We start from the raw sequence: 119,490 nt of genomic DNA, 5'->3' as shown, positions 1-119,490 counted from the left end.
TTTTGTTAGCAGGTTTGAAACAAAACAATTCAAAATGATCAAGTGCGCTTATGGACACGTGTACTTACAGATGTATTTAAAACTGCACCGCTCTGTGGTTGGATGCACTTCCTGACTGTTTATCCATTATCCCGGTGCTCCCGGGGAGTTTTGGGCAGATGTTCACATCTGGGCTTCAGCACCGTGTGGAATCACAGACTCACATGGAGGCATTTCCTGTTTGTGCAGCGACTGAGACATTAAAGCTCCTGCTGTGAAAAGAAAAGGTGACCTTTAAGAGGCTCTTTAAAAAATCAGACACATGAGGCAGGAGGAGGTGCATTTACTCCTCCTCCTCCTCTCTTCTTCACACATCAGAGCAGCAGAGCCGGGACTCACTCACTCACACTCTGTTTATTTCTCTCTCAGACGCACTCATGGATTATCACCACCTTCTGCTGCTGTGGACCTACAGCTTCCTGCCAGGTGAGCGATGCAACAGGTAACACAGAGCAGGTCAGAGAGGTCACATCAGACAGGTGCTGCTGATGGTCCACCAGCAAGATGAGGACTTTGAGTCCAGGTCCAAAATCTGGATAGAAAGCTTTTGGATGTGGACTGTTTCCTCTTTGAAACTGCAGACAGGCTGCAGCTCCTTCAACATTTGGACTTTTCTTTCTCTTCCCAAAATTCATTTCGCTCTGGTTTGTTAAAAGTTCTTAGATCCTGACATTTATCAGCCTCTGTCAGACTTTCTAACATTTTCGAGAGACAGTGAGCCTTCGTGAGCATGAGTGCACACAGATCCTTTTTGTTTAGTGCAGGTGTTCAGATTAGTTTAACATGAAGCCTTCTGCGGTCCCGAAGAGACCCGCATGCGCAGATGAGGCAAAACAAGGACGTCACATGCAGCTCTCTGACGGCAGGCTTGTGTTTTGCTGCTGAGGCGCAGCAGAGAGTTCCCAGATGAGAAGGAAGATTTTAAATTGGAGTAATGGCTGCTTCAGACACTCAGGTGTGTGGAGAGCAGTGTGCAAAAGTGGATGTAGCCGGCCGACTGCGGTTTCTGGCTCAAGCTCCTTAATGCGAAATTCAAACTTCAATAGAGTTGGTGTGAAGTTTGTGTGTCAGGCTGCAAACATGTTTATTTCTGCTGTAACGTTTTAACCCTCTCCAGGCAGACGTTGCAGATTTGCAACAGTTAAAAACTAACAACCTGATCACCCCACATACATATTTTATGAGTTTTTTTACTCAGAAGTACCACTGCAGGACTTGGTTGTGCATTAGCAACAAAAAACTTAATTTGAGCCTGAGAGGGTTAACACAGAAGTCTATGGGGACTGACTCACTGCTGCCTCTGCTGGACGTCAGAGGAACTGCAGAGTCTTTAAAGATCGAGGTCTCAGAGAGGATGTTCAAGAGGTTTATGTTGGTTTTGCATTTAACTTGGTGAAGACAGGGAGCACTGAAGCTTCACCAACAACTTTCAGACTAAACTGGAATATTCCAAAATCCATTAAAAAGGTGCCATGCTTATTTATCATGGTAAAAAATGACCTGATGGTACTACAAGGCAAGAATTCCCAGGTAGAAAGACCCAAATGAAACCCTGGTGTTTCAGTCCAGGCTGGGCAGTCCATCAGGGAAAGCGGGAGTGCGAGGAAACAAACGTACAAAGTAGGAAAAGAAAACTGAGCGAGCAGGAAGCAGCATCCCTGCTGTGCAGAGCGATCAGCTGACCACCTGTGTGGGAAAACAACAAAGGCAGGAAGCTGAGCGCAGTAAGATGTAAACGGAGTAACTTCAAAATAAAACAGGAAATAACAGGAACATCATTTGATTTTGTGACATCTGTTGGAAAGCATGCGAGGCCGTGTTGGCGCTGCTGATGTCTCCATCCTCTGCAGCACTGCGGTGTAGGATTACAGACTGGCCCTCCTCAGTCCCAGCGGACGGTCGCAGGAACCATTTTTCCTGATTTCTTCTGTTTAAACTGTTTCCTCACACTGAAGCCGTCCCTCTCCTCTTTATTGCATCAGTGCAGTTTGGTGTGATGGCTGGAGGATCAGGCTGTTGTCCCCGGAGGTTCGGCGGTCTGCAGGGCGATGAGGTTTTCTGCAGGATGTCAGAGGATAAAATGATTTAACAGCACGCCGTGGCTTTTAGGCAGATCGTTACGCTCTCGCTGTTGTTGCTGCTCCTCAGTTTGTGGTTGGTTGCACCAAACAGGAAGTCATTAGTTACCACACCCTCCTCGACAGGTGCTCTGAGAACTCGTTCCTGTGCTGTTTGAATCTGATTTCACCTCATCTGCAAACCGATTAACCTGCCGCTCAGAGCTGTCTCTACACCAGCGTTCTAATGTTCCACGTGTCTGAGCGAACACACAAACTCCCTGAGCGTCCCGTGGACCACTGTGAGCGCCAGCAGACGTGTGCACTGTGGTCACGCCAGCATCCAAGTTACATGCTTACTAAAGTAATCAAATTACAGCATTTATGTTAGACGACTTTTAATTAACTGCTTCAGCCCACTTACAATGAGAATGTAAACAATCTTGTTCATGTGCAGCATGTTAACACTATTGGAAGCAAAAATAACTTGAACTCCAATAAAGCTCTGACTGTATTGTGAGTCTGTGGTCTGGGAGAGAGTCTGTAACTCTGTCTGCAACATACAGTAAATAATGACCAATGTTGGGTAATTAATTATTTAGTTACTTCTTCAAAAAGTAACTGAGTTTTGCAAACAAGTGTTTTTGCAGCTGTTTACCTAAAAATGCAGCCAAGGTGTTTCTTAAACAAACATTTCAAACTATTTACAGAACAATCAGCTGTTCTGCATCAAATCTGATGCCACACAAATTATTTGTGTCACAAAAAATAATTTCTATTATGAGATGAAGGAGAACAACAGCCTGATACCTGCAGGCCTGACAGCAGCAGATGTGTCACTGCTGTAACACCTGTAACACTCAGCAGGCGCCTCATTGTTCTGACACACACGACAAAACTACTGACTACACTACACACTAACTACACACTAACTACACTCTAACTACACTCTAACTACACTCTAACTACACACTAACTACACACTAACTACACTCTAACTACACACTAACTACACTCTAACTACACACTAACTACACTCTAACTACACACTAACTACACACTAACTACACTCTAACTACACTCTAACTACACTCTAACTACACACTAACTACACACTAACTACACTCTAACTACACACTAACTACACTCTAACTACACACTAACTACACACTAACTACACTCTAACTACACACTAACTACACTCTAACTACACACTAACTACACTCTAACTACACACTAACTACACACTAACTACACACTAACTACACTCTAACTACACACTAACTACACACTAACTACACTCTAACTACACACTAACTACACTCTAACTACACACTAACTACACACTAACTACACTCTAACTACACACTAACTACACTCTAACTACACACTAACTACACTCTAACTACACACTAACTACACACTAACTACACTCTAACTACACACTAACTACACACTAACTACACTCTAACTACACACTAACTACACACTAACTACACTCTAACTACACACTAACTACACACTCACTAAACACTAACTACACACTAACTACACTCTAACTACACACTAACTACACACTAACTACACTCTAACTACACACTAACTACACTATAACTACACTATAACTACACTCTAACTACACACTAACTACACTCTAACTACACACTAACTACACTCTAACTACACACTAACTACACACTAACTACACTCTAACTACACACTAACTACACTCTAACTACACACTAACTACACTCTAACTACACACTAACTACACTCTAACTACACACTAACTACACTCTAACTACACACTCACTAAACACTAACTAAACACTAACTACACACTAACTACACACTAACTACACTCTAACTACACACTCACTAAACACTAACTACACACTAACTACACACTAACTACACTCTAACTACACACTAACTACACTATAACTACACTATAACTACACACTAACTACACTCTAACTACACACTAACTACACACTCACTAAACACTAACTACACACTAACTACACACTAACTACACTCTAACTACACACTAACTACACTATAACTACACTATAACTACACACTAACTACACTCTAACTACACACTAACTACACTATAACTACACTATAACTACACTATAACTACACTCTAACTACACTATAACTACACACTAACTACACTCTAACTACACACTAACTACACTCTAACTACACACTAACTACACTCTAACTACACACTAACTACACTCTAACTACACAAGATTTGTGCTAAACGTCTCAAATCTCTCACATCTCAAACACGCCGTCACTCCTAAAACTTCCCCCTCCCTAAACAACTAAAGGCCATGTTGCCATATCATTTTTTGATTGGTCAACATGGTACATTTTTCCACCAATAGGAAAGGGCAGGGGGAGGGGTTTGGTGTTGTTTTTGCTCACAGGCTTTCGAGCGTTTTCCTTATAAAACGCCGTTTTTACCATTTCTTCCTGCAGTAAATATAAACAACGACAGTATTCAGGAAGAAAACCAAACATTGCAGATATTTTATCTAGAGATGGCACGATACCACTTTTTTATGTCCGATACCGATACCGATATCATAAATTTGGATATCTGCCGATACCGATATGAATCCGATATAGTGTTTTTTAATCAACAAAACTGTTTTTTTAAATATCTTGCTGCATTTTGCAAGTCTGCAAGTTCATACTCAAGTTTAAAACAACAACTACACTAAAGCTATTCTGTTATACCTGTATACAAAAAAAATATTTCATAGTTCAGCAATACTGATCAATCTAATAAACTTAGACCTACACCATCCTCCCTATTCTGGTATTTTAAAGAGTACTTAGCGTAAATATTAAGCAACCTAACTAATAGGGTTCCAACTCCCAGCAACAATAAAAATAAATAAATAAAAAATAGGGAACCACCCCTCACGCTCCACCTCATGATGCTTAATCGACGTAATCAACCTTAATTTGATGCAGTGTGAAAAAAAATGCACAGAAATCAATTATTTTTCAAGAAATATTAAATAGATTCAACATCTTTCTTCAACAAAATTGCAGACTGCACAGATGGTACCTTCCCAAAGGAAAAAGTACTATAGCTTACTAGGGTATATATATTAGACTTAATAGTCACTATATACAGTAATGGACTTCTATTCATTTTACATCAAATTAAAACTTTGGGTGTCAGATAATTATTTATTAAAAGCTAGACATTTTAAATGAGAATAAGAAAGAAAAGTATGTCTTTGTGCCCCCTTTTCCCAGTTAATGCCCTATCGGCCCCCCTGGCTAAACTTTGCTAGATCCGCCCCTGCACAGTTACCAGCCGTCAGCTACGTAGAAAAAGATCCTCGAGTAGAAAGTAATATTAAATAAATTCTAACAACAGCTGATCAAGCTTAAACGTGCTGCTGTTGTTCAGCCGATGGTTTCCTCTTTCTGGTGCAAAGTGGGCCAAAAACAAACCAGAGAGACGGACTCGCGACAGAAAAGCCGATCAGCTGATCATTTAAGCAGTTTCACGATTGAAGTAGCAGCCGGAGAGCGAGAGGCAGTCGCTTGTTAAGCTTAACGTGGGAATGCTTTACAAACATTCAGAGATGGACTTACACACTTGCTTTACTTCTCTCGGGGATAACTTTGTCGGAGATGAAATGCCAGGTTGCTAGCGAAGCTCCACATGCTATCCAGACCACCGACAGGTCCGGCATGCCACAGCTGCTCTATCACGTGATGCATACGTTCTGAGGTGAGTTACGGCGTGTTGCAAGTTTTGTGAGGTGCTTTCGTGATATTTAATGGATCGGATTACATTTTTTATTTTTCTCCGATATCCGATCCAGTAATTTAGGTCAGTATCGGACCGATACCGATACGTAATATCGGATCGGTCCATCTCTAATTTTATCATAACTCTGGTTTTACGTGGCCGATCAACACAATTTAAAAACTGGTATAAAGTCCTCACTTTGTCCGTCAGTTGTTCGTCTGTCCTGCTCACATCTCCAATGGTTGGACACGTTGGCATTAACGTGGCTTCACTCCACATCAGCTGCTTTGCTAAAACACCGGTGTCGCACATAAGGACGCTGTCAGAGCCTGTAAACCACGCTGATTGGATACGAATGCGAATCGCATCATTGGCTGGACTGTGGGATAAGGCGGCATCGTTCTGATCCCACACGGGAGCAGCCAGTCACTGACTCACACTGCAGAACAGAATTGTTAAAGTTTAATTTTAATTTCAGTGCAGGTCAGATTTTTTTTGTGCGCATCGCAGATTTTCTGTGCTAGCAGTGGGCAGCTTAGAGGGAGCACTGCTCTACACCCACCTCCAGCCACAGTAACCAAACAAACTGAAAGTTGAAAAGCTTCTCGTGTTTCTGCTGGTTTTGGCGTTTTACAGAAACCACAGACATGCAGCGTGCTGCTGTGATTTTGTCTGCTTCAGGCACAGAACAGCCTGAAACTCTTCTGATACATAGAAAACTTTTATATAACTAAAGAAAGCAGAGGTATTAACGGCGCAGCCAGCTCTGGGAGCAGCTCGGCCTGCTCTGGATGATGATCAGCATGATCTTTGATACGTGTCGTCTTATGTAAGCAGAAACTTTGAAGCAAACTGGAAAAAGTGATGTTTTTGAAGATATTTAAAAACAGACAAAGGTCTGATAGAACGTCTCGGACGAAGATAGTGAAGTGTTTGTGGAGCTCGTGGTGCTGTTTGTGTATTTTGGAGATATCTGTAGAGTAAACTCAGTGCACTTTTTAAATGACGATTTCATTCATTAAGTGATCAAATCTACCTGCCCTGTGTGCAAAAGTAACTGCCCCCTACACCTGGTAACTCATTGTTCCAGCCTCAGCAGTGAGAACTGCAGTCCAGTGTTGCGATGCCTTCAGTGGGTCTTTCACGTCACTGTGGAGGATTGTTTGAATTCGGACCAATGGAGGGTTTTCCAGCATGAACGCTCATTTAATACTGGCTGCTCCAAAACGTCATTTTGTTGTTTGAGCCAATCAGAGGTGGGCATGCATTTCTGCTCATTGTCCTGCTGCCTTCAGGGCTTTCTGGTAGAGAGCAGAACTCACGGTTTCCTCACTTACAGCGAGTCGTCCTGAAGCTGGAGAGCAGCCCAGACCATCACACCTCCACCGTGTGACGTTCTCTTTATGAAATGCTGTTAGTTTGATGCAGGAAGCGGCACAGACGGGCTTTGGCAGCTCGTCGAGCAGTGATCATGAAACGCTCCCGTCTTTGAACTGTTCTAAAAAAAGTGGAGATTTCTGTGGAAACAGGAACAAAACTAATCTCACAGCTGATACTCAATCTGGATTCTAATCTGCCTTCAATTATGAGACGCACATAGAAAAACCTGTCACTGACCACAGGTCGGGAGGATCGTCCACATCAGCGACCGTCAGACCCGGATCGATCCCTGCCCGGATTCCTGGCCCAGCTCAAACAGGGGCAGATTCCTCTGAGCCACGAGCAAACAAACACGACTCTTCTGGCTTCCAGCGTCTTTCACTTTTGTCCTCAGCAGCCAAACTCATCACCACTGCTGGCCAACGATCCCGGCAGCGTGCCCAGTTTTCCAATCGCGCCACAGCTGGGAGAAGCAAACCGGAGTGCTCAGGAAATACTTCAGCAGCATACGGACAAAAAGCAAATGGTCAAAAGGTCACACTGAGATCAAAAGGTTGTGAATGAATGCCATATGCATTTTAAACCTGGTGAATGACATATCAGCCAATCAGATGATCCCGTAACCAGAAACGCTCTCAGTGAGAAAGCTGAGAGCTGATTACGTCATCGGAGCAGGAGGAAAGACACAAAACCAACCAGTGATGACATCAGATCCACCACGGCATGGATGAGTTATGGGATTAGATCAAAATAACAGGACAGGACCAACTGTATGTACACGCTGGGGTCTGAGCAGGCAACAGGCACAATCAGCAAGTAAAAGGCACACAAAGAGATGAGACTACCAAATGGTCTGTATTTGTATAGCTTTATTAGTCCCTAAGGACCCCAAAGCGCTTTGCATATCCAGTCATCCACACATTCACACACTGGTGATGGCAGCTACAGTAGCCACAGCTACTCTGGGGCACCGACAGAGGCGAGGCTGCCGGACACTGGCGCCACCGGGCCCTCTGACCACCACCAGTAGGCAACGGGTGAAGTGTCTCGCCCAAGGACACAACGACCGAGACTGTCCAAGCCGGGGCTCGAACCGGCAACCTTCAGATTACAAGGCGAACTCCCAACTCTTGAGCCACGATCACCCCGGCGGTCGTGGCGACAGAGGGAGACAGAGGGAGACGAAACTAAAATAACGAAAACTAAAATAACAATAAAACGCTCCGTAACACTTTAAGATACGGCCCACGACTAAAGGCAGAATTCCCCTGTGATTAAAAGGAATGTCAGTGTATTATAATTATGATAATATATATATATGTGTAAGTATTATATGTTTACCTGCAAACACTTAAAGGCAGGAACACGCGTCAGGTTTTTACAGGAAAGGAAACACAAATGATAAATTAAGTAAATTTAAGTACAGCACAAGTCATTTTTAGCAGTGTGAAAATAGTATTTCCCATTTTCTGCTGGAGGTTTCTTCCTATTAAGAGGGAGTTTTTCCTTCCCACTGTCTCCAGAGTGCTGCTCATAGGGGTCATATGATTGTTGGGTTTTTCCTTGCAACATGAAGCACCTTGAAGTGATTGTTGCTGTGATTTGGTGATACGTGAATAAAGTCTGGACTGCAGAGATACCGTCTACGTCAGCAGCTTGATGATGTTAGGTTGATAGCACAGCTTCTGAGAGCGATAGCAGCCTGCGTTACAGCTGCTTTCACTTTGTTGGGCCGTTCCCAGCTCACGTGGCTGCAGGACTCACTGTGGACTGGTTTTAATGGGTGGTGAATAAAAACAAACCTTTTTCTGTCTTTCAGATCTTCAGCTCTGTTTCAACTTTGACACGAAGAACTTCAAGATCTTCGCTGGGTCTAAAGAAGCTCAGTTCGGGTACACGGTGCAGCAGCACGAGGCGGGAGGACAGCAGTGGTGAGAATCCCGGCGTCGCGTCCCGAACCCGTTCTTATAGATTCCTTGGTTTACTTTAACCCACCTGTTCATGAACTGTTTCAGGGTCCAAGTAGCTCCGAGACTCCACTGAGAGTCCAATGGTTACAGCAAAGTTTAACCCGCTGGCGTTAGCAGGATGGCACACGGCTGACAGGTGCAGTCAGGTGTAGGCTGAAGTGAAAAGATGGCAGCAGCTTACAAAACCAAGCCTTAAACCTGCATTACTGTAACAGCCAGCAGGGGGCGACACCTGTAAAGTCTGACTGAAGGAGGTTTATGTGAAGATGAGCCTGCAGGGCTCAGTGAAGTCTTCCCTCGTGAGTTTCAGGCCTGAATTAAACGTGATGTCCGTTTTGACGCAGGCGAGGACTCAGGGCGGGGCCACATCTCTCGGTTTCTTGCTCGTCGTGTCCGGCCGGCGATGTCGAAGCGCTCCATCTCGAGGCTTCCAACACGTTCAAAACTGGAGAGAGTTCTAGGAAAATGTTCTCGTCTCCTCGGGGAGGCTCAGCTCAAGCTGAACATCTCCTCCAGGTGAGGACAGAATAGATGGTGTCTGCGTGTCTGGTTGAGGATGAAAGATAATGGCGGGGTGCTGGGATTTACTGGAGGCCGCGGCCCGTCTGAAGCCAGCAGGTTTGTATGTTCTGGGCCATGGAGCTGAAATACCTTCGACTTGGAACGCCGCTCGTCTGTTTCCGTCCTCCCTCTGCAGCGTGGCCGTGAATTATGTCGAGATGTCAAGATCATGTTAGGATGACACATTTTCCACCAACGAGACTGAAACGTGGAACATTTCTCTGCAGAGCATGTGGACATTATTTATAGTTCTTACTGCTGAAAATCCAGATTTCATAACGCAGGTCGTCACTCTCGCGCTCTCGTGCAAACACTTGTTCCTGTACAGTTTGTCCTTGGCTCCCCGCTCAGTCTGCTCTCTCATCCTTCATCTTTATATTTTCAGCCTTCGTGGACTCTCAGCGGGCCTTCAGAGGAGATGAGGTGTGTTAAAGTGGGATGAAAGAAGACGACTTTAGAAAGAAATATGAAAATACGAAGAAGCTTCAGAATAAAAACGAGATATTAGGAACACTGAGAAACTGATCAAGTCTTGGTGACAAAAACTCTGCACAGAGCTGTGGGAAAGTATCTGATATCAGACAAAGGAAACCACAAAACCAATGATTTCATTCATTAAGGGAACAAAGTGATCAAACCTACCTGCCCTGTGTGCAAAAGTAACTGCCCCTACACCTGGTAACTGGTTGTTCCACCAGCAGAAACAGCAGTGCTGTGTTTGTGATGCCTTCAGTGAGTCTTTCACGTCACTGTGGAGAAACTTTGGTCGACTCATCTTTGGAGGATTGTTTGAATTCAGACATGTTGGAGGTTTTTCCAGGATGAACAGCTGTTTAAGGTCCACTCCGAGACCTTCATTTGGATCATTGTCCTGCTGCCTGAGTGCTCTTGAGCTTCATGGCATGAACTGATGGGAGGACATCCTCCTGGAGCAGCAGAGCAGCCCAGACCACCACCATGTCTGCTGCTGCCGTGATGGCGTCTCATCAGATGTGACGGGGCTCAAACCCTCTCTGGGATCATCCAGATGTTTTCTGGCAGATGTGAGATGAGCCTTGAACTCTCACGGAGGTCATTTTTGCCCCGTGTTTTTCTCATTGTTGAATCATGACCTCTGACCTTAACCGAGCAGAGTCGATGTTGTTCTGCGGCCTCTGGATGAGCCGTTGAAGCCGCTCCTGTGAAGGTTCAGCTCTGCTCCAGTTTTCCTCCACGTGTGGATAACGGCTCTCGCTGTGGTTCGCTGCACTCCCAAAGCCTGTAACCTTTCAGACTGATGACGTCGCTGACTTTGGTTCTTTAGATCTTGGCATGATGCGCTGCTGTTTGAAATCTTTTAAATAAAGTTCAGAATCAGTGGAAAGAATGAAACGTTTGGCAGCGTCAGCGAGTGTTTGTTCGTCACCTGGGAATCAGAAGGGCAGAAAATGAAACAGCAGAAACCTGTGAGCACTTAGTTAATTATCAGGAGGTTACGCTGTTGTTTTCCTCTCAGCCTCTGTCTGCGGTTGCAGGTGAGATTGTCCAACAGTTTTTTTGTTATCTGGAAACTCTTTCAGCCGTGACGCATACCTCGCGATCCTCCAGGATTACAGAATCGCTCTTCCTTTTGAAGTCTCAGGTAAACAAGTGGAAAGTATTTGCATTTGTCTTGCGAGCAGTCTCTCCTGCATCTGGAGGCGGAGCGCTGGATCTGGAAACTATGTGTTGTGGTTTGTTATTCCCCAGCCTCCCTCTGTGAAGCCCATCACGCCGCTCGCCACCGTGTGTGCGTGTGTGTGTGCGTGTTGTAAAGGGGATCTGACACGGTAATTCAGCAGGATTGTTTTTCTGCACGGTGATATCTGCATTTCAGGTGTTTGACTTCTAAGCAGACACTCGGCACAGAGGCATAATCCTCGCCTTCTGTCTTCCCAGTTATCCTCAATATTCCTGAGTTCATGGGAGAATTCTTTGTACCAATAAACTGTCAGGCTCTGCGACTGCCGCCTGCTTCCTGTTTCAGCCGCGATCAGTCGTCTTTCTCATTCCTGCTCTGTACATTGATGAGGTTTAAAGTCCTGTTTGTTCAGGCTAATAAAAAGATTGCGGTACTCCTTTTCATAGAAATGACAATTATTATTTTGGTTTCATGAAGCTCCAGATGTTTTCAGTGGGTGGCTGTCTGCAGCTGGACGCGGTCCACTGAAATAGTGAATGGACGCTTTATACTACATGTCTCATTCACACAAGCACTTCCTCTACACCTGCGTACTTTCTATCTAACACTCACACTCCAATGGACTCATCGGGAGTACCTGAGCTTCACAAACACATTAGCGTGCAGACTGGAGCAGCCAGGGATCGGACCGTCAACCTTCAGGCTAACAGATGATCATCTGGTCTGCTTCCTGATCTACAGGCAGCCCAATATAAAGGAAATGGGAAAGACTTTCTGTCAAACAGATGTTGTATGGATAGATCTCAGGGATGCTGCTCTGACCTGAATGCTGACCATTTCACCTTCTCTGCTGGAGGTCGGTCACACAAGAGCGAGGCTTTGGTCAGAGGTTGTCCTTTGAACGTATTCGTGTAGCAGCATAAACACGTCAGATTATTTTGGGAGAAAAGGCTGTAGGAACCCCGGAGCGTTCCTCTCCTCTGTGGACGGCTCAGCTGGAGCGCTCTCGAAGCTCAGCGTGGGTCGGTCGCAATTGTGTTAGGTCGCATTTTAATGCAGCGGGTACCCACAGGAGTGAACTGTCCACATGCAGGGTTGAGACAATAATGGATTGGATTTATATAGCGCTTTTCAAGGCACCCAAAGCGCTTTACAATGCCACTATTCATTCACTCTCACATTCACACACTGGTGGAGGCAGCTACGGTTGAGCCACAGCTGCCCTGGGCAGACTGACAGAGGCGAGGCCGCCATATCGCGCCATCGGCCCCTCTGGCCAATGACCATGAAGAGAAGCTGTGGTCTCCTCACTAGCAGCTCCATGTTCCTCAGTGCCTCGCTCACTGCGCAGAGAGCTGCCATGAGAGTGAGGACGAGCCCGCTTTGATCATGAAGCTGTTTTCATCGTTTTAAAGTGGCTTCATTAGTTTGACTCTTCCTTTAAACGTCTCTAAGACGAATGATCCCCGATATCGATTTCGGTGGATTGTGTGAAACCTTTCAAATATGTTGAAGCAGAAACTGTTTGCTGATAAAGGTCAGCTGAGTCTGTAACATTAGAGGAAATGTCCTCATGCATCTCTTATCGACTCTATTTGTCCTGCGTGTCCTGGTTTGGATATTTATCTGGTTTTGTTTAACCGTGTGCAACACGAGTTTCACTTTTTCCTCATCATAGTCCCAAAGCGCATAAATCGCAGTGTAATCAGAGATTGGTCATCCCTGTTTCCCCTTCTTTGTTCTGCATTAATCTGATCTGCAGTCTGTGATTCCCTCGAAGTACGAGTGAGGACTGATTACTCACTCACGATTGGTTCAGGTGCTGCGTCTGCAAAACTGCAACACAATCGAGTGTCGCTCCACTTAGACAGCAGATGTGTTGCTCATCAGGTTGCTGAAAGTAACAGAGAGCAAACATCTGCCTCGGTTACATCTGTGAGAGCGACGGCTCAGAGTCGCCGCCGAAGGACCTGTGGTGACCTCAGTTACATCTGAGGTCAAACCTCCCGCTGTGCGTTTCCTCAGCCAGGATTCAAGCTGCTGTCCGTGTGTGTGTGTGTGTGTGTGTGTGTGTGTGTGTGTGTGTGTGTGCACCATCAGGCCGAGCTGCTACCAGAGGCTCTGACTTGCGTTCCTTCAGTAACAGCCAGCTGTAAGACATCTACTCTAATGAAGCTAAATGTGAAAGAGCAACAAAAGGTGCTGCAGGAGACGAGCAGATGCAGGCAAAAATAAAAACAAGTTCATCACAAATCCAAAATAAAATCGCAGGAACTGATTATTATTTAATTTTTTTTGTATTTAAATAATTAATTATTAAGGAAAATGAGCTTAGTATGAATCTCTACCATGCCACGTACACTTTATTTGACCACACTCGATTAAATTCAATGTTTTAAACAGTGAAAGTTTGTTACTTTTAACAAAATTTACATGTAATTAAATTATCTATGTTGGGCAGGACAGGATGTACACAGGCTGTTACCAAAATAAAACAGGAAGTGACGAATGGAGAACTCGAGGAGAAAGACAACGCTAAGAAACACAAGCGATGGCCTAAAAGTGGCATCACCAAGTAAAGATATTGGAATAAATGAACACTTGTTTTCATATAAACTGATCATAAAAGCTGTGACGTGAGGTCATCGTCATCGGGGAACGAGTGGCATCGAAAGAAGAAGAGATGCTGGAGGCATGGCTGACGCTGTCTTCCACACAGGCTGGTTTGGGCTCTTCGGCGGTGGTCAGCTGGGATGTTTGTGCAGGAACAAGGCTGAGGTCATAAAAGCAATCAAACCTGTGAGAGGAAAGCTTTGGTTGACTTGTAATCGGATTACTCCAGAAAGTCTGCAACACTGTAATTGTCTGATAGAAGATCACCACTTTTAACTCCAGCAGCGTCTACGCCGGTAGATTTATCAGGCTTCACCTTCGAGCTGTTGGTTTCGGGGAAAACATCCCGGAGATCATCAATTAAATGACAAAGAGTCCCGTAAAGCAGCAGCAGAAGAGCCCGTGCAGTTTGAAGTTTCACCGAAAGCTAAACAACATCACCTGCTCAGGAAGTGATCAGCATGGCGGGATGATGTCAGAGGCTCGGAGGCGTGCTTCTGTCTGCAGGATGTGAACCCGGGCCGCCTGCGTTCTGGGATGTGGTTTGTCAGCCCTGCTTTTCCGCCGTTTGATGTGGACAGGAGACACTTTAGCAGATTGAGGGTTAGCGCTCTGCCGCAGCAGCTCCTCTGGTATGTGAGTCAGCCCTCTTCCCAGAACCGCCACTGAGGCCACATGTGGTGGCGTTTACGCCGGTTAACACTAATGACCCGCCTGCTGAGTGTAACTGTGGCAGCAGGATCTGTGTCTAACATGACCGCTGCCACGAGGACTGACCTCTGAGGAGGGGAAGTGAAAAAGTTTCTGTACGTGCAGAAAAATACCAAGAAGGTCTGTGATTTAAACGCAGCTCATACTGGGCCAGAACCCAACCAAGAGCACTCCAATGAAAGGATTAACAGACCACAAAACATAACGTTTTCATATCAGACACACACTGTAGGCTGTTGTAGCTCTGAGTGGAGTGGAGGCTGTGAGTGATGGTGCAGAAACCTCCTGTTCTGTCTTTCACAGCTCCTGAACGCTCGGGCTAATCCTAGCAAACCCTCCTCTTTGCTTTGAGCCTGGACAAAGACAATGACATAATGCTTCAGGTTACACACACTTAAGTTCAGTTGGTGACATAATACAGCTCGCAACTAAGGGTGTAATAATATATTTTATTTAGAATTATAAGGTCATTATATTTACCCACAAATACTTAAAAGTCATGAGCTTTGTGAGCTGTATTATAAAGTGTACGTGCAGCAGTCCAACAGCTCGGCTTTGGACATCTAACCATATAAAACCAGTCCGATACGGCGTTCGAGCCTCAAAGACGAGTCCCTCTTTTTCTAGAATTCGTGACTTTTGCATTATAAATAAAGTTTGTGATTCAAACTGTGTGCGTGGTTGCAGGTTGCTGGTTGGAGCTCCCTTTGAGTCCACGGGGAAGAAGCAGACTGGCGATGTGTACCGATGCCCGCTGGACAGCAAGAACTCTGCAAACTGCAGCCGACTCAACCTGGGTGAGCAGCAGTGCATGAATATTGATGATCAGGTGCTTTCAGGTGTGTAAACTGTCACAGAGGTCAGAGTAAAACCTGCAGGGGGAAGGTCGTGGACCTCATGGTGAAGACATTTTCACCATGGTGTCATCGCCTTGGCCTCAGGTTTCATGTCGGTTTGTTGCCACCTCAGGCTCACTGCTTTGTCGGCCCTTTAAAGTGGAAATGCTGCTGCATGTAGGAATGCTTCCGTTAGATGTTTCAGACAGCAGGAACTGCTACAGGAAGGAAGATTCAGGACTTTCACAGGAAAACACACTAAAACATTCAACTTAAAATCACAAAGCATCTGCTCTGGCTGTGATCAGGGAGACTCACTCTGAACAACGTGTCTGAGAGGAAGGACAAGATGAGGCTGGGAATGACGCTGACCTCCAACCCCAAAGACAGCAGCTTTGTGGTGAGTCCCACCGAAAGAGTTCATCACGATAAAGTCACCGCCAGAATCAAAGCTAAGGTAGAGGCCTCTAAGAACAGAGCAGAGGGAAGTGAAAACAAACAGTCACCATTGTTTTAACTGCTCAGCACTTATAGATTTTACAACATACTTGTAGTAAAAATGGTCAAAAAATGGTAAACGACTCATATTTACATAGAACTTTGAGTACTTAGTACTCTCTTACTCCAAAGCTTAGTCAACCTTTCCCTAAAGTGCTTTTCACCTAACATTTACAGTCAAGGAAACTTTAACATGCAGGCTAGAGGAGCTGAGGATCGAACCCATAACCTTCTGATTAGTAGACAACCCGCTCTACCTCCTGAGCCACTAAAAAGCACCAACAGCACAAACACCGTGCAGAGCTTCTGCTGTTGTCACTGGTTTTGTTTTATTTCATGTGTTTCTGCACGTCACACCAAGTCATTAAGCTTTGATTTTCTTCCTTCCTCTTGTGTTTGTCCACTCGGTGTGTGTGCTGCCTCAGACCTGCGGTCCGCTCTGGTCTCACGAATGTGGAAGTTCCCTGTACAGCACTGGGATCTGCTCCAGAGTCGGCCGAAACTTCAAGCTGTCCAACACCATCGCACCTGCCCTGCAGAGTAATCAGCACACTTCCATCCACCTATCCGTCCATCTGTCCATCCAGTTTCTAACGTTCCTTTACAATCTTGTAGGGTGTGAGACGTTCATGGACATTGTGATTGTTCTGGATGGTTCCAACTCCATCTACCCCTGGTATGAAGTTCAAGACTTCCTCATAAACATCCTGCACAAGTTCTACATCGGACCAGGTCAGACACAGGTTAGTTTATCTCTTGATCAGAACCAGATAAAGTGAGCATCCTGCCCTATCTGCACACAAAGACTGTAGTGCTTTTAACCCTCTGAGGTCTGAGTCATCATCAGTGCCCGGCTCTAAACCCCACACAGTCAGAATATGCAATTCTTGTTTTAATTATATTGTCATGCCAAGTTTTTCCAGTCCGGGAACAAGGAACACCAAAACTATTCACATTTCCCCCAAAAAGTCAATTTTGACCTTCTCCGAAATGTTGGGTTACCACTGATCTTAGATCTGAGAGTTCATCTGTTCATAGTTTGAAGGTGACAGGTGCTGCATGAGTGGTTTATTGTTCATGTGGACAGAGCTGTATTTTGGCTGCAGGTGGGAGTCATTCAGTACGGCTCTTCGGTTGTCCACGAGTTCACACTGGATGAGTATCAGACGGTGGAGGACGTAGTGGACGCTGCCAGGCGCATCGACCAAAGAGGTGGTGAGGAAACGAGGACGGCATTGGGAATCAACGTGGCCCGGTACGACACCAAATTATGACCCCAAACAAAAATGTGCTGGGCCCACACAAACTTACCCTTAAATAGTTATTGGTCTGATACCATTACCCACCTACTCTGAGCAACCCTGAGAGTTCCAGTCATTTACTCATGTTGGGAAAATGGATTGAACCAAAGTTTCCTAGTGTATAATTTACTAAACCTACCAAAATTAAACCAGTCAGAACATTAATTACTTCCATATGGTAAAGTATAAAAGTTCTCAAACATGAACCCACAGATGAAGCATCTCCAGCATTTTTCAGCCAAAGCAAGTTTTTCTTTCCCCATCAGCTCCTGGAGGCCGTAGCTCCTGTTTCTTTTTCTTGGCCTCGTAGCTAAAGGCCAAGGATTTCCAAAAGATGTTTGAGTCTCTCTGAGACGACTACCAAGAAAAGTCCAAAGCAAGCTCTGGATGAAAACTAACAAAGTGCCTTCACAGAGGACTTAGATAGAGATAATGTTAGCAACCAAGCTACACCAGCAGGTACATTAAGCAGCTAGCTAAGATTAGCCAGAACAAGCGTTCAGAGCTTTGAATCTTCTGAACTTCATCCGATGTTCCTGTGCAGATCCGAGGCGTTCCAGCGCGGCGGCCGGCCGGGAGCTCAGAAGGTGATGATTGTGATTACAGACGGTGAATCACATGACAGTCCTCACCTGGTGCAGGCCGTCACAGACAGCGAGAGAGACAACATCACCATGTATGCCATCGCTGTGAGTCTTAGCCCCAGACCCCCCACCCCCACCCATCGAACTCTGTTTCTATTGGTTGTTTCTGGACTTACGAAGCTCTGACTAACATCCTGTTTCCTCTGCATCTCCTGCAGGTTCTGGGTTATTACAACCGCCGGGGAATCAACCCCGAAGCCTTTCTAAAGGAAATCAAGTTTATTGCCAGTGACCCTGATGAGATGCACTTTTTCAACGTGACAGATGAATCTGCGCTGAAGGACATTGTGGACGCCCTGGGAGAGAGGATTTTCTCTCTGGAAGGTCAGCTAACATTTATCCTGTTAAACTGTAGTATTTACAGAAAAGCGGAATCCATCGTACTAACGAGCATTTCACAATTAACTCTGAAAAGTATTATCTAATGATATTCATTAAAGTGTAACAGGAGGACTGGAGGGTCTGGAGGGAAAAGTTAAGTCGTCTTTGTTGTTTGTCCGGTTTGCAGGAACCAGCAGTCAGGGTCGAGGGTTCGGTCTGCAGATGGCTCAGGCCGGTTTCTCCTCACATTTAGTCAAAGTGAGTGACTCACAGCTGCATTCTTACACAGTGGTAGTGATGTGTGATAAATGAAGCGCTTTCAAAAGCTTCCACAAATCTGTCTATGATAGGAAAATGGTTTTCCTGTTGACCCACTCTGTTACATTCAACACGCAGAGCACTGAGTGCAGAAACAGGTGCAGGTACATATTTGTCACACTGATGTGTTTCAGATCATCAAACAAATGCTAACAGTAGACAGATAACAGAGTAAATACAGCTTTTAGAGGACGAGTTCATGTTTTAAAAGAAATACGAAGTAACACACGACTTAGTGATGGGATATTTGGACGGCACATGGTTTTTATTGACTGAGAAAATCAAAGGACAAGTATTACTTTTTAAGTGATAGAAGTTTAACTTGGATAAAGCGATACAAGAATTTGTGAAGTAAAATGGAAAAGAAGATCTGTGGATTTTCCATTTTAGGATTAGATTTCAAAGATCTGTCCACTCTGGACAGAAAAAATAATAACTTCCATTAAATTACTGCTGAAAAACATCTTCATCTACTTTTTCTGCATAAAAAGGGACTTGGCAAAGTATCAATTATTCAATTTCCTCAAGTTTTCTTCACTAAAGCTGAACCCAGAAAGAAGACAGGAGCAGAGCGGCGGTTTTGCCAACAGAAACTTAAATGCTGGTATCGGTATCGTCCTCGAACATCCATCACCAGCCTGGTTCTGGTCCTGACAAATATCTGAAGCTGCAGGATGAGAAGCTTCGAGAAATATTTCTGTTGTTTCTCATCCAGGGAAAATCGTATCCCAGCGTCAGGGAGTGAAAATGTGAGGTGGAAACTGTGTGTGTGTAACAGAGAACAGATGGTTTTCCTGAACGTAAAGCTGCAGGCACGAACTCATTGGAGAATAGATGCAAATCTGCACACACACACACACACACACACACACACACACACACACACACACACACACACACACACACACACACACACACACACACACACACACACTGACTGCACACAGACAAATATGCAAAGTGTTTCTGCTCTTAAGTTTTGGGATTAAAAAGGTAAAATGAGGCAGACTGATGAGGAAAACAGGCATCATAGCATCATCTCTGCCTGCAGGAAAACCATCCTCAGCTCAGGTTTACTCATGCAGGGCTCAGCAGCTCAGGTCCTGCAGGCGGGACACTTTGTGGTGCTGGCACTGCCAAAAATTTGGTCACTCACTGCCGTCCTCGACTTTCTGTCCCGGAGAGACGATGACTCAAAGATTTAAAAACGTTCATATCTGGACTTTACGACGGCCTGGCTGCTCACACGTGTGTTGAGACAGTTCAACTGAGTTTAAGGACGATTCAGAAACCATTTCAGTTCCAACATTGCCAGCAGGTTTTTTCATCGTGGGGTCTTCAGGTTTGCAGCTCAGAGCTCAATAAGTTTCCCTGTGTAACATCTTGTCACTTGTGAACTGTTTAGGGCCTACGTCCTCATACACGCCCTTATATGGTCTTTCTATCCAGTTCTTCTCAAGATGGAAATCATATAAAACTGCAAGGTTTCATTTAGAAAGCGACATTTCCCAGAGTTTTCTTTTCAAATAACAGTTGTTTAACGTGGCTAAAATACAACCTAACTAACCCAGGCGTTTCACCAGCCACCTGATGATGTTACTGTCCTATCAAAAGTACTCAAGTACAGTACAGGAGTCACGAGCAGTGTTGGTCAAGTTACTTGAAAAAAGTAATCAGTAACTAATTACTGATTACTTCCCCAAAAAGGTAATCCTGTTACTTTACTGATTACTTATTTTCAAAAGTAATTAATTACTTAGTTACTTAGTTACTTTTTAAAAACACGATTTACAACCTGAAGAGGTGATAAATAGATCTTTCAGCCCAATTCTACTTTTTCTGCATAATCATCATACAAAATGTAATCAAATGGAAAAGTCTCTTTTTAAAACTTGTTTTATTAGTTTTAATCTTTTAACTTTATGCATCAAGCAAAAATTTAATTATATGCAACATTCTCTGACTGGAAGAAATTAGTTTAACATTTAAACCTATTTTCTGCACATTTCAGCACATAAAATAAAATATTTTTTGTGTTTACACTCAGTCTTTCAAATAGATGCAAGTAAAACACAGCAGAAAATAAATAAAGTCAAAGACTAGCGGTCCTGTTGCTCTATTTTCACCTGTAAAGCAGGAGTGCGGTAGGCGGAGGTTTACCCTGGTGCAGGTGTGCCGCGGTCAGTGGAAGAATCCGCGAGTTTCTCTGTGAGTTTCCCATTACGTCGTAGCTACTCGGTGCTTGTTGGAAGTTTAGGGTTTTTTCTCTGTAAAAAGAAGTTTTCTTCCCACGCACAGCGGACACTAATGTTTTTGTCACTTTTTATGGAATCAAACTCAAAGTAAGGTCAGTACTTCCACGCTTTAAACGCTGCATGCTCATACTCTCTCTGCACTCGATATATGATCCATTGTTGATCTGCACACAGCTGTTGTCACTAACGGCGCACTCGCTTACGTCACTGTCGTGAGACATTCTCGCAAAAAATCACAGTTTTAGTAACGCAGTAACGCAGCGTTCCTACGGGAAAGTAACGGTAATCTAATTACTGTTTTTGCAATAGTAATCCCTTACTTTACTCGTTACTTGAAAAAAGTAATCGGATTACGCGTTACTGCCCATCTCTGGTCACGAGTGACTAAAGGGCCTTTAATGGGGAAGTGCAGTGCCAAAATCAGTCAGGGCCAACTCAGACCTCCCAGATGGGACTCTGTGCTTTTCCCAAAGGTTTGGTCATTCAATGCTGTCCGATGACTCAGTAACAACTTTAATATCTGGACATACAGTCAGGGTTAGAGTGGGTACCTAGAGTTTCTAGGGTCGCCTCTGGGAGTCCTCAAACATAGTGGGTGGTAGTGCCTTCCCTTTAAATCCATGTTTTCCTTTAGGATGGTGTTCTTCTCGGAGCGGTGGGCGCCTATGACTGGAATGGTGCCGTGCTGAAAGAAAGCAAACACGGGAAAGTTGTTCCACCGAAATCATCCTACCAGGATGAGTTTCCAGAGGAGCTGAAGAACCATGCAGCCTATCTGGGTAATATTGATATAAAGTGTACAACATGATATGTGATATACCAGCCTGTAGTCTGTGGGTCTTCAGAAGGAATGGTGAGCACAGGGGTTGTATAGCTGCGATACATGAGATCACTCTAAGGCTATGCCCTCTATGATGTCATACAGATTCAGTAGTAGAAATAAAACATGATAAACTGACTGTTTAGAGCAGTCTAAAGTGTGTGTTTGGCCCATTCTGGTCACATTACTAGAAACTTTAGTCAGGTTTAATGGGAACATCCCCCTTTGGAACAGGAAACATATGACAGGAAATAAGAAAATGCAGAGTCGGTCTACTTTAAGCTTTCTTACCTTGGAAGAATCCGAGGAAATAGGTCTAACAAAATGGAACGGTCAATGTGTGCAAGTCAAACGAATCAGTTTTTCATCTTCTTTCAGGCTACTCGGTGGGTTCACTCATTTCATCCCGCGGCTCTCAGCTTTATGTAGCTGGAGCTCCAAGATTCAACCACACTGGAAAGGTGATCATATTCACCCTGAAGAACAGTGGAGACCTGACCATCTGGCATGCACTGCTGGGAGAGCAGGTGTGTTTTAATCCACTGTGACCATATTTGAATGAATCAAACCTGGTGGACATTCAGGTATCTCTTCCTTGGTGTAATATCTTGTTTAGTTTCTATGGTTTATTTGTGTTTTTGTCTAGATTGGGTCATACTTTGGCAGTGAGTTGCTATCGATGGACATTGACAGTGACGGACAGACTGATGTCCTCCTGGTGGCAGCACCCATGTACTACAGCCATGGCTGGGAGAGAGGCAAGGTTTACATCTACTCTGTTACACCGCAGGTATAAAAACCACGTACTGCTACAAAGGAGCAACCAATTTCTCTGTAACTGTCATTATAGCAGAAGAAGTTGTCACAAGATGATAACCCCACACAAGAGTCATGGACAAATTATGAGACAAAAGGTCCTGTGCACAGATTGGTAAAAGTACCTCAACCCCCACTGACAGCTTTATCTAGTTTTATCTCTTCAGGCTCTCAAAAAAGAAGGCAGGCAGACTTCTTTAGGCTCAAACCTAAAGGTGTCCAGCTGTCTTCTTTTTCAAGCTCTTAAAACTAGCATGACCTGGATGACTGAGAGCCACAGAGGTTCAACTAGTGGTCAGTTTGCTGGTTTTCGTGATTATTTTGAGCTTCTCTCTCCTCCTGATTGGTTTCTGTGTCGTTTTGAATGTTTTTCACTTGTTTTAAAACGGTGAAAAAGAGTTGCAGAATTATCTGTCGCTTTGTGATTGTTTGTGTGACTGACCTTCCATCACCTAATGTGAACTATGTCTGTGAAGGTTCTCAGTCATCCAGGTCATCGTAGTCAAAGGAGCTTGCAAAGAAAAGCGTCTGGACTTCTTTAAGTTACTTGTAGACGTTTCACCTCTCATCCGAGAAGCTTCTTCAGTTCTAAGGTCAAATGGTGGAGAGTCCCAGATATAAACCTAGTGGGAGTGGGACCTCTACATTGGAGAGACCAAACAGCCACTTCACAAGCGCATGGCACAACACAGAAGAGCCACCTCCACAGGACAAGACTCAGCAGTCCATCTGCATCTAAAGGTCAAAGGTCACTCTTTCGAGGATGCCAGCGTTCACATTTTGGACAGAGAGGACAGATGGTTTGAAAGAGGAGTGAAAGAAGCCATCTATGTCCACTGTGAGCGACCATCTTTGAAAAGAGGCGGGGTTTACGACACCAACTCTCTGCCATCTATAATCCAGTTTTGAGATCCCTTCCCAGACGCCTTAACGCCCACTCACATCCTGGGCCATCTGACCTCAGGAATTCGCATGATAAGGTGGGGCCAGGTTTCACAATGAACACACCTGAAACTCTGGCTGATTGGGACCCACACCCAGTTTCACACCTTGGCTCAGGCGATTAGAGGATCATCAGGGGTCCTTTTGTCCCTCTGTGGGGGGAAACTCCCACTAGGTTTATATCTGGGACTCTCCACCATTTGACCTTAGAACTGAAGAAGCTTCTCGGATGAGAGGTGAAACGTCTTCAAGCAACTTAAAGAAGTCCAGACGCTTTTCTTTCCAAGCTCCTTTGGCCAAATGTGAACTATGACTTCAAACAAAGCCTTGTTCATGCCCCATCTGTGTGCTGTTAGGCCTGTTCAGTAATCTGTCCACGACTGGATTGAAATTACTTTTTTAAATGAAACCTTGATTAAAAAAGAACAAAACCTGAACCAAAGAATGTTTTGTTTCTGTCCAGACGTCGTTTGTCCTGCAGGGGGTGCTGGAAGTGTCTGACCACTCCCAAAACTCCCGTCTGGGCTCAGCGTTAGCTCAGGTACCTGACATGAATGGAGACGGGTTCAAAGAGCTTGTTGTGGGAGCACCACTGGAGGATGACCACCAGGGGGCAGTCTACGTCTTCCATGGCAAAGACAAAACCATCCAGCTTCAGTACAGACAGGTAACCAGTCCGGATGCTAAGGGACCTTAGCTGGAAGAGATAATGCAGCATCAGAGAACCCAGAGAGTTTTAATCTTCTCTCGCTTTGCTTCTCCAGCGTCTGTCTGCGGCTGGTTTTTCTGCAGGTCTTCAGTATTTTGGCCAAAGCCTTCATGGCGTCTTGGACATCAATGCAGACGGACTTGTCGACCTCGCAGTGGGAGCGCTGGGAGCTGCTGTCATTGTCTGGTCAGAGCCTCATTCATAAACTGACAGATGATTTGACCCTGTAAGGCTGGAAAAACGAATCAAATCGGCGTTCTTTCTAAAGGCCAGCAGGGGGCGACTCCTCTGAAGTCTGGCTGTAGCAGTTTATGAGAAAATGAGCCTCCAGCTCACTTAAATACTGACCTAAACACTTGTGATGAGTTTAAGCTTTAATGACTGTGTTCAAAGCATCTTCAACACAACATGATGTCTGTTCAGTAAACAAGGGTCAGAAAGCAGGGGATAATTTAGGGCGTGGCTAACTTGTGTTTGACAAGTCACCTCCCAATAGGTGTTTTTTCCTTCTGAAAAACTCAGGCCCTCAGATTGAGCCTGTATGAGGTTGTTGCAGTTACAGCAACCAGACTCACGATGAGTCACCACCACCTATGAGGGATCAATGTGGTCCATAGGAAACTATAGACAGATAGACTCTTCCTATCAGATTGGAGGGCATTGCACTCACTGAGGAGTCTTTGTGAAACCAAACCCTAGTTTAAGTACATCCAGTAAAACCGAGTTATGCGGGACCTGACTCTCCACAGTTTGGAACTCCAATACGCACAAACACTCATAATAAGAATGCTTCATCCCTGCAGGTCACGTGGTGTGGTGCAGATTCAGGCTAAACTAACCTTTGAACCCGAGAAGGTCAACATCTTTAACAAGGACTGCCAGCGAGGAGGGAAGGAGGTCACCTGCATGTCCGTGATCGTCTGTCTGAGTCTGGACTTCAGGACAAAGACCAGGACGAAGACCAGGAAAGATGTTGGTAGGAGTACACAAACATGTCTGCTTATTCACCTGCGTGGGATCTGATCACCACACTGAAAGGTCCTGCCTCAGGTTCAGGCACGTTTTCCTCAGAAATGACATTTAAATCAATCTCAAATGAGCTTTTGAATCAAATCAAAAAACTGGATCCACACATAGAGTTCAAAGATCCAGAAACATTATTATCACTTTGACACCTCTGATTGAAGGAGAGGTCAGAGGTCAAATGTGACATATTTCAAATGCAGTGGTACTTTCTATATGTTGACAACACACAGCACAGTTGTAATGATTATAGTTTCTAAGTTCTGAGGATTTTTGTTAACTTTCCACTGACAAATCATGAAGGCGACCTTGAAGATCTCGGTGGATGGAAGTCAAAGTTTAATGGATTGTTGACATGACCCCGCTCTACACCTCGACACCACTAGTTCCCTCACCGGAGGTAACTATGGTGCATCATCTTATCTCTGGAACCTGGCCCAGAGGAGACGCAGCACCCATCTGAGAGGAAAATGTACATCCTAGGACTTGTGCCTAGAGACCTGAGCCTAGCAGCAAAGCTGGACGAGGTCCAGGGGTGAAGGAGAAGATGACTTTGAACGGGAGGTTGGCGTGATTCTGTCTTTAGTGTTTGTTATGAGTTACAAATCGCTTCCTTCTGTTTTTACATCTGGCAGCATTCACACTTTCCTGGAAATGAGGTCGGCCGCTAACAAAAGCCAAATTTGTGTCCGAAGGAAAAAGGTAGCAGCTAATCTGCTGTTGTGATGTCACAGTATGAGATCATCCTGGAATAGCTCATCCAGTCTCTCTCTGAACCGGCCGAGTTTACGTGTCATTCAAAAGAAGAGAAATATGAATTCTTCTTCTTCTGCTAACAGCTGTGCAGTGTTGCAGCTGAGTGGACGCAGCTGTTTTCTGTCTGTGTGGAGGGAAGCTTGTCGTGGTCGCAGAGGCCCGCGCTGTTGTCGTGTCTCTGTGTAACCAGCTCCAGATGTTTGGGCCGGCTGCATGGAAACCTCCCTAACATGCTAACGCCAGCCAGCTGTTTAACTGTGTCGCTGCTTCTCTCTCCGTCACCTCAGACCTTCTTCACGTCTCCCTCTCCTCGAGCTCCTTATTGCCCACCCGCCTCCCTAAGCGTCCAGCCTGGATTGGACGTTTACAGAAACACGAACACGAGCGTGGCTCAACAGATCGAAGATCTGAGCCACAGGCTGAACCTCTGTTTGATTGGACCAAATATCGACCCGTTTTTGTCAGTGTGGACGTGGCGTTTCTGACACCAGCTGAGCAGCAGCTTACCTCGGCTCTCCGTGCTCTCATAAATCAAACTCAGTTGTTAAACAGATGAACACGAGCTCTGCAGTTACACTGTAGGCTGCTGCATCCAGCAACTAATAAGGACGCAGGAAATGCGTCACTTCATTACTGTAGATCAAGCACTAAGAAGTAGTTGCTGTATTTTACGCGTGCGTTGCTATTATGAAAGTTTCTAAAGGCTCTCAGACTGAAGAACAGTTTGGCTGCATGCCGTTTCAGACATTAGCTGCACACGGAGATGAAGAACACACACCGGCAACGTGTTTGTGAAAGCTCACGAAGGTCCAGATAACGGACTGACACCAGCTGCATTGTCAACATATTTATTTATTAGGATCTGCTTTAGTTTAGCCTGAAAGCACGACGAGTCCCGGACATAAAAACAAACATCAGCACAGCACTGAAACTTCAGTAATACAACCACATCCGAGTTCAACCTTCACAGGTATTGTTTTGATGACTTAATGAAGAACCTGAATCAGACCCAGGATCAGGGAGAGGCAGCTACCTGCTAGTTTGCAGGATCCAGATTCTTCCTCTGGATGGCATTACCTTGGCCTCCAGTAACACTGTGAGGAACCTTGGAGTCATTTTTGACCAGGACATGTCCTTCAATGCACATATTAAACAAATATGTAAGACTGCTTTCTTCCATTTGCGCAACATCTCTAAAATTAGAAATATCCTGTCTCAGAGTGACGCTGAAAAACTAGTTCATGCATTTATTACTTCCAGGCTGGACGACTGTAATTCATTATTATCAGGAAGTCCTAAAAACTCCCTGAAAAGCCTTCAGCTAATCCAAAATGCTGCAGCAAGAGTCCTGACAGGGACTAGAAAGAGAGAGCAGATTTCTCCTGTTTTGGCTTCCTGTTAAATCCAGAATTCAAAATCCTGCTCCTCACATACAAGGTCTTAAATAATCAGGCCCCATCTTATCTTAATGACCTTGTAGTACCATATCACCCTATTAGAGCACTTCGCTCTCGCTCTGCAGGCCTACTTGTTGTTCCTAGAGTATTTAAAAGTAGAATGGGAGGCAGAGCCTTCAGTTTTCAGGCCCCTCTTCTGTGGAACCAGCTTCCAGTTTGGATTCAGGAGACAGACACTATCTCTACTTTCAAGATTAGGCTTCAAACTTTCCTTTTTGCTAAAGCATATAGAGTTAGGGCTGGACCAGGTGACCCCCTCTTGTCCCTCCCAATGTGTTTATATTACACAATTTCTTTTATTTTTCATGGTCACTATGTGTTCTCTTCTGCCCCTCCCTAATCTTGAGTTCTCCCTCCCCAGTGTTGCTAAGTGGTGACCATTGATAAGCATCTGACTGTTGTGGTTTTCTCCCTAACACTGTAGGTTCTTTACTTTCATATAAAGTACCTTTGAGGCGACTGCTGAATGAATATTACAGTGTACAGTTCCCTCTTTACAGGAAGCTGTAAAGCTGGTACTTGATTATGTTGTGAAACAATAGTCGGTGGACTTGTTTCTAATTTATTCCAAAACATTTTTGGAAGCATAAGTGGAGCAGTTCGGACTAACGACTACAAAAGATGACATCACTTCCTTTCATATCCTCTGAAGGACCTGTAAAAGTCTGCTTGTATTTACAGTCTCATTGTGCCACATTAAGCCTCTGTTTCAGCTCACATTTTCCTTCTCCTCCTCCTCTTCAGCGGTCTGGTACAGTCTGCTGTTGGATGAGAGGCGTTTCCCTCCCCGGGCAGTGCTGGACGAATCGGATCGACAGCAGCCCCGAAGTTTGTTTCTCCAGACAGGAAGTCAGATATGCAAACGCCTTGGCTTCTCCGTCCAGGTCAGAAACAGCCCGGGCACAATCACGGTCAAATGATTCCCATTATGTGTGAGTCCTTAAACACGAAAATGTAATACGACAAACAGGAGACGACAGATTACGGGCGTCCCATAGTTGTCGTCCTGGAGACAGGATTGCAGAACCCAGACGAGGGGCCGGTGTTGGACCCGGACTGGCAGAGCACCCAAAGAACCGAGGTGAGAGCTTCGAACACGGGTTTGAACTGCCTGATTAGCTTCAGAGCAGAGAAATTTTTTTTGCACAGGACACTTTTTATAAAGTGAAAAAAGGTAAGAAAGAAGTTGTTGTTCAGAGCAGACCAGAGTCAGCTTCTCTGAGATGTATTTTCTGATGGGAAGATGATAATCTGAAAGCTTTGGATTTACTGGTCAATCTTAAACCCGCCCTTGTGGTCACGATCTGGGTAACAGCCTGAAGTATGAGGTCAGCTCCTCTGAGTTTCCTCTGAAAGGTGAAGAGTTCAGACATCCTGACGGAGCTCGAAGTTGGCTCCAACTTTATGTCAAGAAGAGCCAGTTCAGGGACGTTGGGCAACTAATCAGGCTCTTCCCTGGAGGGCGGGGTACACTTAGAATTGCTATATATATATATTAGGGGTGCAACGATACACAAAATTCACGGTTCGGTTCGATACTTTGGTGTCACGGTTCGATATTTTTTCGATACAAAAAAATGTTCATGCATTTTTAATTTGTCATTTATTAAAATTATAAATATATATTTTAACTCAAAAGTACAGTTTTTGAATTTAACCCTAACCCTTGTGCGTGTTTTTTATTTTGACAGCGAATGTGCACCTGCGGACCACTTATGTGCAGCCCTGGTTATTTAGCTCGTCATATTGCAGCCACAGAAATTCTTTTGTCCATGAAACCATAAAGCTGCACTTTCTTTTTGCCTTATAGTCTGATTTGTCATAACTTCTCCGTTTTGTGGTAAGCTTTTCTTTGGCTGTCACTTCTTCACCCTGACCTGTCTTATTTGGCTCAGCAGAGCTAAAATATATATCCTGCTGCTTTTACACACGGACTCACATAAGCTCAGCGATTCTCTGCGTGATCAACCTCTCACATGTTTAAGCTGCGGGAGATTTCACTTGTCATGTTTGCATAGTAAGCTAACGATTAATAAGACGATGTCAGAGGAATTGGTGCACAAATTATCATCACTCACAGATCAGTGCTGTCGCTCTCTATACACAGTTCGCACGATTGCAAAGTGAAAGCAAAAAACAAGCGCAAATTCAAACGCGACTTCAATATGTCACATATTGACAGTGGCTCACCGATGCCAATGACATAATTACCCAGCTACATTTCTGAAAGAATGCAAAAGCATTGACATATATTTTTCCTACAATAGCCCGACGGGCAGGGAAGAGATAGATTTTGGTAGCCCGACTGAAAAAATCGCTAGCTCCGGGACGTCAGGCTAGCGATTTTGCGAGCCCTGTATCTGATTGAGGAATCACTCATCTTTGGAAAAGAGAGTTTATTACAGAGAAATGTCTCTTTCCAAAATAAAAGCTATACTATCCGCTTCTTCTGGGCTATATTCTCAGCAGCATAAGGAGAATCCTGTGCTAACAGCTGTCTAAATGACTCGGCTAAAGTTAGTAGCATGCTTGTTGTTTTTGTCTTTGCACTAGGATGATGTCGGCGTAAATGTGCAGTCATATTCGTTGTGTTCCCACTAGTGCTTTCAGGTTAATCTCGTTGAAATGACCTTAACGCCACAACACGGCAAATCTCCGTTAACGAGCTACCGCCGATCGCCCCGTGCATGGGGCTAGACGGCCAACACGTTAACGAGCTAACTGCGCTAACACACTAGTTCCCACCCATGTAATTGAGCATTGCATGGCACATCCAACATACTGTTTTACTTTAGTCCATGACTCGCTTACCTTCAGGGTCATACGTCACATGAAAACCAAAATAGTTCCAAACGCCAGATCTGAATGAGGGTGGGGGAGGTTCATGTTGCAAGGAGAGCTTAACTTCTGTCTTGCTAGCTTGCCCTGCGCTCTTCCTTCTGACTATGCTGTCTGTGTTGAGCGCTCAGTGGATCTGCGCTCGACAGTGCAGCCTAGGCGGAGTAGTCGAACGCAGATTCACTGAGCGCTCAACACAGACAGCATAGTCAGAAGGAAAGTTGATAAAATAAATTACAAATGTTGTATTGTTCGATACATATGCGTACCGAACCGAAAGCACTGTATCGAACGGTTCAATATCGATACGAATATCGTTGCACCCCTAATATATATATATATATACACATATGTATATATACACACACACACATACATACGGTAGCTTGCAAAAGTATTCAGCCTTGCAAAAGTATGCGTAATTATTCAATAACTTTATCCCTGACCTGTCTGGTGTCTAAATCCAATCCAGAATCTGTGGCAAGATCTGAAAACTGCTGTTCACAAACGCTGTCCGTCTAATCTGACTGAGCTGGAGCTGTTTCAAAGAAGAATGGGCAAAGATTTCAGTCTGTAGATGTGCAAAGCTGGTAGAGACAGACCCTAAAAGACTGGCAGCTGGAACTGCAGCAAAAGCTGGTTCTACAAAGTATTGACTCAGGGGGCTGAATAATTACGCACACCCCACTTTGCAGTTATTTATTTGTAAAAATGTTTGGAGTCATGTATGATTTTCGTTCCACTTCTCACGTGTGCACCACTTTGTGTTGGTCTTTCACCTGGAATTCCAATAAAACTGATTCATGTTTGTGGCTGTAATGTGACAAAATGTGGGAAAGTTCAAGGGGGCCGAATACTTTTGTAAGCCTGTCGTCTGTACTGGAAGTATCTCAGAATTCTCCCTTCAGTGTTTATGTCCTGCAACAAATGGATAAATGCGTTAATCATCTTTTTTCCCCTGTAGATTCACTTCTGGAACGGATGTGAGCAGGAAGACACCTGCGTTCCTGACCTCATCCTCCATAGTCACACGGACCTGATGAGTGCTCAGTGAGTAACCCGGTCTCCACTAAACTAATCCCTCACGTCTATCCGTGTAAATTATTAAGAGACTGGTAATTATTTCTTTGCTTCACCTGTAGGCAGTTCTGCAGGTCAAACCGACGGGCTGCCAGCTCCATCTGCAGCCACCAGGGGGCGCCTGAGAGGCAGCCGTTTGTCGTGGAGTCCGAGCGAAGGAGGATGGTGGTGTTCGCCCGACTGGAGAACCAGGGAGAGAACGCATACGGAGCTGCCATCCACATCTCCACCTCCTCCAACCTGATCTTCTCCAGCCTCTTAGTGAAGGTACTCAAACTTTCTTTTCTCATCCTAAAAAGGTCAAAGTGCATGCTGGATTCATGTTATGCCGCCTCTTCCCTCAGGACCAATCAGATATCCAGATTGAGTGCTCCTCTGAGGACAGACTGGCAACCCAGAGGATCTGCAACATCAGCGCGCCATTCATGAAGTCGCTGTCTCAGGTAGGGCAGAGCTATTTTCATTCAAATTATGATTTTGGGATGAAAAAAGGATCGACCACCTGCAGTTTCCTCATTGGTTATTATTGTTGCCCTGATACAACAGCCCTTTGTTTAGGGTGATGGAGCTTCTTCTTCCTCCTAAATATGTGGACAGGTTTGAACATCACAGATAAACAGGTTATTAGCTCATCATACCGCTGTTATACAGCCAGACTAATAACAGTGATTAAACTGGGCAGAAATATGCTGCCAATGATAGCTGCTGACTAAAATCCTTCATTACCTTAACGAGTGTCCCTGTAAACATGACCGTGATCCCCACCCCTCACTGTGAGGCCCCTCAGGGCTGCTGTGTGAATAAGACTGTGCTGGAGATTATTTCCAGCTTCCTGTTAAAAAGGCTCCGGCTGCTGGTTGGGGGGAGAACACAGCCGGAGGGAAAACGGGTTCAGCCGCAGACGACGACAGGCTGCAGTGGAAAATAAAATAAATAAAAAACAGAAAACAAAGAAGCTTCACACGATGATGTGATGGAGCAGACATTTAACGTTCTGACTAAAATGTTCTAATTAAGGATGTTAGGCCAGGAGAAGGAGACGATTAAATGCTTTTGATCCTGAGAGGATGAATTTGCACCTGCTTCTTTCCTGTCCAGGTAACTTTCAATGTGGAGTTTGAGTTCAGCCGCTACATCTTCCTGGATTACGTACATGTGGTCATGGTAACTACCAGGTAAGACAACTGAACATGTGTAACGTGATGTCACAGAAGTAAATCACGATTATTATTTTCTGTCCTCTGACGAGATTTTATACAACAATATTAAGGAGAACAAAAACTCCATCCTGTGATTCACAGGGTAGGATCGGGGCGATCGGGGTAGGATCGGGGCGATCGGGGTAGGATCGGGGTAGGATCGGGGTAGGATCGGGGCAATCGGGGTAGGATCGGGGCGATCGGGGTAGGATCGGGGTGCGATCGGGGTAGGATCGGGGCGATCGGGGTAGGATTGGGGCGATCGGGGTAGGATCGGGGTAGGATTGGGGCGATCGGGGTAGGATCGGGGCGATCGGGGTAGGATCAGGGTAGGATCAGGGTGATCGGGGTAGGATCGGGGTAGGATTGGGGCGATCGGGGTAGGATCGGGGCGATCGGGGTAGGATCAGGGTAGGATCAGGGTGATCGGGGTAGGATCGGGGCGATCGGGGTAGGATCAGGGCGATCGGGGTAGGATCAGGGTTATCGGGGTAGGATCAGGGCGATCGGGGTGATTGGGGCGATCGGGGTAGGATGAGCTGTTTGACCTCAGAGAGGTAAACTTAGTGGTACCGCTGTGTTCTGGGACCTCCTTGTGTCATGAGTCGCTGTGCGGCAGGAAGGAGTTGGACCCAAAATGCAGGCACTCAGGCACGAGGTTTAAACACGAAGAACTCGGCTTTATTTGCTGGCAGGAAAAAGTCATACAAAAGTAAACTAAACCCACAGAGAGACACAGGGAGATCCACACAGCATGAGGAACGACGCGACACTGACTCAGAGAAACACAGGGTTTAAATACACTGGGAAGTAACGAGGGGAATGAGACACAGAAGGAGGGCACAGCTGGGAGAAATCAGGACTGACGAGACAAGCAAAGCAGGACACATTCACATAAGACACGGACCTTCAAAGTAAAACAGGAAGTATGACACAGAGACGCGAACTTGACACGGTGGAGACAGCAACTAAGAAACACAGAGACATAAACCATAATGCAGAGGACTCTAAGAACCGAAAGCCACAGAGGGAAACTCAAACATGCAGACAGAACAGAGGGGACACAGAGACACATGAAGGGCAGGGGATCGAAACTAGAAACCATAGAATAACTCACACAAGTACGATAATACAAACATCACAAAGAACTAAACATGCTGGGTCAGGAGACCCAGGACCCTGACACCTTGACGTCCGTTGGGGAGAACATCATGAAGAATAGATATGAAATGAGACAGCTGGAGTGGAGGTGGGTTGCAGAGAGGCTGACAGCAGCAGCAGGTGAAAGCAGCCTAAAATATGATTATCAGGGTCCTGAGTAGGAATGTGCGAACCAAATGAGAAGCATGTGGAACACTGGGAATCACTGGAAAGCTGCAGGGAAGCAGTTGCTGACGGAATCAGCTCATCGGGAACAGGTGAGATGAAGAGTGTACATCTGAACCTGACGAGGACGGGCAGACACAGAAAACTGACAACCTAAATATAGCAGGAGAAATGTTTGAGCAGTATATTTTTAACTGACTTGTTATTGTAATGAGTCTTTATCGTATTTATTGTAACATTTATTATATGATATTTTATATAATATTTTATTATATTAATACTATTCTGATTAGGTCGTATTTTAACCGTAGCACAGAGATGTAAGTAACTAGCTAGTTCTTCGTGGTCAATGACAAATAATTATTTAATCCCTGATCCAGTTTCATAAAACATCAGCTGGGAATCTGTGCCGTGTTTATTAAAGAGGAAAGAATGAGGTTATGTGAGTTTTCTGTCCTGACTGCTGCAGGATTAGATTAAAAGTTATGGATGGATTTGCATGAAAGTGTTCCCAGAGGTAGTGAAGTGATTAACTTTTGGAGTCGATTAACATCTGGATCTGGATCCAGGAATTTCCAGAAGGATCATTTATGGCTGCGAGACAGGAGAACATTAGAAACTTCGACAGGAGACCAGGTGAATTCCTACCTGAGCGTGTGTGATGGTGTTTTGGTGATTACTCACAGATGAATCCAGATCCAGGGACTCAGGTATCGCTGTTCAGCTTCATGAAGCAGAAGAAACAACCAGAAAACAGATGATATGATTTAAAGACGGAAACAGTAAAAAAGACGATAAAAACTTGATTTTAAGAAACCCAGTCCATACAGGTTTGGTTTCTAAATGTTTTGTTTAAAGGAGGAAAGAGGAAGTTTGCTCCAAATAAAAGAATCGCTTCCTGTGGGAGGTTTGACTGTGATGGCGAAGGCTCGATGATTGGTGCGACCAAAGAAACACCTGGATGCATCTGATTGGTCAGATGGAGCCAGATGTATGTCATAATTTATGGACACGTGGTGGGACGAGCGCGATTCTCTCCTGCTCATCTTGGACAAAGTTTAAACCTTTCATTTATTTTGGTGGTAACACAGCCTGGAGTGTTTGGTTGAGTATTTGTAAGTAAATATAAATAAAATACTTTGAATTATTTGTAATCACAGATTAATTATGCCCTTCGCCGTGGGCTGTATTGTAAAGTGTTACGTTGAACTTTCAAGCTTTCGTCCTTTTAAGCGTGCTTATCTGTGTGTTACTCAGTGAGGGGGACGAGGGTTACCCGGACGACAACACCAATGACATCTTTCTCCCCCTGAAATACCAAACCGAGCTCCTCTTCACCAGGTGGCTGAAGCTTTTGAGCTTTTTGTGATTTGAAAGTTTAAAAAGTTGCATCTGCGCATTCAGAAGAGTTCACGTGTGTCTGCTTTCTTCCTTCTCTGGACAGAGACCCTCCTCGTTTTGTAATCAGAGCTGACTCCTCCTCCTCTTCGTCCTGGGACCAATCAGACAGCAGCTCTCACACCTTCAACCTCTCCTATTACGTGAGTGAAACAAACTGTGTGCATGTTTGCAGATGTTTGCTCATAAAGACGTTCTGATGCGGTTCTCCCGTGTGTGCAGATCCAGAACCTGGGCCTGTTCTCGGTGCAGGGCGTCCTGTTCGGGGCTGATGTCTGGGCTGTGACCATGAGAGGAAACCAGCTGCTGAACATTACGGACGTCAGCATCGAACAGGTGACGCTGGAAATCTTTGTGCTGTGGTTATCTCTGTTCACCGACGCTGCAGGAACAGATGGCTCGCTTGAATGAGCCTTCCCTGTACTTTCAGGTTTTACCCTTAATGAAGGATTAAATCGATTTAAAATGAAACTCCCGCCTTTGTTGCTGCAAAGCCCTCAGCTTTCACTGTACAGGCATCACTTATTCACTAAACTGTGAGGAGCGTGAGTGACAGCAGCGCCACCTGCCTGTCACATATCTACTGCAAACGGAGGGTTTCTCTTTTTCTGTCCTGTCGCCGTGTTTCTGACTTACTGTGCTCAGCTGCTTTTTTAATGTTTTGGCCCAGATTGGCGAAGCAGCAATCAAAGCTAGAGGTTACCATTATAACGGAGTCCTCCTCTTCCTCCCAGCAGGCAGCGGGATCCCGCTGCACGCTGCCTCACGTTAGAATGAGCAGTCCTGTCACACCTGAGGATCTGACTCACCTGTCACAGCTGGTAAGGCTGAAGGAGCCTGTTAGAGTCAGGATAACAGTGGAGTTAAACAACAGTGTTTCCCAGAGTGTGTGTGTGTGTGTGTGCGCAGAACCACAGTAACAGCGCGAACATGGAGGTCCGGTGCCAACTGAACCTCCCGCCCTCCCGAGAGGTGAAGGTGACGCTCACAGGAAGCCTTCAGCTCGCTGCTCTGCTCGCCGTGAGTTCCTCCCATCTGTCGTTTTCATAAAGCGAGACAAAGCTCAGGAAACAGGAAGTCCATCAAATTCCCGACTAACCAGAAACAGGCTCAGTTTAGTGAAACTCAGATTAGCCGCAGGAGAAAGCACAGGTGGCGCTCACTACCTGTTTAACTCTTTCAGGTGAAGTTCAGGTCTCTGGAGCTGCTGACCGCCGCCTCCATCCAGCTGGAAGCGTCTAGTCCCATTTTCCTCCAGGAGGACCGACCTGTCAGACAGGTGAGCCCATCAGCATCGCTCTCCCATTGGAGGACAGAGGTCACTCTGGGATAAACAGGTTTAACCTCCCAACTCTTTGTGACTGAACCCAGTGGCCTTCTATCAGCTGACCACAACGTTCACGCCAACGTTTTAAATCACCTGATCATCAGCGCCTCACACACACAGAGCGGTGCTGCCACCTGCTGTCAGGAACTATTACACCCTTTTGCTTTACATTAAAAACACATTGAGCCACATGGAGTACGGAGGACCAAAGGTGCCAAAATGCAACGAATAAAATATAAAAAGAAACTAGTCCTTAATTATGTCGGAATCTAAATGAAGATAAAACCTTATTTCTGATATTATTTCCTTTTAATTGGTTCCTCTATTTACATCCTGTGTAATTTCTCCAATAATGTACGTCTCTTTAATTTTCTATTTCTGCATATTTTTTCAAATGTATTTTCTTTATTGTATCTTGTTTCATTTTTGCATTTCTTCAAACATTTCTTTGTTACACATGAAGCAACGATCGTGTCTCTGAGTTTACATTTAAAAATGGTGGAAAAGGGAAGAAAACCTCAGAAACACCTGAACTCATCATTTTCAGTCAACATTATTTAAGTTTGACTCCATATTTCTATGTTAAATTATACTCCGTGTTTGAGGACTTCATTAGACCGCCTGACATAAAAACAGAAATCTGTCAAACACTGGTTTCACACACACTCAGGTGGTTTGTGCTGTAACTGCAGATCATTCTGGACCTGAGGAAGGAGGAGGATCACTCCATCCCCATCTGGATCATAGTGGGAAGCTCACTGGGAGGTTTGCTGCTGCTGGCCTTACTGGTCCTCGCTCTGTGGAAGGTAAAAACACACACGGAGCCTCGAACATCATCAGAGTACTCCTCTGTTCTGAGCTCTGCTCTACAGTGGACGTCTGGATCAAACGGCTCTACTGTCCGTCACAAACCGTAAATCCTTGTTTTCTCTTCAGCTCGGCTTCTTTAACAGACGGAGAAGAAAGGAGGAAGAGGAGCAGCCTGTGGCCAATGGGAAGACGGCACAGGAGCTATAACGTGGCTGACATCACCGCCGCATCATTCCTCGCCGGCCTGCAAAGTCTTAAATTAATGTTCCCGATGAAATTTAACCTTAAAGACACTGAGAAAATCTGACGACCTCACATGGGTCACCTGAACGCATCACGTGCCTCCACCCGTCACTCAGGGACTGCGACCCTCACCTTAAACCCGCCTCTTCGTCCACGCGATGTGCGATTGAAGCTACCCACAGACTGTATATAAAAGACGGAGTCAGCATTAGAAACATCGAAGGGTTAGGATTCTTCAGCGTCGCCGACGTCTGCCTTTCATGTGAGAACTTCACAGGTGTGACGGAGGCCTCGTGACAACGGAGAGCGATGGAGTAAATATTTAAACGGAGGCTGACGGGGCAGAAAGAAAACTACCTAACATTCGTCTGATTTCATCTTCTTAAATTGTAAATATATCCTATTAATGCTTATATATTGTAGCTGATGCACTTTTGTTTAAAAGTCAAACTTGAACTTGTGTAAATATTCACATGTATGACGAATGAGGGCCGAGGCGTCACCGTCGAAGCGGTTTCCGCTCTGCCTGTTAATGTCAGAATAAAGACGAGAAATATAAAAGTCGTGTCCGTCTGTTCGCTCACGTTTACCTTCTTTGTCTGAAATTTGGACTCTTTAATAACCTGAAATGTTGAGATCATTCAAAATTTTCTTTAAATTTTCTGGATAAATCTCAAAAGTTTGAGTAAATATTTTAAAAGTTTGAATCAGAGATCCTGAAATTTCAAGTTCCTCCCGAGTCTGTTTGTTGTACCCATCCATCCGTGTTCTTGTCACTTTGAGATAAATTGAAATTCTAAATTCAGAATCTCAAATTTCGACTTATTTAGACGAAAATTGAAATTTTGAGACGCCCAACTCAAACTTTGAAAAGTAACAGCCTTTACAGGGACGTGTAACTTGACCAGACACATTTATGGCAGTTATTATTTTTTAATCAAGCTCAGTTTTTCAGATCTGACCAATCAGATCACTGCATTTTCTTACTCGTAGCTCAAACGCACACCGCTACTGAATATAAAACTAGTAAAACAGTCACGTGTGACGCCCGACACACCGCTGGCTGCCGCTCCAGGTCGGTCTGCATCCTCAGGTGTGGTCCCGCCTCTCAGTGCTCGACTGAGTCCTGAAACACGGACCAAAGCTTCGACTCCAGGATCAGTTTTTTATATGTTTTCACAAAACACACCCACACATCTGGAGGTTCTGATCCTTGAAATTTGGGATTGTGTCACGTTCTCCCGCACGTCGATGTGCAATGAAGTTCCGACTTAAACATTTGGAAATCTTATAAAGAAGCAGCTTGAAAGTTTGAAACACCCGACGTTTGAATGATTGCAGAATCGTTTCCAATAACTTTTTTCAGAAATTTACCTTACTCGTGGTTTGCATTTTCCCGCCCAGTGGCAGAAATAAGGCGGCCATCGCAGACACAAGGCTCCTCCTCAGACAGGCTGAAGAGCTCGGCGTTCAGCCGCTCTTCCTCCTCACGTTGAGGTGGTTGCTGGGAACCCCGCAGTCCTGAACCTGGACACTTTACTCATCTGAATTTTGGCAGTTTCAATTTCAAAGACGGAAAAGAAATCAACAACAGGACACAGCAGCTGAGCTCAGACAGAAGACTTTAATTTAACAGCATTCACCCCGCAGGAAGTACCCATCAGCTGACATCTCTTACGTTTTCCTGGCACACTGAGCATCTTTGGCTTCATCTCAGCCACAGAAACCTGCTTTTAATGAAAAAAAGGTCCCACCAGGACACAAACACTCCTGCAATGATAGTTGTAAGAAATTAAAAATGAATTAAACAGAACGAGCTCTGTGGATGGCACAGACTAATGCCCTGTGAGCACATGGGTAATAAAAGCTGGAGTTTTATTAGGAGAGCAAACGCTCTCCAACACCTGATTACAGGACGCCAAACGGTGGCCCAAGAAGAGCCTCGAGAAAGTTTCCACCATGATCGGCTTGTTAAACCTGATGTTTAACGGTCAATTGAGGTGCGAGCGCTCCCAAACAGAGTAAAACAACCCGAACGCTTGGCCGTCCTCCCAAGTGTTATAATAAAGTCTGATGTTAAACACAGGAGGAAACATCAGCAGGAAACTTTTCTAAATCTCACACCATTCCCACCTCAGGTCTACATTTGAACATCATATTATTGCAATAAACATGAGAGCAGGTGAGATTTGGCACCTGTGTGGAAAATAAGAGCGGGCCTCTGCTGGAGCATCCACAGCTTTGCTCTCAAACGTCTCATCCTCACTTTGGACCAAACAGGCCGGGCCTTAGCGAGCATCTAAAGCTCAACGACCTGAGCACAAATGTTCACGAACGTGACGTTTGGGTTAAAGGTGTTTATAAAGTGACAGGCAGCTTCAGTAGGGGAGGGATGTGAGAAGAGTCGGACCTGCTCCCAGATAAATAAAACGCCGCGGCGTCGATATTCAACATCCGGCAGGAATGCAAAAAACGCCCGCAGAGCATCGATCAAAACCTTCATCCTCTAACGTCCCTCCTGGAGGATCCTGCTCCAGATCTGGAAAATTAATCCGCCGACTCCAGTCTCACACCGCTAAACGCTAGCACCGAGTAAGATTACCATTTATTTCTCAACCACTCACTTTAACGACGCTCATATTAAAACTTAAAGCCAGAAACGGCCCATCAGACTGGATGCGAGTCGGGATTATCCGGACGTTTTACTTAAAGGCACTGCTGATCCCGGTGAGGTGACGCCTACGATGCAGAAATCTGAAACCTGCACTCAAAACTGATTTCTTTTCCTTGTTTGGTTTCAGATCCAGTTTTAAAATCTTTGATTCTTGCAGCGGGGCGTTCACCAACACGAGAGGCTTTCAACAAACGCCAAAACATTACAGTAAATTCCACGGGCGGTTCTGCAGATCCCCAACGCCTCGGTCAATTTTCAAGTCTGCGAGTGTGCAAGGGTGACGCAGATATGGTCATTAACGCCCAGGCGACGCCGCACCAGCTCCCCACGTGTCAGTCGGAAGGCCGCCGGCAGTCGAGTCCCCCGCCCCCGAAACGCTCGCAGCTTCCCAAGAGTCAGCGTGGAGAAACATCCATCACGGCGAGCTTGAGATGTGCTCGTTATCTAAACCGTAAGAGACCGACTGACGAGCCTTTTGTTGGCTCACTTTTCACATCCTGGTGTCAAAAGTTAGAATAAAATAAAACTTTGTCACGTTATGGCATCAAAATTTCTACAACAGCAGGAGAGACGTCGGTTTGAACACTTCAACTGAATCTGGGCTTCAAGACTCAGTTCGACCCTCGGCGGAGGCTTTTTGGCACGTACTTATCCATTAACTAAAAAAAAAACTAACTTTATCGGGACATAAAATCTGCATTCAGACAAATCTGATGAGACTCCGTGTAAAGGTCGTCTGTTTTCTTTCTAACACTAAACTTTGACATTTTTTATGCTGTTTCTTTTTAGAATTTCTCAGACAGTGAGAGAAAGTCAAAGCAGCTCATTTGCAGTTATTTTATCAGAAATCTCATTAAAAAAACAACAAAAACAAAACCCGACACAGCTGATGAGAAAAAGGCTGAACGCTGCCCAAATAAATACCCACAACTATAAATAAAAGGGCGTGGAAGGATTCAGAGCAGGAGTGTCCGCACAGTTTCTTTAGAGCCAGAAGAAAAAGTTGAACTCAAACGTGATGAAGCAGACGTCTGAATTCAGCCTCGACCCGCCACAGTCAGGAACAACCCCAATAAAAACTTCTCTCCAATTAAAAAATAATCCTCTGCGCGACGGCTGATTGGTGGTTGAGCTCGGTCGTCCGGCGGCGTCTCTTCAGGCACTCGTTCCTTCGGTCCGATCATTTCTTCTTACACAATCGCGGCGACGTGGCGGCAGCTTCCTGGCAGAGAGGTAAGGCAAAACAGGAAGCTGCCTGGTGCTGCCGAAAAGAAAAAAAAAGATTTTTTTTATAAAAAAATGCTCAAAAAACGATCTGAGCTGCCAACCTCAGCACCGTGTGAACTGTTAGAAAAACGTTTTTAAAAATCGTCCGGCGTCAGTGGAACTCCACGAACTCTTCGAGCGTTTTGGGGATCTGGTTGCGATACGTGATCTGGTGCTGCCGGACGGCGCGCGCCGCCAGGCACTTGAGGCTCATCTTCATCTGCGTCTTCAGCAGGATCTCGGACACGCCCGTCGTGCTCTTGTCCAGCGGCGTCTTGTTCTGCTTGTTGGTCATATCCGTGTGCGCGCCGGCCTCCACTAGGTTGATGATGATGGCGTGCAGCGTGAGGAAGTCGCTGATGGGCCGGTTGTACTGGACGATGACGTGCAGCGGCGTGTTGCCCTCGTTGTCGATGGCATTGACCTGCGCGCCGCAGTCGATCAGCAGCTTGGTGACCTGCGCGTTGGGGAAGCTGCACACATCGTTGGTGTGGAAGTCATCCACCGGCGTGGTGGAGCTGATGGCGAGGTGGAGCAGCGAGGCGCCCTCGCGTGACCGCGGATCTAGCTGGATCAGGTCGTAGATGTGCTTGTTGATGGCGGCGCGCTGCGCGTCGCTGCAGGTGGTTTTAGTGGAGATGCACGCCAGGTACAGGAAGGTGAAGACGTTGGACTCGTAACTCTCCATGGCCTGTGGCAGCTCGGATTCAGCGGCGGCCTCCACGCGAACCATGCTGCGCTGAATCTCCAGAACGCTGCAACTCAGCACCTGCTCGACAGCGGCGGCTGACACGTGCTCCTTCAGGTGGACCATCTGCGAGAACACCTGGGCAAAGCGCAGCAGGTCCTTGTGCGTGTTGCGGTTTCCTTTCTGCCGCAGGCGGAGGGCGTGCAGCCACAGCTTGATGCACTGTTCAAACTCCATGTTGTCAGCGTAGACGGCGCCACGGTAGATTATCGGATGCGACACGTCGATATTGTCCGAGCCCAGGATCCGCTCTCGGATCATCAGTCCCTCCATGTGCAGGGCGTCGCGGTCCACCCTGATGGCCTCCAGGTCCTGCAGCGTTTGACACTCGCGGCGCCCTCCGTAAGCCTCGACGGCTGGGAACAGTTCCTTGGTGATGTTGTTGTCTGGATCGCGGTAGCGCTCCATCATGGCCGCGTGGAGGTAGTGGTACGTCCTCTGTATGTCGTAGTTCTCCCTGTCGTTGGCGAACGAGGCGCCCAGCAGCTCCAGGGCCTCGATGCGGCTGTGAGGGTCGCAGTCGGCGTGCGCCAGCAGCAGCTCCACCACGTCAGCCTTGCAGCTCTCCGCCGCCACTTTCAGCGGCGTCATGCCGTGCCCGTTCACCACCATGGATGCCTGGCATTGCATCAGCTCTTTGACAATGTCCAGATGTCCTGCCTCAGCTGCAAAGTGCAGCGCGGTGGCCCCGCAGTGGGCCTTGGCGTTGGGGTCCGCCCCCTTCTCCAACAGGAACCTCACCACCTCCGTGTGGCCTTTGTAGGCGGCAATCATCAGACAGGTGTTGTTGAACTTGTTGGTGATGCTGATGTCGGCGTTGTGCTCCACCAGGTAGCGAACGATGTCCAGACGCCCGTCGAAGCAGGCGGCTCGCAGGGGGGTGGAGTTTGTGATGGTGGTGTGGTTGACGTTGGCGTGGTGACTCACCAGAAGACGCACCACCTCGAAGTGTCCTGCGCCGGCTGCACACCACAGCGCCGTGGCACCGTCGATGACGTAGCTGCAGGCCAGAGACAACAAACGTTAACGTGTCATCATCCTCCGGTTAAATGGTCACGATTCAAACAACAACGACAGTAACGACTACAAGAACAATAAAAACAGATTCAACTGTTGGTTGAATTGTAATTTTCAGGAGTTCTGTCCTTCACCCATTCAGTGTTTTCTAAATGAAAGCCGTTTACGTAGAGCAGGTGTCAGTTTACCAAAACTCATGAAAACAGAACAATCTCAGTAAAATTCAAGCTCTCTTTTGTCTGGTTATGAATCAAGCGCGCCCTCTTCCTTTACTGCAGAGAGCACACAGTGGGACTGACTGTGACGTTGATGACTGAGGACCAGAGGACACAGACATGCTTTGAATACATCTGTCGACCTCCACGAGATGTTTGAACCATCAGAGATAAAACGCCGCGGTCTTTGTGCCGTTCCACGGAGACTCTGAACCGTCATGTTTGGATAGCGGCAGCAGACCTGCAGCATGTCGACCCCTCAGGCTGCTCATCTGTTTCCTGACAAACTGCTCATTAAACGAGGAATAATTTAAAAAGCAAACACCTTCTGCTGAGGTAAAGAGCCGCTGAATGAAGCTTTTGGTTTCAATGCTTTTAAAATGAAACAGAAACCTGGTCTTTCCCCGTGATCCGGATTCTCTTATCACTTCAAAGGTGCTCTGATTATCTAACTGAGCCTTCAGCCTCATCACGTAAAGCACTGAAGAACATTTAACAGCACGTTTACAGGCAGACCTCGCTGCAGTGAAACAGATCGCTTATATAACGGTAAACATACAGTACCTCATTTTTTTAGAGTATTTGATAGAAACCAGATTATAGTATTCATATATATCCTCTTGATGTGTTCGCATCACCCCTCCCTGACCTGCACTCAATCTACAGCAGGCGGTGCTGGACCAAGGCCAGGAAGATGGTGAAGGACCTCAGCCATCCCAACAACAGACTGTTCTCTCTGCTGAGGTCAGGAAAGCGATTCCGCTCCCTGAAGACCAACACAGAGAGACTGAGGAGGAGCTTCTTCCCGCAGGCGATACGGTCTCTCAATCACACCACCACACAGTACTGACCCACACATACAGTTCTTACACACACACTGGACTTTCTGGACTTTGGTTTTGCACAACACTGGTCACTATATTCTTCATTTCCAGTTAATACTTGTACAGCTGCTGTTATTGTGTATATATTTATTTATATTTAGATTTCTTCATACATTCTTATATAGTTCTATATTGTGTATTTTGTTGTACAGTTATTTTATTTTCAACTTTAATTTATATATTTATCTTTATCTTATTCTTCCCAGTTAAATTTACCCTTCATTCTAATTTGTGTTGTACAGTTATTTCATTTTTAACATTAATTTATATTTTATTCCTTCCTAGTTAAATTTACCCTTTTTAATTTTTCATATTTATTTCCTATCTTATTCATAGCCTTTTCCTTTTTTGTTTTCTTTAGGTCACGAGCAGTTGTCCAAGCATTTCACTGCATATCGTACTGTGTATGACTGTGTACGTGACAAATAAAATTTGAATTTGAATCAACTTAGAATTAATCCATTAAAATATTCGGTATATATGGTTCGCAGCGTGTGGAAGTGGAATACAGTGGCCGAGATGGAAATCGTCTTTTCACCTGATCACATTTTATGTATGTGATCAGAGACGCCCGCACAGAGTACGACTTATCCCCAAACACCACAAACCGCTGTCAGACCATACTATGACTTTCACACATGTACGCCTTCATCATCCCGCTCTCCTCCTCCTCCTCCAACAACGACAGATCCATTTCAAACAGTTTCACTAATGCAGACTAACAGCAGCTAACAGCTGTAAAATGTAATAATTGTCCTTTTTAAACATCCTCCAAAACTGTTTCCAACAAAAATGTCTTATTAGTTCTCCATCATCATGTCAGACTTTTTCCATTTTTAACCTCTGACCCTTTTTTTCACAAATGCACCAGTTTTGTTTCTGTTAACTTCTGTTAAGTTTATTCATTTCCCAAGATTAGTTTGATTGACACTTATTTAGGGCACTATATGAAAGCTGCTGTGGACATAAGCTGGTGCAGCAGGTTAGCAGGTGAGGACCAGTCAAACTACATCAGACGAATTTCTGTAAACTCGGTTTTTCTTTTAACAAACACTTTGAGTTTTGCGTGACCTCTGTCCTGCCTGACTTCATGAAACTGGTGATATCTGAGTAATAAACCTGGCTGTGGAGCGCAGGTAGCCTCGGGTGAGCTCGTACCCGTCAAACCGAACCGTGCCGGTCTGCTCGGTGTCCACCTTGTAGTGGTCCAGGAGGAGCCGGACCACCTTGTCGTGGCCGTTCCGCGCCGCGATGATCAGCGGGGTGGACCTCTGGCCGCTCAGGTGGGTCACGTAGCTCAGCAGGAACTGCGTCTCCGCCTCGGAGTGGTTCAGCAGCAGCGCGGCCAGGGTCAGGACTCGGCCCTCGCTGGCAGCCTTGTACACATACCCGGCCAGAGACTCCATGAGAGCCCGAGAGGAAGCCAGGAGCTCCGCGTTCTTCCAAACTGACAGCGTCCACTCCCCCGGAGCGATCCGCCTCCCATTAAAGAGTCCACACCGGCCCCGGGGGTGACATGAAACGGCTCTCCTACCTACAGCCCCGGAGGAAACGTTCAGAGGTCCCGGCTGGTTTGACTATAAGCACTGGACTCTGGGTGTGAGTCTCCGGGCAGCAGCAGAGCGAGTGGACCGGTTAGCTCCGACGGCTAACTGCTAACGTCAGCGAGCGGCTTCCAAAGCGTGTCTGAGGTCAAAGGTCAGATAAATGACACCTCCTGTTGTTGCTGAAAATAAAAACGACGTCCCGCAGCGTCAAACACTCAGAAACAAACAGCTGATTTCAGCGTTCACGGAAGTTTCCGCTTTAAAACACCTCCGACAGGAACGTTCTCCAGCAACTTCTGTTCCCGCCTCTTCTTCTTCTGCTCACCGCGAGAGGGCCCGCACTGCAGCGCCACCCTCTGGTCCGGGTCAATTACTGCATCTGCTCATCAAAACAAAAACCGTCAGGATAATCACGAGATATCCATTTGAATTGGTTTAGTATAAAATAATGACTTTAACTTGAATTTTAAATTAAGATAAAAAAAAAATTATATAGATATTTTTTGCCATTAATTTCCCAAGCTTCAGATTATTTTGAAATTTGTCTAAATATTTCATATATTTCGTAGTTTGTTTTTTAAATTGCCTATAATTTATTATTATTATTATTATTATTATTATTATTATTATTATTATTATTTTTCACATTTTTAAAAAGGAAATCTTCCAGTTTTTCTTTTGCTTATTTTAAATTTTTGTGTCAAGTTGTGGTAAATTTGCAATTTTTATATTATTAATTTTTGATATGTGTCATTAATCAATTTCTTTCTTATTAATTGCCATACAGTTTTTTTCTCTAACACTTATTAAAGTGTGAGTGTGGTGTTTTTCTTGAGAGGCCATTAATCCGTTATGTTCTGTACATTCCCTGATTTTATGCTGCATTTCAGGCAGATTCATTTTGAGACTGTTTGACTGCTTAAAAAATGTAGTTGTGATTATGTGGTTTCAAAGTTTGGGTTTTTTACTTTCACTCGGCAGGTGAAAAGATGAGCTATAGCTGTACTGTCCCAGTCAGCCTGATGTCACCTGAAAGCAGTTCAAACTACAAAGTGCTGACTTTCAGCAGAGCAAGCTCAGTCTGAGCTCTGCTCAGTCAGATGCTGCAGGTTCATTTTTTCCTTTTCAGTAAAATGAAAACATGTTTTTGAGGTTTTTATCTCTTTACACTGAACTCCAGGACCATAAGCTCTGAGATCAGCTCATCTAAACCAGATTAATCTAATAAAAACTGGGAGGGGGGGTTTGTGCAGATTAATGCTAATCTGCTGACAGATTAACCTGATGGATGGACTTCCTGTAGAAGCTCTGTGTTTGTGCTGGTGAAATCATTTGCTTTGATTTATTTCAGATGAAGAGAAACCGTTTCTGGAGCACCGGTGCTCGCTGTGGGACTGACACCTCGGTGGGAATGAAAAGGACAATAACGCAGAGAATATGACTTTACGGACAGACACGAAGACGTCCACGAGGAAGAGAGAGAACCCAGCTCTGCGTGCAGCAGCTTTCATGTGCAGGTTTGTGCAGTTCAATTTCTCATAATTCCCACCCATAATCAGTTATTCACCTTTAATTAATGTCACAGCTTTGGACCAATGATTAAAAGACATCTGCAGACGCCTCTACAGAAACATCTAATTTATTTATTTACTAATTAATTCATGAGATTAGATGAAATTTTTAACCTCTAAACTGTGCCATCCATCCTTGCATCCATCTATTCGTCCATGTCCTTGAGTTCTCCTCAGGGCTCATAAAAGTATTCCAGATTCAGCTCAGGGCCTCCTGTTAGTCCGACTTTCCTGAAAACACCTCATGATAAAGAAACGCTGCTGTAGTAAATGAAAGAAATATCTATCAGCACAACTCTAAAACGTGTGAGAAATAAACTACATTTTTAACTGTGCCTCATGATGAAAATAATAAACTTCTTCGATTGTGAAAAAACAGGAACTTCTGTTAGTTGATTGTCTGTTTCTGTAAAACTTGTAAAAAATGTTTAAAACCAACACTTACGTCTGCTTTAACACATCCAGAGCTGTTCATTTGACCAGATTTGGGTCTTTGCTGGGCCACTTTTGGCCCCCAGACCTTTTGTTTGACACCCCTGGCCCAGAGAAAGGTGGCCCCTCCTCCCCAGTCCTGGCTCCAGGGTCAGGGCACTTGATTTCTTCTGTGTGGCCCTCTGGGCCCTCATCCAGGACCAGTTTACCTAAGGAGCCCGCTCCACATCCATAACTCAGCTCCTGAGATCAGTCCAGCGTGTGCGCCCAGACGAGGGCTCTGTGAGATTTCAGACAGGTCTGAATATCAATTTAACTTCAATGGAAGACAAGCTCTTTTTATTCATACGACCCATTCTCTTAAACTAGTCAGTATAAGCTCGTATAAGTCTGAGAGTCAGAGTCCACTGCAGCCTCCCTTCAAACAGGCTCTGTGCTGTTGTTTCAGACCTCCTGACGTCCGTAACCTGTGAAGGCTGGAGACATTTTTCACCTTTTGCAATCACCGAGCTCCCATTTTCCCGTCTTCCTGTTTCAGCTGCTTCTATGTTTTTTCTGTGTTAACGGTGCGTTTACGTTCCTCCGCTCGTCTCTGTGTCCTGCAGCCGCTCGGCCGGTTCCACGCAGGTGGAGGCGGTTCTGCCGAGGCCTCGCTTCCACCTAGACCTCTGGCTCAGCTTCACCTTCCAGAATTGGATCCTGGATGTTGGCCGTCCTGTCGTCATGGTAACAAAACGATGACTAGCGCTTAATTTCGGGACTTTCTATTTTCACCCAGAGGGAGCCTAACAGGACATTCAGCATCTGTTTTGTTCTGCTGCTGAAACGTGATCGCTTTCAGTCGTCGCTATATTTTCATTAAGACGCCACCTCGCTCATCTGCATTGGAATAATAATAATAATTATTATAATAATAAAGCATTAGTGGAATAATGTTGGGAAAACCTAACCATGAAGTGTCTTGTTTTTGGCAGCTCGTCCTCCCTGCCGATTGGCTCCCTCTGCAGCATCCTGGGGTTGCAGACCATCTCCACTTCCTGTACAACGTCACGGCTCCGCTCATACTTCTCAAAGTAACTGTGACGCGCCTCAGGCTATCCCACACGACGAACTCCTTTGGTGTCGATTTTCTGAGTTTTAATTGACTTTGCTCCGTCTCAGATGCTTGAACGCAGCCCCTGGATGCTCCCGGGCCTCGCCGTCCGCCTTGGCATCATCGCCGTTTCCATGGGAACCACCCTTCACTTGGTGGCAGACTCCATCACAAGACGCCTGCTGCTGATTGGTTACCAGCTGCACCTGCCTGTTAGAGAGAATCCAATAATGAGGAACCTCAAACCTTCGGCCCTGGTAGGTGCTGCACTCGAAAGACCGAATAACAAACAGTGAGAGGACCCCGGACCGTGAACGGTGGGAAAATATACATCTGAGCTCAGGAGGGGGTCCTTGAGCTGAGATCCTTCTGTAAGAACCGAACCGCTCCTCCTCCTCCTCATCCTCCCTCGGTGTGAGTCAGATTTAGTGAAACGGAAGCTGAACACTTGTTCTCCTGATACAGAGTTCAGCTCGTCCCCATTACAATCTGAACTGAATGCACAACAACACAGTGAGAATTTAAAGGACTCCAGGTCTGTTTCTGACACATTGATTCTGATCCTTCAGTCTAAGCTGGTGAGTGAAGTGTGGTTCAGAGAAAGTAGAATGTAAGAAACCTCCACTGATCTTCATACAGAAGGCAGCAGAAATCTGACAGCTGACACCAAAACCTTCCAGATGGACGAACAGCGCCGCAGACCCGAGGACACATGTGAATCTGAACTTGGGGAAACAGTTGAATGACTGATGCATCATCTGCTATTTGAGAAATAAAACAAATAAATGAATAAAATTGATTCGTGTTCATAAAGTTTTTGTGTTTTTCAGGTCGACGTCTTTGAGCTGCTGTTTCACTACGATGACACTGTTGGTCACATGATGTGGTAAGAAGAGAAAAAGCTGTTGTGTTGTGTTAAGCGATGACTCCACATGAGGACAAAAATGTATAATTATAATTAAGCACAAGTACAGAAAAATGTTGCAAAACAGACAAAAACAAATGCAGCTTTAAATTCAAAGGAAAAGCGATTTTTCAACAAAAGAGCAGACGATGTCGATGTTTGACATTTATTCTTGTAACGAGGATCGTTTTCCTCCTTAGGTACGTCCCTTTCTTCCTCGTCCTCGTGCTCTTCTTCAATGGTTGTTTCAGTCGCAGGGAGCAGGAGGAGAGGATGCCACCGTCAGCGTGGATGCTACTCGCTCCAAACGCTGCCTACTACTGGTCAGTCTGCTTTACTACAACATCCTCTGCACATGCTCTGTCCGTGCTTAAAGTTCAGTCCCTGCAAATATCTGAGGGAAGAACAAAACTTACTTTTAGGTTTTACTGATACTAATTTAGCTCATAAACAGCATGTGAAGGGCTGGAGGTGGGTTGCAAAGCAGCTTACAGACGTGCAGCAACGTTAATCCAGAGTTTTAAAGAAAAAGAGCAACTTGGAATAATAATTGCCAGTTTTGATGAAATGCGTCCGTCTGCCCTGTGAGAGCCAAGACATCGAAAACACATCATCAACGCTTCGTCATCATCAGGTGACGTCTTCAGTCTCAGCTGACTGCAGCTTTCCAACCTTAGAAATAGGACATTTGCATAATGACTGAAACCAGCCCACTGAAGGAACAATGGGCTGTGAGGTCACTTCCTTGATCAATAATATGCAAACTGTCTTGACCACCAATCAATGGCCAGCATTGTAAGATGGTGACAGATGTACCCTTAGGCCCCCTCCTCCATTCAGAGATGGTCTCTACCCTTTTCACATAAATGGCCTCCTTGACTCCGCCTTCAAACCAGCGTTCCTCCCTGTCCAGGATGTTACATCCTCATCATTGAAGGCGTGGCCACTGGCCTGTAGGTGTGAATAGTCTGCAGGTACATGTTTCAACACCAAGAGGTCACCTGGATGAGTGACGGACCGTTTCTCCCACTGAAAACTGGACGTAGCGTCTTCAGTGGGCTTTCTGGGATTTCCTTACCTGGATGACTGAGCATCAAATAAGCTGTTATTTTCATCTCAGAGGAACATTAACCACAGAGTTTTCTATTTAAACCCAAAGTAGCTAACAGATGGAGGCACCAAGTGAAACCTGTGTTGGCTGAAAGTAGTAATTAAAAAAGTCCAGCAGCAGGTACATAAATCTGCATTTAGTCTGCAGTGAGAGGTTTGTGTATTGTGTGAGAGTCAGACGTGCAGAGGCTCATTCTCGACTTTACTCCAGGACATTTCCATATTTTTGAGACACTCACTCACACAGCCAGCCAGCCAGGCAGAACAAAATTAAATTCATTCATAATTAAGAAGATCTAAAGAGCTCAGGGGTCAGGTGGCTCCCAGCAGCAGAAACAACGAACACAACGGAGAAGCTTTGAAGTTACAGAGCATGAAATATTCTCCCAGTATACAATCACAGCGGCACACACACAGTTTAGACGCGTGGACGTGAAAAATATACAGAATGAATTTTGACTAGTGCGTGAGTATAAAATAAAAGCATGTTTTTATTTTTAGTTTAAGACGCCATATTTGCTTCTTTATGGACAAAAATGACCTTTGTGGTGGCCGAGTTGGACTGAAGCTAAGTGATAAAATAATATTATCATTTTTTAAATATTTGTTTTAATCACAGGTCACAGCTGAAGTCACAGATAATCGTGGATATTTTGAGTTTTAATAAAGAAATATCAGTAATTAGAACTCTTATAAGTTAAATCTTCATTATGTTGAATTTCGGACATTTGAAAGTTTTGCTTTAATCTGCTGGCTGTCCTCCCACCAGGTAACAGCTGAACTCACCTGTAAATAGTTGAAGAACAATACCCGACCACCTGAGGCTGTGTGTGTGTGTGTGTGTGATCACCTCCAGCTGTTAGTAATAATTGATTAGCTGCTTCTCAGGTGTTGCTGACTTCCTGGTTTATGCAGTGAGGACAGAATTCAAGAAGCGAGTGAAGGTCGACTCAGACCTTTAAATACCAAACGAGTGTTTTACTTTGTGCTTCTGCTGGTTGCAGTTTTTAAACCTTTGCTCGTTCTCTGCTGTTAAATTAAAGCAACTTTTTCAGTTCACTGCTCCCTTCAACATAAACGCATCAAACAGGTGAATGGCTGTTTTCACACACAAACCTAAAATTCATCATTTTTCTGACACACAAATAGTGAAAGCCTCAGACCTCTGAGTGTGACGGAGACAAAGTGCGTTCTGCAGCTGGATAGCAAAAGGTTGCTGGCGGATGCAGGAAGTTTCAAACGATTGTGATTCACTGTAACTACGGTGACCAACCGTCCTCTTTTTTTGCACTCGTTGACTTGTAAAAGCCTATATGACCTTTTTTATGTCACCATTCATTAACCGTACAGAGAAAGCATAGTTTAAATATGAAACAGTGTTATTAAAGTTCTTCATGACTGGTCCAAGTGTCCTATTTATTGAAAATCAAAATACGGTCACCTTACTGAAACACACACGGTGGAAAACTGCCCGATGTGCACTTATGTTGCACTCTGGTCAGTTAGAATTACACTGAAACTGAGTGGAAAACACATTTTTAACATGGCAGGAAGCTTCCTCACACTCACCTATAGAAAAACAGCTTCAAAACGAACCAACTGGCTCCTCCCCTGAAATGATCCCTGAAGCGGCTTGGTCTGCTTACACCAGTGGACGTTTGCAGGGCGACTTCACCCACCGGCCACCTGATGGAGCCACTGAGCTGATTGGTTATGCTTCTCTTTGTCCCTGGCGACAGGTATTTAATCACAGAAGGACAGACCTTCATCCTCTTCACCTTCACCTTCTTCGCCATGACCACTACAGTGATGCATCAGAGGAGGCGGGGCTTGTTTCTCAACAGTGATGGGCTTTTCATGTTCTACAGGTAAAAAAAAAAGAGAAAACGCAGCGAATGAGCAAACTGGGAAACATAAATAATTATGTTTTCAGGTTTTTAGTCGACCAACATTAAAGGTTCAAGGTTAAGTTGGTAATACACCGACTCATTCAGGCTCTCAGGATCAATAATAGTTAAAACAACATCTCACATCATTAACGCAGATGGCTCGTTTTCACTGTCCTCCACCCTTTTCTTCTCCATCTGTGGGCCCAAAGCTCCGCTCACACAGGCGACTGTTTGGTGACACGCTGGGGAAAATGAGCATTTCCCAACTGCTTGTTGAGTGGTTGCTGCCTTCCTGCAAACTCCTACATAAGACGTCCTTTGTTTGACTCTGTGCTGATAGTTTCTCTGCAGCTCTGATCCTGGTGGCGATCTGGGTGGCCTGTCTGTGGAACGACAGCATCCTGAGGACGACAGTCCCCGGACTGATCTACATCCCACGGCCCTGCACCGTCTACACGCTCCACCTCCACCAGATGAGCCACATATGACGGAGTTAGAAGGAGAAGAATGAGGATCTGTCGCAGAATCACAGGAACGCCATGATGAAACTGTTTATGGTTTTCACTGGATATAAGAAATACAGCCTCACAGCATCCACACTTTTCCACCTGTTTATTACTGGGATACAAAAACTGAAAGCAGCTCACAAACCACCAAAAATATTCCTTCTCCTCAGCTCACGCTCAAGGATTTTCCCTAAGAAACATGAAAAATGCAGCTGAAATATATAAAATCAAATATTTGTTTAAATATGCGTGGATATATATGTGAATAAAACTGAACCAAGTAAATGTATCTGAATACCCAAAGTCTCAGTTCTCAGATCTTTTAATTTAACCTTCTTTTTAATTTAATTTGGAGGAGTTATGCCTCAAAAACATCCTCAATGTATTAAATTCAGCAGCGTGCTCTAATACAACCTCAGTTCATGTAGAGAGAGGCTTCAGGCTCAGAGTATGGTTTATACGAGCACACCGCGATAAGAGCTCCGATAAAGACGAAGAACAACGTCACAGCGATGTGTTGTATCAGAGTTATTTCTTGTTAAATCATATTTCTCATTCAGTTCAGTTTTATTTATACAAATCACAACAACAGTCGCCTCAAGGAGCTTTATACTGTAAGGTCGACCCTACAATAACACATACAGAGAAAAACCCAACAATCATATGACCCCCTATGAGCAGCACTTTGGCGACAGTGGGAAGGAAAAACTCCCTTTTAACAGGAAGAAACCTCCGGCAGAACCAGGCTCAGGGAGGGGCGGGGCCATCTGCTGTGATTGGTTGGGGTGAGAGAAGGAAGACAGGATAAAGACATGCTGTGGAAGAGAGACAGAGGTTAATAACAGATATGATTCAATGCAGAGAGGTCTGTTAACACATAGTGAGTGAAGAAGAAACCCCCAGTGCATCATGGGAATCCCCGGCAGCCTACGTCTATTGCAGCATAACTAAGGGAGGATTCAGGGTCACCTGGTCCAGCCCTAACTATATGCTTTAGCAAAAAGGAAAGTTTGAAGCCTAATCTTAAAAGTAGAGATAGTGTCTGACTCCTGAATCCAAACTGGAAGCTGGTTCCACAGAAGAGGGGCCTGAAAACTGAAGGCTCTGCCTCCCATTCTACTTTTAAATAACCTACAGTGAGCGATTCACCGAGTCTGTCTTTAGACAGAAGAATTCACAGGTTTCCAACTAAACAGCATTTTACAGATTTAAGATAAAAAAAAATATGTGTAGCTCTAGAAATAATATTAACCTTTAATCCTTTTCTGCTCCTGTGCATCGACTCTCTGAGAGTATCTGCTCCATCTAATGAAAACTGAATTTTGTTTCAAATAATTGTTGATTTTGCAGCAGTTTTTAGGCGTTCAGGAGTCCTCCAGTGTTGACTGTTCACCTCTGACCCTGGTCACGTGGGTCAGAGGTGAACAGAGGTGTGTAGGAGGCTTTCAGCTGCTCGTATGTGCAGCATGTGTGATATTAAATATATATGCTTTCAAACATAAACGCGACACCTCAGCAGCAGAGGGATGAGCCTGGCTGTCCCAGCCAGCATCCGCCGTCCGCTCCCGTTACATTCCTCATCTTTCAGAGCGTGGATCAGTTTTCCTGAGCGCTGACAGCCGGCTGCTTCGTCACAACAGCAGACACAATGGTGAGATAACGTCCCCGCTGAAGCTTCACGCTGTCGTCCAGATTTCTGTTAATGCTGTTCCTGCTTTCATTCCAGGCAAAGTTCCTGACTCAGGATCAGATTAACGGTAAGATGCTGACACGTGTGCCCTTGCTGTCCTGACACAGCTGCTTACTGCTGGAACTTAAACTGATGCATTCAGATGACGAAGCGTTGACAGTGATGGTCTCTGTGCAGCAGGAAGGACAGGTTATTATTTCAGCCACAGGCAGCAGGACTTTAATCAGACAGAAGAGTCTTGTGTGGCCGCTGCGGCACAAAGCAGCGCTTGTTCCAGTTCAGCTGACCTCCCTGACCCGCTAACGCGATCAGACAGCGAGGGTCCGAGCGCAGTGTTTGCTAATGAGGAGGTATTGCATCCAAACACTGATTTTCAGTCTGCTTGTGTTTGGTGGTTTCTCATCTTCCAGTCTGTTAAACTGCCGTCAGGGCTTCCCACGGGACACAAGTTTATTCTGACACAGGCGAACATGCACAGATGCAGCTTTTATTCACTCATTTTACAATCAGTTTAGTGTTTTCAGCAAACTTAGTGTCTGCGTGGATGACAGTCGAATCAGCTGGGAAGAGTCATTAAAAGATGAAGATCGTGAGATTTCCCTGATGTTCCAAACACAACAATGGAAAGGGAAGAAGTGGCTTTTCTTGTTTGAGTTGTTAAAATCATTAAAATGTCTTTAAGTGTCAAACAGTTTGACAGGATGGAAGAGTGGACTGGAAATATCTCAGCTGAGGTCACAGGATGTGTTCTCGATGTGCATCCAGCCTGTGAAACACCAAAAGTCCCAAGAGCTCCATCTCAGACTCTGCAGACCTCAGTTAGCAGGTTAAAGGTTAAAATCTGTGACAGTGCAGCTAGAAACAGACTGAACAAACAAGACTCGTCTCTCTAAAAAGAACAAGGCAGCACGTTTTAGTTTTTCAAAGCCTAAAATCCTGCTCCTCACATACAAGGTCTTAAATAATCAGGCCCCATCTTATCTTAATGACCTTGTAGTACCATATCACCCTATTAGAGCACTTGGCTCTCGCTCTGCAGGCCTACTTGTTGTTCCTAGAGTATTTAAAAGTAGAATGGGAGGCAGAGCCTTCAGTTTTCAGGCCCCTCTTCTGTGGAACCAGCTTCCAGTTTGGATTCAGGAGACAGACACTATCTCTACTTTCAAGATTAGGCTTCAAACTTTCCTTTTTGCTAAAGCATATAGTTAGGGCTGGACCAGGTGACCCTGAATCCTCCCTTAGTTATGCTGCAATAGACGTAGGCTGCCGGGGGATTCCCATGATGCATTGAGTTTTTCCTTTCCAGTCACCTTTCTCACTCACTATGTATTAATAGACCTCTCTGCATTGAATCATATCTGTTATTAACCTCTGTCTCTCTTCCACAGCATGTCTTTATCCTGTCTTCCTTCTCTCACCCCAACCAATCACAGCAGATGGCCGCCCCTCCCTGAGCCTGGTTCTGCTGGAGGTTTCTTCCTGTTAAAAGGGAGTTTTTCCTTCCCACTGTCGCCAAAGTGCTGCTCATAGGGGCTCATATGATTGTTGGGTTTCCTCTGTATGTGTTATTGTAGGGTCGACCTTACAGTATAAAGCTCCTTGAGGCGACTGTTGTTGTGATTTGTATAAATAAAGCTGAACTGAATGAGAAATATGATTTAACAAGAAATAACTCTGATACAACACATCGCTGTGATGTTGTTCTTCATCTTGATCTTCGCCTTGAGGTGACTGTTGTTGGCACTATATGAATAAAATTGAATTGAATCAAAGCTGCATGTAAACAAAGAACAAGACTTCAGCAGCTTGAAGAAACCAAAGACCTCATACAGCCGTCAGCACGGTGGAGGAGGGACGATGATCTGAGTGGACCATGAGCTCCTCTGTAGAGTCAGTGTGAGGCCGTGTGTCCCACAGCTGAAGCTTGGACCAAACCGGCTCATCAACAGGACAAAGATCCCAGCACAGCAGCAGGTCTGCAACAGAACGACTGAAGAAGGAAAGAATGGAGCTGCTGCAGAGCTCAGAGAGCTGTGCATGAGCGGATGTTGCAAACCTCAATGAGGCGACGCAACTAAAACTCCTCCACAGTGATGAGACAGATAAAGACATCACTGCACGTTATTGGTGCTAAAACAGGTTCTTCGGCTGGAGTGAATGCAGAGTCCTGTGAAGCACGGCTGTGTATTACATAGTATGTACAGTGGCTTGCAAAAGTATTCGGCCCCCTTGAACTTTTCCACATTTTGTCACATTACAGCCACAAACATGAATCAATGTTATTGGAATTCCAGGTGAAAGACCAACACAAAGTGGTGCACACGTGAGAAATGGAACACAAATCATACATTTTGTACAAATAAATAACTGCAAAGTGGGGCTACCTCACAGCCACACTCTTTGTGGGCAAGTTCAAGGGGGCCGAATACTTTTGCATCCACTGTAGTATGTGAACAGATGTAACCTTGGTACAGAAAGATAAAGGCGCCTTTGAGGCTCATTTGCAGCAGATGGGACGGGCACGCGTGTCCGATCGGTCTCGCTGCCTCTGGAGGAGCTGTGAGTGAAGTTTAACACGTTTGTCTCAGGAGTGAAGGCTGAAGTTGCTCTTTAGTTTCCTTTGCACCTTGTTAGCATCATCCACCTTCTCCCAGCAGGTGACGCACTCAGGCTGAGACCTGCTGACATCACTGATCCTGCTCTGTCCACATGACAAAGCAACAATGTGGACTCCTGCACATGTGTATAACGTGTTCATGTGTCCGCAGAGTTTAAGGAGTGTTTCTCGCTGTACGACCGCCAGCGGAAAGGCAAGATCGAAGCCAAGGAGCTGATAACAGTGATGCGATGCCTTGGGTCGAGCCCCACCCCCTCCGAGGTCCAGCGCCACCTCCTGAGCCACAACATGGGTAGAGTATTCCCGAAATCATCCTTCCGACTCCTTATTTCTGATTTCTGAGGTGACGCAGTAATAACTCAAATCAGGGAAAGTGCTGAAATGAAACAGTTCAGCTCACCAGCCCACGAGCAGCGCAGCTATTTCAGTGAGCAAACCAAGCATTTATCACCTCATGTGATCTTAATGGCTCCATTTGTGTTTATCAAACCTGACCTGCTTGCTTTGTCCCCTGTGTTGCCTTCATCTTCCTCACCGCACCAACGGAGTCAAAAACATGTGAAAAGTTGTCGGAGACGCAGATGATTGATTCTCTCGGCCTCCACTTTCCCCCGTATGCTCACGAGAGGCTGTGGAGGTCCTGGAGGAGAGTGTTACTGTTTGGATAATGTTCACCTTATTTTCCAAAGACTGGAGACCCCGGGGCAGATCCCTGAGATCAGGTCTCTCAGCTGGGTCAGGTGGAGGACGTGGCAGAGGAATGAGACCCTGATATGCAAGATTGGGCTGGTATTTCCATCATGTTTGACAGAAGGGGCTGAGATAAATAATCCAATGTGGACAGATTAATGGATTTACCTGAAGATAAAGATTTTAATATCCTGAGATCAAGAAAAAGTTATTCAGTCATTGTTGTAAGAAGACAGCAAGCCTGAACGAAGCTCCTGTTTCCATGTCAGCGCCCCTGAACCTTAGATTTCCTGGAAAGCTGCGAAAGTTTGAGGAGTAATTTTAAATTTGCTGTAGTTTTGATATTTGTGTCTGTTTCCATAAAGGAGGTGATATTTGTTTTTCCTTGTTTCTCTCATACACACTGAGATCAGCCTGGAGGAAGCTGTGTGTGTTCTGGTTAATTAACTGCATATCGTCAGCAGCTACCTCACAGCCACACTCTTTACATTTGCTTTTATTGCTTTAGTGTTTGCTCATTTCATATACACTGTGTGGTACTTTCTCCCCCGCCCTTCCCTTCTCCTGCAGTGGCCTCATTTCTTTGTGCCAGTAAAAGCAGATCTCTGTTTTCTTTCTGCTCACAGGCCGGGAAGGAGAGCTGGACTTCTCCACCTTCCTGAGCATCATGCACCGGCAGCTCCAGCAGGAGGCGCCAGAGCAGGAGATTTTGGAGGCCATGAGGATGGCCGACAAGGAGCAGAAAGGCTTCATCCTGGCCTCTGAGCTGCGAGCCAAACTCACCGGGCTGGGAGAGAAACTGACAGACAAAGAGGGTGAGTGTCTCCTAAAACCACTCACATTTAACCCTCTCGAGGCAGGCGTTGCAGATTTGCAACAGTTAAAAACTAACAACCCGATTACCCCACATACATGTTTTATGAGTTTTTTTTACTCAGAAGTACCACTGCAGGTATTCTCTTGTGCATTAGCAACAAAAACTTAATTTGAGCCTGAGAGGGTTAATCCAGTCGCCTCAAGGTGCTTTATATTGTAAGGTAGACCCACAATAGTACATAGAGAGATATACCCAACAATGACCCCCTATGAGCAAGCACTTTGGCGACAGTGGGAAGGAAAAACTCCCTTTTAACAGGAAGAAACCTCCAACAGAACCAGGTTCAGGGAGGGGCGGGGCCATCTGCTGTGATATAAGGAAGACAGGACAAAGACATGCTTTTGACAAGTGGAAGTGAATCCTCGTGCACGGTGTTGTTACAGGCAGCAAAGTTACTGCTCATTGAGCTCTGCAGTTTTCAGCATTTCAGACTTTTAATCCATTTCTACACAGAAGTTGGTGACAGTGAAAACAGAGCTCTGCAGCATCACAAACCAACAACTCAGCATTTTGCTTCTTTGTTGCCCACAGATGGCTGAGCGAGATTGTTTCTGTAGACTTTAATACCTGAAGCCTCACATAGCAAGAAGAATGCGTGCTGTTATGCATGTGGAATGAACACGAGGAGTGTAGGAGCCATATGAGTTGTTCCTTTTTTGATTAAGTGGGTTGGTTTAAATGCAATCACTGTACTGGTGCACGGGCATGGGGCGTGACTCATGGGTGTGTTAGGTGGTAAATGTGGTTGCACTCACCTGTTCACCGCACCTGATGTTGATGAGCAGAAAAGTAGGGTGAGCATGAGGGGAAACCTTCTGTCGACCGCAGCTTGAGTCAGCTTGACTGTAACTTGATGTATGGTTTATGCACTAATTTATGCCACAGGCCGATGTTGTAGTTTGGTGTAGTAATTGGGGGAATTTTTTGTGAGTTGCAGTTATTTTGTTTGTGCAGTCTGTGCATTTGTTTAATAGTTTGATCCCATGTGCTGATTCGTATAGTGGACAGTACCATGTGGAATAAAAGGAGCAAATAGTACAGAAGTGCATCTCATGTGTTTCCTGTTGTCCTCATGTTTAGCCTGCCGCGGCCGTTGGTTGGAGGAGCCGCAATAAGGAGGTTCATAATATTTTGTGTTCTTCTCCACATCCTGCAGGGTTTTGGTTTGCACTCGTCTGACTGGTTCCCATTCTCCACTTTAACTGCTGATAAAAGGTCGTTTAAGGAGCTCCTATCAGAACACGTCATTTCCCCGAGGACGCGTCTAATCCATCTGAATGATTGTGTCGTTTCCAGAGAGAGGGAACACCTTACACTAATCCATCCTTCTTTCTTTCTGTTGCTTTCATCATTACTGAAACAAACTGGCTGCATCTCTGTTTAAATGATTGGCCTGTTAGTAGAACTGCCATGTTTGATCAACACATCCACCAAGTCACTGACGGGTCAAAAAAGTGCAACGCTAAAATGCAATTTAACTTAAAAAAATGCTAATAGTTATTGAAACGTTTAATATAAAAACTACAGAAATGGCTGGTTTAGTTTAAGTTCAGTCAAAAAGCTCATGAAACATGTCGGTCTTATTGGTAATTAAAGTATTTTATGTCATCATTTCTTGATCTAAGTAGCTCTCTGAGGCTCTCTAAAGAGAAGGTTGAGAAGCAGGAAAGAGATTTAAAAATGCTCCCAGTTATTAGAAATGGACGAGTCCACTGTAAGAAGAGTCATGAGTCGTCCAGGACCATTGACCCGACTGAGGAGAGCATGTTTTGTGATACTTCAAATAAAAGAGAAACAAATGAAGCCTGTCCTCATTTAGAAGAATATTACTGCAAAACTATTTTGCACTGAGCACACTGTGCTTTCAAAGAGCCGCCTCTTTGGAAGAAAGCGCTCTGCACGACTAATTAAAGATAGACTTGTTTGGCTGAAACAGACCATCGATGTTTTTAGCGCAGACTAAAGGCGCTGAAATCCAAAAACAACTGTGGAGCCCGATGGAAGAAATGCTCTTTCATATCAAAGAGTGCTTGAAGCTAGCGTGAGGCTATCTGTCCGAAAGTTAAAACAAAAGTCCAACTTTGAAAGTAATAATGATGCTCAGCGCGCTAACAAATACACCAAGGAATGGCTCAGAAAGAAGAGATGGAGGTTATGAAACACCAAGAGCCCCAAAATCCCACCGAGGGAAGAAAAAGACATCATAGAAAACCTTCAAATACTTTTTGTAACTGATGAATTTGGAGAACTTCAGCATTTGGCCTGGCTGTGCTGTTACTTTTTTAACAGCATATTACATTAATATTTATTTTTGCTGAATAACGTAGCAGCTTCAGCTTCTCCTGTGGTGGTGTTCAAGCACTCGGCTGTTATCAGTTTCATCTGCGATGCCAAAAAACCCAACACAGGCTGTAAGGCAACATTTATGAACAGATATGACTTTCTATGCAAACTCAATGAAAGGATCTATTACTCAATGTCAAACATATGTTGTGTAGCGCTTTGCAAAAATCTCGAGCCACTCTTCATGTCTTTACATCCATGTAGGTTCACAGTCATTCAGGTCCTGGAGCTGGAAAAAAGAAGGAAACATGACGTCCTTTAGTTTGTGAAGACTTCTTCATAAATGCCACGGCTTTATCGAGAGGCTGTTTGGTGTCTCCAGTGTCTGAGCACTCCTCACTGCACTGCTACACTACGCTGTTTAGTTTGTGTCTGAGTGTGTAGCGTGGTCTGAAGTGCACTGGGATGTTGAGACTCTCCTGAGTTTCTCTGATAAACCTGCTACATCAGGGATGAAGCGTTGTTCTGTTTGTCCTTCTCATCCTCCATAGCTGGTGTCTGATCTTCTTTTTTCTGCATCTTTGCTGATTTGATGAGAGCCACATGTTACACATGCTTCCTTTACGTGTGCGTTCCTTCTTTCTCCCTTCAGGCTTAGAGGGAACATGTTCTGCCTGGTGTTGGGTCCTGTTACTCCAAGTCTGTGTTCCAGAGGGTGATGGGAGTCAGAGAGGAGGTACTGGTCCATGTGTGTGGGCTTCTGTAAACTTCAGTGTTGAGGTTTCCATTGTCCTCAGTGTTCATGGCACTGTTATCTTTGTGTCTTCCCTGGTGTATTTGATGTTTCTATCCAGATTTGATTCCACTTCTTGGGTTTTGATTTTGACCCAGGTGTCGTCCATGTATCGGTATCATCGGCTAGGTGCTGTCCCTTCCTGCATGTAAACGACGGGCGATCGTGGCTCAAGAGTTGGGAGTTCGCCTTGTAATCTGAAGGTTGCCGGTTCGAGTCCCGGCTTGTGAAGCGCTATGCAAATACAGACCATTTACCATTTCAAAGGTTGGACACACCAGGGAGCCCATGGCACATCCATGTTTGTGTCTGTAAAAACCCTCGTTGTGGAGGTGTATCAGGGTGAAGCTGGTTCTGTTTTCTGTCTGCAGTTGTTTCCTGACAGTCTCTGCTGCCTCGGTTGTAGGGATACAAGACTGAGACCACATCAGAGGACACAATGGTTTCATCTGGATCCAGTGCAAGTTTCTGGACCGTGTTGGTAGAGTTGGTGGGGAGCTAGCATGGTGGCGAGGTTCTTGGAAATGTTGTAGGAGGCTGAGTTTATACTGATACCCTGTCACCCGCCGTCATGTGGGACCTGTGAAATTCTCTGTAAAGGGTTTTAATGAGAACTTTATTTAAAGAAATTGGCATCTAATTTCCATCATTTTATTCAGGACAACCTGAATGATCAGAATAAATATGCTTCATTCATGTGACATGAATGCACACACTTATGGCCCTGAAACAGAATATAAAACTAAATATCAGAATTTCCTTCTAATCACAGACAAAAGCTGATGATTGGTTTGCTTTTCTAAAACTGGAGCTGCTGACAGGGAGAAGAATGGATACACACTTTCTACAGGTTTCTATTACATCTGGAACAAATGAGTTAACTGTGATTGACAGCTGTGTCTGTGTTTTCAGTGGACGAGCTGCTGCAGGAGGCGGGTGTTGGAGCAGATGGGCGGGTCCACTGCGAGCAGTTCGCTAAAGTAGCGACACGCTGCCACAGAAAGCACTGACGTCACAACTGACATCCTCTCTGCTGTCGAAACAACGACACTGTGCTCAAGCGTCTCCACGTAGTCAGAGTGTAGATAAAGTCAGACGTTTGGAGGCAGGTCCGTCTTTCACTGCAGCTGCAAACTTTGCATGTGACAAATAAAAGGCTTGACTGGTGAGAAGGAATATTTGCAGCTGGAAGAGCAGCCGCCTTATTTCTATTAGAAGAGAAAGAAAACAAAGGGACCATCTGACGCACAACACACAGTAAAAATAAAACCTTTTGTTCAGAACATGCTGCCTCCTTTGATTATTGTTGCTATACTTCAAGCTTTACTTTAACTTCACATGAACTGGCAGCCAAGTGTCTCATCGTAGAGACCATCACCATCATCATCTCAGGTCGCTGTGTTTGCACAAACTGACATCAGTCAGAGGAGAGTCTGTGTTCCCTCACTCCGGGTGTTCCTGCTCTTACACTGGAACGGAGCAGGAACTGGGATGGGATGGTAAAACTGACACCTTTGACTGGCCCCATTAACTTTTATCAGTTTTCCCAATTTATTATAATTTTTTTGTAACTACAAGTTTAAACCCCCCCCCCCAAAAAAACTCAAAATAGTTTATAATTGGAACAAACAAAGAGTTGATTCGTTGGGGACAAAGAGAGTGAGTCCGCTGCCAGACTGATACCGTCAAACTTACAGATGGTGTGTTCCACATTTTCCACGAGGACCTGGGAGAAAAAAACCAAGACGACTGGAAAATAAACGATGACACTTTGGTGATCCGACCTGTTGAGGCGTGGACGCTGAGGGTGTGCTGTGGTATCTGCACCGACAGATGCTTCACCTCCTGTAAGCTGCGAGGTTTTTGTCCAGCACGTCTCACACATGCACGATTGGACTGAGACCCGGGAATCTGGACGCCGCCTTCTAACATCAGCTTTGAGGTTCTTGCTCCCTGACACCTGCAAACAGGAGCCACGATGCAGAGATAACCAGTGCATTCACTTCACCCGTCACTGTATCCACTCTAACAATAAATATAAATGAAACAAAAAAACCCACTGATGTCAGCAGCCTCCACCTGTCCGGAGAGGCTGGCCGACGCAGAGATGGCACCAAACCCCAAATTTCAGTCTGAGAATAACTCAGGAAGAGCTCCAGACCTGAACCAGAGCAGCACGGCTGCTGCTGGATTATGTAAAAGTGAGTGATCAGGTGACACTTGTGCAGAAAAGTCAAGAAGCTGCAAACAGGCTGTCAGGAGAAGTACTGATGAGCAGAGGGACTTTGATTAATATTTTGTAAAGATATCGAGACGTTTAATAGGCCTACATCAAAGAGAGAAGATAAACATCAGCTGTGATCATTTCTCATGTCAGTATCAAATGAAGAGGATGATGAGGCACGAAACAGAAAACCTTTTCATCTTTTCGTGTATTTATTTTTAAAAAGAAAAACTAAATGGAGTCAAGCTGGGAGATTATTCCGCTCAGAGGAAGTTATTCCATTCCATGTCTCTATCCTGGACTGCCCCTGATTTTGTTTTGTTGTAAAGACTTTATCAGTTAATCAGCATCGATTCAGCCAGAGTTTAATAGTCAGAGGAACATCTCTAACAGGGACGTGAAGTTGGCTCTGAATGTGAGAATGTGAGGTCCTGGAAACAGCTGACAGAGAGGACGCCTGTGCAGGGGTCACCGAGGTGTGTTTGTAGCGGCCGGTGTTACTCGGGCTGCCTGTTTGAGTATTTCTGTAACTCCAGCACACAAAGTGAACTTGCCTGATGTTATAACTGCTTATTGGTCTTGACTCATATTTTTGACACTATAAAGTTCTTTTACAGGCACAACGAGCCAAAAAAGACAAGAAACTCAGAGGGAGAAATCAGAGAATATCAGAGCCAGGCAGAAGAAACCGATTTGGATCAGAGAGCAGGGTGTAGCTGAGCTGAGTCGTCTGGCTGCCAGATGCCAGCAGGCTGATGCAGACGGATGAGCGAGGCAGATTACTGAGGATCGGTGTTAAGGAGGTCGAGGGCTGCAGGAAGTGGGTTACAATCAGACAAACAGATCCTTTAATTGGTTATTTGGTCAAAGTGGAGCAGAAGCCGGGGCAGGTACGACTGGCTGCAGGCTGATTGGACGTCAGGTGCTGAGTGAGGGACTGAGCGAGATGGTAATAAGAAGAACACGGCATAAAGATAAAGACGTGATAACAAAGTATTCGAACATAAACCCAACAGTATTTAAACTGTTTTGTCGTACGGTGACCTCAGACAGACGGCAGGTTTCGGCACATTGTTGCTTGTTTTTCCCACATCAGTGTGTTTGTGAACAGGAAGTCCTTCGGGATTTAAATCCTGACAAAGAAAGATTTCTGTGAAAAAAGCAGTGAAACTCAAACACTAGAGGAAGTGCAGCTTTTGCTGCTTTACTTCTGCACCCTGGAGGTTGGTGCTCGGTAATCAAAGGCTAATTCAGCTGTGACACAGTCCCAGACTCGGTGCTCTTTGCAAGGATCCTTCCTTTCTCCACGAGCGCCACATCTGCACCACAAACACTGCTTCAATCATCTTCCTCAGGAGAATATTCCACACTAAACCGTCCTGTCATTTCCTGTTAGCAGAGTTTTATGTATGGAAAACCCATCAGACAGGTTTGGCTGCAGTCGAGACAAACCTGCGTAACCGTCCTCTAGTAATTCACAGTGACATTTCTTATATAATCGCTGGAGGAGGACACAGGTTTGAAAGCATTGCTCTGTCAGAGTCCTTTGGAGCCGGTTTGTGACGGATGTTTGGATGACGGCGCTCGACTTTCCTTTCCACTCTTCTGTCTTCAGAAGTGCTGGATCTGCATCGTACTGCACGCCTGCTGTTATTCACTCTGACCCACAAATTGTCTGCAGCGGGGCTGAATAACTTTCAGCACTAACGGTCACGTCGAGGCCTCACCGGCCTGCTGTCTCTGCCCTCATTAATACTGATTATCAGACAGTTCACCCACACAGGCGCTCGGCCGCTCTCTGCGCTGCATTCCTCCCTATCGTGTGACGAAGCTCGGCTCATGCTGCAGTCACCGGAGGGCGCAGGTTTGTAGAATCGAGTGGATTTTAAAATCACAGTTGAGTCGAGCTGAAAAGCCAACGCTGTGAGAACATGTTTCAATTGTGTGAATGGATTAAATTCAGTTTTATTTATGGAGGTGAGGGACAGTATGGCTTCTCTTGCTTGTGGTCCTTAAGTAAATTACTGTAGTTAATTAGACGGACTTTTCCCAGCAGATCTGCCCAGATGTCCGTCTTCCATCCACCTGCTCCAGGTGTTTGTGCCCGAGTCTTCCCAGGAGCTTTGCTGTTGGGGCCGTTTGCCCCTGGTTGGATCTACAAAGCCAAATCAGTCCTGGGTGAGGGGCTAGCCTAAGCATAGCTCGCACGAAAGGTGATACTAGTCAGGCATCGAGTGATGCATGAACAAAACTGTGTTTCCCAGCACTTTCAGTTATTTTGGTCTCGGACTGAGTTCCATTTATTTTTGCTGATGTTCACCAGCTGCACAGCTGTCACACTGCAGCAGCACATGGTGCACACAGCTGTGGTCACTCATCGTGGGCATGAATGTCATTTTTTTTAATGATTTCTTTTTCAGGATTCATTTAGATGAGTTGGTTTCCTGGTACCGACCCGACTTTAAGTGTAGTCCATAAACTTTTGAAAAGACCTTTCAGAAGCTTAATGCTAAGCTGCTTTATCCAAAACCAGCTCTGATGTGTGTTTGGGGTCATTGTCCTGCTGGAACACCCGCCTGTGTCCAGCTGCTGATCTGAGGTGTAATTGCAGATTTTGGAGTCCGTCCTCCTTCATCACTCCAGAACCACGGCCCAGAGCGTGATGCTGCCACCGCCATGCGTCACAGCTGCAGTGTTCTCAGGGTTGAAAGCCTCACCTTTGCTCCTCCAATCAGCTCCATCTTTGTCTCGTCTGACCATCAAACTTTTGGCTCGTCCACGTGAGCTCGTTGATGTTGGAGCAGGAGCTTCTTTCTTAGTCAGTCCATGGAGATGTGAGACTGGCTTCACTGTGGAAGCGCCACTGTGACGGTGTCACAGTTTGGGTCTTCTTCCTTTCATAAAGTGGCACATCTGAATAACTTGTTCAGAAATGATTCACAGACCTTCACAACTTGTGGAAATGCGCAGTTCATCTTCTTAGAACGACTGCAAGAACCTCAGAGAAGATCCGAGTCCTTCCGACGAGTGCTGTCAAACAAATGCTTTTAATTTAAAGTGTCAACCACGATCACCTACGAGAAGTTAACCGACACCGTAGAACCTTCAGCTCCATTTATTAAAGATGAAAGTGAGTGTTTGTGAATATTTGAGCCTGTTTGTGTCACGGGTCTGGGTCCGTTGGAGGAGTTTCATGTTTTTGTTATTCCATGTTTGAGGTTATTATGTTTTGGTTTTAGTTTGCATCAGGGATTGTTTTCTTGTTCTCTTGTTGTGTTTATGATGATGATTATGATGTTTATTATTTGAGTTTCATGTTTAAGGATTTGTTCTCGGTTGTATCTCACGTTTGGTTTAGTTCAGGTTCCATGTGTCATTCTGTCTGTCTCTCAGTGTCAGGTCTGCGTCTTGGTGTGGTGTTCTCATTTCCTGTTTTATTGTGAAGGTCTGGGTCTCATGTGAGTGTGTTCAGTTTTACCTCTGTCTCGTCTTGTTGATCATTCCCAGCTGTGTCCACCACCTGTGTGTAATTCCCCTGTGTTTCTCTGGGTGTATTTAAGTCATGTCCTCCGTCATTGTAGTTGCTGGTCCGTCTGTGTATTCCACCCTGCCTCATCTGTGTTTCTACCATGTCTCACCCGTGTGTTCTCCCTGCTGTCCGCCGTTAGTCTCTTCTGGTCGTTCTCGTTAAGGTTTGTGCTCTGTAGTTTAGTTGATCCCAGTATAGTTTAGTTCTAGCTCCATTTGCCGTTTGTATTTACTTTCATGTTCAATAAACCACCTTTACACCTTCACGACTGCCTGCATTTGGATCCTCCTTCATTTCCTCCACACGGCTCACCTCACTCGCCATGACAGTTTGCGTTTGACAGCAGAGAAATAAATTCAATTTCTTATACACACTTCTTGTTTTTCATTAAAGATGTATACTGTACAATCATTCCACCCTGGAAAGAGAAAACGTCAAAGAAATCATTCAAAGTAAGAATGTGAAATAAATTCACACAACCTTTAACTCTGCAGCGAGGTCACACAGCAGCAGTCTGCAGGCTTTCACCAGCTTGTCTTCATGAATATTCTCAGCTCTGTATCTGCCGTGGTCACAGAACAGTCCGAACATGGTGTAACAACAGACAACTCGCACATTACATTCATCTGCAAGATTACATGCAAAGAAGAACGCAATACGGAGCCTTCCATCCAGTGACGTCAGCGTGACGCAGCTATTTCCAAATATGACCCAAATATCTGCACAAAAACCTCACTGTGTGTGTTACTGTCAGCATGTTTGCACGAGGCACAGGCGGCGTCAGTGCGCTGAAAAGTGTCTGTCAGGTAAGTCGGGGGATCGCATCTTCTGCTCTGTGGCTCCAGAAGCAGCAAATCCTCCCGATAAAGCGCCCCTCCCTCACCTCTTCACCTCCCAATTCAATTTAATTTAATTCAATTCAAATTCTTTATTGTCCAACAAGGGGAAATTAGTTTAGCAGCAGGATAAAAGTAAACAGAACAATAATATTAAATAATAATGACAATAATAGTGATAGAAAGTCACAGGACACTTGTTTGCCATTAAGGTGACAGGATGCAGTGGGGATAAAAGAAACCTGGAGTCTTTTAGTCTTCCTTGGAGGTACTCTACAACGGCGGCCGGAAGGCAACAACCAGGGTTTTAATAGTTTTGCAATTTTCATTAGTTTTTATTTTTATTTCGTTTTGACTTCAGATTTTCAATTTTATATCAGTTTTAATTAGTTTTTACCAATTGTTTGCTAGTTTAGTTTTTATTTTTTTTTGAAAATCCTTAGTTTCAGTTTAGTTTTGATTAGTTTCAGTTATAGTTTTAGTCGTGTTTGCAAAAATTAAGTCCAACAAAATCCCAGTTGCATCATATCAGTCATTCTCTTCTGCTTATCCTTGGGTATGTTGCTATTCCAGCTACCATACCCTGCACCCTGCACAGGTCGCCTGTCTGTCGCAGGACTAACACGCAGAGACAGACAACTCACATTCCCACCTATGGGTTCTTTAAATAAATAAATAAACAAAGGCAGATGAACAACCATTGATACCAGGCAACTATAAAATGTATATCTTGGCCCCAATGAGACTATTAACTCTTGCAGCACCGGGTGTTCGTAATTTTGGTTCAAGTGAATTGATAAACTTTTTGAAGGTGATTGACTCACACAGTTGTGTAGATATCTCTGTCCTGTTGTCTCGGGATGCATCACGCTGCCTTACCTGGGGTTAGCTTCTGTTTCTGGGATGAGGGTTGAGTGTGCTCCCTTACCTTCTCAAGGTAAGCTAGGTTAGCCTTCTTGTGTGAGCTTTTCAAGTGCACTTTAAGGTTTGTGGGATTTTTCCCTTTAGAAATGTCCCTCATAATTTGTCTCTTTCCACTACAAGACACTTGCTTTATCCAAAGCACAGTCATATTCAAAGTAATCCCAAATAGGACTCTGGCGCTTTCTCCCGACTTTTCCTGACATGATTCTGCGCGTGGACGGAGCAGCAACACAGACGACTCGACTAACGTGCTGCCACCTGCTGGCATAATGAGACACAGCAAGAAAAAATCTGGAAACTAAACTTCATTTTCACCCTCGACTATTGTAGGACACGCACACATCAATGAAACTAAACACATTTTTGCTATAAATTCAGTTAATTTTAGTTTTGTGAACACTCATTACTGTTTTAGTTAGTTTTCCTTTTTTTGTTTTTGTTTTTATTTTTATTTCCGTTAACGAAAATGTTTTTTCACTTCTACACAGCAAATCCAAATTAACACTGTCAGATTTGATTTCAACACTATTAAAGTGTCTATATGGGTCCACACCAGAGAGTGTTAATTTAACTCTTTTTGGAGAGTTGGTACGTTAACTCTGATTTAGTGTTAAACACCAAATCTGTCTGGAGTTGATAATTTAACACTTGGTGTTAAGAGTTTATATATTAACTCTCAAAGAGTATTTTAGTTTAACTACGTAAGAGTTATCTTCTAATTCATTCTAAAAAGCGGGGATTTTACTGTTCTGAACTTCTAGAAATTTCTTTTGGAAATAAACATTTACTAAAAAGATGCAATGGTTCTTGAAAAACATTTATTCTGAACTGTGCACCACAATTTCAAAACATTTTCTGAAAGATGTAACAGTGTACATGTTCTCACTTTCATTAGAATTTTGTTTGTCAAAAGGTCTGACATGGTAAATGCAAATAACAGCGCCCATGTGGTTTATGAGAACGACACACAGAGTGTTTCACTACAGACGCAGGAGGCTGATGACGCGGCTGAAGGAAGACTCTCCGGCTCGGTGATTCTGATTGGTCTCAGCGTGCCGGCGCCGTGATGCGTTCCTGACCTCAGACTGTTCATCCATCATCGGCCTGCAGCAGCTTTGGCGGCCTCAGCAGCAGGATTCAACGCTGCTGACGTGCTGATGAAGCTGAGGGGCGTTAATGCGCTCTGAGGGCATTAAAACGCCGGTGCTGAAGCAGGAACATTAGGCGTGCGGCGTCTGCGCCGGGCTTTACATCAGCGCTGGACTCTCACAGTGTCGTGCACAGTTTGCTCTCCGGCCTGAAAGCAGTACGATGCATAATAATAAATCTTCTCCCACTGATTTATGGATCAGCCGCTGAGCTGATGTTTTCATCGTTTGCATGTGAAATCAGGCGTCTTTCGGCTGTTTTTGACCAGAATGATCAATCTGAGGAAAATTCAGACCTTCGTGTTTTTGCATTAGTCATATGTGAGACTGCATGTTTCCAATATTCGGTTCGGTGTTTGACCTTTTCTGCTCTCAGAGCTTCAGCTCCTGTGGGACTGGCCACCTGCCCGGGCTGAAGACGATCGATGGATGGAAACTGTCCTTCTGTGAAATGCTCCTCTCTGCTCCACCTCTCCTCCCTCCTGTCTTGTAAACATAATATAATCTGCATGTGTCAATCAAATTACCTCCAGATCTCTCATTTTTCATGTGATTATTAAGTTATTCATCCATTTATTTTATAATACTTTATCAATACATATCAGCGATCAGAAAAACAAAATATTAATGTGCTGTCTCGTGATGTGAGAGGTGATGTCACGGGTCTGGATTATGATGAATTATTCTCTGTTGATCAAAGTAGGAAAAGGAGAATAAAATGAGAAGATGTCAGTGAGAAGTAAGACAAATAAAAGTCGTACAAACTCATTTTGTTTTAAACCCAAGGAGTAAAAGCAGGTTTTCAGACGGGTTTTGAAAGTGTCTGATGTGAAGGAGCAGTTTGTTCCACAGTTTAGGATCAGTCCCAGCAAAGACCTGGTCTCTGTGCTTTAATCTGGACCTCAGGACAGCTTTGACCTGCAGACCTGAGCGATCTTGCAGGAGTGTACCAATTCAAAACATCAGAAAGGTATGAGGGTGCTAACCCGTGCAACGCCTTAAAAACAAATAATTAAATCTTAAAATCAAATGGAAAACTAACTGGCAGCCAGTGTAATGATGCCAGTGTGGGAGATATGTGTTCTTGCTTGCGTGTACCAGTTAGTAACTGTGCTGCAGCATTTTGGACCAGCTGCAGATGGCTAACTGATGGCAGGCTGACACCAGCTGTCCTCAACATGAAGAAGAAGGCTTTCAGGAGCAAAGTGAAGGAGGAGATGAAAGCAGCACAGCGGGAGGTGAAACGCTGCCTGAGGGAAGCAAAGGACACCTACAGGAGGAAGGTGGAGCAGAAGTTGGAGAGGAACAATATGAGGGAGGTCTGGAATGGTGTGAAAACCATCACAGGCCACAACACCAAGAAAAGCACAGTGGGGGGGACTGTGGAGAAGGCAAACGAACTCAACAACTTCTTCAACAGGTTTGACCAGCCCACAACCCCCCCACCCTCACCTTCACTACAGAGTCCTCTCCCCACTCTCCTGCCTCCCTCGCTTCCCCCCCTTCCTGACACCATGACACCCCCCTCCTCCAATCCCTCTCTCAGCAGCAAGACATCTCCCCCCCTCCCCTCCTCCCAAACATCTCCCAGTGTCACAGTGGATCAGGTCAGGAGACAACTGAGGAAGCTTCGCCCCAGAAAGGCAGCAGGCCCAGACAAGGTGTGTCCTAGGATGCTAAAGGCGTGTGCTGCTGAACTTGGGGAGCCGCTACAACGAGTCTTCAACCTCAGTCTGCGACTGGGGAGAGTGCCCGCCCTATGGAAGACATCCTGCATCGTCCCGGTCCCCAAAAAGAACCGGCCCAATGAGCTGAATGACTTCCGACCGGTGGCACTGACGTCACATCTTATGAAGACTCTAGAGCGGCTCTTCCTCAACCTCCTCCGACCACAGGTACAACATGCCCAGGACCCACTACAGTTTGCATACAAGGCGGGTGTCGGAGTGGAGGATGCCATCCTGTACCTCCTACACAGAGCCCACTCACACCTGGATGGGGGAAAAGGCACGGTCAGGATCCTGTTTCTTGACTTTTCCAGTGCCTTTAATACCATCCGGCCCTGTATGCTTCAGGAAAAACTGAACAGGATGGAGGTGGACCCCTGCCTGGTGGCTTGGATCTCCGACTACCTCACTGACAGACCACAGTACGTCAGGCTGAAGGACATCACGTCTGACACTGTGGTCAGCAGCACAGGAGCACCACAGGGAACTGTGCTGTCCCCTCTTCTCCTCACCCTGTACACCTCTGACTTCTGCTACAACTCTGAATTATGCCACATTCAGAAGTTTGCAGACGACACGGCCATCATGGGGTGTATCTGGGATGATCAGGAAGAGGAGTACAGAAGTCTGGTGAGGAACTTTGTCGCATGGAGTCACACAAACCACCTGCAACTCAACACCTCAAAGACTAAGGAACTGGTTGTGGACTTCGGGAGGTCCAGAGAAGGTCCACTGCCGGTTCAGATAGAGGGGGAGGAGGTGGAGGTGGTCAACAAGTACAAGTACCTCGGGCTGTGGGTGGACAATAAACTGGACTGGTCATGCAACACAGAGCACCTGTATAAAAAAGCCCAAAGCCGACTGTACTTCCTCAGGAGGCTGAGGTCTTTTAACATCTGCAGGAAGCTCCTGAGGATGTTTTACCAGTCGGTGGTTGCTGGAGTACTTTTCTATGCTGTGGTGTGCTGGGGGAGCAGCACAGCAAAGAAGGACTCATCCAGGCTGGAGAAACTGATCAGGAGGGCTAGCTCTGTGGTCGGCATGAAGCTGGACACTCTGGTGAGAGAGAAGGACACTAAAGAAACTGATGGACATTATGGACAATGCTGGGCATCCTCTGCACACGGCCATTAACAACCAGAAGAGTCTGTTCAGTGACAGGTTGCTTCTCCCCAAGACAAGAACTAACAGACTTAAAAACTCCTTTGTCCCACACGCCATCAGACTGTTTAACTCCTCTCTGGAGGGGAGAGGGAGGGGAAACAGGAGGACAAAGGAGGGAACAACTAAGCTGTAGTGCCTCTTCACCTCACTGTGCAATACCTTTGTTAATAGTCAACAGTGCAATAGACTCCATACTTGAAATGTGCAATTCACTTGTATTTTTATTTTTTATTCCTATTTATTCTATTTATCCCCTTCGTATATTTTATTTATATTGTCTCTGTATTTATATATATGTGTGTGTGTGTGTGTGTGTGTGTGTGTGTGTGTGTGTGTGTGTGTGTGTGTGTGTGTGTGTGTGTGTGTGTGTGTGTGTGTGTGTGTGTGTGTATATATATATATATAATATTCTGTAACTCTGTAACTTCTGTCGGTGCTGTGCTTTTTTGGAAATCGAATTTCCCAGAGGAACTCACCCGAGGGATTAATAAAGTTCTATCTTATCTTATCTTATCTTATCTTATCTTATCTTATCTTATCTTACCAGAGTAAAGACAGCAGTCGAGGCATGAACAGCTCTCTCAGAGTCTCTGAAACATGGTTTCACTTTGCAAGTAGCCAAAGATGAAAGAAACTGGACTTGATTACAGCGTTAATCTGTTTATCAAACGTTAGATTAGAGCCAGAGATCACTCCTATGTTCCTCACAAAGGCTTTTTAAAGAAAATACATTTCTAAAGGGCCAAAGTTGCAGTGGTCACAGGGACCAAACACAATCACCTCAGTTTTCTGTTCATTTAAGCTAATAAAGTTTAAATGAACAGCACGGTGGTTAGCACTGTTGCCGCACAGCAAGAAGGTCCTGAGTTCAATTCCACCATCAGGCCGGGGTCTTTCTGTGTGGAGTTTGCATGTTCTCCCCGTGTTTGTGTGGGTTCCCTCCGGGTACTCAGGCTTCCTCCCACCGTCCAAAGACATGCAGCTTGTGGGGATAGGTTAATTGGATAATCCAAATTGTCACTAGGTGTGAATGTGAGTGTGAATGGTTGTCTGTCCCTGTGTGTTGGCCCTGCGACAGACTGGCGACCTGTCCAGGACATACCCCGCCTCTCGCCCTGTGACAGCTGGGATAGGCTCCAGCGCCCCCCGTGACCCTGAAAAGGAGAAGCGGAAGCGAATGGATGGAAGTTTAAATGTTCTCTTCTTCCATGTTTTCCAGTATTTGCTTTTCCCGTTCCTGTTTGTAATTTCGTTTCCGTGTTGAGTTACTTGTGTTTGCATCTACATCCTGTCGCCACACAGACGCCCGTCACACAGTCATCGTGGGTCACTGTTGGCTGTTAGCTGCAGGCTAACACCTGCAGACAGGTGTTGTGCTGCGTCGCTGCTGGATACAGAGCTGCTCCCACCTGCCTTCGCAGCATCACCTCCTTCATCATTCGCTTGTTATTTTCTTTGAGTCTTTTAATAATCCTCCTCTGCTCACACAAACCCGTCTGTGCAGTAAAATATGAACATAACAAAGTGCACGAGCCTCTAAACATCTTCTTTATGGCCGACTGACAGACGTGTCTCTGGGAAGCACAACAAAATGTAAGTGAGGATATTACTCAACATACACATCAATGAGAGGGAGAGCCAATCGGCATGCTGCTGTTTAAGCCTGGTTTTCTGCCGCAGCGTGACAGATTTGTGGATATTTCCCCCTGTTTTTATAACATCGTTAAAACAATGAGTTTATTTTTCAGTTTGACGAGAAAGTGGCGAGCGGGAGTGAATCTGTCACGATGAACATGCTAGAAGCTCTCACAGTCTCTGATTCAGCATCCTGACTTTGTGAAGTCCTTTTCCGCCTCCTCTTCACCCACGCCTTCATCATTTTCCTTCAAAAAACTTCTTATGTCTGTCTTGAAGTGCTTTAGCTGGAAAGCCACCACATCAACCTGACGTGCAGCATCAATGACTGGTGAAGGCTGAGACGTTGCTCTGGGCTACAAAGAAATGAAACATGGTGTTGTAATAATCATTTGGTGCTTTAGAAGTGATTAGGCTCCAGCAGCTGAAAGCACTTTGCAGTGAGGGATGAGCTGAAGCTCAGCAGATGGAGATGGATGAGAGAGCGAGCTTCATGCATCAGCGCGGTGTTAACGAAGCGCTGGTGTTTGTGAATCACTCTGATGAAAGAGCTTCTCCTCGCGCCGTGTTGTGAATATAAAAAGGCATTGAGACGCCCCGTGGAGGGTTTGGATTGCCGAGGTCACCGAGAGGGGGCGGGGTTCAGTTTGCCCAACGGCTCGAGGGAAATGTGACATGTGTTGGGGTGAAGATAGCGAACCACTTTGGCCGGGGTGGGCGGAGCTCACGTAGAAACATAGAAACAGTAACGTCCTGGAGCTCGCTGCACAAACGTCATCACCATCATTATGTAACAGCACAGTAAGCCAATCAGCTGACATCCTAGCGCTGCACGTCTCAACCATAAAACAAACATTCAAATATCTGTTTCATCATCTGCACTTTATTACCGACACCGAGATTTTACGACATTTTTATACTTTATTTAGAAATACCAATCCATCATTTATGAGCATTTACATCAAGAACAAACAAGTTGTTTAGAAAGTCTGTAGGATTATGACAGAGACGAGCGAGCAGCAGCAGTCACAGGGTAACGTGGAAAGTACTGAAGCTTACTCATTTAAGGCTGAAGAGTTTAGTTGAGCTTTAGTCTAGTTTCTGTTTCTTCTTTGTCTCCTGATTTACGAGTCTTTCCCTGTGCAGTCTGTCATGTGTCGTCATGTAAATGGTCTGTATCTGTACAGAGCTTTACACACCCAGTCATCCACACATTCACACACATGGCAGCTACGTTGTAGCCACAGCCACCCTGGGGCGCACTGACAGAGGCGAGGCTGCCGGACACTGGCGCCACCGGGCCCTCTGACCACCACCAGTAGGCAACGGGTGAAGTGTCTCGCCCAAGGACACAATGACCGAGACTGTCCAAGCCGGGGCTCGAACCGGCAACCTTCCGATTACAAGGCGAACTCCTAACTCTTGAGCCACGATCGCCCGGAAGGGACAGCATGTCTACGTTCCACTATATTTCCTGTTTTATTTTGAAAGTCTTGTGTGTCCATGTTCAGTGTGTTTAGTTGTACTTCCCCTGCGGCGTTCAGGTGCATTTGTGTCAGCTGTGTTTCCAGGTGTTTCCACTTCCCTCATCACCCTCGGGTCCTTACCACAAACACACCTGCTACTCAGCCATGACAGTTATCACGCTACTTTAGGCTGCTCGCCTGTGCAAATGCGTCACCTGATAATGCAGGAAATTGTCTCCAGAGTATTTAAGAGTTTCTTTAGTTTACTCAGATAAAGTCAGGTGAACGGTGAAAGCACATCTCTGCAGATTACTGTGTTCATCTTTCCTTTGACCCTGACGAGTCTCTTTGTTCTTGCTGCAGAAAAACATCCCCGCAGCATGATGCTGCCACCACCGTGCTTCCCTGTTGGTGCCGTGATGAGCTCTACCTGGTTTCCTTCAGACACGATGCTCGGCATTCAATCTCAGTCTCGTCACACCAGAATTTTGTTTCTCGCGCTCCGAGAGTCCTTCAGGTGGCTCTTGGTAAGCTCCAGGTGGGCTGTCATGTGTTTTTTTTACTGAGTGACTTCCATCTGACCAGCCTACCAGACAGGCCTGATTGGTGGAGTACTGCAGAAATGATTGTTCTTCAAGAAGGTTCCCCTCTTTCTAAGGAGCGATGCTGGAGCTCGGTCAGAGTGGCCATCACCTCCCTGACTAAAGCCCTTATCTCTTATCCCCATTCTGGATGACGGAGGCCGCTGTGCTCACTGGGACCTTTTCTGTGCTCGATACAATCCTAAGTCGGAGGTCTACAGAAGTTATGTGCTATCCGCGCCCTGAGTCTCTTGGTTTCACCAGCTAGACAGCGAGATAACGATGCTCCAATAACCAGACTTATTTTCCTTTTTGCGCTGATTTATTGAAGAATGGCCTCTGACCATTGCTTTCTCTTTGACCATCGTAAAACTGAAAGTACAAAATACTGTATTAGCTAACTAACATTGTAAACTAGCTTGTTACACTCTTACTGCAAGCTAACAAGATAAAACGTTCAAATGTACAAATTATCGTACCATTTTTACACAAAACAAAAGATAATAGTTATTTTATCGACACTCATACTTACAGACATATCTTGTCCAAGGCAACAACATTTTAAGGTCCGTATCAGCTTAGAACGATAACATTACGGTATCACTTTCCGCCATCTTTTATTTCTTCTTCACGTTCTCATTTTTTCCTTTCCCAAAGTAACTGAACCCAAAGCAGCCACTAGAGGGAGCTCTAGGGCAGCTTACAACTATAATATCCGATTTAAGTTATAAAAGGCAGAACAAGTTACCTTCTTCAGCTCTGAGACTTATTTCTTCGAGCTGTCACTAAAGCTCATGATCATCTTTGACACGGTCGTTCACAGTTCAAAGCTCCTTCTGGCTGGAATCAGAAAACTGTCCACAGGTGAAGCCTGAGACCACCGAGACCAGACCCAGAATGAGAAAGCATCCAGATTCTTTATCTCACTGGTTAGTTTATGTAATTGTGGCTGTTGAGGTGGACACTTCACTTTGCATTGTTAAAGGAAAGCACTTCATTGGCATTGTGTTACTGGACTGACCCTAAGCAATCATTGCAAATAGCAACTTTGCTATCCATTTTAGACACTAAAAGAAAAAAACACTCACAGACCTTACTAGCATCACATGTGCATAACTCAAGTGTCATCTTATCAATGTGTTATGTGATCTTTAATTCCTTTTTTCTTTTCCTTCTATTTCTGGTAGATACAGACATTTAATTTAAAGTCTTGATGTTGCATCTGTCTACATACTGTTAATTACTAACCCTAATGAGCTGTTGTGTTTTATTTTGGACTGGGTTTACACAAATGCTCACTGAATGTGTTGGCAATAAAATAAATTTAAAAAAATAAGTTGGATGTACTTAATTCATTTGTGTGGAACCTGTTGACAAAATAGATTTATGTAAAACTAATTAATAAAGCACAAGGTGGCTGAAAATATAATATTTGAATTAATCTAACTTAAATTTAACATTTTACTGCCACAAATAAGAAATGTGTTGAAGTAACTAATCTAAACTATCTAACCTGAAAATATATCATCTTTGTTCATACAACATAACTTGATTTAGTTAGTCTTAAATATGTCTTGTTAATCTTAAGTAGTTTTTTTAAATTAGATGAACTAAAGATTTTTGCTTTAAACTAACATAATTCAATTTCGTGGAACCTGTTGACAAAATAATTTTAATTAAAGTCAACGTTTCATTTTTTTGAGTGTGAGGAGTGACTTCCATCTGACCACCCTACCAGACAGGCCTGATTGGTGGAGTACTGCAGAAATGATTGTTCTTCAAGAAGGTTCCCCTCTTTCTAAGGAGCGATGCTGGAGCTCGGTCAGAGTGGCCATCACCTCCCTGACTAAAGCCCTTATCTCTTATCCCCATTCTGGATGACGGAGGCCGCTGTGCTCACTGGGACCTTTTCTGTGCTCGATACAATCCTAAGTCGGAGGTCTACAGAAGTTATGTGCTGTCCTCGCCCTGAGTCTCTTGGTTTCACCAGCTAGACAGCGAGATAACGATGCTCCAATAACCAGACTTATTTTCCTTTTTGCGCTGATTTATTGAAGAATGGCCTCTGACCATTGCTTTCTCTTTGACCATCGTAAAACTGAAAGTACAAAATACTGTATTAGCTAACTAACATTGTAAACTAGCTTGTTACACTCTTACTGCAAGCTAACAAGATAAAACGTTCAAATGTACAAATTATCGTACCATTTTTACACAAAACAAAAGATAATAGTTATTTTATCGACACTCATACTTACAGACATATCTTGTCCAAGGCAACAACATTTTAAGGTCCGTATCAGCTTAGAACGATAACATTACGGTATCACTTTCCGCCATCTTTTATTTCTTCTTCACGTTCTCATTTTTTCCTTTCCCAAAGTAACTGAACCCAAAGCAGCCACTAGAGGGAGCTCTAGGGCAGCTTACAACTATAATATCCAATTTAAGTTATAAAAGGCAGAACAAGTTACCTTCTTCAGCTCTGAGACTTATTTCTTCGAGCTGTCACTAAAGCTCATGATCATCTTTGACACGGTCGTTCACAGTTCAAAGCTCCTTCTGGCTGGAATCAGAAAACTGTCCACAGGTGAAGCCTGAGACCACCGAGACCAGACCCAGAATGAGAAAGCATCCAGATTCTTTATCTCACTGGTTAGTTTATGTAATCACTAACCTAATGGAGCTCTGCCAATTGTCATCAGGACACTTGCAAAAGAACATTTTGTTCTTGAGATTCAAATGTTCCTGGCAAAATAAATTGTCTGTGTCAGAGGAGGAGTTCAAGTAAAGGCAAAATTTAACACCTTCAGTCACGACTTCTTTAATGATCTCAGCTCCCAAACTACTCACTGTTTAACCACCACTGTTAATCTGTGCTCGATACAATCCTGTGTCGGAGAACTACAGACAGCTCCTTGGACTTCATGGCTTGGTTTGTGCTCCAACATGCAGCTATGGGACCTTATACAGACAAGCCTGTGGCTTCCTAAATCTGTCCAATCAGCCAGATTTAGAAACATCCGACAGATGATCAGTGGAAACAGGATGCACCAAAGCTCATTTCTGAGCATCACGGTCTGTGAAAACTGTCTGGATTCCCTGCATTTCGCACAAACAACAGATGAAGAGCCTTTTGTTTGAGGTAATAGGTGGAGACGAATGTTCAGTCATCTGGAAAAAGTGAGATCGTGAATCACGATTAAAGTGCTTTTCTCATGTCTCTCTGTTCTTGTCCTCTAATCTTCTCAGCTCTTTAGTCACGGACACCTCAGAGTGACTCCACCTGTTCCTCCACCTTTCTGCTTTGATGGCATCCTGTTTACGTTTTCCGTGTTAGCATCCATCCTGTGAAGCGAGCGCTTGGCTGCGTTATCATCAGCTGTCAGCTCACGGCGTCAGCGGGTGTTTGATGTCTGCACCTCGTCAATGCTGATGATGGGACAAACCCACCTTTGTCTGAGGGTTACAGTCAAATCAGTGACTGGATGGAGAGCAGTTTATCTGAATTGACTCAGTGAGGGGCAGATTGCCGGAGAAATGCTGATTAATGTGCCGTTTCCATAACTGCTGCTGAAATTTAAGGCCTCACAGGGCGGTGCGTGACCTCTGATGACCTCTTTGCGAGAGAGAGATCAGTGTTTGTCTGCTGTTTGCTATTATGGGATGAAGTATGCGTAGGAAGGTCACAGGTGAGGCGAGGCTGTTACGTAACATCACCAGTAATGTAATGACCTAAAACAACTCGCTGTGCTTTCCTTCAAACGTTTCATGACACCAGGCGGAAAAACGAATGTAGTAAACTGAGCGTAACTCGCGCTGACACGTCCTGCTCGCCTCTGCGTTCAATCCAAACACAGAAAGCTCCACAGGCCGACCTCATTAAACTCACAGCGCTGCACTCTGTGTTTTCAGCGCCTCTGATGATGTGCAGCTGTGCTTTCACACACCACTCGCTCCCTTGCTTTTGGCCTTTTGCAGCTTCATGTGATGAAACATTGATGAAGTCGCCTTCGCAGCTCAAACCGACGAGCAAAGTCCAGCTCGATGGCTCAACCGCTGCTGTGCTGATCTTCGCCCACACCTAAACAGCTTTTTCCCCGTCTGTTAATTTTTTTAATTGCTTGTTTGTTTGTTTATGTGGTTTATTTGTTTATAATCATCAGCATTAATGAGGTGCACAAATCAAACACCCGCTGACGCAGTTCTTCGTTAACCACGTTAATGAAGAACTGCAGAAGTTTCCATCAATTTAATGACATTTTAACTCATTTCCACTCAGGATTCAGGGAGAAACAGAAGGACCGCAGCAGTCTGCGAGTTTTTATAGATGTCAGAGACAACAACAAACGTTGTGCAGCCCTTTTATTGATCAGTCCAAGGCTTTCAACACAGTACATCATACAATATTAAAGCAAACAGTTGTTTACAGGGTTTTCAGAATGAAAATGATTTATCAGGCAGAAGAAAGAACGTTCAGCTGGGCGTACCCCAGGGGTCCGTCCTAGGACCGCTAAGAATTCTAGACACAGGTGGTCATTTTAAATCCATTCAAAGATGGGTGTAGCCACCAGCTCCTTGTGATTGACAAGTCATAAGCCAATGAGGATACCTGGGTCGTCCTGATCTTTAATAATCACCAAAACTTACACAATGAACTAAATATTGCATTCAGCAAGACTTCAAACGACTCAGAGACGTGTTTACTGGCGTCAAAGATAAAGTGAGCTGACAGCCGTTTTAAATGGTAGATTTTGCAAACCAAAGGAGTCGCCCCCTGCTGGCCGTTAGAACGAATGCAGGTTTAAGGCACTTCCACACTGTTTCACTCTTTGCTTTATATCAGCTGGACTGTGCAAAAGTGCTACAGAAGCGCTGTGTTAGTACACATGAAAGGGTCTGATTCATAGCAAGGACGACGACGACTGACAATCGTGAGACTCAAATTACTCGTTAAAATACAATCAGCTAAAGTTGCACCAAACACGGCTTCGTCTGATGAGATGATCAGAATTTACAACTGTTCAGAGGACAAAAGTCAGTTTTCTGCAGATATAATTAAACTTTTGACCTTGGATACAAAATATTTGAAAACTACTAACCTATGACATCTCAGCACACCTACATCAATGAGCCCGTCGATCTTACATCTCACATTCAGAAAGTAATGAACGAACCGAAGCTGAGACTGGTTTTTACTGTAGAATCAGGTCCTGCCTTTCTTCTGAGGCAGTGTTATTTGTGTGCATGTGTGTCTTCATTATGTTGGATCGTCGTAAACCTTAACACCCTGAAGGCTGCAAAGACTGCCGTGTTCTTATCTACAAAGCTACTCTCACTCCACGCTGATCTCCATCCGTCAGAAAACTGTGGGAAGTTACCTTCTTCAGCTCTGAGACTTATTTCTTCGAGCTGTCACTAAAGCTCATGATCATCTTTGACACGGTCGTTCAAAGTTCAAAGCTCCTTCTGGCTGGAATCAGAAAACTGTCCACAGGTGAAGCCTGAGACCACCGAGACCAGACCCAGAATGAGAAAGCGTCCAGATTCTTTATCTCACTGGTTAGTTTATGTAATCACTAACCTAATGGAGCTCTGCCAATTGTCATCAGGACACTTGCAAAAGAACATTTTGTTCTTGAGATTCAAATGTTCCTGGCAAAATAAATTGTCTGTGTCAGAGGAGGAGTTCAAGTAAAGGCAAAATTTAACACCTTCAGTCACGACTTCTTTAATGATCTCAGCTCCCAAACTACTCACTGTTTAACCACCACTGTTAATGATTAGCAGAGCCCGCTCAGTAAGGCCAACAGTTTGGATAAAAATCCACATTTTCAGATGTTAAAATGAAGAATGTTTAACAGATCAGCGCGACACTACGTGCCGGCCTCCTGGGAGACGGGCCTGAAATCAGAGCAGGTGGAGGCGGCTCAGACGTCAGTGTTTCAATATGCTGAGAAGTTTAAGCACGAGTTTTTCTTCTTTAAATTATGACACCACCCCAGCTTCTATCTGTAGGAATACATTTACTGCATGTGTTCCTTTTTTAAAACCTCCTCCATGCTTTGGATCTTTGTGGTGGACCGCTTGCTTCATCGGGTCTTCTTTGTTCGTCCCAGTGAATGAATTTCATCCCACTACTGAGTCTCTCTGAGTGTTCTGATCTCAGTTTATAGCTGAGGACGTATAAAACCACAGACATACTCGTCACGGTTCCTGTTTGAGAAGAGCTTCAGTTACTGTGTCAGCAGAATGTGAAGAACTAACGTCTGTGACTTTACCTCCAAACAGCTGTCAGCTGTACTTTGAACAAGAACAAAAGAGAAAGAAAGAAAAAAACAGAAGGTTTGCTGGACTAAAAGAGAAAGTATGAGAGTAGCTTTCTCTCAGAGCACAAAACAATGAACGATCAGAAACTTACATCGTTAGAAATCCTGTCAGTGTCCCAATTTTCACATCGCCCGTCCACATTTCACACATTTCCTCTGTTGGAACCTGCAGGCTGTGTGCTACTGCAAATAGACTACTTGCACTAGGGCATGTGACGTATTTCCGTTTCCAAATAGTACCGCTTGTGGGTTTCCGGTACGTTTGCTTATCTATCGGTAGCTATGCTAATGTCGCTTCAGAATGAGTATAAAAAGGAAAGTATTTAAAACAGAACATTTTCAAAAACAGGAGAAGAAATACTCCGAGCATTGCTGTGTCCCACTTTGTTCAGCTTCAGCCAAATTTAACGGCATACTAAGTTTTCATGCCTTTCCGACCCATTCCGACTTGAGAAGACAATGGCCGGTAAACATACGCCGGGATCATTTCACGATCACCTCTCACACCAGGGTCTGCTGCAGACACTTTGCCAGTGATCAACTCATAGAGCCAACAACCCTCGATGGTCGAAGGAGGCTTATTAAAGGTGCTGTACCAACACTTTTTGAGTGGAATGGCTATAAAGTTGAACCACCGCGGCGTAGTGTTTGGGAGAGAACGGAGCGACGCCCTGAACTAGTTCCTCCTGACGATCAAGAAGAGCAAAGTCTTACAAGAGATCATGACTACTGCTCAGTCCCTGAGCCGTCTGCATTGGACATATCTGCATCAGCTGCAGAAGACCTGTCCGAAGACGTGGAGACTCTGAGGAAGGAAATACAGGAGTTACGTGTCCAGCGAGAATTTGGGTTACAGCGTTTTGCTGGCTCCGACACTGACATCCGATTCTATACCAGGTACATCTAAGTTCTATTCAAGCTAACTGTTTAAAATATACCAAGGTCACCATCAGTTAAATTTCGAAAGTTTTTCCAGTCTTAATGAAAACAAAATAGAAATTTACTTTTCATCTCTAATCTGTATGCTGGTTCGGTTAGTGACAAGGAACTATTCAAACAATCAGGCATTGCTGAGAAGTTGACTGAAGACATGGCAGTGATGGTAGATAAGGGCTTCCTAATCACTGATTGTTGTAAATGCAAAGTGTACTGCCCACCTTTTCTATCTAAGCAGAAGCAGATGCCAGCATACCAGGTTAAGGAGACGCAGGCCATAGCCAGACTCAGGGTACATGTGGAGCGAGTCATTAGGAGGATCAAACAGAACAAACTTTTTGATAGCATCATTACCATGTCACATGTTTATAATATCAACCAACTGTTTGCAGTGGCATGTATGCTGTCAAATTACCAGAACACAGCATTAGTTAAAAAATGGGTTAAGTGAGACAAGATGGATTTTTCCCAAGACACCAGTGCCAGTAACTTATGGAAAATGACCTGCAGCTGAGGCCACTACAGTTGCATTTCTTCCTTCTCAGCTGACAATACTTGATTACAGAACTGGTACTTGAGTGCTGATAGTTGAGTTTCAGTTATTGATAATTCAAATTCATTGCAAATGTTTAATGTTAATAATACTGTTTAATTATACTACTATATTACTATTCAGATTCAACAAAACTGTTTATCAAAATTATAAAGTAAATCACTAAATCGTTTTAAAATCATAAGTGACATTGAGCTTTTGTAACATCAAAAATACCATTTGTCATTTTCTACAGTTCAGTTGTGTTATTGTCTAAATGTATATCAGTATGCTAGGCATGGAGTTTTAAATACTTACCATGTAAATAAGTTCTGCACAAATTCAACGTTTTAATGTGTGTTTTTAAAAATTAAATTGATGCCATTGCTTAAATAACAGTTTATTGATGTCACATAAAGGTAACATGTAACAACAAAAGAATTCATGAAATATATTGAAAATAAAACATCAGTTATTTTGTTCCAGCCAGCCTGAAGGATCTGTTTTTCTTTTTGCCATGTTTTCACTGTTCATTTTTTCAAACACAGGTATCTTGGCATATATATGTAAAAAAAGAAATAGTCTGCCTTTTCTCTGATTGCATTGTGCACATCTGTATCCATGTATATTCTTTGCACTAGGTAGTCCTCTTGTGCCCACACAACAAAGTCACACCACTGCATCCCACTGATGAGCAGTTGTCCTTGCACTTGCCAGTAATATGCGTGGCTCTTTTTTAGTTTAGGGGTACCACGTTCCATCTGCACATATTTGCAGTCAATAAAGTTTTGTACATTGGGACATTTGAATTCGACGAAGCCAAACTGGGGGTATTCATTGGGGTCAAAAACAACACCATCAGGAGATGCAGCAAGCAATGGGGTGAATGACCAGACCACAGGGTGAGTAGTTAACATTCATTAGCCTACTATACTCTGCTGCTATTGCAGGCTCCATCTCAGTTCCTCTCCTCATGTCTGCTGTCTGCCTTGTTCCCTTCAATATACGCTCTGCTAGTGACTCGGCCGAGCTCTGGCCTCTGACGTGACACACCTCCCGAAACCTAGAGGCAGTCACTCTGGGCCTGCGGAGCTGATGCCACTCAGACGAAGAGCTTTGCTCACGTGTAGCTTCCTCTATTTTGTGAGCCATTTCCAGAGTTACAGACAAGCTTTTCAGATGCAGAAGCTCTTCTTCTGAGCACACAAACACACAATCTGATGGCAAGATGTCATACCCCTCCAGAGGCAAGTGCGGTGTTGGTGGTGCATCGCGGTGTAGTGTGATGTACCGGGTTGTCAAAACCGGCTGCTGATATGACAGAACACTGCCCTCCTGCACCAGCCCAAAGGCACTTTCCACAAGCTGCTTGTCAGGTCTCATGTTCATTGTGGTCACAAGTGGCCTGTCCTCAATATTAAATTTTGCATATGCCTCCGTTATTCTGAACAAGCAGGGATCTGGTAACGGACCCACCATGCCTCTGTAGAAGCCACTCCTAAAGAAAACATCAATGACAATAATGTAAGGAAGAAGGTTATTATACTGAACAACAACTAAACTAAAAACTAAAAGGTGTAAAACAGTGGTGCATAAGTTAGAGACTGGGATGTATATGTACATGACTGAGTTAGCCGTCTTCAGAAAGTGTAATGTTGTATGTAAATTAATACCTATTCTGACACATGTATGTATGAAAAAAATAGCAACATACATTTGTAACACATGAAACCAAATTTTACAAATGTAATTACCGTACTCCAGTCTGGGCCATTCTATTTGGTACCGGCTCAGTGAAGATCATGGAGTTGATGGGTCCTGGCCTCACACCCTAACAGAAGACACATTTACTATGGATGGTGTTGCTGTTCATATGTAAACATGGACTAATTCAAAAACTTTAACCTCATTTAAATTACCACTGTCCGTGGCTTGTGCCATTGCTGTTCAGATTCCGTGCAGCTATGCACAGGGGGGACAACCGGCACTCTGAGTTGTGAGTAGTGTGCTGTTTGGAAGAGCAATGCCACTGTGTGATTGCACATAACAGCGCCTGCCACACAGGAGCACTGGCTATGTGTCAGTATCACCGGCGATGAATCCAGAAGCTTAATCTAAGAAGAAAGAACGAAAATTAAAAATGTAACATCATCATGGAAGAGCTGAACAGGAACATAGTTCAGTGTTATGGTTACGTACCCTCCTGAATGCTTAGTGTTTCCTTCTCTCCCTATTAAAACAACTTAACCATGCTTGATAACTGTAATAACTTAGATTGTGTATATTTGCAGTATTAACTTGTTGTCAAATGTTTCTGATCACCCAAACACACGTTGATTTAACTATCTGACTAGTCAAATTAGGAGTGATAAAGCAGGGAGACAAGGAAAACATTCAAGTTGATGGGCCTTTAGGAATGAACTTAACTAATGCTTAAATGAACTGAACCCCACAGAACGGGGATTAACAACTTTACACAGCTTCCTGCCTACACTTAGTCTGTGTGGTGCCTCACTCTTCCTCATCGACCTGTAGCACAGGGCTCTCACACCGACCTCCCCTGACAACCTGTCTTTATTGGACACTGAATAAAGATACAAGTACCATTAGCATTATTTCTGTATTACTCATTTCAGCATGTCTTAAACATATATATTTTACACTTAGCAAGAGTAGCATTAGGTAGTTAACTACCTCCATAGTTAGCCAACTACCTAACGCTAATATAACAGTGTCTAACAACAAAAGTGACATTAGTTAAGAAAACCTCAACTATAGTTTAGGACGACATAAAACACCGTTTAAGAAAACATGTAATGTAGAGAACTGACATCAAATGAAGGACATAGCGGAGTAACGTAGTGTTTGCATTTGACGTTAGCTAGCGTTTCTTTGTCGGTTAATTTACGTTTTCTTACCTTCGTAGTTGTGTATATAAGATGCAGCATATAACTTAAATCCTTTATCTAATTTGCTGGCGGGGGTAGTCGTCACTCTGCAAATCCGATGAACATCGGTGATGTTCAATTTTGGGAGCTCTTGTAGGCAGCGAGTGTAGAACGTCGCCATGGTTTAACCGCACCGGAAGCACTGGGGCAGGACTACATAGAACGCGGAAGTGTTAGTGCAAGTAGTCCATTCTGGCTTTGATGCGACACACAGTATGACAGATCCCAGTAGCTCAGTGCTCTCCCTACAGCTGCCTTTATAAGGCAGAGTCATGATTTATGAGCTGGATCGTCATGAATCTGAAAATTCGTAACACAGTGTGAGTTCACACAGTAAAACAGGCCTTTAGGAAGCTTCAGATGTGTTTCATACCGCAGGCTTGGTGATCACTTTTCATTTAAAATCAAATGAACATCAAGTGGCAGTGTTAAAATAAAAAATACTGATCTGATACCAGCGTTGGTATTAGTGCTATAGATACTTGGATCGATCCGCTCACCTCGCTGCTCTGAAGAGAAACTCTGTTCAAATCTGAGATATGAGCTCAAAAGTCACAGCAGTCGTTTCTTCGGGTTCTGTTCACAGCTTTAGTTCATCTGGAAGGTTTTAAACATCTTTTAAAGGAAGTGACAGAAAGCATCTTTGAAGGACAGGTGTGTGTGGACATGAGCAGAAATCTACCTGAAACACATCTGAGTGGGTAAAGTCCAGGAGCGATCATTCAAACACGTTTAAACTAAAGATCCACAGTTAGCCCCATATCTGAAACCAGGCGGTGTGTGTGTGTGTGTGTGTGTGTGTGTGTGTGTGTGTGTGTGTGTGTGTGTGTGTGTGTGTGTGTGTGTGCAGTAAAGTCTGAGAGCTTCACTGTATTAGAGTTCAGACATCGGGGGTTAAATGCCTGAAACAAAGTGTGGGACTCAGCCCGGCTTTAGAAACACTCGTGTTTTGATCGGCAACATCAATGATCCCAAGCAGACGCCTCACGTTTGATTCTGAAGCTTTCACATGCTTACTGCTTCTCCGGGAAGAGAAGAGTTCACTAACAACAGGTTAAATGAGGCAGCTGAGGTTGTCAGTAACACTGAGCATCATCTCAGTGAGCAGAGGGGCCGAGACAGCAAAGAGCCCAACACGAGCAAATGTTACATTGTAAACAAGCACATTTGGACTTCAGGTCACACGCGTCATTTTTATGGTCAATTATAATGAAAATCATTTATTTGAGACTCATGTGTATATGTGAATTTGATTTTCCATATTTACGACCCGATCTTTCTCTGCTGGCTGTGATCTACACGGTTAAATTCATGTCACGTCTGTGCCTTTCTTGTGTATGTTACCTGAAATTAAGCTCCAGATTTTAATGTGATGCGCTTCAGTAAGATTTCTGCTCAGGTCCAAAACCTTCCGCGCATTCACAGCGAACGAGGACTTCTAGGACCGGACGGAGCGAAAACACGGACAGAGAACATGATCCCCGGTTCGGCAGAAAATCTGACGCTTCTAAACTCAGGATCCAGTACCTCCCAGCTCCCGTGGGTTCTGAGAGGAAAACATCCTGAGTACTTTTCCGTGTGGAGAGCAGAGGCTGTGTGCGCTGATGGATCCAGACATCAGGTTTTAATTACTGCTGCCGTCACCGGCAAAGGAAACTATCCACACTATATGAAGGAAACTGTTTCCAGGGCCTACTCCGTGGATCGGCTTCCTCCGAGGCGTGGACGTCTATCAGCAGAGAATGTACCTTCACCTATCAGCAGAGAATGTCCCTTAGTCTGTAACACAGTCAAATATATTCTCAAGTAATATTCAAGCATGCCATTCAGCGTGTTAGTACGAGCAGCTCGGGAGCAGCTTGGGAGAACAAGAAAACAGAGACTGCTTTAGATTGTCTTCCCAAAGTGACTCAACTTTATTCACAAGTACAACAGTTTATATAGAGGGTAAAATTCATGAGACAGCAGATTATCAGTTTAAACCAGTACAGACCAAGATAAGGCAGCGTCTTCCTGCCCTTGGGTGAAGAAGCATCCTTTGTGTAGTTTATTAGTTCAGCTACAATTGTGATTATCTCAGCGACATATTTTCAAGGCACAAAACGAAGAGTTCTTACATTAGTGAAATCTGAAACAAACCATTTGGCCTTCAACAGGCGTCTAAAAGATTAAGAAACTAATGTAGCTGAGGGAGTGATCTCTGTGGTATTTCAACCTTGTACCAGCCTGTGATTCTCACACATCAATTCTTGGGTCAAAGAGAAAAACACTGAAACAAAGGGGCCTTATTGAATGACAGAGTTTTCCTGCATAATGTCACTATAAAACAATATCCAGTAAATGCTCCCATGGTACTAAAATACCTAACAGTTCCCCTCTTTTATTATTTTTTAAAATAATAACTCAAATAGAAAGGAAAAATCACAAATGTAATAACATAATATAAAAAGCAAATCATAAAATGTAATAGTTCACAACCTAATGTTCAATATACACATCAGGAACATCATTGGTAACATCTGGCACATCCTCAGGATCAATTTGTGCTAATTGCAAATACATTGAAGTAGCTGTACTAGTAGCTATACGGGTTATCATTGAGCGTACACAGGGTATCACACAACAGGCAATAATCATCAAAAACAAAATAATACATGCTACAACCGTTACAAAGGCTATAATGAGTTCCTTCCATTTTCCAAACGTGTCCTGCATCCACTTGTCTAGCCACTGACCGTGACCTGTATTGGCTCTTAGTTCTATCTGCAATGCTTCAAGTTTATTCATAGCTTGTGTAAATGAACCGTTAGGGGCGGTATTATTGGGAATAAAAGTACAACAAAAATCTTCAAACATAGCACAAACACCTCCTTTCTCAGCTAACAGCATATCTAAGGCCATTCTATTTTGCATGGTCATTAAGGAGGTAGCAGACATCTGTTCTCCTAGGGCTTTAAGGGCCGTATTGGTCAAATTAGTAAGTCTTTGCTGATTGTAATAAACATAATTGATCCAGCCTACATTTTTGTTTACCTGTATCCACGGTAGTATTGAGACAAACCCTGCTGATATTTCTCCTTGTGCCTTTAATTCATTTGGTATCCCGCGTGGAACTCCTATAGCATCTATGTAAACGTTATGTGAATAAGCGGAGCGTTCCGTCCGTCTGCTGGATACAGGCAGATCCGAGGTTTGTTGTATCAGTAGTTCTTGAGCTAAAGTTACTAGACCGCAGGTACCGGTCCAATTAACAGGTAAGGCTAATCTAAGAGTATTATTGCACATCCAATAAGCATGTGGGATTGGTCTGGTCAGGCGCGAAGCTGTAAAGCCTTTTAATATGCCTCCCCAGTACGAGTCGTTTAGTGTGTTGGGCGAATGCAGGATTGTTGAGTTATCTGAATGCGTACTTATATATGCATATATATAAGAAAACATATGTTTATATTGTGTCCTGTCAACACTCGCTGCTAGCCATGTTTCGTTACAGCGTGCTCCTGGAGAGTCAGAAAAGAACGTATAGTTTTGTGTGTCATAATTTATGTTTTCAAGTTTTGGTCGGTGTATGCATGTCATCAAAATATTTGGGTGATGGCGCACCTGTGTTGGGGGCGAAAGAGGTTCAGTGCGGTCTTCGGGGCGCTTCATTTGGTTGCAGGGGTGGGTAGAATCATTAATCATGCTAACATCCTTACTAGAGACTTGTGCTGTGTATATGAATAAACAATCTAAAGGACTTAGTTCTACTCGCAGCGCTTCAATCAGGGTTACCGTTAAGGGCCCCTTTTTATCATCTTTGAATAGCATCTTTGTTAAGGGAAAACCTGAAATTGGATATCCCACTATGACCTGTTCTGGATTACCCTTTGAACAGACATAACAGTTACTGTTTCCTAAGTCACGAGCGGCTGTTCTGGCATTGTCATACCAGGCGTTAGTTCCTGTTCTAGGGGGTGCATAAGATGGTTTATTGGTGGTGTCTGTGTTGCTTTCTACTGATTTTAGAGAACGTGACGAGTGTACTAGGTGGGTGTCTTGCCAAGTGGAGCATGAGGTATTGTCAGCAAAATGTGGCTTGCAGAAACGTGAACAGGGTTGCACTTTACAATACGAAATAGTAAATAAAAATCCTAAGATTAATGCAGTAGATATGATTAATAACCTAAATATATAAAAAAGACAGTTCTTTAGTCGTCTCCTGGCCTGGTCCCAGGTTCGAGAGACAACGTATAAGCGTCGTGTGATGACAATGGGCATTTCATTTTCTCCATTATCAGGATGAAACAAGTCTATCTTTATCAGGTTAGACATTGTGTGGTACTCTAGGCTTTCTGTTCCTGCTGGATGTTCGAGTACCTTGTTGTTGTTCAGGCGGGGGATCAGAGGGCTTTCTGAGTCTTGGCTCTTTCAGGCGTTGTGTGTTAATCAGTGATTGTGTGTGTGTAGGTGGATTGGATCCGGGCGCTGGCTCGCCTGAGTCGTCATCTATAGGTGTATTGAATCCGGGCGCTGGCTCGCCTGAGACGTCATCTACTTGATCCGACGCCTTAGGTGGTTTGGTGGGGCTGGTCTTAACCCTGCTGGCATGAATCCACTGAGGTTGTCCGTCTGTTAGGATGCTGGTTCTCGTCACTGCAAGTACAGTCTGGGGGCTGGAACACGCGGCCTCCCCGAGTGCCCTTGGTTTTAGCGACTTTACCAACACCGCATCTCCTGGTTTCCACGGATGGGTTGGATCTATGGAAGGGAGAGGCTGAGAGAGACAAACTTTCTGATAGTTATTATTCAGTGTTTCTACCAGGTTATGAACATAGTCAGACAATGCAGTGTCTATGTCCCCTTCCAATAGCGGTGCCCCTCTGGAGGCTGACCATGGTGTTGGAAACGGTCTTCCCATGATTATTTCAAATGGAGATAATTTGGTTGCTGCGGATGGAGTCATTCTAATCTCGCAGAGGATTTGAGGAAGTAGTTTGATCCAGGTCATTCCTGTTTCTATCATTGCTTTAGTCAGGCGATTTTTTATGGTCCTATTCATTCTTTCTACAACTCCTGAACTCTGAGGATGGTATGGCACATGATATTTCCAGTCTATTGCTAGAGTTTTAGCACACTTTTGAATTACTTCTGATGTGAATGAAGGTCCTCTATCACTGTTAATTTGGTGAGGTATTCCAAATCTGGGTATTATTTCATTGCACAACTTTTGACAGACTACTTCTGCAGTTTCTTTTGATGTTGGGTAAGCTTCTACCCATTTACTAAATTGGTCCACTATTACCAGTAAGTACTTGATGCTTCCTTGTGCTGGCATGTGTGTAAAATCAATTTGTAATGTATGAAATGGAAAATCTGGTTGTGGTAAATGCTGATGTTTTGCTTTTGGTTTTCCTACATTAGTTCGTGCACATGTTAGACAGGTTGCTAATATGCGTTTTACTGCGTGTGATGTTTTCTCGATTACAAATCTTGATTTTATTGCTCCTATTACCCCTCTTTGTCCGACATGACTCACACCGTGAAAATGGCGGACAAGGATTGGCAGTAGTGAAGATGGGAGGGCAATCAAACCCTCAAGGTTTTTGTATAAGCCGTCTCTGTTATCTAAGGTACAATCATTACTTTCCCAGTAAGTGTAATCTAAGGCAGAGGCTTGCTCTTGTATGAATTTTAGGTCAACATTTGTTTCTAAATAGTCTGGGAGCGTGACAAGTGGCAGCTGTAAAGGCAAAGATAATACTTCCCTTCTGGGTGGTTGCTGTGAGGCAGCAGCTGCTTTCGCGGTTACGTCTGCAAGAGCATTTCCCACTGCTTCGTCTGTGTCAGCCGTGCTGTGCCCCTTCGTTTTAACAACTGCAATTGCCGATGGCAGCTGTATAGCCTGCAAAAGTCTTTGAACAAGGTCAGAATTAGCGATCGGTTTTCCATCAGCAGATCTAAATCCTCTTTGTCTCCACAATGTGCCAAAGTCATGCACCACACCGAATGCATAACGGCTATCAGTGTAAATTGTTACCCGCTTATCTACATGTAACTCACAGGCGCGTATTAAAGCCATGAGCTCTGCTTTTTGTGCTGAGTGAAATGGTAATGAGTGAGCCTCTAGTATGATGTCAGGCAATGTCACCACCGAATAGCCACAAAGAAATAAGTTGTCATTTGGTTTTGAACAGGACCCGTCCACATAAACAATGACTGAGTCTGGGATTGGTGTCTGCTCTAAGTCTGGGCGTGGTGCTGTGGATTCCTGTATACGTGTCATACAATTATGATCGTCAGGGTCGTCTGAACCATCCTGTCGGTCAGAGGAACACAGCATACGAATGAGTAAGTGTGCTGGCGAATTGGGTGTGCTGCTTGCTTTTATAGTGAGATTTGCTGTTGAAGTCAGTGTAGCTTCATAACCTGAGCGACGTTGTGCGGTCATGTGTTGTGTAGTTATGTTTGCTAGGATGGTCGTGACCTGGTGATTGGTGTGTAGAATAGTGTCATGTGAGAGTGTGAGCTTCTCGCAGTCCCTTATCATGATAGAGCAAGCTGCTACTGCTCTCAGGCAGGCCGGCATCCCCTGAACTACTGCTGGCAGCACCTTTGAGTAGAAGGCTACTGGACGGTAGCCACAGCCATGCTCTTGGGCCAATACACCTGCACAGGTTGTGCCGTTCTCTGTGACGTACAGGTGGAACGGTAAGTGGTAGTCAGGCAGACCCAAACAAGGGGCGGAGGTCAGCGCTCCCTGTAATGCATTGAAAGAGGCAGTCATTTCTGTGGACCACAGTATTCGAGGAGGCTTGTCTTTTTTGCAGCATTCACGCAGAATGTGGTCATGAAAAGAACAGTCTGGTATCCACTGTCTGCAATAGTTCACCATGCCTAGGAAAGACAGCATTTCTTTCTGTGTAGTGGGCTTAGGGACAGAGGTCACAGCTTTGACCCTGTCTGTAGTCATAGAACGTTGTCCGTGAGACAGTGTAAATCCCAAATATTGAACAGAAGTCTGACAGTACTGCATTTTCTTTGCTGATGCTTTGTGGCCAGTCTGTTGGAGGTGCTGGAGTAGCATGTGTGTGGCAGTTTGACATAGTTTTTCACTTTCAGCACAGAGGAGGAGATCATCTACATACTGGATCAGAGTACAGCCCTCTGGAGGAGTGAAGCCGTCTAGGGTAGCACGTACCACCATTGAGAAAGCCGCAGGGCTGTCTACCATGCCTTGGGGTAAGCGAGTCCATGTGTACTGCTTATCTCTATGTGTAAAAGCAAATATCGGCTGTGTGTCTATATGCACAGGTACTGAGAAAAAGGCGGAGCACAAATCCACCACAGTAAAATGTGTAGCTGTTGCTGGAATAGATGTCAGTATGCTGGGAACATCTGGGACAATAGGTGGCAGAGGCTTAATGACTGCATTAACTTGCCTTAAGTCTTGTGTGAAACGCCATACGCCAGGTTTGTTAGGCTTTGGCACAGGATTGACAGGAGTGTTATATGGAGATACTGTGGGCTTTATTACTCCAGCTGTCAATAAATCTCCTATGATGATGTCTAAGGCTGCGGCTTTTTCAGTGGAAATGGGATATTGCCTGACATATACCGGTTTGTTGTTTTTCAGCTGAGCATGATAAGGTGTACAGTCAATAAATCCTACATCATTCTCACCTTTTGACCATAATGTCATGTTTTGATATTCAGCTGGCAATGTGACAGCAGAGATAGTACAGTGTATGGGGTAGGTTAGATCTATGTGTTGACATGGTGCAGTGATGTCATAGCCTATGTCTGAGTTATGTGACAAAACCACTGTTTGGCCTTCACTGGTGTGAGCAGTTATCATGTTGTTGAACAGTGTGAGAGAAACAAATATGTGGCTTCCAGGCATGGGGCTACCTGGTAACGGTGTTTGCACATGTTTTTGACACAGAGTGTGACGTGGGATACCAGTCAGATGGATATTGAGTTCATTCTCCGCTGAGGCGTCCAGCTGACACAGAGGATGTTCCTTCTCCATGGTGTCGGTGCATAGGGCAGAGAAAACATAGCTGTTATCAGTATCTGCAAACATTTCACCCTTTGTGTTAAATGAAATACACAAGTTCATTTTTGCCATTAAATCTCTGCCTAATAGATTCACAGGCGAGTTTGGAATAATTATGAATGGATGATATGTAATTTCATCTGGTTTTGGGCCCCAGCGTGTCTTTAGAGAATGAGTTTTGGGGCATTGCACTAGAGTTCCGTTTATTCCCATGGTGTTGATGCACACAGAGGAAACAGGCCCATTATAGAATTTTCCAGACAGTGAACTTTTAGTGGCTCCACTGTCAACTAAAAAGGAATAAATCTTTTCACCTATCTCTATATCTAACATGGGCAAGCTTTCTGTGTTACGGGACAATTGCAAATGCAGCATCGTGTGTAGTGCTTCACACTGTCCCTCATCTTCACCTGGGCCTCCCTATTGTCGGTCCAGTCTTTCGTTATCATATGGGTGGGGATTAAAATGTGGATTATAAGGTTGCTGCCTAAGTGCAAAGGGGCCATTATTTTGATGTGGTTCCTGTCTGCGTTGCCAGTTACCTTGTCTGTAAGAGCTCTGCTTACGCCTAGTGGCAGGAGCTGGTCCTGTGTTTTGTGGTTGAGACCTACGTGGTGCTGATTTGCATTCCGTCCTCCAGTGTCCTATTTTTCCACAGTAAAAACATACGTCTCCACTCCTATCTTTCCTTCTGAAATCTCCCTGCTGCGCTTGTTGAGGGGACGGGGCCCCTGCATACATCATTTTTTCACTTTCCTCTGAGCCTTCAACATCAAAATTCAACATCATCTTAACAGTTTTAGCCTTCGTGCTGTTGGGGAAAAGATCTGCACCAGCTTTTGTTTTGACAAGTGTGATAAAGTTCTTTATTTTCATGTCATAGAGATTATCAGTGGCAGTCAGCTTCAATAGTTGTGAACATTCTGGATGAATATTGTTTAAGAATGTTGTTATGAAAATCTGATCATTTCCTCCTTCAGGCATGCATGCCTCATTAGTCCAGCAGTGTGTGAAACGTTTCATAAACACTAGAATGGATTCATCTGGCTTTTGCTTACACATGGTTACTGCATTTAAATCAATTTTATCTCTAGACATTGTGAGCAGAAATCTCTTTAGATTTTGAAAAAAGGCTGTGATTTTGTCATCATTTATCCACAAAAACGAGGAGGTGTTGGCTGCTTGGTCATTTTTAGGGTCTAGTTCCTCTACTTCTTCAATAAGCTGAGATTCAGTCACACCTGGGATTCGTTGACATAATATATATCTATAGTCAGGCCCACCCAAGTGGTGGTATCTGGTACTTCTCTGTAATGCAGAAACAAAGGCTGTAGGATTTTGTAGAGGATCGGGAAGTTCTTTAATGGTTGCTGCTAACTCTGAAATTTTAGGGGGTTGAATGCAACACATGTCCCCTATTATCATGAACGGGAGGGAGGTGCTGACGTCATTAAATTGTGATCCCTGCTTTTCTTTATAACGGGTGTTTTTGTGGGGGCCCTCTTGAGTTTTTTCCTCTTTTTTCTGCTTTAAGTAGTTCCTTATTAAATTTCTGGTGTTAGTTATTGCTTTTGGCACAGTCAAACCATTCGCTACTCTAGTGTGGCGCTGAACATGATTATCTATGACAGAAACGGCTTCCTGCAGTTCGGCTTCCGTACGTTCAGTTAAAGGGTCTTTCATGATTTCCTCACACTCTGTCATTAACTGTTTTGTTTGCTTTTTATGTTCCTGTAACTCTCTTTCTCGTTCAGTGTATTCTCGTTCCTGTCTTTGATCTAGGTTAAACCAGTCATCTTCTTCTGATTTAGGTGTCATTTCAGTGTCTTCCTCACTCCTTTGGGATTCTGCTGTTAAATCAGAATATACGCGCTGATGACGTGCAGCCGCCGCAGCAGCTATTAATTCTGTTTTTTCATCATAAGGCGGCGGAGCCGTAGGTTGAACGGATGGGCATATAAGGCTAGTTTTTTCTGCAGTGGATTTACTAGAGCCTACACTGGCTTGATTTAAAGCATTTACGTCTGGCTCGGGTCCTTTTTTCCATAGTGGTAGCATGCGATTGGTCACATCACGACATTCTATCATATATTTTTTACAGGACTTTTTAATCAGCCTACTTTTCTTATCACAAATAGTATTTAACATTTCTACTGACCTGTTTTCTGGCGATAATCGTTCGGGATAGGTCTCCGGAAATACATTAGGATGCATTAAAGTTATAGTTCTTAAGTTCGAGACGAAATCAGTCACGTAAGCACTTCCGCATGTTCTGGATACGTAATCATGGAAGTCTTCATTGATTCGCGAGCGTGGGTTAAACGTAACCGGAAGTGGGAGTCGTACTGAGCCGCTATTTGTGATTTTATATTTTATTTTTTTCGGTTTTACAGTTAATTTTGATTTTTTATCGGACCCGTCTAAGGTCTTTGAATTATTCTGACCCATGGTCAGTGATTTCCAGAGGGGTTTAGACGCTTTGAAGGATTTAAGTTAGTTTTTATTTTTGCTGTGGCACACCTGAGGTTACTTGATTTTTTGCTAGCAATTTTATGTTTTTAGTGAGCAACTTCTCACTTTTTAACGAGCAACTTCTCGTTTTATGACCCCAGGCAACTTCCTGTGTCCTTTCTGCTGGTGAGCAACTTCTTAGTTTATGACAGCAGGCAACTTCCTGTGTCCTTTCTGCTTTTATTTACAAAACAACAGGCAACTTCCTGTGTTTCTATGTGGGCCACTAAATAAGGCTCCTCAGTGTATCCCACTTGTTACTATGTGGGCCACTGAAGAAGGCCTCGTCAGCGTATCCCGTTTCTATGTGGATCACTGAGAAAGGCATAACACAGTCTTATAAAATAAAAAGACAAGTGCCTACCTTCGTCAGGATCCCACTTCTCGACACCAAAATTGAAGGAAACTGTTTCCAGGGCCTACTCCGTGGATCGGCTTCCTCCGAGGCGTGGACGTCTATCAGCAGAGAATGTACCTTCACCTATCAGCAGAGAATGTCCCTTAGTCTGTAACACAGTCAAATATATTCTCAAGTAATATTCAAGCATGCCATTCAGCGTGTTAGTACGAGCAGCTCGGGAGCAGCTTGGGAGAACAAGAAAACAGAGACTGCTTTAGATTGTCTTCCCAAAGTGACTCAACTTTATTCACAAGTACAACAGTTTATATAGAGGGTAAAATTCATGAGACAGCAGATTATCAGTTTAAACCAGTACAGACCAAGATAAGGCAGCGTCTTCCTGCCCTTGGGTGAAGAAGCATCCTTTGTGTAGTTTATTAGTTCAGCTACAATTGTGATTATCTCAGCGACATATTTTCAAGGCACAAAACGAAGAGTTCTTACATTAGTGAAATCTGAAACAAACCATTTGGCCTTCAACAGGCGTCTAAAAGATTAAGAAACTAATGTAGCTGAGGGAGTGATCTCTGTGGTATTTCAACCTTGTACCAGCCTGTGATTCTCACACATCAATTCTTGGGTCAAAGAGAAAAACACTGAAACAAAGGGGCCTTATTGAATGACAGAGTTTTCCTGCATAATGTCACTATAAAACAATATCCAGTAAATGCTCCCATGGTACTAAAATACCTAACACTATAAAACATATGCGGGGTCACAGAAAGTCCACAGCGCGGTCGTTTATCAGCGTTTCCGACGTTTCCCTGGTTCCTCTCCATGAACACTGCCGAGATGGAGAGAGAGGAACTGCAAGCGCGCGCCTGTGAGTCATGTGAGCGAGCAAGCAGTCAGTGGACCGGACCCCTCCCCTGCCTGTCCGCGGTCACCAAACAGCAACGACACTGATGCCAACACTAATACTTTTATTCTGAAACATGTTTTTAAGGTTTCTTTAGATTTTTTTTTTTTACATTCATGTAGTTACAGAACACACAGCAGCCACGAGCGCCAAAAACACTCCACAGAAGAACGCGTGAAGCAGCAGAAGCAGCATGACCCTCACCCGACAACCCCCAGCATCAAGTCTGCACAGAGAACTGATCCTGAACACGTCTCAGGACAGAGATGGTTCTGTGCGCTTTTACGCGCCGCCGCGTATTTACGCACGGCCCCGCTCTCTGTCCACGCCACAGCTTCAGACTGTGAGCGTTTATAAATCCCTTTGATGCAAAGTCACAAAAGTCCGGAGCCGCCCGTCGAGCAAAACACGTCACGTCCTCTGCAGCCCGGCGCGGTCCATCCATCTCTTCACCTGCGCATCGCGTCCGTGGCGCACTGGTCCGTGAGCACCGACAGGCGGCAGTTCTCCGTCTCCACGTTGTTCAGCGGGATGGCCACCTGCGTGTCATCCGGCTCCGCCCTTACCGTCCCCGAGAACGGCCGCAGGTGGCACGTGCTCGGCCCCGAGGGAGAGGAGATCCTCCAGAAGAGGTCCTTCATTTTCTTCCGGAACTCCCGGCGCATGAGGCAGTACAGCACCGGGTTCAGGCAGCTGTTGGTGTGCGCGAGGCACACGGTCACCGGGTGCACGTATGTATGCACCATGTAGAAGGTCTTGTCCCAGTTGACCACGTTGAACTTTACCAGCACGCCCCAGAAGGTGATGGCGTGGTTCGGCATCCAGCACACGAAGAACGACAGGACCACGATGGTGACGGACCGCGTGACCCTGGACCTGCGCTTCACCTGGTTGTTGTTCATGCTGCGCAGACGCACGAAGCGCAACAGCAGCAGGTAGCACGCGCTGACGATGAGCATGGGGAACACAAAGGCCACGAGGATCTTCTGCAGGTGGTGCAGCGCGAGCCACGCCTGGCCATCCGGGAAGGCGAGCAGGCACAGGCGCTCGCCGGCAACGCTCTTCACCGTGGAGAAGATCGCCGTGGGCAGGGACGCGAGCGCCGCGGACAGCCATAGCGCGGCGATAACCCACCGCACCGGGCACACACGCCGCCGGGTCCGGTCCTTCAGCGCCGAGGCCACCGACCAGTAGCGCGTGACACTCATAGCCGTGAGGAAAAAGACGCTCGCGTACATGTTCATGACGGTGACTGTCAGCACTATCTTACACATGGCGCTGCCGAACGGCCAGCTGAAGTCCAGCGCAGTGTCCACGGCCCAGAACGGCAGCGTGAGCACGAACTGGAAGTCCGTGACGGCCAGGTTGAGGATGAACAGGTTGATGCTGGAGCGCTTCTTCCGGCCGCCGCGCGCCTTCATCAGGAAGAAGACGAGCAAGTTTCCCAACAGCCCCGCGGCGCACACCAGCGAGTACACTGCCGAGATGAGAATGCGCAGCGCCGGGGAGCCGTCCGCGGGCACGTCGATGTCGTCCAGGCTGCTGAAACGGCTCGTGCCCGCCGAGGAGCGGTTCCACGCGGCGCTCTGGTTCCACGGCTCCGCCATGCCGCCTGTGAGCGTCACGTCCCGCGCGAGGGCACAAGACGGGGTGCCGGCGCGGCGAGCTGCCCGGAGCTCCTCGTGCGCATGGTCCCGACGGCCGCCGAGGGTAGACTGGCGGGCCGTGTGCGCGCAACGCGCTTTAAATGCTGCTGGTGCCCGCGGAGGCGGTTCCTGATATTTATATGAGAGAGAGAGAGAGAGAGAGAGAGAGAGAGAGAGAGAGAGAGAGGCGCGCTCAGTGTTTTTTAGCTTCCTCCCAAACAAAAACAACAACTAAAAAAAACAAACAAACTGATGCGCTGTTAGCTGTCAGCAGGTGCACGAGGCTCACGGTGGGGTGACACACACACACACACACACACACACACACACACACACACACACACACACACACACACACACACACACACACACACACACTATTGGCAGTATATTATTTTCATCGTCCTGAGTTATTAGTTCTTATTCTGAATGCGTTATGACAGTAAAACCTCGAGAAGAAAATCACTTTAAACTCCTGCTACAGCAGCCAATGAGTTATTTTTGTTTCAAGCTAAGATGAGGCAAAGTTTCACGGAGGTTAAAAAGCTCAGTGAGAGGAAAAAACGTCCATCCAGTCTCCGAGCAGAGACACTGACTTCCTCTCCAGCGCGTCTTCTAGGACGAACATGAAACGCGCAGCTGTCGCCGTCTCTGAGCCGACACTTCTTATGAATCAGATTTAATTCATTAAAGCAGCAGAGCAGCCCAGACCATCACAGCACCACCGCCGCGGCTGCTGCTGGACGCTCTCTTTATGAAACGCTGTTCGTCTGATGCAGATGTGACGAGACTCAAACGGCCTGCAGGTCTTTGCTGTTGGCTGGTCGGTCCTGGGAAGGTTGAGCACATGTTTTCTGTCTCTGTAACCTTTCAGACGGACCGACGTGGTTCCTCCGCTGGTTCTTTAGACAGCTTAGTGTTGGCGTGAAGTCAGTCCTGATGATTTATGACGAACCAGAGAAAGTTTTCCAGACACTCATCCCAGTAACATCTTCATAAATGTCACATTTTCTGCCTTTCAGCATTTCATTTCAAGTCAGATAATTTCAGATAATTTACAAATGACTGCATTCTGTTCTAATTTAAAATTTCAGCTTCCAAACTTTGTCGGCAGAGTTGTACAAACTCGAAATTCATTCATTATTCAGCCTGAATGGATTTGAATAATTATTTGAAACGTTGTTGTTTAAGACGAAGGAGGCGCGTGTTCGATGTGTACATTTTTGCGTAAATTTGTGTTACTGAAATGACTCGATGCCACCCTATCTGTCCATGTGCTCTGCGCTCCAAGTCCTTCCAAACCTGCCCGTTACGGGTCCGATGGTTACTGTAACGGGATGATGCAGGACGTGCTCAGCAGCCAATAAAAGCTGCCATAAATAAACCACTTCCTGGCTTACATGCGGTTAAGTGGCTCACTTACCTGACACATGTTCATCAGTTAATGAATCCACGCATAGATAAGATGAGGGTCCAGCGAGCCAGCTGGCACACAGCAACATTTTCCCATCATGCTCCTGTGATCCAGCTGCTCGGTGCCAGCAGGCTTCATCGATTTCACCCCAGATTGTGGGAGCTTTGCTTCCCCCCCCCCCCCCCCCCCCCCCCCACACACACAGGAGGATTTAACAGCCAGGTGTTGTGCCAAAGTAGTTACCCCCGTCAAAAATTGTTTCCCCATTCACGGGAGCGCGCAAAGTAGGAGGAGCCACTTGCCCAGCTCCGTTCTGTACGCTACTTGTCACTGATCTGCAGTCGACACGATAAAGAGTAAAAGCTGGAAAACAGCAGACTCGATGAATTTAATATTAGTTTCGTGATATTGTAATGTGCCGTGTGGAAGACAGTTTACCTTATAATGTACACTGAAATAACCTGCTGGGAATACTTTGTCTAGAAAACGACTTTGATACTATAATACTGTAAAACCAGATGCGATCATGGAAACACGTCGCTCTCCAGTGAATTTACACTCGGTTTACACTTTGTAGCGAAGCTATCACGAATGAGTTTATTTGCAAAATCAATCTCAGTATAACCAATTGATTTTGCAAAATCAATCTCAGTATAACCAATAAGTACAGTAAATTTGGAGAAGATGTCTTATTCACAGCAAAAGTTATGGAGGGATACAGATTTTATCAGGCTGTGTGGCATCGGCTGCCAAAATGTGTGCCCCCCCCATCTGTAATCCATATTGCCTTTGCCATCACAAAGGGTATATTTGCCAAATAGGTCACAGTATAACCAATAAGTACAGTAACTTTGGAGAAGATGTCTCATTCACAGCAAAAGTTATGGAGGGATACAGATTTTATCAGGCTGTGTGGCATCGGCTGCCAAAATGTGTGCCCCCCCCACCTGTAATCCATATTGCCTTTGCCATCACAAAGGGTATATTTGCCAAATAGGTCACAGTATAACCAATAAGTACAGTAACTTTGGAGAAGATGTCTCATTCACAGCAAAAGTTATGGAGGGATACAGATTTTATCAGGCTGTGTGGCATCGGCTGCCAAAATGTGTGCCCCCCCCATCTGTAATCCATATTGCCTTTGCCATCACAAAGGGTATATTTGCCAAATAGGTCACAGTATAACCAATAAGTACAGTAACTTTGGAGAAGATGTCTCATTCACAGCAAAAGTTATGGAGGGATACAGATTTTATCAGGCTGTGTGGCATCGGCTGCCAAAATGTGTGCCCCCCCCCCCCCCAATCTATGATGATGCACATTGGCAGAGTTTTTCTTTGTAAATAAATAAAATTTAAAACAACATTTAAATATATATATTTATCGTCTTTGTAAGTAACAGGGCTTTTCAAAAGTTGGCAAGTTAGTTTTGGCCAACCTTTCGTAGGCCTACTCGACTCCGACATTGTCAAATTTTTCCAAAATCTCCGGTCACGTGGGTTTTCCTAATCAATTATGCAAATTAGCTCACATTGTGCGCACGAACCGAAAACCAGAGTGCCTCTGAGCTAACTAAAAGATTACTTTACAATTTGTTTTCGAAAATAACAAACACCACAAGAGGATGGAACCAGACGAGTACAAGATTTTGGTTGCATATAAACTGAAAGGCGAGTATCCAGCGCTTTTCACGAAGAAAGAGAAATTTCTTCTCCGAAGAAAAGCTGCTATTTACGACATTGAAGGTAATAACTGCAACTTTGTAGCGTTTATAAATGTCATCAATACATATATATTAATACATATACAATGGCATAATGTGTAGTCTTAATTTGCACTAACCGATTTAATTAGCTTGACCTTTCTTTGACCTAGTTAACCCCGGTTAATAGGCACATGTGCGTTTATTAAAGTAAAAGTTTTAAGGTTTGCTATTAAGTAGACAGCGTTAACTAAGAACTGTTTTTGTCCTTTTATAGCTTAACTACAATATATTACGTCGTAATTACTTTTGGAGTGGTATGTGCCACACCCATTTACGCAGGTGTACCCACTGTTATGTCTTTATGTCTTTAAATTACATATGTGGAAAATTACTGACAGCAGGAAATTTGGAATTAAACTACTTCGAATTGATATTTGTATTAAAAATAAATCCATGATATCTGAAGGCCATTAGTCATAATTACTTTACATACCCATCACTTTTTTTAGTATCAGTAATACAGTCTTGTGTGTGGCATAATCTTTTTGGTTTCTGAAGTAGTCATACTGTCATAAATATAGAGAACCAGTCCAATAGTCACCCCCAAATTATATCACATAAATAATTGATTCATTACATTCAAGATGTATTGTCATGACTTTTACCACATATAGACCTGTCGTGGTTTAAACAGCTATAATAAACTTTTCTATTTTCTTGTTTATGTTTAGGGGAGCAGCTGTTTTACTGGCGCTACAAAGGCACAGACAAAACCATAAAGACAACGGTAGTCTGTGGGGCTGATGAGGCAAACACAATTTTTTTCAGATTTTCATGCCAGTCCTACTGGGGCCCATTGCGGGCAAACAAAAACAAGAGAAGCCATTTCAAAGCGGTTCTACTGGCCAGGGATGTCAGTCGACATCAATAATTGGGTGGGTACTCCAAAACAAACTCTATGTAATTCGACTACAGCTAAATTATTTTAAGAGGAACACAGCAATGTTTCTGTATCTCTCAAAATAAGTTATGTAAACCTTGATCATCAACTATTGTGTTTGTTATTGAATTGCTTTTATTTTTGATTAGGTTTCACAGTGCGCACTTTGCCAGGCAAGTGCTGCAACAATTAAAAAACCAGCAGAATACATTCCGATAAAGGTTAGTCATCGACCATAGCAAATAATCACATTTAATCACACAATGTTTTCATTGCTTAGAAACCTACTGATTATATACTTGAAAAAATTATAACAGTAGACTAGCATTCTGTGTAATTTCAGTATTATTAACTTAACTATGATTTTCTTTTTAAGGTCTCTCAGCCATTTGAACTGGTTGGGATGGACCTCATTGGAAAACTTACTGAAACCAACAATGGACATCAATACATATGTGTTTTTATTGATTATTTTACAAAATGGCCACAAGCATACCCTTTAAAGTCAAAATCAGCCGTGGAAGTGACAAACTGTCTCATAAAATTCGTCCACCAGTTCGAAGCCCCGAAAAGGATTCTTACTGACCAAGGCAAAGAATTTGTCAATTCTGTAAGTACTTTAGTCTTTGGCAAAAATATGTGAACTCATATTTGAATAATTTTTTGAAAATGGTTAATTTTCTGGTCTTTATAAATCTGTTGTTGAGATATTAGTATGACAGCTGTTTATTTAAATTCTTATTGTAATGTGCTTATAGCCAGTGTATATAACTTTATTTTGCAGCTCAACAAAAGGGTTTGTGGACTGTTAAAAATTAAAAGAAGCCTCTGCTCCCCCTATCACCCTCAAACGAATGGGCTGGTGGAGAAAATGAATGGCACCATCCAGAGGTAAATTCTTGGAGTACATGTTATACATTTATGGGGGTTCCCTTCAAACAAAACATTAATGCATGACATTAAACTATTAAAAACTGTAAATGATCTTTCATATGAATGTCTTCTATGTGCTTTCATTGTCAGAGCCCTGTGTAAAGTCATTGGCAACCAACCACAAATGTGGGATGAGTACCTGGATGCTGTAATGTTTGGACTCAGAACTAAAAAACAAGTGACCACCAAATACTCGCCTTACTACCTAATGTTCGGCAGAGAGGCTCGCTATCCTTCCGAAATCCCAGAAGAGTTCATGGTATGTCTTTTTGTCTGTGACAAACTACACGGAAATCCCACACAATGAAACTTTTTTAGTTTTTGAGGCGCAGGCAGATCAGTTTCAATGGATGCTATGTCACCGCCATAAAAGGACAACAACACTGAATATTTCTATGGATTGTTCCACCCCTCAATAACAGTTTTCTTCATGTCCAATCAATCCCAGGATACACTGAAGCTTTGCCAGAAATACATTGTGTCTTAAAACCTTACCAAAGACACTTAATGTAAATTTTCACTGTATTTCTCAGTTCTTTTATGTATTATCTGTGTATCTTACACAAATTATAGTAATGATAGACATGTCTTTTGATTCAAAGGTTGATGAGACTGTGGAAGACATTGTGGGGCAGGAGGAGGTGTCGGAAGACATTCAAAAGCATCAAAAACTGTTGGAACTGGTGAAGGACAACGTGGTCAAAGCTCAGGAAAAAACAAAGGGCAAAATAAAAATGATGAAGAGAGATGTCGTCTTCAAAGTTGGTGACAAAGTTTTAAGAGCTAACATAAGAAGCCAGCAGAGGAAAGGGGGGAAACTTGAAGCAAACTTTTTAGGCCCTTACATTATTACAGCAATCCAAGGTAAAAGTGCAGATCTTCAGGATTCCAATGGGACAATCATTCCAAAAGTAAATATTGACCAACTAAAGTTAAGCAAAGACAGCATGCCAAGAGTGCCACACCAGGGTTTAAAGAAAACAGCAGCCACATTACTAACAGCACAACCAGGTCAAGCAGCACCAGCATCTGCTCTAGCTTCACAGGCTACAGCAGCACCAGTGGCGGTAGCACCAGCACCTCCTCCTAGAGCTACACAGGCTACAGCACCAATGGCATCACTTACATCACTACCAGTTCAAACTAAACATCCATTTCCAGTTCCACAAGGTATACCAATAACGGTATCAGAACCAGAGTCAGGAGCAACAGCACAGAAAGACAACGAACCACCAGAACCAGCCACAAGTGCTACAGCACCAGAACACGCTACAGCTCTACAAACCGAATCCAAAACAGCAGCCGACCCAGCCTCAAAGACCATAACAGCAGACCAGGCCTCACAGACCACAACAGCAGACCCAGCCTCACAGACCACAACAGCAGACCCAGCCTCACAGACCACAGCTCCAAATGCTACAACCACACAAGCCTCAGCTCCACAGATTACAGCCCAGCAATCTACAGCACAAACCATAGAACCAACAGTTGCAGAGAAATGTAAATAAATATAATATTTTTTTAAAAAAGGACTTTTGTTCCTATGACAGTGTTTGTTTCATTACTCTGTAGATCATGGCATAGGAAATTTTACACCTTTAAAAAGATTTTGTTAGGTATATTTCCTAACAGAATATTTAAATTTAACAATATGTTAATGCTTTAAAAAAACATTCATGGGGCAAAACATTATAGAAAACTTGTAAAAGGATGTAAGCCACATGTGTAAAATTACACAAATGAAAAAGTGAGTCCTTCAAAACTGTGAATCTTTCTTTTGTTGTTGTGTAACCCAGAATGTTCATGATTGATATTGTACATCTGATGTACACTAAGAGTGAAAAGTTTGGACACACCTTCATTTTAATGTTGCTTCTTAATTTCCTTGTCTATTTTGTAGATTCATTGTTGATTAGAACTCGAGGCATCAAAACTATGAATGGACACATATGGAGCACTAACCCTAACACAAATGATGTAGTAAACCAAAAAGTATGAAAGAACCAAAAATATATTTTATATATTAGATTCTTCAAATTAGCCACCCTTTGCTTTGATCACTGCTTTGCACACTCTAGGCCTTCTGTCAGTGAGCTTCATGGGGTAGTCACCTAAGATGATTGTCACTGCATGAAAAGCATGAACACACAGAAAAACACTGAATGGGAAGGTGTGTCCCAAATTTTGACTAGTAGTGTATGTTCTTCATTTTCTTCTTTTCCAAAATTGCTGTCATATATGCTGCTAGTGACATAGAATGCCCACTACAAGAAGTATATTAATGTTGTGATGATGACTGCCTGCCAGCAACAGTTCGAAAGATCAAATACTCTTTAAGACGCTGCTTTTAACAGCCCAAAAATTGACACTCTATTTTACAGATAATAAAACTAGTTTTGGAGGAGAAAAATAAAATTTTTCCAGAAAAGGTTATGTAATAGTAAAGGCCACAGGTGCAAGCCTTGAGCCTGAGTATTTTAAAATATAGTCATGTAGCTGCAACTAAACATAATTTTAAAAAATTGTTGTAATAGGTGTTTTTGCTGGAAAAAGATATGATAGGGGGCAAGAGCATTTCTATTGCTATGTATTTAAATTTCTTTTCTTTTATTAATATGAATTTATTTAAATTTCTTTGTAGAACATTGTAAGTGTAACTTTACCCCCAAATAAAAGCAAATTTAAGTTCTCCTTTTTTTTTTTTACAAAATACAATGTTAAACCATGTGCCCATTTTATCAGCGTCTTAAAAGTATTTACCCTGAAACACGTCTTTTGTCAGACAACTACATAAGAAATTATGCATTTGAAATTTTGATTTACATTTAGTCCTGCTGACTTATCTCTTTTTCTCATTACTTTTTGTAGATATAATGGATGCCTGGGCTGGAAAGAGTCCTCACATTCTACTCTCCAGAATTGGTGCTTACAAATTATTCTACTGGGATATCCAACAAATTGGTCCAGACATGGAGTTGGAAAGTGAGGTACATTGATCTTTACTGACAACAATGCAACTATCAGTGTTTTATTCATTGACAACAGTTAACAAATGTTTACATTTTGTATTCGCAGTCTATTAATGCATATCTTGAGATCATGGTGAGACAATGCAATCGTCATAATTCAGCAAAAGCAGCATTCATTGATTCATTTTCAATGACTGCCATTTGGAAGAGAAAAGCTCCAAGACTCAAGGTAGGTATCTCTAGAAAGAATCTTGTGTGTATTGTTTAAGTACCTCTGATCATATCCACATCCAGATTTAGATTGGATAACAGCTTATGCTGAAAGAATAAATTGAGACTGGGGTTAGTAGATGTGGATAGTTTATCAGACTTGACAGTTCTCTTTTGTTCTCTGCTTGTCTGGTTTCCTCCTCTTTTTGTACACACTCCAATCAATGCTTGATTTGAAATTTTCAAACATTTGGGCTAATATCTCTTTTGAAATCATCAACACTGCTTCATCTCTTTAATAGGTACCTTTTTATTATCAAGTGATTCTTATGTCACTGTTAAAGAGGCTTAAGAAAGCATTAAACATTATTCTGCAGATGGTAAAAGGATCGCATTGAAAATGATTGAAAATGAACTCCATGTCCAAAAAAAATCCTTAGAAAGACCTTTATTAGTCTTGGAGGAAGTAATGTGCAAAACCACTTATAAAAAATATAAGATAGTCCAGCTTCTTGCACAGGTTAAAGAAATGAGGGGTGAATCATGGCTTTCGCACAGTACTTTATAAGTGGATGATATATAATATATCATAAATTGCTTTAATAAAAAAGGACTCTAAACAACATGTTATTGCATTTCTTTCTGAAGTGAATATTTTTATTGTTTTGTTTCAATTTAAGATCAAACCCATGGAGCATGAAGTCATTCTGGGAATTGTAAATGAACATCATCACTGGACATTAGTGGTAAAAAAATAATTGCATTTACAATATTCATCAAATCAGTTTTATAAGACAAATGCATGGCATGCAGATAATCTTAACTCTTGAATTATTACATGTAATTCTCCACATAATTTTACTGTAGGTCATTTACCCACAAGAAAAGAAGTCACTGTATCTTGATCCACTCAGAGAAACTAAACAAGGTATCCAAAATTGTTTGGAATCAACAAGGTAAGGATAAATGTTGAAATTTATTTTGACCCTTTATTAAACGCTTTGTTGCTGTTGTTATTTATGTGTTTATTATGACAATTATAAGTATGATGTCAATCAAAAAAAAAAAAAAAAAATTGGCACTCAAAATTAAAAAAATAGCAGCAACAGGTTTGAATTTTTGTGTTGGCCTTCTGATATTGTGGTGTTATGGGTTAATTTTGCCTTTAAAGAGAAGTCTCCCCATGTTTCAATGTTTATTTGAGGACCTGATGTCTGTATGAGATGATGTTTTTACATTAGAAAATATAGCATGGGGAGAATAATGTTTAGTAGTTGCATAAAGTGTTGCGGAGGTTTAGCACTAAAACATCAGACAAATGTCTAAAATAATTTCACATAGGTTATACATGTGTGAATTTCATCTTTGCTCCTCCTCCACATCTCTTCAAAGTGTACTGTGTAAGTGATTGATTTCTATATCATGGGTGGAAACGGGAAAAAAAGCAGAAGTAATTGTCCACGGAAATGCGTTGTAGACTTTTAAAAAGTAATGATTTTAACAAAACATGTGGTCAGTTCTTAACTTGATGTTCAACAGACACTTAAGCTCTCCATACTGTTCACCTTCTTGTGTCACCAAAATTTTAAAACATGTTATTTGTTTTTATTGTACTTGTCTTTCAGGGCATTCATGCGAAAAAAAGGATGCAACGTCTCAAGATGGACTTGTGACACAGTCAAACACCCAAAACAAGTGGACGCTACCTCATGTGGAGTCTTTGCATTGAAAGTACGAGTCTTAACCGTAATACATACATATATACGAGAATATTGGAAATGTTGTGTTGTAATAAATGTTAATGACAGGAAAAGGAATATAAGATAATTACACAATAAAAGAAAGAAATTGATTCACAGGAAACAAATTACTATAAAATAACATTTACGATATTAGCCTATTTAGTCATCTTCGAATCTCTTTTTCAGTTTGCTGAAAAGATCTTGCGAAAAGAGTCAATAGACTTTCTGTCTACAAAAAAGGCCATAAACACACACAGGCTGCAAATTGCCACCACTCCTCTCCTAGAGACAGGTAACTCATTTTCCACCATTCAGTGTTCTCACATCATGAATATTTTCATCATGATGGCTGTAGAAACAAACCATATAGTTGTTTGAATGAAGTAATAAGTGCAGTAGGTAGTATACTCTATGTGCTATTTTTTCACTTTTTAAAACAGATGACTTGACAAACATCTGTCATTTCTGCGGGGAAGAAGAGCATGAAACTGACAACAAATGGGTAATGACATCAAGAAAGACTGCTAAATGTTATGATCAATTCCCATAAATGAAATTTTAACATTGGGATTTGTAATTATTTATTTTTTTACAGATTCAGTGTGAGATGTGTTTGCGGTGGTTCCACCAGCTCTGCGTGAAAAGCCCACCACCAGAAGATGTGTTTATTTGTCTCGCTTGTACATAGTTGACACTAAAGGTCCACAGCTAGTGTTCTTATGGCACACATTGTCGAGAACACATATCTACATATATAGATGTAGATGTTAAATTAAAAAGTCTAAAAAACCAAATGGTCTCCAAAGTTACTGTAGTTATTAGTTATACTGTTATTTATTTTGCAAATAAACTCTTTCGTGATAGCAACGCCAAGGTGCATTATTGATGGGGGGGGCACACATTTTGGCAGCCGATGCCAAACAGCCTGATAAAATCTGTATCCCTCCATAACTTTTGCTGTGAATGAGACATCTTCTCCAAAGTTACTGTACTTATTGGTTATACTGTGACCTATTTGGCAAATATACCCTTTGTGATGGCAAAGGCAATATGGATTACAGATGGGGGGGGCACACATTTTGGCAGCCGATGCCATACAGCCTGATAAAATCTGTATCCCTCCATAACTTTTGCTGTGAATGAGACATCTTCTCCAAAGTTACTGTACTTATTGGTTATACTGTGACTTATTTGGCAAATATACCCTCTGTGATGGCAAAGGCAATATGGATTACAGATTGGGGGGGGGGGGGGGGGGGGGGGGGCACACATTTTGGCAGACGATGCCACACAGCCTGATAAAATCTGTATCCCTCCATAACTTTTGCTGTGAATAAGACATCTTCTCCAAATTTACTGTACTTATTGGTTATACTGAGATTGATTTTGCAAATAAACTCATTCGTGATAGCTTCGCTACAAAGTGTAAACCGAGTGTAAATTCACTGGAGAGCGACGTGTTTCCATGATCGCATCTGGTTTTACAGTATTATAGTATCAAAGTCGTTTTCTAGACAAAGTATTCCCAGCAGGTTATTTCAGTGTACATTATAAGGTAAACTGTCTTCCACACGGCACATTACAATATCACGAAACTAATATTAAATTCATCGAGTCTGCTGTTTTCCAGCTTTTACTCTTTATCGTGTCGACTGCAGATCAGTGACAAGTAGCGTACAGAACGGAGCTGGGCAAGTGGCTCCTCCTACTTTGCGCGCTCCCGTGAATGGGGAAACAATTTTTGACGGGGGTAACTACTTTGGCACAACACCGGCATGAACACTCAGAGGAACGTCACCAGCTCTGCTGCTAGGGATGGGTATTGATAAGATTTTCATGATTCCGATTCCAGTTTCGATTCTGTTTAACGATTCGATTCTTTTAAAAAAAAAGGAGAACACTAAGGTTGATTAGCTTAGGACTTTGTTTTATATCTTCTCTTTGAACAAGACAGACATTTAGGAGTAACATGGCCTTACAAACCCAACAGTGAGATCTTAAGAGATCCAGCCTACGGCTCTTCAATGGGGTGTCACAGGATCCCCAGGGAAAAAAAAAATGTAAATGTAAAATAATAAAATAAATATTCTTCTGTAGCAATAACAAAGTATAACATCAATTATTCTGTAGCAATTACACAAGAATATCCAGTAATGTCCCTGCCTACAATTAAACACATTCACTTACTGAAAATCATCTGCTGTGGCAAACGGGTGCAAGCCTTTGACCACAAACTGAGTCACTGCTCGGTGACATTCGTCTATCCTGCCTGAAAGGAGACGCTACCGGCAGACTGCAGCGAGAACTGCCAGCATCTGAGCCAGACTCTGTCTCATCATGGTCACTAAATGCACAGTAATGGCAGGTTTGTAATAAGGCAGATCGCGCTAACATAATGTGCTGTTAGTTGATTATTTACCTGCCGCATTAACGGGAGAGGACGTGCAAACGTTACCGCTGCTGCAGGGTTGAGCTTCACGAGTCCGGAGCGAATTAAAAACACGACATTCATTTAAGGTCATCGCGTGTTTGTGAGCAAATGCTTTTTTTTTTGTTTTTTTTGCCTGTCCCGTTTGGCTCTTTTGCCATCAGAATTGTTGTCTAAAGGCAAAGAAAGATGCCCAACGGATTTACTTTACCAAACTGACCATCCCAGCCTTGCCGTAATGGTCCATTTGATTCACCTTTTATTGTTTATTTTATTTTCACTTACTGAATACGGGACAGACTTGACTGGGGGAAAGAAGGGGAGAAAGAAAGAGGGAAAGAGAAACAGCTGAGAAGAGGGACGGGGGAGAAGGGCAAAAGACAAAAACCAACAGAACGGGCAGAGAAAAAAAATGCATATATCAATCACCTGGATCACCTGCTGAGAAAGAAAAAAGAAAACAAGCAGAAGAGAACAAGAGTAATAGAATAAACAACATCACAATGATATATGGGAATATGACAGTAAATACTAAATATTAAACATTATTGTGCAGCACATAAGATCAACAGAACACAGTGTGCTTTGAGGTAGGAGCCAAAAAGGGTGTAGTTTGTGGGTGTGATCACCCGTGTGTACACCTGTGAGCATGGACGCGCTTGTTTTTTGTTTTTTTAAAGGTTCCTTCATGTGGGATAAAATTGAGGCAGAGGCAGCCAGAAGGGGACAGAGGGGGAGAGGGGGGGGGGGGTGGCCTCCTCTGCACCCTGGTGACATACCCCTACTCCAAGGCCCTGCATGTGTGGGTGGTTGTGGTGGAGCGGGAAGAGGGAGGCAGCTGGAGATGGGGAGGGAAGGAAGGGAGGGGCAAGTGACCCCTCCCGGGGGCCAGCTCCCCCGCTGACCCCAGTAGGCACCCCCATACTCCGCGATCCGCCAGGGAAAGGGGGCCCAGGCCCATCCAGACCGGGCCCAGTGCAGCAGCGCCGTCCGGCCCCACAGAGCCCGGGACAGTCCACCCAACCCCACCACAGAGAAAACTGCACCCACCCCACCATCCACTCATCTTCCAGACTACATGAGACAATAAACACCCAGGCTGAGATCTTCCTCCACCTCTCCTGTATCTCCCCCTCCTGCAGAGAGAGTTCCTGAAGAGAGGAAAGCTCCTGCAAGATGTGACAATCTCCCCCACCAGTTGAAGAGCCCCCCAGGTGAGCAAACGCTTTTGCATGTTCGTAGTGTTTCCTCCTTTAAATGAAATATCTACTTTGCAAGTATTGCAAGTTGCCCTGTTGTCATCCGTTCTCGTAAAGTATGACCAAACTTTTGAGTGTTAGGCGCCGTGTTTCCTGCCAGGTAAATGACGCTCCGCAACATGATGACGTCATTCGGGGCGACTGGAATCGATAAGGGAATAGTTTGCAAAAATGGCAAACAATTCCAAGGAAGTGAAACAGTGGGAACCGGTTCTCAACAAGAACAGGTTTTCGATACCCATCCCTATCTGCTGCAGCTTTATTTCAGTGAAAAATCAAGAGAACAAAACACTGAGCAGGAAATGATAATGCAACAGACAGCCACAACAAAGATGGCCATTGATCGGATTCTCCTTTATCCCATAATGTACGTCATGTTAAAAGAAAAGACTTGAGACCAACTTCTGACTCCAGAGTTGAATCCACGTGTTTACACCCTCGCCCCACAGTGATGATGATGAGATAGCCTTTATTTGTCAGTTGCAGGTCTTTTGCCCACAGCCGAGATGACAGACCTTGCCGACCGTACTTACAATACACAAACATCACATTGGGGAGACAGGTCAGGCCAGGTAGCGAGGGAAAAAACATCGAAATGTGTAACACAGAAGGATAATACAGGAATGCACAGATACAACACACCATAGCACAATAAACACAGACAGCAACATGGCAAAGAGTTCCAGTGTGTACATCTGATCTGGGACCGCTGCAATCTTTGACTGCGCCTCCAGCTGACCCGATGTCCACATCATGGGGGAGGTAAGCGTTGGAGGTGGCGTTGGATCCGGGGTAGGGAGGGTGATGCGTCGGTGAGTGCTGTTCATTGAACGGTCACCATTACATGTACACATGATCGTTTCGTTATTCACATTAGCCCGGTGTTCTGGCAAACAGTCCTACTGTACGTAGTTTATGCACATTTCATGTTTCTGTGCGGAAGCATCCAGGCACCAGTTCAGGAGGTTCGTCTCCTCGGGGAGGGTCTGACACAGCCGAGGATGACGTTTATCCGACCGCACAGCCTGGAAGTTTGCAAGTAAGTAAGTATGCATGAACACTGGACCTGCTTCAGTTTACTGTGAAATATGAGCTCTGTAGCTCCCTTTATAGAAGGGGCGGAGCTTCGTGTTTTTCACGAGAAAGTTTATGGAATAACAGAGTCCATTCAGAAGCTTCTTCAGCAGCAATAAGCTGCGGTGATCTGAGGAGCTTGGAAAGAAAAGTGTCCGGACTAAAGGCCACTCACAGCCTGGGTGAGTGGAAATCACATGATAGGGTGGGGCTAGGCTTCAGAGTGGGTTCACCTGAAACCTTGGCTGATTGTGACCCACTTGGGGGGGACACTCCCACAGCGTTTTAATCTGGGACCCTCCACCACCGGCTGCACACCTCTGACAACTGAAGAAGCTTCTCGGATGAAACGTTTTCAAGGAAACTTAAAGAAGTCCGGACGCTTTCCTTTCCAAGCTCCTTCCTACAATGACGTGGATGACTGAGAGCCTTCACAGGCCACAGTGATGCTTCGGTTTCTCACCTCACTGTGGAGAAGTTTTAGCTAGACGGCCTCATGTGACTTCAGCTCTTTCATGCAGTTATTCAAAAGCTGTTTTCTTGTATATGCACGTTTTATTATAGCCCGTAACACTGCCACCTGTTGGTCAGTCATGGAAGTTCAATTCATTTTACTCAAAACGAAGCTATTCCTTAAATGTTTTCATAGCTTCGATCCAGGAAACAGTTGCAGGTAGAAAAACATACTGGTCTCAAGTAACATTTGGGATATTTATTTATATGTAATGGGAAATATGTGCATTTAACAACATGTCCAAACTGTGATTCGTACCCTGACTCTAACTTTGATTCACACTTAAATATCAGGCTTATCAAGATCAGTTGATATCTGTTAGAATGTAATTAACTATTTTTTATATCATCTCCTTAAAGTGAATAGGTCAAAATTTCACATAATGTTTTATAAAGTCTGTGATGTAGTTTGACCCCCCCCAAAAGAAAAATCCAAACAAAAACAACCGAGTTGTCCTTTTTCCTCAAACTGTTTTTTTTGTCACAGCTGCCAATTAAATCTCCTCAGATTGGCTTCCTGGTGTTTTGGAGAGCATATGAAAATGTTCAAATTAAAAATCAGTAATTAGGGATTTGTGCATTTGGATCATTGACTCTGGATTATTAGAGCAGCTCTTCACCCGATGAACCCTGTGTCCCCGTTTTAGTGAGGTATCAGCGTGTTCCGCTTGCTTCGCTGCCCACTCGTCTGCTGAACAGGAAGAGTTTAACACTGACACACAAAGCGTGTTCAGTGGGTGTCAGACGCCTCCTGTCCCGCTCTTCAACCTCTGGAATAAATACTGACTCAGGCTGATTTTGCAGTAGGACACGAGGAGATTTCCTCTCAGTCCTTATGTGGAGAACAATCTGGTTGCTTTGTCTTGAGCCCTTTTATAAACAACGAATTTCCACATTTATGGTGGAAGTTCCACTTTCGTTTGTTTTCCTTACAATAGAAACCTGTACATGACCTCACAACAGCTTTGGGATGAACTAGAACAAGGTTTACAGAGAGCCTTCCCAAAGGTGAGGTAGCATGTGATGAGTAAATCATCTTGGGGGCGGGGCTTATGTCCTGACCCAGCAGCTTTTCTACAGTCCGTTCAGCACAACCACATTTGTAGCATGCTTAGCCTTCTTCAAACACCCAGTACAACTACCTGCATGTAGTGCAGGTAAGGGACATCTCTAAACCTGGGTTCTGCTCTGCCTGCAGGCACTCGGCGCCGGCTCCTTTAAATGAGGGTTATCCCGAAAGACGCCCAAGGCGCAGTTGAAGACTCTGATCCGGGATAAGTGCAACTTTAACGGTCGCTGGCGGGAAGATCAGGCCACTAAAGCAACAAAGGGATGCGATGCTGGACACTGAACAAACAGAGGTTTTAAAAGGCGATCTGCTGCGCCAGGAGGGAATCTAACTGGACGTATTTCAGCTCATTAGTCTGCTGCTGAATTACAAATGAGGAAGGGAGTGTTTTTAAAGCCTGCAGCCTGTGTTGGAGTTTTAAAGTGTCTTCTTATGGCTGTTGACTTTTATTTAGTCTGCTATGGAGCTCCTGTGCTAATAGAAAGGACACTCCCCCTCAGAACAATGCAATTTACAGAGCACACTCTCAGTTTCTTGGCTGCCTGGTTGTTTGGTGCTGCGGAGTGAGGGCAAGAATGCTGCAAATGCAACAGAGAAAGTGGGTTTCTGAACACGTGAGCAAAAACAAGCCTTTAGCATGAACACATGTCACGCTCATTTAAACAGCCTTTGTCTTTAGTTTATATTCCCATCATCTCAAACTGCTGGTTGTAATCAGTTTTCTGGCATTTTCAGTTACCGGAGGCTAAATTCTGAGGAAATTTATTCAGAGATCGACGTGCACAGGGTCAGTGTGGCTCTGCAAGAGCAGCCGAATAAAGAAACCATTCTGTCCACGAAGTCTCATAAAAGACTAATACGGGGTACGTTAGAGGTAATAAAACCAAAGTGAAGTGAAATCAATTGTATGCAAAAGCTTGAGATTTTTTTATATCAAAGTAAGAACTTCTGCAGACGGAGACCCTTGAAGCAAGTTTTATTTCTTAAAGCTTGTGTGAAAGTTTGATCCATCAGAATTGTTTTTTTCTGGATCCAACAAGCATTTGTCAAAATGGGAAGTTACTGACAGCAGGGCCCAAAGTCTCTGCTTCATCAGAAATGCACAGCTTGGACTTTGAGGGCCACTTTAAACAGTTCCCGTTGTTCAAATTTGGAGTCATGAACTTCATTTCACAGTGACAGCGGAGCCATTAAGCCTGCTCTGTGTCAGACTTGTTTATGTCACGAGTGAACTCTCCTGATGATCAGGCTGTTGATGATGATTATGCATACTCATTGCCTTGATTTTTCTGGGGTGCAA

The 119,490-nt window shown here is 44.2% G+C and overlaps 7 protein-coding genes across 12 annotated transcripts; 4 read left to right on the top strand and 3 right to left on the bottom strand.

Moving 5' to 3' along the window:
• Positions 1–377: 377 nt before the first annotated feature.
• Positions 378–38,244, top strand: LOC147326846 (integrin alpha-11-like). Of its 2 annotated transcripts, none has more exons than XM_086302203.1 (30): positions 378–465; positions 9,086–9,197; positions 15,469–15,578; positions 15,926–16,017; positions 16,541–16,655; positions 16,731–16,858; positions 17,222–17,370; positions 17,961–18,105; positions 18,219–18,384; positions 18,569–18,639; positions 21,589–21,733; positions 22,153–22,301; positions 22,421–22,564; positions 23,996–24,199; positions 24,297–24,427; positions 25,045–25,217; positions 28,222–28,361; positions 28,448–28,558; positions 31,280–31,365; positions 31,458–31,662; positions 31,740–31,838; positions 32,494–32,570; positions 35,178–35,261; positions 35,365–35,461; positions 35,541–35,654; positions 36,056–36,139; positions 36,228–36,338; positions 36,502–36,597; positions 37,338–37,451; positions 37,582–38,244. In XM_086302203.1, exons 1-30 carry the CDS (start codon positions 417–419, stop codon positions 37,660–37,662), a joined length of 3,582 nt encoding a protein of 1,193 aa, XP_086158329.1. In that variant the 5' UTR covers positions 378–416; the 3' UTR covers positions 37,663–38,244. The 2 variants fall into 2 exon arrangements, with proteins under 2 accessions (XP_086158329.1, XP_086158328.1); XM_086302202.1 differs by having other exon boundaries at positions 36,053–36,139.
• A 1,045-nt stretch (positions 38,245–39,289) lies between these two features.
• fem1b (fem-1 homolog b) lies at positions 39,290–47,809 on the bottom strand. Its single transcript, XM_086302199.1, has 3 exons — positions 47,735–47,809; positions 45,661–46,428; positions 39,290–43,386 (listed from the first exon to the last, which is right to left on the bottom strand). Exons 2-3 carry the CDS (start codon positions 45,906–45,908, stop codon positions 41,751–41,753), a joined length of 1,884 nt encoding a protein of 627 aa, XP_086158325.1. The 5' UTR covers positions 45,909–46,428; positions 47,735–47,809; the 3' UTR covers positions 39,290–41,750.
• LOC147326844 (ceroid-lipofuscinosis neuronal protein 6 homolog) lies at positions 45,525–53,848 on the top strand. Of its 2 annotated transcripts, XM_086302200.1 has the most exons (9): positions 45,525–46,408; positions 47,401–47,566; positions 48,658–48,778; positions 49,027–49,125; positions 49,214–49,402; positions 49,976–50,031; positions 50,250–50,372; positions 52,899–53,027; positions 53,389–53,848. In XM_086302200.1, the coding sequence occupies exons 2-9, from the start codon at positions 47,487–47,489 to the stop codon at positions 53,534–53,536; spliced, it is 945 nt and encodes a 314-aa protein (XP_086158326.1). In that variant the 5' UTR covers positions 45,525–46,408; positions 47,401–47,486; the 3' UTR covers positions 53,537–53,848. The 2 variants fall into 2 exon arrangements, with proteins under 2 accessions (XP_086158326.1, XP_086158327.1); XM_086302201.1 differs by lacking the exon at positions 45,525–46,408 and having other exon boundaries at positions 46,951–47,566.
• A 1,251-nt stretch (positions 53,849–55,099) lies between these two features.
• Positions 55,100–63,757, top strand: calml4b (calmodulin-like 4b). Of its 2 annotated transcripts, XM_086302699.1 has the most exons (5): positions 55,100–55,205; positions 55,281–55,311; positions 58,013–58,153; positions 59,178–59,366; positions 63,417–63,757. In XM_086302699.1, exons 1-5 carry the CDS (start codon positions 55,203–55,205, stop codon positions 63,512–63,514), a joined length of 462 nt encoding a protein of 153 aa, XP_086158825.1. In that variant the 5' UTR covers positions 55,100–55,202; the 3' UTR covers positions 63,515–63,757. The 2 variants fall into 2 exon arrangements, with proteins under 2 accessions (XP_086158825.1, XP_086158824.1); XM_086302698.1 differs by having other exon boundaries at positions 55,197–55,311.
• Positions 63,758–86,059: 22,302 nt separating this feature from the next.
• On the bottom strand, positions 86,060–90,147 carry LOC147326842 (uncharacterized). Of its 3 annotated transcripts, XM_086302197.1 has the most exons (7): positions 89,828–90,147; positions 88,984–89,080; positions 88,454–88,636; positions 88,028–88,119; positions 87,455–87,649; positions 87,290–87,366; positions 86,060–87,033 (listed from the first exon to the last, which is right to left on the bottom strand). In XM_086302197.1, exons 3-7 carry the CDS (start codon positions 88,602–88,604, stop codon positions 86,394–86,396), a joined length of 1,155 nt encoding a protein of 384 aa, XP_086158323.1. In that variant the 5' UTR covers positions 88,605–88,636; positions 88,984–89,080; positions 89,828–90,147; the 3' UTR covers positions 86,060–86,393. The 3 variants fall into 3 exon arrangements, with proteins under 3 accessions (XP_086158323.1, XP_086158322.1, XP_086158324.1); XM_086302196.1 differs by having other exon boundaries at positions 88,454–90,147; XM_086302198.1 differs by lacking the exon at positions 88,028–88,119 and having other exon boundaries at positions 88,984–90,147.
• A 222-nt stretch (positions 90,148–90,369) lies between these two features.
• rxfp3.3b (relaxin family peptide receptor 3.3b) lies at positions 90,370–101,985 on the bottom strand. The gene is made up of 2 exons (XM_086302194.1): positions 99,394–101,985; positions 90,370–93,236 (listed from the first exon to the last, which is right to left on the bottom strand). Exon 1 carries the CDS (start codon positions 101,893–101,895, stop codon positions 100,738–100,740), a length of 1,158 nt encoding a protein of 385 aa, XP_086158320.1. The 5' UTR covers positions 101,896–101,985; the 3' UTR covers positions 90,370–93,236; positions 99,394–100,737.
• A 4,494-nt stretch (positions 101,986–106,479) lies between these two features.
• LOC147326840 (uncharacterized) lies at positions 106,480–112,651 on the top strand. Its single transcript, XM_086302696.1, has 12 exons — positions 106,480–106,603; positions 106,778–106,884; positions 107,017–107,185; positions 107,529–108,426; positions 109,795–109,913; positions 110,002–110,124; positions 110,786–110,851; positions 110,973–111,061; positions 111,731–111,836; positions 112,034–112,139; positions 112,288–112,349; positions 112,443–112,651. The coding sequence occupies exons 2-12, from the start codon at positions 106,865–106,867 to the stop codon at positions 112,533–112,535; spliced, it is 1,851 nt and encodes a 616-aa protein (XP_086158822.1). The 5' UTR covers positions 106,480–106,603; positions 106,778–106,864; the 3' UTR covers positions 112,536–112,651.
• The last annotated feature ends 6,839 nt before the right edge of the window (positions 112,652–119,490 follow it).

The sequence above is a fragment of the Aulonocara sp. 'chitande type north' Nkhata Bay genome, linkage group LG7, assembly GCF_057382095.1.
Source record: "Aulonocara sp. 'chitande type north' Nkhata Bay isolate Kocher_YH1m ecotype deep benthic linkage group LG7, A_spYH_male_GT1.1, whole genome shotgun sequence".
NCBI lineage: Eukaryota > Metazoa > Chordata > Actinopteri > Cichliformes > Cichlidae > Aulonocara > Aulonocara sp. 'chitande type north' Nkhata Bay.
Note: the sequence above shows the minus strand (reverse complement) of the source record. Positions and strands in the feature narration are given on the sequence as shown.

What these genes read in the sequence shown, in the direction of transcription:
- LOC147326846 (XM_086302202.1), top strand. Translation starts at nt 417, where the DNA reads ATGGATTATCACCACCTTCTGCTGCTGTGGACCTACAGCTTCCTGCCA. An exon ending in CCAAAGACAGCAGCTTTGTG is followed by an intron (nt 16,018 to 16,540) that starts GTGAGTCCCACC and finishes GTGCTGCCTCAG; the next exon opens with ACCTGCGGTCCGCTCTGGTC. An exon ending in TCACCATGTATGCCATCGCT is followed by an intron (nt 18,106 to 18,218) that starts GTGAGTCTTAGC and finishes CATCTCCTGCAG; the next exon opens with GTTCTGGGTTATTACAACCG.
- fem1b (XM_086302199.1), bottom strand. Translation starts at nt 45,908, where the DNA reads ATGGAGTCTCTGGCCGGGTATGTGTACAAGGCTGCCAGCGAGGGCCGA. An exon ending in GGCACGGTTCGGTTTGACGG is followed by an intron (nt 43,387 to 45,660) that starts GTACGAGCTCAC and finishes TCTGGCCTGCAG; the next exon opens with CTACGTCATCGACGGTGCCA.
- LOC147326844 (XM_086302200.1), top strand. Translation starts at nt 47,487, where the DNA reads ATGACTTTACGGACAGACACGAAGACGTCCACGAGGAAGAGAGAGAAC. An exon ending in TTGGCCGTCCTGTCGTCATG is followed by an intron (nt 48,779 to 49,026) that starts GTAACAAAACGA and finishes TGTTTTTGGCAG; the next exon opens with CTCGTCCTCCCTGCCGATTG. An exon ending in ACTGTTGGTCACATGATGTG is followed by an intron (nt 50,032 to 50,249) that starts GTAAGAAGAGAA and finishes TTTCCTCCTTAG; the next exon opens with GTACGTCCCTTTCTTCCTCG.
- calml4b (XM_086302698.1), top strand. Translation starts at nt 55,257, where the DNA reads ATGCTGTTCCTGCTTTCATTCCAGGCAAAGTTCCTGACTCAGGATCAG. An exon ending in GACTCAGGATCAGATTAACG is followed by an intron (nt 55,312 to 58,012) that starts GTAAGATGCTGA and finishes ATGTGTCCGCAG; the next exon opens with AGTTTAAGGAGTGTTTCTCG. An exon ending in CCTCCTGAGCCACAACATGG is followed by an intron (nt 58,154 to 59,177) that starts GTAGAGTATTCC and finishes TTCTGCTCACAG; the next exon opens with GCCGGGAAGGAGAGCTGGAC.
- LOC147326842 (XM_086302196.1), bottom strand. Translation starts at nt 88,604, where the DNA reads ATGGCGACGTTCTACACTCGCTGCCTACAAGAGCTCCCAAAATTGAAC. An exon ending in TTATATACACAACTACGAAG is followed by an intron (nt 88,120 to 88,453) that starts GTAAGAAAACGT and finishes ATCTTTATTCAG; the next exon opens with TGTCCAATAAAGACAGGTTG. An exon ending in GGCACAAGCCACGGACAGTG is followed by an intron (nt 87,367 to 87,454) that starts GTAATTTAAATG and finishes GTCTTCTGTTAG; the next exon opens with GGTGTGAGGCCAGGACCCAT.
- rxfp3.3b (XM_086302194.1), bottom strand. Translation starts at nt 101,895, where the DNA reads ATGGCGGAGCCGTGGAACCAGAGCGCCGCGTGGAACCGCTCCTCGGCG.
- LOC147326840 (XM_086302696.1), top strand. Translation starts at nt 106,865, where the DNA reads ATGAATGGCACCATCCAGAG. An exon ending in ATCATCACTGGACATTAGTG is followed by an intron (nt 110,852 to 110,972) that starts GTAAAAAAATAA and finishes ATTTTACTGTAG; the next exon opens with GTCATTTACCCACAAGAAAA. An exon ending in AATTGTTTGGAATCAACAAG is followed by an intron (nt 111,062 to 111,730) that starts GTAAGGATAAAT and finishes CTTGTCTTTCAG; the next exon opens with GGCATTCATGCGAAAAAAAG.